This window comes from Centrocercus urophasianus, unplaced genomic scaffold (assembly GCF_019232065.1).
Source record: "Centrocercus urophasianus isolate 14NV4802_14NV808 unplaced genomic scaffold, USGS_Curo_1.0 seq_10, whole genome shotgun sequence".
Lineage (NCBI taxonomy): Eukaryota > Metazoa > Chordata > Aves > Galliformes > Phasianidae > Centrocercus > Centrocercus urophasianus.
Genome location: NW_024884142.1, coordinates 47,007,187 through 47,146,832, shown reverse-complemented (window position 1 = coordinate 47,146,832; position 139,646 = coordinate 47,007,187). Strand labels below are relative to the sequence as shown.

Sequence of the window (139,646 nt, the reverse complement as noted above, 5' to 3'; positions counted from 1 at the left end):
CAAACAGCAAACAGCAAACAGCAAACAGCAAACAGCAAACAGCAAACGCCTCTTACCCACAGAAGGCCTCAGGTACACAGGGATCTCCACCAAGATGTCCATATCTATGTCTCTTTCAACACTTATATGAGATCAGAGAAGGGGTAGATCCTGGCTTTACCCCTTCCAGTCACTCAGGTGGATTGCATGCACCTGAGCTCCTCTGGGTTGGCCCTGCCTTACCCCCAGGTGCTCAATCACTGTTTCAAGCCCTGACTTAGCACTTTTGCTGCAACTTCTATGCCAGCTTTTTATAGCACGCATAGCAGGATTCATGCAGACTACCCGGGTAGGGCCTCCAAACGGCATTGCTGATGCCAACTGATGTAGAATCCAAGCTTCATGTCAGCATTTTAAGCCTGGATCAATAAAGCTTAACTTGTGTGACTACTCCATATGTATACACCAGCAACCACTCGTCACTGTATAGGATAAGTATTGCTCAGGATCTTCTTCCTGGTGCTACTGTTGCCATTCCATGACAAGCAGTTAAGCTCTAAGCAGGAGATTGCACGACATGACCTCCAGAGGTCCCTACTATAATGTAAGTTATTCTGCAATTCTGCAAATTGACAAATCACACTTTGAGACTCTTTTCCCTGCTACAGAAGAAGCCTTCTGTAACTCAGCATTGCAATGGCTGGTGATTCAAGATTTTGAAGGACTATTTAAGGTCAAACTCCTCCTGAAGTTCTCTCAAGCTTTCATTGCTGATCCAGCATCCAGATCTATGTAAGGTCCCATGAGCCTTTAAGAAAGCAGCAACACTAAATTCTTAGAACAGCTACATGCAAAATAATAATAATAATAATAATAATAATAATAATAATAAAATTTAGTGGAAACATGCACTGTACAAGTATTCCTGGCCGACTTATTCCTGGCCAGCTGACGTTGCGATATCTACTTTTTAGTCATGTTTATCTCTAGGTCATTCCTTTCCGTTGTAAATCATAGGGATAATTAAATATCTAATATCTGTTTCAGTAAGATGCAGCAAGTAAGAAGAGAGACATCTAGACTAGACTGTGAGTCATACCTATCATTCCTTACCCATGCAAAATGGTACAGTTTGAACAAGAAGGTTTGAGAAACTGCTCCCCAGATTACCTCTCAGCTATAGTATTCAAAAGTACATTGGAGATGTGAGATCTAACACCAAGCAAACAGAAAAGATAATAGCACAGCTCTTCCTATGGGGTGAGCCCTCTAACAAGTGGTTAAGGCAGTAAATGCAAGAGGAGCCCAACCATGATACTGCTTTCATTCTCCAGATATCAGTGTGATGGTCACACTCTGCCAACCCCAGAAGGCCCCAGAAGGAGTGAGGAGGGGATTGGCCTCCCAGGCAAGGGAAATTTGTGGGGTCTCAGTGCTATGAGAGAGAACCTGAGGAGCTTGTCAGAGGAAGAACCGATACCCAGGAACATGAGGTACTTTGAAGGTTATGATGATGAAGAGTTGTGGGTAGCTATATCCATCTGTGAAGTCAGTATCCTGGTTTGGAAGGAGCTCTGTTTTTCACATGAATTGTGTTTTTCATATAAATCAACTGAGCAGTAAACAGAATATGAGCATTAAAATACACTGCATAGCACATGAGTCTTCTGGAGAGAAAAGAATAATTTATCTCATAGTCTTTAAAATTTGTGCAATTCTAGTTGAATCATATTTAAAATCCATTAATCATTTAATTGCATGTCTGTCTTTTAAACTGATGCGTATTTTCCAACACCTTGTCATGTAATATTTTTTATATTTTTGATATAAGAAAAAAAAACCCTTAAGTACTAAAGGCAACTATTTCAGTGATGAAAGAGAAAGAAAGGCAAAGTAGAAACAGCTCATCACTTCTCTGCCTGAATAGGAAAGTAGTTCAGTCTGATTATCGTTTTATCTGAAAGTGTTGCAGATTTCTGGTTAATGTGAACCCCGGAAACCCTGTTTGTTACACTTCAGCTGGCAAACAGAAGCCTTTCTGTTCTCTTCCTTCAGAAAGGCTTAGTTCAGAATTAACAAGCTAATAAAATACATAGCTATGCATTTTTATAAGAATCTGTGAAGGGTCACATCACCACGTTGTCATAGTAATGAGAAGTACAGATGTCAAATCCAAACCAGAATGTGGTACATACGATGGTTTGATTTTGAGGGACATTTTACTATACAGTATTCAGGGGCCTTCCAACAGATTACTTAGTTTCCAGTGGCCTGAAACACAGTACAGACAGCCACCGCACACCTCGGGCTGCTGGTTTCAATGGTAAGTGAACACAGCTGTTGGGAAGGCACTGATGTGAGACAAGTGCTTTAGTTTTTTCTTTGCACTGTGACAAATTCCTCCTACGAACCAAGGCCTGACAGCTGCTTGAAGTACACATAAACTTCAGGAGGACTGGTTTTGGATGACTTGACGTTCAGTAAGTGGGATGGTATTCTTGATAAATCTTGCTGCTGAGGGATATTCTTTATCACTACCACTGTGTCTCTAACATCTCCACTACAATCTGTCTATTTAATTCCACTGGTCTGAGCAGAGTGAAGCCAAAGCCAATGTTGAGCAGGAGAAATACCACAATGTCTAATGACACTATATTTTATACCCTTTTCTTATTTATTATACACCAGGAGAAAGAAGGTTGCCTTCTCAACACCAAAACCAGCCTCTGTTCTTCCCTCCCTCCCTCAGTGGTATTGAAACTAAGCTGGATGAAGCCTCAGAATTCTGCTCAACTTTAAATGGAAGTGCTGATCTGAGCAGGAAATTGGATCAAATAACATCCAGGATAATAATCCTTTCCAACAGAAGTTATGATTTTTGTTTTTGTTATGAATTGGAGATACAAAATAATGTTGCAGTAAGAAAACGTTTCTCCTATGCTATGTAACTGCCTAATAAATTTCCCGCTTTGCTTTTCTCTTCAGATTTAGTGGCATTTTAAATCCTTTTTTTTTTCATGTTGATTGGTCAGTGACTGTAAGAACAGACTTCCCAGAAGTGTCAATGCATTTAACTTCAAATGTTTCAGCTTATCATCTCCTCTTTAGGCCTCTGAAATGATTGTTGCTCAGACAGAGACAACTTCAGTCAGTGTCATAGGGATTTCTGCTACAGATAAAAATCACAGACTTATCTGTGGGACCACTAGTCTAAGCTAATTTAGTTCATACAATTCATGAAGAGCAGTGAATTAATGATGTTTGGGAGCAGCTGCCATAAAGATGTACCTACTTTATTTTCCTGGTGGGATCCACCCTGCAACAAGGCTAAAACCTGGGGACATCTCCAAGATCAGCAGCAAGTACCTCTGCACAGTACGTTGTTCAGCATTTCAGTTGAGGATATCTGGCTTCCCCACTTGCTCAATCCCTGCCCAGATATGCCACATCCTCGGCCCTCAGTATCAACTGAAACATCTCCTACCTCTGATGTCAGCTGTGGTCATCATGAACCCCCTCAAACTCTGCAGTACTTTTCCTGACACTTGGACATTATTTTACATAATAAAAAAGACTAATATTATATATTACCTTTTTTATAAAAACAGAGCAGTTGAAAAATTCTTACATCAGACCATATGAATGCAACACATGTTCTGTATTATCCTGTGATGCCGTGAAAAAAAATGGCCTGACCTTTCCCAGAAGCCCATGGAGATTCCTGCAGGGACAGTCTGGATCCAGCCAGCTTGGAGATAAGTCACAAATTCAGTGACTGAAAATAATTATATTGAGCAGCTACACCAAAAGGAACTGAAAGGGCTCTAGAGGTCAGAGTGAGTAAGCGGAAATCTCATACATTAGTTCACATATGTTAGCCTCCTCTACCCTGTCTCCAGATAAATAGAAATACAACTGAATTCCATGATATAAAAAAGGCTTGATAGAATGGCAAAGGGATTTTCCAAAAAGCAACTTGACTCCAAGCACTCAGAGGACATCATTTAAAATGTGGTTAGCTGACAATCTAAATTAATTTATCTGTATACAGAGTGGCATATTGCTTCATCCAAATGTTACCTTTAGTAATCTGGCTTTCTGCCCAGCTGTTTCACATGACATTTGGTCAAAAGCCTTAAATGAAACAATGATCACAGGGATTTCGGCTTGAATCATTTCACCGTGTGGGGGATAGTTGTGTTGGAAATATCCAAATAGTTTTGTCAGAACGGTATCTCTGATAAAAAGCAGATTTTATTTGCGATTGCAATGGTGGGCATCCTGCAAGCAGGAGCATCCCTCAGGATAAAGTGACACCTTTTTGTACCTTGTTTCCCCCTTTGCCTGTCCCCCTCCCATTTCCCCATTGGCTAGGTACTCCAGGTTCACAATCTTATCAAAGTTTACATTTGTTAATTGGTGTGTTATCTGGTGTCAGCCAGCAGCCATCTTGTTGTTTCCAAGATGTCTCAGTGCTCTTGTCCTATCGATATGGTGATTTTATTCAAAGTCTTCTTTAAACAAAGAGCACCAGGGGGGCAGGGTGATGCCAGACCTTCCGATGTCTCTTCAGGTGCTTCCTTGGGCAGGCCATGACTTGTTTTCTGATTTGATCAATCTCATGCAGGATATTCTCGCAATGTGTATGACAAAATATACACATATACTGAGCGTCCATTCCTGGGGAAGTTTTGTCTAGAGGACAAGTGATGCAAACTGTCAGAGGCCTCCCCCAAGTAAAGTAGAAAGACTCCCAAAAAGAACTGTGACAGCGGAGACCATGAAATAAAAAAATATTATCCAATTTTAATGCAGAAACAACGTTTGATTCCCACAGTAGCAAAGGCTGTAATTATTCATCAGTTATTGAATGATGCTCGGCTTGTGAAATCAAGGGAAATTTTCGGCTGAGTGTACAGGCCAAAATTAAAGTTGTGAATTTAAGTGAAATTAAGTGGAATTAAGAGTGATGGGATGTGGCTTTAATTTTCTGTAACTGTCACAGCTGCTACCACAATTATGATCGTTGTTCTATCCAGAGCTAGTGCTCATGATAAGGAAGGAAAGGAGGAATGTCTGGCTAATCTGTTGCTGATAGCTTAAAAGCGAAGCCTTGCTCAGAGGACACAAGTTCAGTTGCAGCTCTGACACTTCTGCTGCTAGGTGAAAATCTTTCATGTCTGTTAACAGTCTGAGTGAAAGAGATGGTGTTCAAAGTACATTCTGCAATGGGTGTTGCATCCTTATTTTAGGATTCAGTGCCTTTGTTCAAAGGTTTAGCACAAAGGGAAATAAAGATCTGTTAATGGCCAGACTATGAAAGGTGCAGGAGACTTTCACTAATGTCAGTGAAAATTTAAAGCAGCAAATCCTTCAAATTCTTGAAGCCTTTTGTCCTTAAGGGCTTGAGTTGACAATCCATTCAAACACAAATACGGAATATCAGTACTTAAAGCAAATATTCTTCAGAGATTGGTGACATTAAGATCCCCCCTAATTATATGTTTTGTGAAGGATTTACCTGCAATACATAGTATCCTCTGTATCAAGATGCAGGTTATGGTCTAGTTCTTGTGCAATTTTACTATCAACTTCAGCTGTACACACTCTATTTTGACTTAATAAGCTATTTCAGTTTTACAAGATGATACTTTTAAAAGGGAGTACAAGTGAGATCCAACTCAAGTTACAACTGCCACACTCTTGTGTAGCACAGAAGAATTTTGGTCTGTCACAAATATTCATAGGGACTTACACGGAGGAGTAGAATCAAATGCTTTGGGTTTTTTCTTTTTCTTTTTCTTTTCTTTTTCTTTTTTTCTTTTTTTTTTTTTTAATACCCTCAGGGTTAAAGTATTCTCCTCACTGCATCAGAAGTATTTTGTGTCTAATACAAGCTGGAGAATCCTGGTATTGTAAGTTAGCTAATGTTGAAAGGGATGTTTGGAGGTTATTTGTCCAATCTCCCTTCTCAAGCAGGGCAAGAAAGAACTACATGCCCAGGAGCATTTCCAGACAGCTTTTAAATAGACATACATTGGACCCTGCACTCCAAGTCCTCATCAGAATTGGGCAGAGGATCAATACCATCATCTCTCTTTTTCTGCTGGTAACACTTCTCCTAATGCAGTCGAGGATAGCATTGAACTACTTTGCTTCAGGGGTGCATTGCTGGCTCATGCCCACCTTGGTGTTTACAAAGATCCCCAAGTCCTTTTCCCCCTGTTTCCTTTACAGCTGGGTGGTTGCCAGAATGTTCCAGCCTAGGGTAGTTTCATAGAATCATAGAATTCTTAGAGTTGGAAGGGACCTTTAAAGGTCATCTAGTCCAGCTCCCCTTAAATGAACATCCACAGGTAGGTCAGGTTGCTCTGAGCCTGGTCCAACCTGGCCTTGGGAATTCTCCCGTTTGCAGGATTCCACAGTTCTCCTTGCTGAACTTCATGAGGTTTACGTCAGCTCATTGCTCTAGTTTGATGAGGCACCTCCAGAAGACCGCATTATACTTTGGCCATTCCTACCAGTTTTATGTCATCTGCAACTTGTGGGGGGTAAAGTCTCATCATCCAGATCGTTAATGAAGACATTCAGGTCTGGACCTGAAAGCTGGACTTTGGAAATAGTCTGATTATTTCTTTCCTCCAGTGTCTGTGAAGCAATTTAGAGATATGTTCCAAACTCTCTGTGTATGTGGCCAAATAGATGCAGTACTGCAGAGTGCTTTGATAGTGCCCAGCACAAGAGATTTTAGATTTTCCACCCAAACAGCAAAGCATGCTCTAGAATTAGTTGTAGTCCAGCTATGTCACTGTGGAGCTATTTATATAGGTTGCTTCAAAAGCCTGAGGAAAGAAAGACAATTGAAGAACTTGCAAAGTTGAGACAACACATCTGGTCATCTTCTGTTCTTGGCCTCCAAAATTGACTCTTCAATTTCTCTATTGCTCCAGTAGGAATTACTGGGACACGCATATGCCAGAAGAGTTTGGGACAATCCAACAAGCCAATATTTTCCAGGGAGAAAATTCGTGAGCAGAAAATCTCCAGCCTTCAGTTCAATGGTTTGTACTCCGTACTCTTCCCCAGAGATCTGTCTACAAGATGCAGCAGCTTGGTATTTACTGTTTGTAACAGAGGATGCCTATATACTGGCATGAAACAAAGAATTCATGTGTAAACCTAACGAAACACAGGTTATATATCATTCTGTCTCTGTATCTTGCTATTGGAAGAAAAAAGGAGAGGAGAGGAGAGGAGAGGAGAGGAGAGGAGAGGAGAGGAGAGACACACTCCTCTGTCGCTTGAAATATATCTGTAGAGAACTGCTGCTCTTACTGTAGTTCATTGATTTTACACAGTGCCAAGGCAGGAGGGGTGTCTGCATCTTCTTCATGACTTTCTGCAAATCAGAACCCATAAAGATTATCTTGTTTCCCTCCAAGAAGACCAGATGCATGACCTGATATTTCACCTTTTCAAAAACAGAATGATATGTGCCAGTGTGAAAGGAAGACCAGATGGTACCAGTGCCCAAAGGCACCTACAATTGCAGGGTTTCGATTTGTCCAGAGATCCTGCTGACAAACAATGAGCCACACTGAAGAGACTAATTTTATCAACCTGATATAGAGAAAAATGTGACAGTAGAACCACTAGCAACTGTTTGTAAGGACAGGTGCTGTATATTACCTCAGAGAGCTGGACAACTCAAGGTCTTTCCCTAACAGTAAGTGAACAACTGCTGTCACCTTGCTAGCTGAGCTGCTGTGTGTGAGATGGGCTGTATAAATGCATGGAACTAAGTAGTAGGATGTGACAACTGTAGCCAGACATCTCTGGAGAAGGTTGCTTCTCTGAAAAGAGTTGATCATTTCTCAGTATTATTTTGCATGACTTTGGTTTCAACAAAATAATAGAAATTATTCAGTATCAATTCACCATTAATTTATTTTTCTTTTTAGAATACATTTTTGTTAAATGATAGAACATAGTGTACTTGGTAGACAAAATTTTAAAAATTAATATATTGCTCAATAAATACCAATAACTTCTGGTTTTTGACAATTAATTACAATTAACTTATTGAGAAGTATTTTTTGCTTGGAGTTTGTTCTACCTTGGATTGCAATTGTGTTCTGATTTTGTGGCAGGCTTAGGAAAATGGAAAATCTGTTTACTCTCCGTCCTTGAACTGACCAGCTAACTATGCTTTATTCCCACTTTGTCTATAAAACTCGATGTTCTACAATATCTGTTAAAGAAAAAAAAAAAAAAAAGCCTGAATGCTATTTCTGAAAGGTAGAATGTTGATGTGATTCTATTGTTTGATGCTGGTATCTTCTATATTTTCAAAGCTAATTAAACTTCTATGTGGAAATTCTTTTGTTTCATTTAAAAATTACTTCCAGGCAAAAGGTGAAAAATATAATTTTGTCATGACACCGTTTTGATAATAGTTCAAGTGAATCAGAAGCCATGACGTAATTGTATGTTGGTGAAATGTTTAGTGTACCAGAAGCTAAGGAAACGTGGACGTAGGACTTTCCATGTGGTTATGCTGTCTTGGCAATGGCTGTGTTGTGGAGATTGACACTTTCCAACATAGAAATAAAACAAGCAAGCCAGATTTTTAAAGAAAAATGACTGCATTTCTGACTCAAAATATCTGTCATGCCTTTTCCCAGAAATGATAAATCTGTGCTTTGTAAGCCATGGATATTGCTCTGAAAGTAATGCCTCCTATTAATTTCCGTGGAACTACAACAGATACAAAGAGCTCAATAACACTATTTGATAGAGTAAATTATCAACTACAAAATGCTATTTTTCCAACATAGTCACTGTTGTTTCTCATGCATTGAAGCCAATATTCATCTCTGTACAAGGTTCCCCAGTCATAATTCACCAGTGTTCATGTGGATGAGCTGATCAAGATACTCTTCATTATGTAGTCTGACAGCATTACCTGGCCATCCAGAACACAGCTTGTCTTCCACGTCACCATTGCCACTGCTGAAACGCATCACCCGCAGTCTCACTGTGCTCACATTCACTCTTCAGTCTCCATAAACATTCTGCAAGCATCAGTGAATGTCAGTGGGTGCAATTTTATTCTACATGGGTGCTATTTTGTTCCATATGGGAGAATTTGCTTCACATGCACTTCCATGTCAGATGTCATTTTGTCAGCTGCTCCTCTGCTGCTGTCTGTCACACATCAACAAAATAATATTGATGGAGAAGTTCAACCCCTATTGCCATCCCATGACATCTGCCTCTGACATCATGGATGAACATAATAAAATAGGAGGCATTACTTTTGGAGCAGCCCCGTATTTAGGGTGTGGAAGTGGATCATCAGGAAGGTAAGATCTTTTTAAAATTGATTCAAAACAGCGGATGTCGAGTTTCCCTGTAAAAATGAAGGGCAATTTTGCTTAGAGACACAGCGCTTTGAACATTCAGTGTGTCTTGAGAGTAGATTTGAGCTTTCAGAGTGTATTCACTTTTTTCCTTTGTAGCTCTTTTCCCTTTGTATCTATTTTAGGAGCATCTGTGTACAGCTCCCACCCTGTGACAGTGAAGGTCTCTTTATACGGTGTAGACTAGAACAGACTGCAGTGTAGGAGGATGTTGTATTACTGTAACCTCGAATTATAAGAAAAATTTAGCAAGTGCTTTAAAAAGCCAATACAAGAAATAACAGCAAGACCATGAAAAAAATATCTAGAAATATAAACCTGTGGGTTATTTTATTCTGGGAACATAGGTAAGAGGAAAGAAAAGGAAATGGAATGGAAGAAAGAGCACACTACAAGAAGTAAAACCTGTATGAGTGATTTCCTGGTTGACACATCATCAATCACATTAAGAGGATCTTTGATTAATTTTTTTTCTAAGTCATTTCCTTTTATTTTAAACTACTTTTAAATTGTTAATAAGTTAAATTAACCAGATAAATATGTATTTAGTAGATTGCAGGGACAAGAAAGGATTCAAACTTCATTTATACTTACTGAGGCTACCAGAGGTCTAGGAAGGGCTTGAGGGTTTGAGAGAGATGCAATACCTCCTTCTCCACTGTGTGAACCAGCCTATTGTTAATGCAAGTTAACTAACTTACTTACCCGGTGGCTTCTAACTCTCCACTAACTGCTGAGCTGCTAACAATGATCAACTTCTACCAAAAGATTAAGAAAAGAGAACCTCCTGTGTCATTCAGTAGATGGTGCTCTCCCCTTTTCCTGAAGGGGCAGCTCATGATGGTGATACCCTAAATGCTGTATTTCAAGTAAATTAAAGCTACAATTCTTCTATGTTTTGTGCCACTCTTGCATGATATGAGTTCTGTCAACTTTTGGATATTGTCTGCTGTGTCCAGGCCAAGACCTAATTTATCTTGTTTACTTCATTTATTTAAAACATCCCACTTTCTCTCCTGACAAAGTCTAGTTAACAAGGTTTAGATCTACCAACATTTTGCTGCTCTCCAGGAAAGAAAGAACATACATTGTGCATTGACTCATTTCCTCCCTAGACATGCAAGACCTACTGCTATTTTTGTTGAGTTAAAGAGCTGTTCTCAAGTGTTTCTCCCACTCAGTCTGCAGTACTGATTTATTTCATCTATCTGGCTTTCCAGGACTTGCACCAATCCTGGTAGACACCAGTGGATTTATGAATGTCCAGGTCCTGACACCTGCCTCAAATAATAACCATATTCCTGACCAATGCTGGAGCAATTACTGGGCATGATCTAATCTCCACTTGTCATCTTGCACCTTGGTTCCCATCAGGAGAAAATATGATTATATACGCTCCTACCAAGTCCTTCATTTTGGAGAAGTAAAATCCGAAGGCATTGCAAGAGCATTCCAATTATAAATAAAAGTATTTACAGGGTAGTAATGCTTCCTATCCACTGTTATTTAAACCATGAAGATATGGGCTACAGTGGGCATTTCTCTTGTCTCATAATTTTGAAAGAACGAAAAAAAATTAATTATTTCTAGTCCCTTGACCACAGCTTTTCCATGGAAACAGAAGCTGTTAGTGCCATTTTTCTGTCTTCATGGTCAAGATCTGTTGACCATGTTGACTTCTACTCAGTCTGCACACAAGCTGAGGAATGAGGTTTGAAGAGGCAGAAAAGTTGTAATGAAAACCCCAAACTAAAATACTAAGCTCAAAGATCAGGATGTAGCTGGAACTGTTGATAACAGTAATTTCCTTGTAGTATCTGATTTCCATGTAGTGTCTGATACTTTTCTGAAAAGAGAGAGGCATTTACTATTTTTGTGTGTGTGTGAGGAAGAATTGATCGCTATATTTTAAGCTTACTTAATTTTGGAACACATTTCCAGTCACATGAAGGAGAAGGTACCCAGGAACACCCAGCATAGATTTACCAATGATTTGCAGTGCTTGAGCAACTCAATTGCCTTGTAATATGAGTGGACAGGAGCAGATTGATTTTTGCAGGGCTTTCTGCTCTGTCTCCCACAGTGCCCTTGTGTTCTGTAGGATGTGAATGTCTGGATGAGCAGAAAACAGTGTAGAAAATGCAATTGAATAACAGGGCTCAAGTGATAGGAGGCAGCACATTATACCTTACCTGGAGGCAGGTAACAAACTGTTTGAGGGCACTTTCATCAAATTTGCAAATGGACTCATTCTGAGGGGAATAACTCAGTACCCTCAAAGGAAGATCTGCTCTTCAGAGGTACTTAGACATGCAGAAGGCATTCATGAGCTGACTGGAATCTCATGAAATTCATCAGGGACAAAAGCAGTCCTGCATCTGGAAAAAAGAGCCCTTGACAGAGCTGTAGGCTAGGGACAGCTGTGCATTGCTGGACATTGAGAGAAAATGGGCATGTGTTGAGAACATTTTTTCATAGCGAGGACAGTTGTGCAGGGGCAGGATTTGCTCAGAGGATGGATCAGAGAACTCTGAGATACCTTCCAGCTCAAACTGCCCTATGTTACCATAATTCTCTGTAACATTACAGCTTGGTTTAAAAATAGAAGAAAACCTGAAAGATTACTGCGGTTGATGGTGGGATTTTATTTCAGCCAGCACTGTAGAGGAAGATGCTTAGAAAAACGTGCCCTGCAGCTGCCAGTACTGTCTGCTTCTCTCCTGTGAGAGGGAGAGCTTGGGCATCTGCAGTTGGCTGGGGACAGGCCCTGTCAGAAGGGATGTGGATGCTGAGGGACCCTCCTTGTTCACAAGCTCCATTTACTTTTCTGTATAACTCAGAGGGATGGGGACATTCTAGCAAAAGAGGAAGATTGATCTGGGCTGATGCTAAATTCAGTGTGAGACTTTGGGTTTTCCTTTGAGAAACCATTGCATAGCATGCAGATGGAACAAAAGCCTGTCAGAGAAATGGAAAATTTCTATAAGAATATAAAACTCTAATGGGATGCTTCAGCTGCAAACTAATGCTGAGTGTTGTTTATTTTCTGCAGAAAATGACTGCACCTTGTAATAAGGAAAGCAATATGCACATCCGGATTTTTGATGAAAGAAAATAAATCTCCCTGACATTTTATTATGGAGTAATATAATCTCTATATTCAGCAGACTAATGGATACTGTTCCAAAACATATGATAATGTCATATCATAAATGGGTGATTTAATAGGTACTGCTTATTTTATTGGAATTTCTTGTAAATTAAATTGATGTTCACACCTGTAAAATGTGTTTTGCTATTTTGATTTAAAGTTACTAAGAAAGACCATCTTCATCTTTCCACTGCACTGCCTAGTGTGCTGCTCTTTTCTGTCATGGAGTCTCTGCCAGCTCTTTCTACTTCTAGCTGGACTTACAGAAATATTTCTGAACTATGCTAGTCTTCTGTCATAATCTGTCTGGGGTTTGCACTACATCCCAAGAGCAGGTCCCACTGGTCCACACTGCAGAATACAAGCCAGAAAGCTATGACAACAGTTTCGGAGTGATTGTATTGCAGAAACAATTAGAATTCTTCCGCCTTTGTCACAGTGAACAACAGTGCTGCAATAGAGAAAAGTAATGCTAAGGGTGGGATGACTCTTCATCACTATAGTAGAGATGACAGATACTGGTTCTACCCCATCACAGTCTCTAAAGATGTATTTGCACACTTCGCACACCCTAACAGCTCAAACTAGATTATAGTTAATGTATAAATGTCACTTTTATTGCAGCATAGCACACTCTTTGAGTAACATCTAGTAAGTACTGTGAAAGGGCCAGCATGCAAGAATAGACATGGATACAGTTTGTAAAGGAAGTTAAACAAAACTTGCCATGGGTGCTGATGTTCAGACTCTTGGATTGGATGCAGTATGGGTAGCATCAAGTAAATGAACATCATTTTCCAGGCTGGTTTTCTCATCCCTGTTCAGAGGTGAACATTGGGTACACTTCACAGTTTAGCAAAATAGTAAAAAAAGGCATCAAAGTGAATACTTACTATGAACTATTTTACACTCAAAACAAAATATAGAGATGAATTTCAAAAGATTCCTTAAACTGATCACTTGCTATTTTGATTTTCTCTTTGTCTGGTATTTGACATATTCTGTATTATTCTTTACTAGTTGAATTGAACTAAACAGGATTTTTAATGGCTCTGACTAATCTTTATAATAGGGAAAAATTTCTCCCGTGAGCAAGGAGAAAGCAGGTGGCACTAATTATCTCCAGCACGGAAGAATTCTGTGTCAAAGAAATCCAAGCACTGAAATATATTTTCCTGTCAAACTCGGCTCATTAATATGCTTATCAGTTGTGTACATATTCAAAGTATGTGTCGTATCATACAAATTTGAATATGTCAGTGTCATGTGGATGTAATACACAATCCTCTAAAAAAAATTAATTAAAAGCCTTTTCAGAAATGTGTTTTCCCTCTTCTTTGATTGTTCATTGCATCTCTCCCTCTTGCCAAGCCAGCAGGTGGGGGAAGGCTTCCTCTGCAATGCAAGATTCTGGTCTTTTCTGCAGGAAAACACGAGCAAACAACTTTTTTTTTATTCTGAGCTCAAACCTCAGTAAGCACTGATGTTCATGTGTATGGACAAAAAGTTCCAGCATTAAAGTGTTTCTACTTTTTCTCCTTGAACTCCCTTGTCTGTTCATGCAAATGTTCCAAAATTGGACAACATAAACCATCTCACAAGAGCAGCCATTTGAAATAAGTATTTTCTTACTGTGCATGCTTCTTCCCCTTGTACTTTTTTGCCATTCAGACCTGGGCTGGTTGTACCTTCAGGCAGAGTGTTTGCTACAGGCCTGATATCCTTCTCAGTCCCCATAGTGAAGCAGGAATGTGGGTCTTCCATCAGGATTCTGAATTCCATCTCTCTTCTCTCCCCACCTGAAAACAGCGATGCCTGCCATAACTGAAGGACATGACTGTGACTAGCAAGCTGTCCTATACTTGGGTGGGCAGGCATGAATGTGTTCAGCACAAATCCCATGAGTGTTCTTAGCTGTCACACTCCAGCTAAAATGTCCCTGGTGTGAAGGCTGACTGATGCCTTCCACTCTCCCGAGTATCTGTCAGTCTGTACTACTTTCTGTGCAGGCCCTCAAACCCAAAGCAGACTAATTGATTGCCTTGACAGCTTACTTCTAGCTTAGGGCTTTATTTTGTCCTCCTCATTGTAGTTACTCACCAGAACACGTATGTACACTTTGCTCTGCCTGCTGTCTGAACAGGTATAATTTCCTGTCAAAGGCAATGCTGACACTGAGCACACAGGGCTTACTCACTTAAAATCAGGCACTACTTAAATATACGTTAGTGTCCATGGAAGGCAGATGTTCCATCACCAGCAGACATTTTCTGATTATGGTCAACTCCCATGGTCCACCTGGCTGATAAACTTTTAATGTTTTAGATCAGTAACATTTTAAGCTAATACATCACTGACTTCAAATGCATATAGGGCATGTGTAGGAGAACTGCCCTTATATCATTCCTGGTTATGCATATGCAATTTTAAGACTATTTGAACTTCTGCTGGTATCCAAGCTTTCAAGAGAAAATAACTACATCATTGTTATTATTTTCAGTCAGATAAATTATAAAGGATATGCTGATAGAATAACACACTTCCTCTTCCCTCCCAGAATGATGATTTCTCAGTATAAAGTTAATCTGGCTGAACTTTTAGTTGAATTAAGAGACTGACAAATCTGTATTGAGTATTTTTTGCACTTATAGTTGTCTTTCACCTACTAGCATCCAACAGCCTGGAGCTAGTTTCTTTGCATTCTCTCAATAGATACAGAAAGAAAACCCATCCTTCCATGTTTAAATAGTGGAAGTGCAAGTCATAGTCTTGGAATGTATGTTTTATTTATGTTAAAATTGTATCAAACTGGGATCAGAGACGTATATGGGATGAGGAATTATGGAGGATCCTGCAGGTAGCACTCAAATTTCTGTCACCTACAATCAGCTCAAGGTCTGGACTGAGTACCCCCAACTGGCAGCAAAAATCATCATTTGGGCTGCTTCAGCCTTCAAGTACCCTGAGCAAGAGGAAAAGAAGGGCACTTAGCATGTAAGAAAGGAGAGCTCTGAGTCTGGGCTAATGGACAGCCATATAGAGGAGTGCCCCTTAAAAGTGTTGAGGCTCTTCATGTCAATAGAAATGACAAAAATGAATTACTTTGTTCAGTACTGGCTTAATTCTCAACTCAATAAACTAACTGAGCAGAGCAAGTGCACTCTTCTAGGCTTTTATTTCTAATTAAAACTAGTGAATTTTCAAGGGAACAACACAGATAAGTCATTGATTGAGTCATATACCAGACTTCTAAGCAAATAGGCTATTTGGTTCCCTCCAGGAAAGAGTTCAACAGCACGCCATTCATAGAGGGTGTTAAACTGACAGTTGATTTGATGATTTTGTTATGCTGTATTTAATGCTAAAAGTCATAGAATGGTTTAAGTGCTGGTTTAAGTGGTTTACGAGGTCATAGAATGGTTTAAAGCTTTAAATGCTTAAGATGTTGTCAGAGTAGAATTTGAAATCTATGCAACATTATATCTCCTTTCAATTCAGAGTGTAACCACACATATTCACAGTGTGAAACCCAATGATGATAGCTAGCTAACTTTGATCAAGAAAGATGTATAACTTTTCCACAGAAAGAAAAAAGAGCACATTTTAAGACCACACCGGGGAAGATTTGTACTTGGTTTGGATGATATAGAGACTACTTTTTGTGTTTTTGTGTTTTGTGTTTTTAAATACCTGCAGCTTAGGCATATCTTGCAGAATTCAGCGCTGTGCCCTAGCAAGTTAAACTGCAGATCCTCCACAACGAGAAAATATTGTAAATAGGTGTCACAAGTGGAGAAAAGAGAAGTGTGACATCTGGAATTTCCATAGATTTTAAAGTCAGGCCAATTCTGCAGCCCTGACTCAAAGGAAAATAATCCCATTGTTGCCAAAATGACATTTTTTAGTCAGTAAGGTCTCAGTAAGACCATATTTTAAAAGTCTAGGAGACAAGATTAATGGTAAAAAAGAAAAATAAAAGAAGAACTTCAAAGACTTTGAAGTAATCAGTTCCATCCTTGTCACTGACAAAATCTTCGTAGGTTTTAATGCAAGGGTGTATTTAACTTGCATCTCTCATGACAAATTCTCAGCACAGAAGAATGGGAGCAGAGATGCAATATAGGCACAAGTGATGGACTCAGAAGTCAAAAGGCTACTCTTCCTGTGTGGCTGGACTGCAACATCTTTGGTACCCCCAGCATGATGCAAAGTACATCACGATCCCGTTTAAAAAGTCCATCCCTTCGCAGGAAAGATAAAGGATTGTGTGGCAAAAAACCCACCTTAGTTTCTGTTGTTGTTCCTTATGGTCCAAATTCTCAAGCAATGTTTGGTTTGATCTTTTGTATGCAGTTCTGCATCTGAGAAGAGTTGTATTCGCCATGAATTGTTGACCATTAACTGTGTAGGTTTGGGGACACATTCTGCCTGCATTTCTTGATGAGTGCAGCTGTTAGTTGATACAATGTTTTGAATGAAAACTGGAAACCTCAGTAGGATTCGTAGTTTTTGCACTGAGAATCTGTAATGCCTTGATCTTCTTGGGTACAGAACTATTATTTTTATGTGTATTTAACTACCTTATTTTGGTATAGTCCAATACACATATTTCTGTGCCCTGGTGATCCTTGCAGTGATCTTTTGGGTTTCCTTTCTGCTTTATTCATTCTTCTTTTCTGTATTTACTGTTCCTTAATCTTTAGCTTTGTTTCAACTGTTTTTACAGATAAATAAATTTTGGAAGGATACATCAATATAGATCTTTCATGAACGTGAAAGGACAGGAAATGCAAATGGACATGAACAGTGCCTCATACTGGGAGAGAAACAAGAAGTAACTAAGTAGAAAAAAAATCTCATTTTCAGGTGGAGGATTCCTAATAAAATAGGGTATAGAACTGTAAGATCCCCTTCTGTTTCTTTAAAGTTAATTGAGTTGATGTCTTAAACCAAAAGCACTGGCAGAACTCTCATCCCTTAATACCTAAATGTCTCTCCTATTATTCAGCTACACAAGTTTAAAGATAACAATATGCATTTCAGCTACTTGTTATCTTCAACAGAAACCAAAACCTGCATACATTCATTACTCACCACTGGACTATGAAATACCAACATGATACAGCCATAAAAGAAGTTACTGAAGCTAAAGGACAGCGTTGTCACAAGAATACACCAATAGGAGCCAGCTGTTTATAACCACAACATGAAAACTAGGAGATTTGTAAGCATCAAAGCTGTGAAGTGCTGGTTTGCTTTCCCACAGGAATACTGAGGGAGAAAACTCTAATTGCACTTAAAAACAGCATCTAAAAACTTTTCAGGAGGCCTCACACAGTAACAGCATGACTTAGAGACTATGCCCCGGGAAGGTTCTTGGATCATACATCCCCTGGAGAAGGGGAGGACATGGGACACAGGCAAAATTTCTGCATTTTGCCTCTTTATTATTCCTTCCCCCTCTCCCTCCCCCCATTCTCTCAATTTCTTTTCACCCCAGCCTGACTTTTCGTATGTCTGGCTTGAAAAAAAAACCACAACGAAACAGAATGTATGTTGTGATACGCATTGATGTCTGGCATGGCAAGGTGCCCCAGAGTGCCAGGAAGCCACTGATCAGGACTGCATTGCATTCAGCCACACACAGGGCACTGGAGCTGGGCTCTCTCAGTTCTTTCTTTCCTTGGTGGCAAGGAGCCATGTGCTAGCACAATGCCTTCATTGTCAGAACACAAAGGACAAAACTGCAGGTTGAGCCTGATCGGTAGTGAAACAAATCACTTGCGCTTATCAGATTGCAGGGCCTTTTCTGGGAACAGAAATATGGAGCTCTTCAGAGCTGAAAAAAAAATCTGCAATGAAAATAGCAACATTTGGGCGAGCCAAAATCAAGTGAGCTAGCTTCACATTTGGAATCATGGTGTCTGACTAGTTGCTGTCACAAAATCATTCATGTAACTAAGTATTACAGAGCTGGGTGACACACCCAGGGAGCTAAACTGGAAGAAAGCATCTCTCTTGTCATTAAATACCTGCTTGCAGAAGGTAGATCCTTACTGAGAACAGATTTCTCCTTGTTAGGAAGGTATGTATGAACTAAAAATACAGGGATTTTAACCAAGGGCAAGATCAATTCACTGTCCTCCCTTACACTTTTTCATGACAGAGAAGTTGACAAAAGGCTGTTTCACAGAATCACAGAATGACCTGGGTTGGAAGGGACCTCAAGGATCATGAATCTCCTACCCCCCTGCCACATGCAGGGCCACCAACCTCCCCATTTCATACTAGACCAGGCTGCCCAGGGCCCCATCCAATCTGGCCTTGAACACCTCCAGGGATGGCGCATCCACAGCCTCTCTGGGCAGCCTGTTCCAGCACCTGTTTCTGGTTAATTGCTCTCCAGGGCAATTTTTCCCACTCCCAGCACTTCAGCTTCAATGCATGTCAGATCGTGACACACAGAAGAGTTGGATATATGTATCTTATTGTAATTTTGCCTGGAAGTAATAGAGAGACAATAAACAGGGAATGGCCAATGTGTGTATTTGTTCTGAAACTGACTAGGCTTAGAAGAAAACACTTAAGAAGAGGATCACCTGATGCAGTTGGAATCTGCAGTTCAATGACCTTGGCAGTCTCCTTCCCTCTTGTGTTATTTCCAGGTCTCTGAAAAAAGCAGTTTGATAGTTATCAACTGTCTTCTCTCTGAGTATGCTATTATATACTGCTGTTATTTTTGTTTGTTTGCTTGTTTTCTCCTAAGCTTCAATAATAGTAGTTTTGTGCCAGAAAGCCCTCATAAGCAGAAAACTGTCAACTGCACTGCTTGTTGAGCTCCAGAAATAATCTCTTCATACCCAACATTTCGCTTGCCTTGGAGTATAGCTTATTTAGTGTAAGAAGTTCTCTGAAGTGAGTAGATCCAAAGCTTCGCAGCCTTTTATTAACTGTAGTGTTCTCAAAAAACCTTGTGTGTAAGTACATCTAATTATTTTTGCTCTTCAGCAGACCAGAGAAATAACTACAAGAAACTAATAATTACTTCTTCTTTTTTAATTTTTTTTTTTATTATTTTTGTCCTTGATAATTCTATTCTGCAGTAATTCCTCCAGTGTAATTCACAGACTTCCTTCAGCACACAAAAAATGTAATCTTTGGATATTTAGGGAATAATAAAAGTCCCAATATATGCATGAAGAATATCATATTACTTGCTTCCTAATGACTAGGCTAGTTTCTGGAGGCAACGACTCCCTTTGGCTGTGTTGTCTCAAAGATACCTTGTCTTCTTTTCCATCCTGGAAAAAAATATTCTTTACTGATTGTCCCACTATACTACTTACATCCATTTTGCTACTTCCACAAAAAACAACAACAACAACAGCAACAAACAGATAAGGGAAAATGGTTACCATTTTATTTGGCAGCCTTCTCATCTCAGCAGCTGAACAACCAAAAATGAGATTTGTGAGTGCACTGCAAGGCTGTCTACTACAGCCTGAAAGTTTTACTACTGATTTTTATAGGGCTTTGTAACATATATAAATCAGACAGATAGAATGGTGTCCAGACCTTAATCTGTTCTCTGTATATTTGTAGATGTGTCTAATGTGTGAAGGATTTTCTTTTATATATTTAATTATAGTAAAAAAGACTTAACTGCACAAACCAGGTGTTGATTTTCACATCTGTACTTGACCACTGACTTGGCAGCATTTTTCTCATTGGCACAGAAGTGCTGGACCTGGAGGAAGCATTCTAGAAGGATTCAGAGACCATACAAGCCATTTGGTTTGATGAGGGAGCCACATGCAGTAAGTGTGCTCATCTGTTTTTATCAGTACACTCACCTAACTTGAGGATGGGAGAAATGGGAAGAAAATGCATCACAGCAGTGTGATTCTGACATGCTTCCCTCATGCTTTGGGATGTTGCTGCAGAGCCAGGCCTTGGGCAGCTCATGTTGTCTCCATGTCAGTTCCAATGTTCCTTGGCTGAGGTTATGTGGGACATGAAGGTGTTGGAGTTGGCCTAGGAGCATTAAGATGGGACACTAGGGACAGTGATGGATCTAAAGGCTGGAGTGAAGGATGGAGGCAAGGAGAACGACCATGGTCAGTGCCTAAAAGGCAGGGAAAAAAATTATTCGTACAGTTTAATGGGTGAGCGCAGAATAGCAATAAGAATAGTATGACACAGACAAGAAATCAGTGAAAGAAATGGAACCATACTAGCAATGCTGTACCTTAGAACTGGAGAGACCAGATAAATGAGATTGGGAGAGCTGAAAAAGGGGAAAAAAAAAAAGAGAATATGGATGGAGAAGAAAGGAAAGAAATGAAGCAAGGAAGGGTAAATCTTTGTAAAATAGGGGAAAATACAGAAAAAATTGGCACAGAAAGTTTATGCAAGTGTCAAAAATAGGCTTTCAATACTGATTAAGACAGCATCAAGCCTGGTACTTTTGTCAACTGTGAAGAATTACAACTTCATAAAAATATGTACTGCCATTTTCTGCTAATTGATGTTCTTTTTAGCTGCACTAAGATAACCCTTGAGAAAAGGATTTATTTCATTATCCTTGAGCTGACTGAGCTCACAGTTCCCTTATAACCAGAGGTAAAAGAGAGAGTTTTGAATAGAATGAAGGACACAGGAGAGCGATGTCCAAGCTAGGGCATGGGCTAAAAGGCAGCATTCAGAGAAAGGAAATTCAGCAACTGTCATAAGCCAGGTTGTATCCTGCAATGGGCTTTTGTACTCATCATACTTTTATCACCCCTGGCAGTGTAGGTATCTGGGCTGAGATTTGGGCTTAACTTCTTCAGCTGCAGCAACAAATTCTGGTCCCTACTAACCTGATTCACGTTTGAACCAGTAACCCAGAGCTGAGAGGCTGCCTTGCTCATTAAAAATTCCCTGCGCGAGTTTCCTGACCCAGTTCCAAAACCACAGAGAAAGCTGTTTAAGTTGTTTTTCAGAATTCATGTCATAAAAGATTCAGGCAACATATGGAATATTTATTCACGTAGGGAATTTAAAATTGCTGCTTTATTAAAAAAAAATGCATCTGATTTCCAATACTGTCTTTATTTTACAGATATTCAGCAGTTACTGAAAGAGCAGATGGAGGAGGAAAGGGGTAAACTGGGACAAGGTCTTGAGCACTACTGCAAGGACCTAACCATTTCAGGTCTTGTGCCAAATTGTTCTAATGAAACAGTTGATTTTATTTTCTACTTGCCTGTGAAAGTCAGAAGGACTTTCAGATATATTCATTATTTCAGATATATTATTCAATTCTTTCTGTAGAAAGAATGTATCCCATTCTTTACACACAAGTATTTTGAATTAATCAGAGATCAATTTCTCACTTTTTTGCTTGTGCAACATAAGTCACCAGGGACCAGTCCATTGAAGACACATCGTCTGTCCTGATTTGTACCAGCTGCAGCTCTGCTCCACACTTTATAAATGAAAATGTACAGAGGCTCACAGCTTCATCAAAGCTATTGCTCTTGGCTTCGGCCTCTGTAGAAGCCCCTTCCTACTGCAACTGTAATGCACATCAAAATCTTCTGGAGGAAACTGAAGAGAAAAATAGAAAAGCAGCAGCATCACACTGCAGGCAGACCTCAAGCAGGCTGCAGACTTGCTCCAGGACATAACCTCTGTCCAGTTACAGGTTCAAAGACAAAGTAATATATGGAGCATTAAGTATCATCACATTAGGAATGGTATTGTAGCCTTATGGACATCAGCATCTTCACATTTGATGTGAGAGTGTGCCTGGATTCTTCTCTAAAGAGAGGAGAGCTAAACAGCAGAAGAGCCACAGAAAAAATCGTAGAATCATAGAATATCCCAAACTGGAAGAGACCAATAAGGATCATGAGGTCCCTCCCTGATGTCTGCAGGCAGGTTCAACTCTGGGGATACAGAGCCCGAAGAAGCAGTGCTGCTCCACAGGGACCTTCAGCCACATCCTCCCCATGCCCTGGCAGCCTCCCCTCCCTGCCCCTGCTTTTCTAGCATCAGATGACTGTTTCCACTTATTTTATCCTGAATAACCCTCATCTGAAGCCAGAGGAGGAAACATTTTATTTCTAAAATTTTCAGCACAGGAAAAATGCAGGAGCTGTGCAGTGGACCAGAACACATTTGTAAGGCTGATGTCTCACCAACTGATCTGTGGCTCAGATATTCCCAAAATAGACTAACCGAGGTCATATCATAATTTGGATAAACATCTTCTGCAGCACCATAGGAAAAAAATCAGTCACATCTACCAATTTTCTCAAACAAAGTAAATAGAGCAGTCTATGCCATTATACGCTTGATAAACTGAAACTTATCCCAGGTAAAACACTTTGCTGCTGATAAGGGAGTGAACTAATAAAATAGTTAAGAGGAAGTGGTACATTTAATTCTGAACAGAGTTCAATTACAAAAAACTAACTTCTTATCTGTTGATAATATTAAGAGTTTGAGTGCAAAACCTTACTGGGGTTGTTGTAATAGACTCTGCAGGGTGTTTGATGTGGTACAGCATGGCATTTTGATTAAGAAGCAGAGTGGATTAACAACTGGTTAGTAGGTCTCAAAACGTAATGCGGATTTCTGTTTCAATGGTTGCATTTCTACTGATTCCCACAGAGATCAATTTTAAGTATTACATTGTTTGAAACTGCTCCCTAACACCCTAGAGAAATCCAATGGTCTGAAAATTAAAATAAAATAATCATAAAATCATGGAATCATAGAATACTCCAATTTGGAATGTACGCATAAGGATCATTGAGTCCAACTCAATAAAATAAAATAATATAATAAAATAAAAAGAGATTAATTCATTATGAAGAAAACAGTTCTCTAATACAGATCAGTATGCATCTGAAGGTAGAAGGTATGTATCTGAAGGTATGTTGTACTGGGGAGGACTGCGGGAGGGTTTGGTGGCCTGGGTGTATCATCTGTAGAATGTGAGCTTTACTGATTATGATGGCAAAACCACCTGATATTGCCTTTGCTCTCTCCTGATTATGAAAAGTACAAAGCTAAAGTAACAAGTCTGTGTTACGCCTACAGGGAGGTTACTGCTAAAATGTTTGTCAGGTCTGATGCTTACAAATTCAAGGTAGACACTGAAATTGGAGAAGATTCAGGAAAGAGACAAAAAAAAATTTGATGGACTGGAGCATGTGTCTCTTGAGAAACCAAGGGATTTAGCTTATTTTGTTTATTCAAAGTATGTTTGACAGGGACCTGTTCCCTTTTTTAAATATCGGGAATTGCAAGTTGACAGACAGTATTCAAGATAACAAACTCAAAAGCTGGAAAATAGAGCTGGCTAGATACAGGGTATTTTTTCACAGGTTTCCTAGAGATAGCAAATTCTCTCCCATCTTTCTGTTCCATCCCTTGTTTTCTCTCCTTCTCTCCCACCCAGGCAAGTTATAAATGTTCAGCATGTGTCAGCATGTTTGCCCAGTTACAACCAAAGATACCACAGTGAGGCAGTGGGAAAATCTCAAAGATATGACAAGTTTTTAAGCATTCTGACAAGAAACAGGGCAGAGTTGTGCAGACTGATTTATGCTTTTACACAGAGGAAACAGCTACGATGATGCTTTACGCCTTGAGTGCAGATGTTGGCTGGCTGGGTACCGCACGCACAAGGCCTGGCCAACCTGTGCCCTATTTGGCCTGGATGAGATTTTCTGAAAGCCTGAGCAAGTGCATAACAAAGACTGAATCCAAGCAGTCCTGCTGCTTGTGTGTCACAGAAGATCAGCCAAGGAAACAGTGGCAGCAGCATTTCTGATCTCACAGCCTCAGCATCCATTTAACACAAAGAGATGAAGCTTGTGAAAAACAGTAAAAGAAGAAGAAACTGCAACCTATAGGATGGTCCAAGGGAAATATCCATGTCAGAAAATAACGGGAAGTGTGAATGCCCTGCTCCAGCTCGACAGCAGCCAGCTGAGTCTGGCTGTGCCCAGCTATCACTGCTCAGAGCTGAGTGAGCAGGGCTACCAGGGAAGCACTAGAGAGGTGCATCTGACATTGTGTCTCCTGCAGCCATTTTATCAGGCTGGGCCTGCTGTTTGAATAGCACACCAGCGCCCACATGCTTTGAGCCCAGCACAGCCAAGGCTTGTTTTGAAAACTCGTTGGCCTACACACAGTACCCAGAAGATGCTTTGCAGAAGACCCGTGGGCACTTGTCCTGCCACTGTTGGCTTCTTTTGCACTACAAACACCGAAGGAAAGGGGATGCTGACTCTGTTCCTGAAGAAACTACAGCTCAGATTGCTGAATTTCACCTCACAGAAGCCCAGAAAGCATAACAGAGAGCAATTTCTGCATGAGGAGAGGAAGATATTTACAGAGCTTGTTCCAGGAAGAAAGGAAAAAGCTCTGGGGGTGGTGTGGGAGAGGTCTGTAAACACTGAATAAGGTTTTAATAGTGTTATATCTGCCTGAATCAACACAGCCAGGCAACAGTATTACAGAGTTAAATACCACACTGATTTCCTTCATATCTTTCTCCCTCTGGCCCTGGCCTTTACTCATCTGTCTCTGCCACTTGTTTTCTGTGTTCTGTGCTTTCCCAAGTCTGTTCTGCCTTCCCTGTTGTAAGCCCAAATGTTCTCCAAAAGAAAATACCGGCTGCTCTTTGGAAATCCAAGTGATGAGTTGGAAAAAAAATTAAGCTGAAGGCAAATATTTTGTGACTGCTAAAAGGCACTATACCTGACCCTGGAGACTCAATGATTTGAAGCTTCAGGGCTTTCTTGTCAAAGCTGTTGGCCAAGGCTAAACTTACATTTGTGAAGGAAAGGCTGGTGGTCTGTGTGTCACTCACAGCTGGGGTGGTGCCAGTTTCTCTGTGACTTGAACAGAACAGAAGGCAGTGCCCAAGTTTCACTCTTGAAGCCAGAAAACACTCGCTTTGGATGCAGTTATTCTACCTTGTGGAAAGTATACATCTATTTCCACCTCGGGAGGTGTACTATGAGGGATAAGACCAGAGCACCCAGCTCTTTGCCTGAGTTTGCATCTGATTATCTTTGTGGCCTTAGGAAGATTCTGTAACTGAAGCAGTATGACATCTGCATTGGGACTCTGAAAGGCTTTGGTGAGGGGGCTACAGTGGGGATTAAGCTATGCAGTGCAAAGCATAACTTTTCACTTTGGCAACACAGGCAAACTTACTAGCAAATCCTGTCATCATTTAAGGATTCGAATACAAAATTGTGATTTATTATTTATTTGACAGCACAGATAAAATTAACAAGGATAAAACAGAATTTACAACTGTTACACTTAAACCTGTATCAAACACGCTTGTTACTGGGAGCTTAAACTATAAATCTGCCAGGTAGTCCTCTCTTTCATTGCAGAGCAAGCGAGTGGTGTTTTAATAGTGATGAGATCTAGCATAAGAATAAAGCCTTTTTTGCATTCATCTTCAATCACACTGATGCAAACATGCAGAGGAATATGTAAGCATTTTTAAAGTAAAGAGCAAAGAAAACTGCCACATGTGTTGTTTTACTTTTTTTCTAGACTCCCAGGAGCTCTGAGTCAATCACAGCTGAATATGCATAGAAAGCCCTTGATAACCTTGTTGAAATTTCATTACAAGCACTGAGTGAAAATTGTGCACATGTGCAGAAGTTCGAGTTCTATATATAAATCCCTTCAACTGTTTCAGTGTTAAGCATAACGTCAGCGAAAGCCGAATGAGTCTTCCCTCTCTGTCTGGAGGGCTTGCAGTGAGCGTGGTCCCTGAAATGTGCTACGTGTCAGTCCCTGAAGGGTGCCCAGCCCTTTGAGTTCTGCTCACTGGCTTCCACATAGCTGTAGCGCTGCAGATCCCCATGGGCTGCTCTGCCCCCTCGCATGGTGGAGGCAGAAGTGCAAAAACACGCAGAGGCAAAAAGCGCAGCGGCACTAACCCAGCTTATGGCTTTAAACCAGGGTGATGGGAGGATGGAAAGCCATGAAAGTGAAAGAGCTGGCACTGCCTGTGTCCTTGCCCCCTGCTCAGCTGCTTGGAGGTGCATTTGAAGGCTGCGTGGAGGTTGTGGAGCTGAGCTGTAAACAAACACACTGAGAAATAATCAGCCATCCAGGTTGCTTGGATGATTTTCTCTTTTTTTGCCTTTCCTTGGTGCTAATAAATAAATAAATAGATTAATGAAGCAGAGCCCAGGAAAACCTGCTATTAATTTAGTTGAAAAACATGCCAGCTTCACAACCCAGTAATATATTAATTAAATAAGTTATTTGGATAGCAAGCCTTGTGGATAAACAGATTTATTACTGAGCTGGAATTTGGAAGATATGTGAGTCATTATGTTCTGTTCATAGATATTTCTCCTAGATTATCATCCACATGGAGCACATATAAGCGTTGTCATATTTTGCCAGGCCTCGACAACACTGGTATCAGCTTGAGGGACATGGCAACAACATAAGGCCATTGGCAGACTGAAAGGTGACTGAGGGAGAATAAAGACACCTCTTCTGATGCTAACCCAGCCTTAAGTCAGCCTTAAATTATTTCAGAGTAAAACATTCAGCCAAGCAATGTGAGTGTAGTCATAGAACTTCCTCATCAAAGCAGTGGCTTGTACAGTGGCTTGACTACTTGTACAGTGGTCATTTACTGTACAGCTTATTGAAATAGGTGCCTGAGCTAACCCAAGAAAGTACTTGTCCTTAATATACCAGGACTGCTCAGAAACGGATGCCTCGTATTTTACTATGTTGGTCCACAGTGTAGAGGTGGGTGTCGGTGATGTGGTAGTAGGGTTGAAACTTCCCACCAATATTCCATTAAAGATGTGTAATTGAATTCCTCATGCAGAAAAAAATCACTCTTACTGACATTCATTGACACTTGCTGAACATTTAAGGGGACCAAATAGTGGATGTGAGCACAGTGAGGTGGTGGGTGGTGCATTTCAGCAGAGGCAGCAACGGCGTGAAGGATAAACTGTGTTCCAGATGGCCATGCTGACTTTTATGAGCATGACATGCAGGCTCTTGTTCATCGCCAGAAAAAATGCATGGCTAATGGTGGTGACTATGTTGAAAAAGTGTTTTGCTGCTGAGAATATGCCCTATCAAATAATGTTATCATGCTTCTTGCAATCTGCTGTAGTTTCCACATAAATAAATAGGAGGCATTAATTTCAGAGTAACTCATGTATCTGGCTCAAAGCCAATCTTCACTTTTGAAGCTGCCATTGACAGGTTATTTTCAGCTGCTGGCAGGGCAAAGGTAGTGGTGGCTCAAGGGAGTCACTTGCAGAGCATGGCTTGCAATTGGTAGTTCTGTTAAATGACATTTCTCTGCTAAATTTGTTCCTGCAAAATGTACTATCATATAGACAGCCAAAAATACTATAAAATCTCAGCCAGTTTTTCTACGCTTTGCTGTCCTTCAGTTCACAAATACAGTGCAAGAGAGTAGGAAGAGAGGGAATTAAGGAAATGAAAGGGAAGATAAAGGAATTTCAAAATGATTCTTTGACCTGCAAGTCAGGGATGAGAAAAGAGTTTTTCCTTTCATTTATGGAAATTAGCCTGCTGCCTAGATAGAGATAACTCTGCAATGCAACTTCATTCTTGCTGAGCTTTTCTTTCCTTTAATCCTGCTGACTAGAAACAGTCTATTTTTGTACTGTAAGCATCATCTACTTCCCCAGAAAAGCTTTAATTTAATTTTTCTAGGCAGGACTGTGAGATGTTCCTATGGCTTTCATTATGAATAAAAAAAATAACAACTAGGTAAAGGCCTTTTCTTTCTCAAATTAAACATAGTGACTAAAGATGCAACTCCTATGAAATTAGGCAGCACACTTTTGGTTCTTCTGCATCATCTTGAGAGATTCACAAATGTGACTACGGTTTTTTGGCTCCATACAGAGATTAAGATGCATAAATCAAGCAATGAAGTTCATCTGCATTTCATCTGTTGGGGAAGGAGGAATGAGAGAGGAATGAAACGAATCTCAATGTGGAGATCCATCTGATAACAAAATCATAAATGTGATGAATGCATAGCAGCAGCAATTGTGAGATGTGGAGCGCAGTGCAAAGTAAAAAATACACAAGGCAAGCTCATGAACTAGTTATAATTGGCTTAATTCTACCCAAGTTACCAGAATTACGCTCAGTTTTTCCACCTGGAAAGCAGAAAAGCAAAGAGCTTTCATCAGGAAAAGTGTGAAAACGTATTTCACAGAGACACAAATTTTTCTCAGTTGGGAGAGAATTACTGACACAGACTGACACATCACAGACACCTAAATAAATCCCTTCAGTATCGCTGTAGGAAGAGATGGAGGAATTATTAAATAGTGGTGGAGGGGCCAGCGAGACACAACACTGCAGTGCTGCAAGCAATAGTTCATAATGGGGCCCGCTGCCACGGTTATCCATACAAACATAAACCCAAACTGGTTGCTTTCCACTGCCACTGTGGGTTTGGGAAGGCTCTGACTGTGACTCACCGGTGGCTGCCTCACACCCGCTGCTCGGCTCCCCCTGGCAATACATTTATCAATTTTTAATCTCAAGTGTTAGCTGGAAGTATTCTCAAGTGTCTTTCAAGTTTAGGTGTGTGCCTGTTGTTCTTGTTTTTGTTTTTCCTCCATTCCTCACACAAAATCCCTCCAGCACCTGGCGCACATTTCAGAGGGTGTAAATTATGCAATTAATGGCCCATTGCAATATCAGTTATGGCATCATAGACTTGTCAGCAGCAACATACATGCCTATTTCTGTAACATTTGTTATAAAATATGGATGCTGCTCATGCCATCATGAGGATCTCATATTTTATGCTTGCTGCTTGACTGTTTCCATAGACAACAGAGCAGCCAGCCAGGAGCTCTGGCTTGTGCCTGCACCATGGCAGGAAAAGGCCTTATGGGGCAGCTGAACCTAGCCCCAAATTATGTCCTTTCTTCAGTTCAATTGTAAACTTCCACATGCAATGGAACAGAGCTGATACCTTAACTGGAGACATTGTGGTAGTTTGTAGACATGGCAGTAACCTGGTACCTTAATGAGGACTTGGGTTTCAGTCCCATATCTGCTTCAAATGTGTGGTTATTTTGTTAGAGACCTAATAGTAACTGAGAGACAGGAGCTTAATATTTCCCTTCCCTAGACCTTTTTTTGGTGGACATGTTAGACCAGTGGTGCCCAAGTATTTTTGACTGCACACATTTATCAGTATAATCTTTTGAGCAAGCACACCCATACGTTTGTGTATGTTTACTTTTACATTATATTTATGTGCCAATGTACTAAAATAATATGAACACTATAAAAATAAATTTATAAGAGGATGAGATGAAGGTGAAAACACTTTCTCCCCCTTCCCCACCAGAGACCATGGGTGTCTACTTCACATGTGGTTGTGTTCTGCTCCCCACCAGAGCAGCTCAGCACTGTCCTGTCTCAACTCAGCGTGTTGTCCCACTCCTGTTGTTATTCCTGACAAGAATACAGAAAATGCCTTAAGAAATTTCCTGCCCTGGACACCTCTGCTAACTGCTCTAATGCTGCTTGTATCACAATCACTTAAGCAGCAGGAGCTGAGCTTTTAATTACATTCACAGTATGGTCAGCCTGTACAACACACAGATGTGTGGTTGGGGTTTTTTGTACTTGATATACTCATCAGTTCTAACTATTCTGAAAACACTTAGTTCAAAAGAACGTGAAAAACATGAAGGTAAGCTCTTCTGATTTTTTGTTTGACTAATGTTACAACAATAATCTTTGTGTCCCGAAATATCAAGCCTCTTCATTATTCACTTTATCCTGAAGAAGGAGACCTGCCCATCCCTCTTCTGGAAATACTTTATAATACTAATAGCCTAAATACTCCATCTGATATAGCTCAGCTACAGCCTGCAGACCCCCACTTCAGGCAACTGGAAAGCCAAGAATAACACAATCAGATAGCCTCTCCACCTTGCAGCCCTCAGAGGAAATAACTTTTATGCCCTCTCAGTACTCCTCATCTGGGTAGAGCTGGGAACCAGCCCCTGCCCTGTGAAGAGGACAGGCCCCTAGCTCTCAGCAGCACTGGCTTTCTTCATACATTGCCTCACATCCTTCTGCCATCCGCCTATCCCCTGACTCTAGCCGTAAGACCAACCCAAACCTTTAAGATCTGGGCAGACCAGATGCCTGGCCACATACAAACTTACACGCTTCTCTTTGCTCTTACGCTTTTTTGTGTGTTTGTAGTAGCCTTCATGGGAAACCTGACTGCCATTATTCAAGTTTATAAAGGTGTTTCTCTCAGATCTCTGCTAGACTACCAGGCCCACTAGGACCAGAGCAGACAGCCCCCACCACAATTTGAACATGCAGTCTCCCATGTCCAGAAAGTGGAATTCAGCCCCAAGGTTATTTTAAGTGCCAAAAGCTTTGTTTTTCTCTATCAGTAATGCTTGTGCCAAGTTTCTTTGAGGGTTATAAAGAATAGTGCAAAGCCCATACATTTTTATTGAATTTAGTGGGTCTTGGAATACCACAAGGAGTGTGACTGATGGTGTTAAGTGAGGGGCTTTGTTACATGTGCCCTTCAGAGGGTCTGTAGGCTGCCATGCAGCTCAGAGCTGGGATTTTGTCTGGTGCTTGACTTCAGCAATCCAAAGCTTCCAGGTTCTCAGCTGGGGACATTATTACTCAGGAGCATGAACTAGGAAGTGGTCTGGCACAGTGTAGGTCCAAAGCTTTTTCTTACCATTTGCAGGCTGAATCCTGTGATGTACCTCAGGAGTGATTCTGTAACTGATCATGAAGCTGAACCCTGCAGGAAAAGAGGACTAATGACCTCACCTAATATCCATATCCACACTTCTCATTGCTGTCCAGGCCCATTAAAATCTAATATCTAACTAGGGATGTTGACTGAAGTTTGCAGCACCTGAGGGGCTACGGAGGCAGCTGTCTTCAATTACAGGCCATCTTTTCACTCCTCTTTTCTCAAGAGTAATCTCTGCCTGGATGGACAAGATAATGATTGGTGCAGAAAATCAATAGATTTGAGAACTGAAGACAGTGCTGGAATTTGGAAAAATTACAGGAATGAAAGAGCAGGCAAGATTATTTCTGTTTCCTATTCTTTTTGGTGTTCAACATGTCTTTCAGGATAGGTTAGGGCTTCTTTCAACTGGGAGCTAGGAAAGCTGCATCCTTGGGAAGCCAGGTTACACCCAGGCCATGACTGTCAGGGAAAGATTCACAGTATTATCTGTGGGGGACAGAATCCTTCATGTACTGGAGAAAGGACTCCCTCTCTCCTTAATTACTCCAGTTTAGTCTTAGAACCATTTCTATGTTGCCCTAATGTCAGAAAAAAATGGATATATTACGGAACACATTAAGTTCTCTGTATATGAACTCTCTAAATCAATTTCTGTACCAAGATGAAGCTAATGGCTGTGTCATTGAATCCATTAGAAAATGACAAGGTCAGGCAGGACCACTGCTGTTGATTTTGAAGTTTAGACAAGTTTAGACATGCATTGAAATAATTTTCCAGGAAATACACTTTTATTTTTTCTCTCAGAAATATTTACGATGAGAAGTAGATCTGTAAAACTAAAACCTTTGGTCTGTAACAGAGCTATATTCTTCCAGTATTTTAGAAAATTATTTTTAAATGCTTTTATAGTGAAGTAGTGTGATTAGTTCCCCGGGTCTTATTTCTTGGTCATGATGGTAAGGTGATAATCTCTGCCACTAGTAAATGGGGGACAGACATGTCTTGGCCTCTCCCTTTGTTGGATTTTTGAGATAACAGTAAGAGTGTAAAACTTTCACTGCTTTTATGGTTGGCTGTGCTTTAATAGCTGTGTCATTGAAGAGGACATTTCTTGTTGGTTTCTAGCTGAAAATATCAAACTCAAAATTCTCTCAGAATGCCCTACTTGTCCTCTGCTGATAGCATTTTTATGGCACGTGTTAATAATTCATGGGGAAAAAATAATCATGGTTAAATTTCTACTACTAGCTGCCTAGAAGCAGTTTATTGACCTTTCTAAAGGCTTTTTTTTTTCTTTTTTTTTTCTTTTTTTTTTTTTTTTTTTTTATTGGCTTATCCATACTTCTTTTGAATGTTGAGCTCTAGATGTTCCTGATGCAAAACGCAGCTTCTCATTCATGTAACGGTAGGTAACCTTGAAGTGCCCTAAGACAACATAAATTTCAGGAAGGAGAAAACAGAAGCAGCAAACTGAATTGTGTCTCTTTCCTCAGGTGCTTGGAATTTGCCTGAACCAGCAAGCTGAGTAGCTCACAACGGGGGATGCTCTTCTTTCAAGAATGTTGGAATCATTTCCATTATGCAGAAGCAAGTCATCAGACAAGATAAGCACTGACTGGGAACACTCTGAAGAAATTTCTTACCAATGGCACTTCACATCCAGAAATATACAAAGACTTCACATACATCTTGCAATAGAGCTGTGATTTTCCCAGCTGCACATGAAGATGAATGTGCCGAGCTTCCTTTCCTTACGTGAAGCCATTGCCATGAGTTCCCTGCACCAAATTTTGCTTTTTGGTCATTCAGATTCAAAAAGACAAATGAAAAAGACAAGCAGCTCCTTGGTTTTGACAACTGCTTCATGCTGCTGCATTTTGAACCATCTGGTGTATGTGTGTGGCATGATGTAAGTTTTGTAGATCTGCTCCCGAAGTTACAGCTCTGGTTCATTTAAAGTAATAGAATATTTGTGACAGTACATGGGAGAAACAAGCACCAGAAATGTGATTTTCTAATCGTTTTGGAGGGAGAGGTAGGGAAGGGGGGGAGGGAAAGATGGCATGAGGGAGGAACAGCTAGTCATAATCTAAAAGGTTTTTTTCTTGAACATTTTGCATCCTATGTGCAATCTAAGGTCATTTTTTTTTTCTTCTTTGTCCCAGGGTATGCCTTAAAAATTGAATAACTTATGGACTGCCTGTGTAGAAACAAGGCCCATCAAAAAGCTGTTTTTTATTTTTTCCCATAGAAAACTTCTAATTCCACTTCCACATTATTATTCAGCTGTGTGACTGAACAGTAAGAAAGAACTTACTGTAAAAGAAGTTCTGGCTGGGTCTGGAGGAGGAAAACATCCTGTTGAGCCATTAACATCCATGGTACCAGCAGAATTTACACTATCTGATGACCTGTCTTCTACAGTCTGCTCTCAGCACTGTTTTCTTTCTTATCCTTCTTTCCATTTCCCGTGTTATTGAAGCCCGGCTTGGACAAAGTCCAGTTCTCCCCTGAGAAGCTGGTTCGCTGGAGACACCAATACAGGCTCCAGGCTGGTGTCGATTCAAGTTTTGCTTGTTCTGAAGCTTTTTCCATATCTGTCTTCATAACAGATAGCAATGGATGCTGGCCAACAGGAGCCCTACTGACCATGCTGGCTACAAACTTCTCATACCTGGAGAAGTAAATAAGATCCCTGTGTGTCTCCCCAGGTCCAGTCAGTTTTTTTCAGTCCATTTGGCATCACATGCACATGCTGCCCCAGGGAATTCAGTTTCCTTTGTAAGTCTGGGGATCAGCCCATTGTAAATACACCAGACCCAGCAGTCAAGCTAACTGCTCAAAGGCAATGCTGCACTATCACAGCATTAATTCACTAGGCTCATCAGTATTTTAATCACAAGATCTAGGCGGCTTTTCTGAGCCATGGGATTATTAAAGCACAGTGGGATTTCTTCTCTCCATTGCCTTAATTTCCTTTATTCAGTAAGCAAATATTCTGCAGCAACAATGACTTTATTTCCTACAGCAGTCAAACACTGCAAGCCACAGAAACTAACGTTTCTGAGGGTAGCTATTCCTCCTGGCTGGAGCATGTTGGATCACATCAAGGTCAATACTGCAATGGATTTCATAGATCTGCAGTGCAGAGTCCAACAAAGCAGAGGAATATATCACGATATTAAGAAATTAAAAACAAAATCATATTTTCTCATGGCCTGGGAAAACATTTCCCAGTTCAAGCAGTAGCATCCCCCTTTGCACCCAATCTGCAAGCTGAAAGCACCCAATTTGGCACAGGAGCATGAAGGATGCAAGGGGGAAGGTCTGGTCTGACCAGCTGCTGCCAGGTGGTGCCCAGCGCTGTGCCACAATTGCATCTGGTGCTGCATATCTACTATTAAACTGGGGAGGAGGGTGGAGAACTACAAAGATGCTCTGTGGTGCCAAGTACACAGCAACTTGTCTGGCTGTAAGAAGCTCTGAGGAAAGGTAAAACAAATCAACGTCTGATGTAATGTCTGATCTGGATGAGGCCATGGAACCAGGTGGAATGCAGCTAAGGGTGCTAGGCGCAAAAGGTAGCCAACAGCACAGAATTTTACCTATTCCTCTTTGTATTAGGATGATCAAGTAGTCTGCTGTGCAGAACAGAATCCTCTGTTACCTTTCTTAAAAATCGTATCTCATACTGTGCTTCCCCTCTGAGAGAATAAGTTTCTGTTTGCATTTTTATGTATTTTTTAATTCTGTTTTTAAAAAAATGTAGTTATATTTTATGACTCTTCACTGAAATGCAATGCTAGATACTGATATACCAGACTAAATAAATGCGAACTAGAATTTTGGCATGACAATAGTTAATCAGTGAGTTTAGTGTTTGGATCTGCTACAGAACTGGTTTCTAAGGGAAAAAAATCAACTTTACTGAATCTATTTGAGTGATAGAAGTGAAGTGGCCAGATTTCTCTCTTTGACAAAAATTGTCACAGTTTCCCTTCCATGCTACTAAGGTATTCCAGTAGAACCAAGATCCACCAGGTTTATGATGGACTCATTAAGTGCTTTTTTGTCAAACACTGTATTACATACCCTATATATTTAATTTGCTCCTACTATCCATCTTTTCAGAATAATAGATGTAATTTTAGCCTCCAGAGCTTTATAGAGCTGAAAAAATTCTATTGACTTCGCACAGAGGAAACCACTGTGAGTCGATTGCACGACCATGGATGAGCTAGCAAGCTGCACTAGGAAGACACGATATTTTCATGAGTACACACGTAGGAACAAGCCTCATGAAGATAAGACTGAGCATGGAGCTTACTGAAACTCTAGTAGTCAATGGTCAGTTATCTCTGTATAAGTGAGAACTGTTTTTCCAATCTGTATGGCACACCTACTCATCTGTACTCATCCTCAACAGGAAGAGTGAATGTCTGACCTCTCTAAAAATGTGAAAAAAGATTTCCTCTCCTATTATGTTCCTTTAACTGAAGTACTTGCTTTTATACAGGTTTAATATCCAGAAATCTCCCCCCACCTTTTTTTTTTTTTTTTTCTTTTTCTTTATTGCACGTTTTCTGACTGCCTTGTCATACAACAACAAGAATTCATTTAGAGGTAGAAATGCAAAAGTGGCGATTTCATTTCTAACACAGAAATTCTAACTTCATCATTGCCATCACACCCATCTATCTCGGGCTTTAAAGTGGTGCAAGGCAAAGTCCACCAGGGCTATGCTCAAAATCCTACAGCATCACACAGTTCTGTTCTGTGAGAGTACACAGGCAGACTTAGTGGTGGTCCTTGTACTTAAAGGGAAGGAGTTGCCAAACTGTAGCAAGAACAACAGAGCTTCTGGCAAACACAAACAGGAAGGTGCAGACAGCTAAGGAGACTGGGAGCCAGAAAGGTTGCTCAGGCATCCAAGCCCTTTTATTTCTGACTAGACTTTTGAAATGATGCTTTCTTTTGCTTCTTCCCACTTCCCCATACACCACCTGGAAGGCTGCAAGAGCTGTTCTGCATCCTCTTCATGGAAGGTTTTGGTAGCAGCAGCTTTTCAGCCCTAGGAACCAAGGCACAAAAAGGCGGAGGGGAAGAGGAGGAATGAATGGTGCATAATCATCTCAGTTTAGAAAAAGTCTAATGATAACAAAAGTTGCCTTTAAAATATTTTCTGTGATCTGATATTTTTCAAAAATAAAGGAAAAAGAGTTCATGCTCCTGCTTCTGCCCTGGTTTTGTAATGCCTCCGTGAGTTTCTGTATAGTACCCACACTAGAGCCACATAAACCTATTTCAAGAACAAGGCAGGACAAAGCAAGTGGACATCATGATTCTGCTTTGATGATTTCAGTCATCATTTTACATTGCTCTTTTTATTGTTCTGAACTTATTTTAGATTTCTACTGATGCTAAAAATCTGCTGACAAGGAAGAGATAAAACATTTGCTTTAAAAAAAAAAAAAAAAAAAAGAAAGAAAAGAAAAAGAAAGAAAACCTTCCTTCCATTTCACTCCACCCACAGCTCGGGTGCAGCAGCTTACTCTTAGACACAATAAGAGTAGAGTTAATCTTTTTTTGAATAAAGTAGCTTAGACAGGAAGAAAAACAAAAAAAAAAAAAAAAAAAAAAGTTTTTGTATAAAGAAACCCTCTTCCCAGTCTTGGAATATTCCAGAGATTTGGGATTTGTTTTGTTGGAATCTAATTTCTTGTTTTAAGAGAATTTGGGAGATGCTTCCCAACATCCTATTCTCCTTAGGACGCCTCAGCTCAAGCACTGAGAAACTCATTTAAAAACTGGGTTAGCACATTAAAACGGATTAGCCACGTAAGTAGCGTAGTTAGAAGGACACATTTAAGCTAAATTGTATCTTCTTAAATTTCACGGTCCTTATTAACTTCTGAAGGAGCTCTGCAAATGTATCCAAAGGCACACTTCAGTGTTTGAAGTGTAAATTGACCCCTCCCCATCCCAGCAGAAATCCCTAGCGTACCAATTTGTGAAGCCTAGGATCAGTTCTTCTCATCTTTTTGGTAGTACATCCTGCAAATTGTATCTGCAGGAGCAGCATTATTACCTCTCAAGAGGCAGTTAAACACCAGCCTCTCAGAGACCCTCACAGGGGACCCACCCAGGACATGAGGCTCATTCCCCTGAGGCTATTGGAAAGACCTGAGAATTTTGTCTTGCATTTCAGTGGACTCTGCAAAGAACAGGATGAAAATCACCTAGAATTATTCTCACTGCCAAAGGGACTAATAAGGACTGTTGCTTTTGTAATTGCCACTTCATTAGACATGTAATATTGCCATGCCTGAAGAATTTGAGGAGCAAAGCTGCAGATACACTTGCAAGCACACACTTTTTGCTTTCTTCTGCTAAAACTGCATGTTCTGGCAATATTCCCAAGCAGCTGGTGGATAATAATCCTTCTTCTGGCTTATTGAAAGAAATTTAACACCTCTACCATCACATCCTTGCTCTTTAGCAGTGTATGCTTTAAGCTATGTGAATGAGAAGCTCCAGCACTTGAGTGCTATAATAATTATATTAAAACCATTCAAAACAAAAACAGACAAAGCAAAACAAAAAACAAACCACTTTAAATGATGAGCTAAAAAAGAAGGAGCAGGAAATGGAGATCAAGAAAGATCCCTTGCATGTTTCTGATCTTGTTACAAGAAAATGCTCAAGAAAGATCTCTTAGAAATATTTGGAAATCCAGAAGAAACTGAGAAGCACATGTATTATTGTCTCACAGTAGGCAAACAAACACAAAACGTCTACATTGGTCATACCTGAGGCCAGTGAAGGTCCTGCATTTATTCCTGTGGTACAAGAGCCAGCCCTCAGCAATGAACTGAGTCTGTGGGGCTATGTACAACCAGAAGTTTTAATTCCCTTTCCCTACAGCTCCTCCCAGCTCACCCAAGGCTCCCAGCTGTGGGCCAGCTCTATCACTACTGACTGCTCCTAACCTGTGCTCCTCCTCATCCATCACCTTCCAGCTGCTTGTTCCCCTGGAAGCCCAAACAAGGAGAGAGCTGTAGAGCTGTTCCCACAGGGTTAGCAGAACAGCTCACTCCACAAAACATAAGCATTATATCATGTTAGATTAAATGTTAGATTAATCAGATTGGATTTAAGAAATAACTTTTTTTTTTTTTTTTTTTTTTTTTTTTTTTTTTTTTTACACCAGGAGTGGTGAGGCACAAGAACAGTTTGCCTATAGGGGTGGTTGATGCCCCTGGACACATTCATGGTCAGGCTGGAGGGGGCTCTGAGCACCCTGATGTAGCTGTAAGTGTCCCTGTTCACAGCAGGGGGGTTGGACTAGACGGCCCTTAAGGGTCTCTTCCAACTCAAATTATCCTATGGTTCTATGATTCTATGATTATTTTGCAGCACAAACCATCCAAACTGTTAGCATGGCATGAATTTAGCAGCCAGACCTAGATGTCTGTTCACATCCACTTGGAACAGCAGGACTTGCAATACATATAGGCAAAGGGCACTGAAGAGATTGAAGAAAACACTGCTTACCTTACAGAGAGCAGCAGCACTCTAATGTCCTCAGATAAACACATAAAATGCTTTCTGAAAAATACTGGGTACATCAAAGTGGGTAATTCATATTTCTGAAGAAAAAAAAAGACATATTTTTAAAAAGACATTAAGATTTCAAAATCCACATAGTTTTTGAATGCAGGATGTGTCACTGAACTTTCCTTGCTCATTAGTGTTTTTCAGACTAAAACCATGTTTATTTTTCTCCCCTGAATGAAACCTTGAACAGCCTACTATGAACAGCCAGAAAAGAACACCCGCTCAGCATTCCCCTAAATGACTTTCAGGAAAAGGGGGTGTCCCTGCCCTGCACCAGGAATCAGGCAGAAAGGTTCAATCAGAAACCGATTAAAGCTCCAGGCTCTTCATGGCAGCTGTGGCTGGTGTCAGCACACAGCAACTCCCTGGGGCTGGAGCAGAGGGAGGAAGAAGTGAGTCGGGCTGCCTGATTTTGTCTTCCTGCAACCTGGTGGCAAGGAATTATTTTTGGGAGTGCACAGCTGCTGCTACATATGACACTGGCCCATGTTTGAAAGCAAAGACACCTGCCTAACAAGTGGGATTTCTGTGTGGCTGTGGGAAGATGTGATTTTTCTATCCCTGACAGACATATCCGTGGCAATTTATCCATCCGTAGTGGCCGTCCATTTTGATAAAGATCCTCTGCACCCAAAGATGGTTGGGACCCTAAATCTGCATGGCAGTGCTCATTTATGCTCTGGCTCTTACTGCAGAGAGCTGCCACGTGACACTTCTGGCATCATTAGTCCTCTAATGAGGAGCAACGATTGCTGAAGGTGCTATGACAGTCAACATCTGGCCTTTTATTCAGGCTCCACTTCCTTTGAATTTTCTCTGTCACCTTCCCACCACATGAAGCTGCTTCAGCCACAGTGCCCTCTTCCCACAACCTGTCTGGGAAAGATCCCCTACCCAAAGGCTCCCAGGTCCTGCCATCTCTTTGGGCCTCACCCAAGCACAGACCTGCAGCCTCTGGTGATTCAGATGGTTCAGTCAAAGCCCCCACAGGTTTCACTTGCTGGGTGGCTGACAAGCCTCCTTTGAAACAGGCTGGGCATCCACCTGCATATGCATTGCCTTCACCATCAGGATGCTGGTTTGTTGGAAAGCAGCAGCTGGGTGCAGCCAGGTTTGCCTCACCAAGTCGGCTGGTGGAGGCCAAGGTGACAGACTGAGGCACAGAAACTGATGTTCTCCAGACGGCTGGGCTCGCTGCTGCTACTAGGGAGAGAAAGAACAGACTCTGACTGCATGCAAATTTAATTGTGAAGCCTTTTAATGGATTTAATGGATTTAAATGCTATTCCAAAGCAGCTTTCATATATGCCTCTCAGTGGCAGAGTGTGCAGACCTCTGTGGAGAATTTGACTTCACACAAACCAGCTTTGTTGGTTTGTTTGTGCAAGGATCTAGGCATTTTGGTTGTTAAAGGAGCTTTAAAACACTGCTGGCTGCAAAGCAAAGGAGCCCATTCACCAGAAATGGACAGAGGCAATAGCTGATCTGTCTGATAAGAAAGTTTAATTCAAAATATGATCAGTCTTGCTCCAGGCTTATCACACAGAATTCTCTCTCCCCAATTATCTCTCAAATGAGAGATCTGTGCTCTAGGATACACAGAGAATAAGTACCTCTTAGGTGGAGGCAGAGAACAATTGGGTCACAGCCTTCCCCAAAAACTTAAACCAGTTAAGTCTATTACAACATCCAGTAGTGACAGCAGAGAAGGCCTCTTCTGGACTGCACTCACTGCCTAGATGAGCCCGTGCTGCTCAGCCCCTGCAAAGGCTGTGTTCATACCACTTCTCCATTTCTTCCCAGGACAGCCTCTCCCAAGTCTGCTGGGAGGCTGCTGCTATCTCAGTGTAAAATGAACAGCTTTTTCATGCCGGGCTTATCTCTCACAGCCACACTGAGCCTGGCAGCTGTGTTGACCTTTGCTACATTTGTTATTGTTCAGCACTTAAGTAGTGCCATAAACATACACAGCTCTTTACAAACATGAATACATCATTCCTGTTCCAGAGAAGGACCCTATCAGTTCAAAAAGGGCTGTGCCACGAGAACAGCCAAAGCAAAGTTAATGAGTTATTCAGGCATGATCGGAGAGAAGCCAGAAGCGCGAGGACCTGGGTGATTTTATTGATCCAGCTGAGCTCAAACTAATGCCACTCTCACCTACTACCACCAGGAAAAAAAGCTTTCCATAGGAGGTCTTCCCTTTTCCCCTGGCTGTACCAGGTAATGCTGAAGTCCTGCGACCCACCCTGGGGCAGTCCTCAGGGCAGAGAGAGTACAAGATCTCAGTCTGTTTTGAACTTCTTTGTCTCTGCAATAATCTCAGTGTAAAAAGCTGCTTTGTGCTCCTGGTGCCCATGTGTTCTGCCCCTGTACTTTTCTTTGAGCAGCACAATGAGTGTCCTGGGCTGAGACCTTTTCATCTTTCTGGAGCTCAAGCATTTGCGGAGGTTCACTTCAGGTTTCAGAAGGATGCAGTTTTGCTGTGAATATTGAACAAACTGTAGTGCACAATTACCTACAAATTGCCATCAGATGGAAGCTGATTACAGTAAATAAGAACTGAAGAGATTGTACGGAAGCAACCTGAAAGCAACAGAAATGAAGCTCATTTATGTTTTCTCAGCCTGCCTCCAGCAGTTTTGTTGCATATACACCATATCTTCTACCCTGACTGAAATACAAATTGCTTCTATGTGGGAAGGTCTAGTGTGAACTACAAACACCATTCAGCTGTAGATTTGGTAATCATGTACTTAAAATGTGATATTCAGCCAAAAATTAGGTTGTCAAGCCAACAAATAAAAGGGAAACACTTTCAATGTGCAACCTGATGTATTTGTAGGTGTCCCTGTTCATTGAAGAGAAGTTGGGCTAGATGGTCTTTTAAGGATCCCTTCCAAACCAAATGATTCTATGATCTATGACTCCCCTGCGGGGGAAGCCCAGGCTGCAGGGTTGGTGTAGGGGGGACTCTGGCCCCCGCCCCAATCCCCTCACACAGAGATGGGGTGGGCTGTGCAGGCATCACAGCAGGGAGCATGAGGAGAACTACCAGTAGTGAGCCCCAGGTTGAGCTTGAGCAACGTGGCAGGGCCACCTTGTACAGCTTGCCCTTTTATGGCATTATTCCTCCAGTGCTGCAGAGCTATGAATGATCTGAAAGTCATTATTTTCTTAGTTGCTCGCTGTGACATTGTGGACATATTGGTGAGGAGCGACAGGACTGGTGTCACTGATAAAAGCAACAAGATGTGTCTTCTAAAAAGGATGAAATGCTTCAGCTCCCAAGGACAGGAGGCAAGAGGTAAAACAGCCAGTGGTGAGGGATGAGTGTCTGGCAGGGAGTGAGTGCTTTTTAACATTTACAGTACAATGAAGAGAAAACACCCTGTGCTGTCTGCCGTCTGGTTGGCATCTGAGTGAAGAACGCAACTTGTTCAGCTACTGCAGATACCCCACATTCTGCTCTACCCTTTCTCAACCCTTCTCATTCACAGCTGTCTGCAGCCACCTCAGTGCTGAGGGGGCGCACTCCAAATGTGAGGAAATGCAACACTGCAACAGACATCCTGGAGCAAAACAGACTCTGAAAGCTATAGATTTGTCTCAACAAATGTTTATTCTCTTTACTGATAGCTCCAATTTAAAGTGACAGGTTTTAAAAGGATTTTGGATCTGACTTTCAAAGTGATCTGAACCACATTTTATCCCCTTTGGGCCATGACAAATGCAGAAGCAGTGTGATGAGCACTGACTTCAATCTTGACTCAGACTCGAGTAGGATCACTGTGGAGACAAACCTACCAAAAAAGCTGGAGATATTCACAGTGCTTGCCTATAGAAGTTCCTGTCTCTGTTTGGAGGATGAATAGAAGAACCTCATGTATATGAATTAGAGGTTTTGTTTATTTATTTATGATCACTTTCCTGGACAGTAAGTGCCCTGGGAACCTGTAGCTTGTGAAGGGAAAATTTTTGTGGAGACTTTCAGCAGAACTGTTCCTGCTGAAAGTTGAGAAGAGGAAAGACAAATGATCTCATAGAGAATCTCCTAAACAATGTTTTTTTGTACTTTCCAATTTGGTATTTATTATTTTGCTGTTCTCATATCTGGATCTTATACTACAATTATGACACTATGATGTCCCCAACTCCTCCTCAGCAAATACTCTGCTCCCTCAAATGTTTCTGCAGTTAGTGAGCAACAAAGGCTATGGCATCCGACATTAATAATGAAGCAACTGCTAGGAAACACCCTGTTACACACCTAATGCTAGAAAGAAAGCAAACACTGCAGTGTGGGCCACCCTGTGCTGCTACTCACCATGCAGGAGGCTGTGGTGATGCAGTGGCATGAGGGGCTTGTGCAGCCAGGCTGAAAGCAGGCAGTGTGCACAGGAACAGGGATAGAACAGCCAGGCATGTTTGTTCTGGGAAATGTCACATGGGTTCATGCTCCAGCGTGAGGAGATGAAGGAAGCTCAGGAGAAAAGGGCAGTATGACAAGCACGAGTCCTCCTCTTGTCATAAACATGACCCATGTAGACAAGGTTCACGAGCAGTGGGTATCTGACAGTTTCAAGCAGGATGGACAGAGCTATGCAGCAGAAACCTCTTGTGCTGCATCACCAAAGGGGCCAGGCATCAGCTGGAGCCAGACAGCACCAAGCTCAGATCTTCCCTTGTATAGGGGTCTCTTGTCACAGTTTTTGTTACTGGGTCAGCCAATGGCTTCACTGTAAGTAAATAAGTATTTACTTACTTTAGTGTTTACTTAAGTTATTTACTTATTAAGTAAATAAGTATTTCTTTGCAGATTTCATAGTTTTCAGGCATTAGAAAGTAAGACTCACACACTCTGTGGGTTCCATTTGAGAACTCCTAGCACACTTTAGGAGAGAGATGTATTTGATGCAAAAAAATGGCATATTTAGAACTTAAGATTTCTACCCAGAACTTAATTTTGGAAATCATTGTAATCATAGTGAAACCACACATAGCATTCCCAAGGTGTTGTGACTGATGGGAAAACATCAGTATGTCATAATCCCAAGGTCAGAGCTCAGATCTGCAGTTTAGCTGCAAATCTTCAAAACACATTGTTTGAAACAGCTCTCTGGTCCTCAAAAAGCTAACTAGGTGACCAGCAAGTTGTTTACTCATCCACAGTTACTTAGATAAATACTTAAGAGTATGTAAAGCTTTTGTGCTATCATTGCTGTTCCACTGCAGATTACAAGCATTGATCTTGTTATTGCTTACAGGAAATGCAGCTGACACTTTTTCATAGTGTTAGCATAAAGCTAGCTATCCACGGGCAGCACAGGAAAAGTTTTCTTAGGGCTTCTCTGTTCTCCAGGAGTTCTGTGCATTTTCTGTCTTTGGCGTCATCTGCTCACAGAGGGGGCTGGGACTGCTACTGGCAAAATTTATTTTCTTTTCCTGTTTAGGAGAGAAACCACATTAGTAAAAGATTACAAAACTTGGGTTTCTGTGTATTTTGATTCCAGGAAACCAACTGAAAAAGCTTATATTACTATACGCACTATTCAGCTAATACAGTTGTATAAATATTGGGCAAGCTTTATCTAGTTTTCTAATGTACAAAACAGACCAGGAAAAAAATAATCCAAAGGGAACCATCTGCACAAAGTTCTTGAAACTTACTGTACTTGCAGTATTTTCCTTCTGATGCCTATAGCACTGGTTTGATCCATCAAAGATATGCATATTCAAAGATCTGTCTCTCCTTTGATAGTCTTCAAATATGAACGAAATTGTTAAAAGCCCAAAGGCCATCTACTACCAATCAGTTCTCTTCATTTTATCAGTCCTCACATTGAGTCCAGACTCATATCGTTATCAAAGAAAAAGCTGAACTATGAATTATGGCATAACATACCCTGGGATAGATCTTTACCAGTAGAGCCAAAAGATTACTTCAGTCCAGGTAAGTGACTGAAGCAGGACTGACACAGCAAAACGAAGGTATGTGCTACAGACTGGTAGGTCTCCTAGGACATGTGCCACCTCTAGGTTAGCAGCTGCAGAGCCATGCCTGAACAAGTGAGCCACAAAGCCAACTTTGTTTCCAAGGTACCCAAAACCTGCCTCGTGTTCAGCCAAACTGGAGGTCTCAGAGACAGGGGGCTGTGTCTGCAAGCATACATCAATGCGTGTACTTGTGAATGGGATCCATTAGTTACAACGTAAAATAATCTCACAATTTTATAAAGCTTTAAAAAAAAAATAAATTAGAAATTGATACAACAAATAGGATGAGAATTAATGGCCTTAAGGTGTGCCAGAGGAAGTTCAGACTGGATATTAGGAACAATTTTGTCTCAGAAAGAGTGGTGAGCCTGGCACAGGCTGCCCAGGGAGCTGGTGGAGTCACCATCCTTGGAGGTGTTCAGAAGAAGGGTGGCACTTAGGGACATGGTTTAGTGGGCATGGTGGTGATGGGTTGATGGTTGGACTAGGTGATCTTAGAGGTCTTTTCCAACTGGAACGATTCTATGATTGTGCCAATGGTTCTGAGGTTCCTCTTGTTTCTTGTTAGACTCCTAACTAAGAAAGAGGCCTGTGTTGGCTCTGCTGCTCAAAGTGACATAAACACTATTGATGGCACCAAGCAGGACAGATGATTTTATTTTAATTCCCTATCTGCTTCCAAATTTCTCACCTAGTACCAAAAACCAGTGGGAATTAGTAACTGAAGTGATTGCACAGGCCTGTGAGTACCATTAATAAGTAACTAACAATTTCATTTCTATGAATAATTTAAAAAACTTTAGTGTTCAAAACAGATTTTACTCTGTATTTGGAAATAGGGTAAGCTACCTGGAGCCTATTCGGATGCCACCAGAAACTCATGAGAAAGCTAAAAATATTCAGGAAAAAAAAAAAAACAACGAGTTCAGTAGATGTAACTAATCTATTTCCATCTTAAGGGGATTTGTGAAGAAATCTTTTCCCAATTTACAGCAAAAAAATTCCAGAGGATGGAGAAGAGTGATAACACAGTGCTGATAGTTTTTAAAAGACTGTCAGCATGAATAACGTAATATACCTCAACATGAGCCCTAGGAAAAATGATAATGGGAAATAATAATGAGGAATCATTGCTGATAAAATCTGTTTGGTCCATTTCAGCTGTCATACAATGATTACAGCATGTGTCTTACCAGGTGCAAAATAAAAGACACAGAGAACTTCTTTAGTCTATCAGAGAATATAAAATAAAAATCCTTCCTGGAAGGTAAATCCAGACGAATTCAATCAGCAATTAGGACTACATTCTTACTAGTAAAAGCACTTACAGGGACAAACTGCTTGCAAAAGTGAAAAATCCAGTTTTTCATGATTCCTTCCAGGGCAAGCTGGATTCACCTCCTGTGGCCATTTAGGGCCCAGTGGGTCTCTACTTTGGAGGCCTCCCTCTATTGCCTTATGAGTGCTGATTTAGTTCAGATATTGGGAGGCAAGATTTTACCCACGATGGGTGAGGCACTGGCACAGGCTGCTCAGAGAATCTGTAGATGCCCCAATCCTGGAGGTGCTCAAGGCCAGGTTGGATGGGCCCTGGGCAGCCTGAGCTGGTGGGGGGTAGCCCTGCCCACGGCACAGGGTTGGGGCTGGGTAGGCTTTGAGATCTCTACCGGCCCAAGACATTCTAAGATTCCATGAGTGTTTTGGCACTGAATGCTTGCTGTGTACAGCCTCTGGAATTGGGCAGGTGACAAGCCAATCTGCCTTGGCTTGTCTTCATCGTGGTGGCTTTTGAGCCCTCATTTTGTAGAGTGAGGGAGGATAGCAGAAAGTAGAGGAACACTAGACAGTCCTACAGCTTGGCATGGGTACTGAAGTGTCAAAAAACCTGAGTGCTCTGCGAGTTTGGACATCCCAATATCATAGATAATGACACTCATAGCCTATTAGGGTGCTCTTCTTCCCAATATAGGCTGGAGATCAGCTTCAGAGGGCATACCATCACTCATTAACTAACAGTATTAGCAAATAAATACCGTTAACCACCCGAGGAAAGCTTCTCCCTTCCCACTCCAGCATTTGGTTTAATAGATGCTGGGAGAGAGGCACAGAGGATAAGAGATTTACTAAGACCTCAGAAGAAAAGATCTTGCCAAGCTAGGTAAAATTGCTTAGAAGGTTGTTTTAAATAAAATGTTGCTTTAAGTGCCCCTAGGCAAGATTAGTGTCAAATACCATCAAAATGCCATAGAAACAGTAAGAGAGTTTGCTAAATTGTAAACAGCAAGATGAAATGCACCTTTCTCTGCACAGTGGGGAAGAAAAGGAACCAATCAATAGCAGACTAATGAAAGTATTGAACAATTAAATTGCCTCTGGCATTACAAACGAGGACTGCAGCTAAGTGTACATCTAAAACTCAATTTACAAGGTCAGAAGAGGACTCATTCAGCATACAAAGTGACAGAGGTATATTGAGAGTAACTGAACAAAGACTTACATCTTCAAAAATCATGAAGATCTTCAGTTTGTTTATCAATAGTTTTATCACTTCTCTGAGCGAAGATGTACCATTCCAAGAAAAGAAATGTGAAAAGCGTGTTTCCAAGAAGTTTCCAGTTCAGATGTTCATTTAAAAAAAAAGCAGCTTGCCAAAAAGTTACAGAAATGTTACTTTTGTTTTTAATATTTTTCCCCCCTAAACAGGTGCTGTTAAGACTTGAAGTTAAAACTATTTGCAAAGTATTTTCAGCTTAAAGAGAAATGGAGAATGCCAGTGACAATAAGGAAAACTTTCAACTAATCCAGCCACAAGCAATAGGACTTCTGCTATTTGCTTATCCAATCACCCGTTGTTAACTCTAAAGCAGACTTTCCAGGATTACTAATTAATGGCATTTGTGATACCTGGAGGCATAAGACTATGGCATTTGTTTTGAACACATTCTTTTGAACACAAAGGCAACCACACTCCGCAAGCTGAAGTTCAACATTTTTACTCTTGTAGATGAGGAGCAGTACACTGTGGAGCATGTCTCAATATAAATGCTGTGGTTTAACCTGTCAGGTAGCTGGCCATTACTCAGGCTAATACAGACAGCCTAATAGGACAGAAAAGGAAGGGAAAAGTATTATCATTAATAGCAACAATAAAAGAATATACAAAACAAATATTGCATAAAGCAATTGCTCACCACTCATTGATTCATGTCAGCCAGTTCCCAAGGAGCAGCAGCCCTCCTGACTAACTCCCACATGATAAGGAACATTCCTTTGGCCAGTTTAGGTCAGCTGTCCTGGCAGTGTCCTCTTCCAGCATCTTGTGCACCTCTGGCTCCTTGTTGGCAGGACAATAAAAGAAGTTGAAACATCCTTGGTTTTGTGCAGCACAGCTCAGCAACAGCTAAAGCACCAGTGTGTTACCAACCTTATTCTCATCCTAAATCCATAAAATATCAGCCACTATGAAGAAAACTAGCCCTATTCCAGTTGAAATTAGTGCAGAATCTTTCAATTTTTTTTTTTAATTTATTCTATTTTTTTTTTGTACTGCCAAAATAGCAGGCAGCATTGCCACTATACTTTGCAGATGCAGAAGTAGGCCATGGGATGAGTCTTGGTTCTATATCTGCGGATCCAAGAAGGGGATCCTATGAGAGGTTCCTTGTGAGGATGTAGCAGCTTCCCCCTCAAAGAAACAGAATATCTGGAGAGATTATCTGATATTAGAAGCTCAGTCTTTATTCTATCCTAGCTATATTAATTTTGTATCTGAATTCTAGAATCACTCCAAGACAATGCTTTCACAGCAAAAATAATTCCTGTCTGAAAAGTGGAACTTAATAGTGCAAAATAGATTCAGTAGGACAGAAAATTGAAAACAGCTTTCTTTTTGAAGGCCAAAATAAATCTTCTTGTATGAAACAGTATTAAATATGTATCTTCTGTATGTGGGGTTTTCTTTTTCTTAAATTCTGTCTTTCTCATCCTTATTTTCTGCCTCTCAAATTGTCAAAGTCAAAATACAGTCATGGGGAAATGAGTGTAGATCACATCTATTGTAAATGCTTGCAAGATTCCTCATATTCTCCCTCACACAATGAAGTGCTGTCTGACTGTCACATAATTTCACCTGTATGAGCCTTAGCAAAGGATGAAAGGGGAAGCACATCCAATGTGGCTTTCACTGTAGCTCTCTTTTTATTTACAGCCTGAAGACGAGCTCACCCTGCATGGCAGCTCTGATCAATCAAACTGTTCATCTGACAGACTTTTTTTGGAGGGGGAAATTAAGGGGGGAAAAAAAATGTGAGCAGATTTTCCCAAAATAAAGACTTCCCTTTCAGGTGTTCATTAAAAAAAAAAAAGAAAAAAAAAAAGAAAAAAAAAAAGAAAAAAAAAAAAAGGATGCTGAAAAACTTAAACTTGCTGAAAAATACAGCCCAAGGTTCTCTTTCTTGAGAGCTGAAGTCGGTAACTGCATATGACCTCAGCTATTTGAGCTTCTTACACACCAAAACTAACTAACCCATATCAGTTTTGTAAAAGTTGTATTGATTAACCCAGTTTTCACAATATATTTTGACACCAAGTTGACACCAAGGCCATTAAAGCCTTTCTACTGGAAGCATGTTGCATAATCATTCAGAGCCGCTGGCAACAGGTGCCTCTTGTTTCTGCTTGCTGTTGAGTCTTTACAAGTGGTCTAATAAATAAATAAATAAATAAATAAATAAATCCTGGAGTTGAAAGTAAAATATAAATGAAAGTCGTGCTCATCTGCAGCTAGATGAGGTGGTGCTTACCTACAGGTGATGAAATTTGCAGCGTGGCACCTTTTTTCCTCTGAGATGTCCCTGCAGCACAACAATCACTGTGAAAGCCAGCTACCTGAGCATGAATCATTTCTGCTTGACTCAGACCTAGAATGGTTTGAAATGACCAAGGTGTTGAATGTTCCTCCAGTCCACTGCTTAAATTACCTCAGATCCCAATGACTGGAAAATAGTAAATGTGATATCAGTATTTCATAATACCCTCCAGGGGAATTTTGAAAACTACAGGAAGTTAAATCTGCCTCCTGTATGGAGCAGATTAATAGTAAGCATATTAAAAAATAGAATTAGTGCATTTATAGATAAATATGTAAGTTATAAAAGGAATTACCTTTAGAGTAAAATCTGTTGGAATAATTTGAAGATATCAACAAACACAGTTAAGAATTAAGCAAATCACTTTAATAATGTATCTCCTCATAGAGCCTTAAAAAAACTAGGAAATTATGCATATAAAATCAGCAAATAGAAAATCAAATAGCTGTATAACTCCATAAAATATCTGTAACTGAACATTAAAAAAAAAACATGAAGTATTAGGAGAAAAAGTTTGCTGGTGACACTGAATTATTCACAGTAGTCAAGTTATAAAGAGTTGTAAAAGGATTTTGAGAGAACATCAGTAGATAATGCAGTGGTTAATGAAATTCAATCCTGATAACTATAAATTACTGCACGAAGAAAAACTAACTCTAATTACACAGCCACAATAATGTCGTCTAAATTACCTATTACTCAGGAAAAACATCTTCATATTGCTATGAATAATTCCTCTACTCAGCTCTAGTGAGGATACACCTGTAGTGCAGGGTCCAGTGCTGGGCTTTGCAGTATAAGGAATGACAGATCTACTGAAAATAACCACCAAGGTGATGGTGGCTCACTTGTCTCACTGAAGGTGTAGAGTAGGGAACAGAGGAAGGAGAAGCCTCCTCTGGGCATGGAGCCCTCATTATTGATGTGCTTGGTTACATTCCCAAATAAAAGAGAAACAGCAAGAAGATTACTTGTGTTAGTAAAGAGCTCTAAATCAAAATAAGTGGAAAAGGATGAAGAAGGATAATTCTTTGTGCCAGTAGTGGGAAAGATCCTACTGAGGTGCGAAAATCCCCTCAAGCTTTAGAAGAGAAAACTGCACGTACATATTATCACCTCCAATAGGCTATTCTGAATTTACCAAGTCTACAATTCTATTTTTACAGGTAATCTATTTGCAGTTTGGTAGTAATGCCTTTTTTTCCTGTAGATTTTCAAATTTATAGTACAACAACTTTCCAAACCTCAAGAAGTATGGGTAACAAAGCTCACAGCTTTTACAAAGTTGTTGATTTAAAAGGTTAATTTTTTTTGTTGTTTTTAAAAACACATTCAGTAATTTAATATTTTAGAAGAAATGGAAACCATGCCCTCTATTCTTCATTACTGACACTCTCGACATTTGATAGGAATAAGAACTTAAGAAAAATCAGACGAAGGGTCTAGAGAGTTAATACACCATATCTGAGGCTGGCAGATATCCAGAAAGAAGTAGAAAATGAATAAGAATATGAATTATTTTTCTTCCATCAATACCCTCCCACCTCTCAGCTTATTTTACTGTTGCAGCTTTACTGAATTGGAGATGGTTTCTGCATCAATCCACAGCAGATTTCCCTTCCAAGTACTCCTCCATTAGGCCCCTTGAGCCACATAAAGATTTTCCATTAACAACAGCCTTCTGCAGTGGTTTCCATAGGTCAATTATCTGTTGCACGATAAACCCCTTCCTACATTTATTTTGAGGCTCATTCCTGCCAGCTTCTTCTGATGCTACTCATTGTAACACAGTTTACTGAAAGGGCCTCAGCTGTTGAAGCACCAAAGAATAATATGTCCCTAGCTGGTTGCCAAGTGTTTGAAACAGATAATAATAATTTAAAAGAACTTGAATAGGAAAGGCGCATAAGAGGAAAGGAATATGAATAATACCTACTCAATAATACCTTCTCTCCATTTAGCAGATCTGGTACGTAAAGAAGAATCAGACTCTTCTGCTAGCTGTGGTAATGCTATTCCACCCCCAAACCAAGTGGAAAAACAAAAGTGCATCAGGCCTGAATTTCAATTAGAATTAGCTTTCATGTGACATTTCTCCTGACCTAACAGTGCTGTAAGAACACAGTCTTTCAAAATATATCTGCAGCCAAAAATCTGCTCTATGCTAGCTGTTCTGCCCAGCGTACTGCATTTCATCCTCTGGCCTATCTGAAATGCATTAGACCTGAGAGGGTACAAATTACCCAAACTTCTCACCTGTGACAGGGAGAGCTTGCTAATAGTACCTTATTCACTCCAGGCAGAACAGTGTGACTGCTTCTCAGCCAGTGGCCTCTCAGTTGGCCGGGTGGCAAGGATTTGCACTCTCCTGTTAGAAAACCAGAACTGCCCACCAGTTTGCTGCTATGTCATCTCCCTTACCCAAGAGCCAAACGTTTCTGATCCAGGACGGTAATAAAAAAGACAGCTGACAATCTAAGTATTTAAGTGCTTTGGGCAAGGCTTGCTATGTGGTGTTAAGGACTGCGATATAATTTGCGTTTTGCCATTTCCTATGTATGCCGTGGGTATGTGTTTATAGCATGTGTTCCCAAACCAGGCCCAGCAGCATTTTGCAGCAAATCTCTACTTTGCTGAGAGTTAGGACAATACCAAATAATACTCAATTCATCACTGTTAAACAGAATTGCATTCTTCTCTAGTTCGTTAATTCCTTTATGCCACCAACTGTCTTATTATTCTCTCCTTATGTCTTTTCATTTCCACTTTTTGTAATCAGACTTGTAATCAAATCCTCCAGCTCCAGACGAAAGCTCCCACTCTCGAAATCCCTGAAAGGCTGATTGCTGGAAACTGGGAGGATCTGCAAGGGAAAGAAACACTCAGCTGCCAGTATTTAAGCAGCTACTGCAGCTTATTGTCACAGGTGGATTTCTGCTTTTAACTCATTTCTTACGTTTGCATGAGCAAAGTGTGTTTGGAAAACTTATGGTTTGAAACAATGTGTTTTTGCATGAGAACTTGATGTGCAGAATACCAGTTAGGGTAAGATCATATTCTCACTTGGCTCTGAAATGCTTTAGGCAAGGAAACTCAAAAATGAAGAAAAAAACATTTCCTCAAGCAGACTCAAAATGTGACGTTTCTCCAATATTTTGTTTGTCACAGGAGCTGGGCTGATTATTCACACATAATTTTGTGCACATTGATTTTTGAACTCATAAAACAGTAATGTAACTTACAGAATGAATTTTTTAAGATGTTTGCAAGTCCACTTCTCCATTGTTTAACTGTATTTGCTGCGGAGGTTCAGAATAGAAGTGCTTACTGTTAGCCTGAAACTACTTTTGTTTTTGTTAAGTGCCCCATCCTGGATACATTTTTCCTGCAGACAGTTGGGTGAAATTGCCTTGCTTGGGTGGCAGTGGCAGTTTTTAAGTACTACTCTAAAGTAGACTGATTGGACCACTACTCCTGCTGCTGCTAAAAATCCTCTATTGTTCAATCAGCAGACCAGCCTATGAACAACTGCCCAATAAGTATTTCCTGGTTCAAGTCTGGGATTCTGCTCCTATACCCTTTCTCTCAATGCAGAAACCTGAGAGATAGAAGACCCTTTAGAAACTTGCTTTGATTTGAAATCAGTTTTGCTGACTTTGTTGTTTCCTAGCCCTCGTTTGTTTTTGGGTGTGCTGCCAATCTGAGTTTCTTTTTCTCCCTACCAGAGAGGGGTGGGAAGGAAACACCCCCTGGTACCTGCACTTTTCTTCTTGTAAAGGCCTCTGTCACCACAGGGGAAAGTAAAGGGAACACAAGTGAGGATGTGAACCTAGTTTCATGCATGGCCATGTACAAGTCTCAGCAGAAATCATGAGGTGAGACTGTTCAGCCTGTGCTTTGTGCACTATCCTAATGATATATCTGCTTACATGATTAATAAAATATCTGGATAGTTACTAACCCATTGGTAAGCTTTTCTCTCTCTAACTTACAAAATGGCTTTTTAAAAAGTTTCTTAATTCATTTGTATGATTTTCAGAGTAAGTACTGGTAGGATACAAAGCTTCTTTAGTACGGGGCAGAACAAGTCAGCCACGGCAAGATGTTCACTGCAGCCCGTGCTGGGCTCGTGTACTTATTTTTAAACTGTTCTTATACAGATCCACACACAGAAATAACAGAGACAGTTGGGGATGGATTACATAGAGCAGCTGCATGTGAGCATTTCCATGTAGCCGCATCAGAGAGACCCTGCATGGTGACTGCTGGACAACACAGGGCGCAAAGTGGACTACATACAATACGGAGATTTTTGTGTGATCAACGTCCATCCCTCAGGGCTTCTGACTGATTTTGTCCACATGTCTCCTATGCCATCATGGCCAATCTCCTGGGGCCAGCTGCAGCAGAAGGAATCTTCTCTTTGGCAAAGAAGTGGGGTAAGGAAGCACCCAGCATTTTGGCAGAGCAAAGCGTTAAGGGATTTCTTCAAAGGATAATGATTAACAAATGTTACCAGTGCTCTGAAACCTCCTTTTCCTAATTCTTGCAAGGACCAACTGGAGCCTGGAATATTAATAGTAATGTTAATGCACTCACGTATTAGCTAACACAGTGTTTGGTGGAAATGCCTACTGGTAGCAGAAACAGCTCTGCTTAGTGCCCTGACTACACCACTGGCTGCTACGCAGCTACAGGTGTTCTGTGAGGCAGGAGCAGAGGGATGAGGCCCCATGGTGCAGGCTGTGACCTTCCCCTGACTCCATGGCTTGGCATGGCTGGCCCAGGTGTGGGTGCTGAACCTCAGGCTGGGCCACACACCTGCATGCAGGTCCAAGTGTGGCTGGCTTTCCTCTGAAGTGCTTTTTTTTTGCTCTCCTGCTGGATAAGAAGGTGCTTACAACCAGTCTGAGCTGTTGTACAACACAGGATATGGGGAGGTACAGGATCCTGATGGCATCAGTGGAGACCCCTCACCTCCTGCCCCATGCCTGCATGGCCATTGGCAAAACCTCTTTGTGACCGGTTGAAGATGCCTAAACTGAGGCAAAAGAGAAGTGTTGAGTTACAATCTATTTGTGTTCACCTTCCCAGCCCTGGTCATCCTGTGCTGGTGGAGTATGTTCACTCAGCATGATAGGACACATCTTTGCTCCTCTCCACAAAGACATGAGGCCCTACACAGAGCCCTTTATTCTCTCTTCATGACCCTGGTAGGTTAAATGACTACAGCAAAGATCTTCGCTTTGATCTTGCAGCCTCCAGGCTCTGTTACTCCATCAGATCCCCCAGTGCAAATTATTATCTTATATAAATTATTAATTCACATCGGTGATCCAGAAATGCTACACAAGTAAAAGAGCCAAAAGGTCAGCCAGTAATTATGAAGGAGAATCCCCATAGTGACCACGGATATAAGTGGTCTTCCATTAATTTGAAATTATACAGTAACAAGACAAAATGACACAAACTGCTCTGGGGATTCTTCACACATGCCTTCTTTAGTGGGACTCACTAAATCCAGTTATGTCTAGTAATATGTTTATTCTGTGTTATTTTCAAAGTGGTAAGTCTTCATATACTGAAAATGCAAGAAGTGATTAGTATAATATTAAATGATGTCTCTCTGAACAGTGTGTAACTTCATATCCTTTTCTAATGTTCCTTTAAGATACAAGTGAAGTGGGTGTCCTCTGTATTTTAGCCCCCTTCTAAAAAATTGCAGGATACACATGTAAAGAGAATGTTAGATAAGTTACAATAAACATTAGTTTGATGAACAATAGTTCTATATGCATGCTCAAATTTAATACTAAAAGCAGCTTCAGTTATGTTCCCATAGAAATTTTTCATATTTTTCATATAATGGGACAATAGATAGCTGTCTTGCACTTGCAGATTTGCCAGGAAGGATGAAATAATAAATATCTGCATTTACTTAAGAATTAATCAGTTTTTTTCATTTTCCTATCTTCACTTCTGAAACTTTGTCTTCATCTTTGCAGTATTATTCTTTAGGTACATTGGTCTGGCAGTTCTATACACAGACCCTTTTTTAGCAGTCATTCACTGCAACCAGGTGCAGTAATGCATCTCATTTTATATCATAACGGTCTTTTAATTTGTGTAGTTATCATATTTGCCTGGTTTTGTAGGGATTGCTAATTCACCTCCCTACACAAAGAACAGACATTTCATTTCCTCTTATATTCTGTACATTACAAGCATAATGTGACACAACTGGCAATTTGATGCTGCATCCACTTGTAAGCATTCGGTTATAAATATGCTCTTAGAGAAGAGAGATGTGTTACTGCTGTGCTCTGTGCTGCTGCCCTGATGGCTGGGAGCACCTTAGGACTGTAAGATCATTCACACAGATACTGCATAGTTACCTGTGAACATTTAGAGATTTGGCTTTGAGTTCCAGACGCAGAGCTTCAGTAGACCTACATTATGGAAAAAAAGTCTTAATAATTTAAATAACACATCCTGCTTCTTTGCTTCTCCAGAGATCCTTTACTTGAGTGTGCAGATTCAGTCTCAGACTACTTTGTCTCCTCTTAGGGGTTTACCCTTAGGATCCCTCATATCACCTCACTACGGTATTCTTCCAGAGAAGTATTTCACACCAAGGTGATCATTTAGCTTTTCCTCTCTGATATATTTGATGACTATACATATGATTGGAAAACATGACCAAAAAGAGTGACATTTGCCTCTACAGTGCATCTGAGTGACAAATACAGGTGTGCCCCCCTCAGCTGCCCAGACGCAGAGAACACTGTCAGTTTTCTTCATTTCACCACTTATTCTTCTGAACATTTTCACTCATCAAAGCTCTCTTACTCTGGCAGCTGTTTTGCTGGCAGCTGATGGCTTTTTACCCTGACTTTGTTTTCTTGTTACATTCTGGTTGTCTGATTTGACTGAAGTCAAATCATCTCAGTATCTGTTATTTCTTCTTCTCTTCTGAATGTTTCAGTGTCTGAAGTTCTCTGTGTGGTTGAATAAAAAAGAATAAAAAAAAGATTTCCAGAAGTGCAATGCTTTCTGTGACTTGTAATTCACAGTTGTAATTTTCCTCAAAACCCAGAACCTCCAGAGTAACCTCCATCCTCAAAACATCCCTTTCTTATCTGAAAGAAAAACTTTTATTTCAAATAAGCTTCTGCTGAAATCTTCATGCATTGTTTGTTTCTTAATCAGCTCTTCTAACTGCCTTAATTCTCCACTTCTGATTAACCCCAGAGCGGACTTGAATTTCCAGTAATGAAGACAGGCCCTTGGAAAAGGTAGTTCCCCATTCTAGTCACTGCATTTTGAATCTGAGAATTGTTAAACAAAACCCAAACACTGTGGGAGTGGAAAGCAGACCCCAGCAGTCAGACACGCTGTGCCAACACTTGCTTATCAATGCCAGCACGCCCCCTTTGCTATGCCAGGAATGGCAGCCGTATCTCTTTTGGTTTTCCTATATACTGTTCTAATTACTGAGCCACTATGAGTGTGTTTTACTTCTCAGCCCGGCTGTCTCTCAGGACTGATTTTCATTCTGCACAAATGTTCTCATTATGAAGACTTAACCGAGGAGAATATAAATGAGAGGATGAGTGCACGCTGAGAACTTGCTTATCCAGAAATTGTATTGATCAAAGGAGTGGTGGAGTTAAACACACACCAGCATTCATGTGCTCTCATTTACTGAGTTCAGTTAGTTTCCTTTCCCATAAGAATGGTGTGACTCTTGGTCTCTGAAGCCAGGCCAATTTCATGATTTTGCTTAACTGAAAGTACAAATAATTTCTAAAGAACCATTATACTTGCCATTAGTATGAGGAGTCCTTTGCAAGCAAGGTTTCCACCATGCTCACACATCAAGCTTTATGATTATATGAAACCTCACGGAGGAACTGAAATTCCAAAAGGTGCTCATGTATGAGGCCACCAGGTGAGCCTGGCTGGGAACAATTTCCAGAAGGCTGAAACACTGCAGCTTCATCTGAATGCTTCATCTGACCAGCAGCTGAACCACCTATGGCTAGTTTCTAGGATGTGCATCCCTTGGAAGCTGCTTTCATCCAGTGGTTTTAGGCTGCTTCAGGCTCCAACAGCAGCCACCTGTAGAGCAAGACAGCCTCCTCTGCCCCCTCCCACTGTAAACCAGATTGGAAGTGGCAAAGACACAGACTTCTTTGGAATTTCAGTGTCTACTTTTCCCCTCCTCTGCAGAGGGAATTGCCAGTTTAGCTTCTCCTTTATCTAAGGCTCAGACAACATGTCATTATAAGCTGGACAGAGGCAGGGGGCATGCACAGATAAAGAGCTGCCTTGAGGAAGACTGCACTAAACAAAACCTCAGGTGAGGAGCAGCGCAGCCACAGGTGTCCAGCAACTCATCTCCCTCTGAGGCCATGGGATCCACTCCTGGCTTCCATTGGGCCAGCTCTGCCTGTGCAGCTGGTGTCTCATCTGCAGAGAAAAAGTGTCAATTTACACTTAATTTCACCAGCATATTCCCAGGCACAACCGAATTTAAAATGTGCATGTGTATTTCTACTGAAGTTCAATTTACAAGCTCTCTTGAGTGTGGTGGCTTCAATGTTTTTGTTTTTCCTGCTGGCTGGTTGTAGAAATCTGTAGTATCTCCTCAGGGCTTTCACAAAATCAGAATTCTAATGAGAAGACATACGTCACATCTCTACATTGACATAAAAATGGAATGGTATCATTCTCGTTGCTAGAACAAAGCATGGCTCACACACTTTGACTGCTCACTGACCCAATGTGGCCTTTAGGCTGAAATAGTATACACAGAAGTGTGCAGTCAAAAATCATGAACGTCCACAAATTCAAAAAATGAGGTCTCTTAAATCCTAATTTCCAACTTGTATAACCTTAAGAAGCATTTTTACCATTGAAAGCATCAAAGTTCAATAACTCTACCACTAGATACAATGTATTATCCAAAGTATATTCCAGTATCTGTGTATCTGGATACTCAGTGCCTGAATCATTCCTGACGTTCCAGTCCCTGTTTAGATCTGTATCACCTTCAGCCAACACAAAAGCACCACTAAATTGTCTCCCAAAAGCTTCCTGCACATTATCTGCTGTGTTAGTCTCCTTGCAGACTGAGCATCTTCATGCCATGTTCACCTATGCTTTGAGTCATTCTTTCTAAAATAGTCTCTCTCCCCACATCAGTGAATTCATGTCTGTTATCAGGACTTAGACATGATTTCAGGAGTCAGACATGACAATCCTTGTGGGTCCCTTGCCAATTTGGGTTACATTATGATTTACTAATCTCTCTCATTACTCCTTCAACCCCTAACACCTCAGTTCAGCAGTGCAGACAATCTATGGCATGGGTTGTTGAGGTATCAAAAGCATGGCTTCTACTCGGAGCAAGTGTTGATATCAGACACAGTTCCTCAGAGCAACTCGAAGAGATCCAGCCAGACTTGGAAGCTGCTTTGGAACCATCACAAACATCTCCATAGCCAGCAGTACAGAAATAGTGTGGAGCGTGAACTAGAACTGAGAACAGAACATGGACACACTTGCACCATCTGTTTTTAATACCAACACTTTCCCAGAATAACCTGTTGTATGAATCCTTCTTTGGTTTTGGCTCAAAGCTTGCTTCCTGAGGTACTTCTTGTGGTAAGACTGACTTGTCTAGGAGATAAGCAACGGGTGTTGCCGTGTGGCAATCAACTGTGTGGACAATTTCACATTTGAAAGCATTTCTTTGGAGCTGTTTGCCTTCAGAAGAAAGTCCTCAGGGCTGTTTACTGGCAGAAGATCTGGGGTGTGACCAAATAACTTCAGCTTGCTGTGGGACATTGGGGGATGATATCATTGTATCCTGTGAAGGCAAGATACAAGTTGGCGCCTCCCAGCTCCCTCTTATCTGCTGGCAAGGCCTGGAAGATGGGAACAAAGGAGTTTCTGCTGAGATCCCAGAGCCAGAAGCTGCCACTCCAAAGAGAGCTGACTTGGCCACTTTGGATGTATAAATAAGTTGGTACTACCATTGAAAAGTTGCCATCATTGCCGTGGTCACCGTCGTCATCAAAGAAACACCCGACAACCCACCACTATTGAAGATCAATCACTGAACTACAAACCACACTAGATCCATGGAGGTGACTATCTCCCTCTTGCTTCCTATAAAGACTCCTTGCTTCTTTCCTATCTTTTCTATTGCTCCTCTTCCCTTCCTCATCACCCTAATTTGTAACAGTGTCCGCCCTCCTCTTCCCCATCTCCCTGATTAAGATTTGTAATAAACTGGTCGGACCAACATTAGAACTGTTGTTTCTTAATCTCATGATGGGTATACAGATATCAAAGAACCTCCTCTCCCTCCTGTAAATTGGAGTGAGACACCTGTGCACCATTACCTCAAGACATTCTTCCAAAGAAGCACTTAAATAAAAACCAGAATTGTTGTCTGAAGATATAGGAGGAAGGCAACATATTTTTTCTGGGACATGCTGTTACGCTTCTGAGAGCTTCACACCTTTCTACACGAGGTTTGGTCTCTGTGCACCTGCACTCTAAAGTGTTCACTCCACTGCCAGTGGCTACAAAAACAAAACAAAACAAAAACAACAACAAAAAAAACCCAACCCAAAAATCAAACAAAAACATGTACTTTGTTGCTGTTGTTGTTTTTAACCCTATTTTGAGCCTGATTTTGAGTAAATTAGTAGTGCTACCTTGTAAAACAAACAAACAAACAAAGACAAAAAGAAAGAATTTTAGAAGAAACAATCCTAGAATCACAGAATCACTCAAGTTGGAAAAGCTTTTGAAATGCTTTTGAAACAAAAGCCCTGTTTACTTTCATGGGTCAAAACACCTCAAAATCAAGTATGGGGTCCAGTTTCTTTGATATGGACATCAGTGTCTCTTAGATGCTCTGGGGCGGCCTCCAGCCATTCCTGATCCAGAACACATCTCCGTAGAGTTTCGCTTGTCATATCCCCCACACCAGGACACCCCAAATGACACCAGGTGACCAATACGTCCCCTAAGATTTACTTTTTCAAGCTTCTATTCTTGATGATGGCCGTAAGTACTGTAAATGTGTGGAGTCTCCAACTATCAGATCACCTATCAAAGTGTCTGGACGTAGCTTCACTGAAACATCAATTTCTACAGCTTTACTTGAAATTAGTGGATTATGTCTGCTGTGCACAATGATACAAAAAGGCACTCATTCATGGCAGTGACTTGTGTGGATGAAAGGGAGGTGACAATCTGAGACTCAGATGTCATAGAGTTTTTTGTTTTCCTGCTTTGTGTTGCCATATGTAAGTTGTATTTAAATTACTTGATGCCATGGTAAATAGATATATCCAAATGAAGTAGTTCTTGACAATACATATCAGATGTCAAATCAGTTTGATATGACCAATAAGATTTTATACAGAGATACAACAGTTACAGCTTCTCTCTCCAGTTTTAGGCATCCTGTGGAATAAGAGGACATGCCGGGCCCAGAGAAGCACAGTGCAGAAAATGATAGGACTCACCTGTGGAAGTTTGGATTTTTATATCCAGTAGGATGCCAAAATGTTTTTGTTTTTTTTTTTAAATTATATTTGAGACCACTTGTTAAATTCTAACTTAATTGGATGTGAACCTGAAGGAAGTTGGAGCAGTACCTCCTTAAATCTAAACCCACATCACCTGAACCCGATTTTAAAGTTTTATCATTTAAAATCTTGCCTTGGAAACTTTCCAATGAAATTAGCATTTAAAGGAAGACAATGAGGTAACTGGTGGCTTCTTGAAACAGCAATGATTTGGGATTAGCTTATCTGCATAAATTTTTTCACATGATTTCAGCACTCAGACTCCAGATCAGTGTTTTGGCTCTAGACCCATGAATCAGCTCCACCAAGCTGACTATACGAGCAATGGTTCTGTCACTTTTATTACTTACAAAGCACTTCATTTTATTAAAGCCTATTTGGAAATAGGTGAAAACATACACAGTGCAAAGGAAGAAATACTTTATTGCGAGCGTGGTTTGAGAAATGTATGACATTTCAGAATACACTGTTATATACTCAGTGAGGGAAAAGAATGTAAGCCATGAAACATGAGATAAATGATCAGTGCTTGATATCAATGAAGAATATGCACACAGCTGTTTTAACAGCACAAAATTGATACCAACCGCAACATGTATGAAATAGCTTTTATCACCAGAGGCAATTTTAAACAACGTTCATAGAAAATGCAAATATTGGACCTACTCCTGCATTGTACATCCAAAGCCTTTCTGAATCTTGCGGGTATATGGGAGGAACAGTAAGAGTAAACTGACACACAACCCCAGGCAGCAGAAGGCAGAGATAGAAGAAACATCACAACCCGAATGCATAAAACACTGTTCTAAAAAAAAAAAAAAAAGAAAAGGCAAATACCATCAAGGAATATTATTATTTTCAGAAGATCTTAATTGCAGCATCCTGACTACATTAAAGCCAGTAATGTTTGCCATTGACATTAGCGGAGCCTGAATTTTATTCTGAAATTTGAAACATTCTTGTGGTAGTGTAAACATCTGCAGAAACAGCATATCAGCATCTACACACATATTCAAGTGCTGTTTTTTAAAAAAACAATTAAAAATAGACAGTGCTAACCCAAAACGCTGGTACACATATAAAAGGCAGAGAATTAAAAGACCTTTTTCCAAATACACATTTTAAAGTATTTAAAAGCATCCATTTTTTTAAATATCCATATATCATTGCTAGAGAAAAAAATCCATGAGAAAAGTCTGAAGTATCTGCAATGATAAAGGAAGGGCACAGTGTTTGTTCAGATTTACTTGAAATCAGTAGTTTTCCACTTTGGAACCACGATGTATACCTGCATATTCAAGTGTGTTTCAAAGCAGTGCTGAGGAGCGGCTGTATTTAATGATGAACTACAATCCTTCTGTGCAAGTACTTCAGCATTATTCTGCAGGAGACATTGACACCCATTCGTATTTTCAGTAAAAAAAAAGATGAAAAGAGAAAGGAAAATTTCTTGAAATACTTTTCATCTTCAAACAACCTGATGAGGGTCTTCTACTACAGCAATTTACAATCATTCATTTGGAGATCCAGAGTTGATATAACTTTTCCATTTATTGTTAGGGTTGTGCCCATCTTCAAACAGTTCTTTTCTCATTTTCATGCGGACCTCAGGCGTGGATAACAGCTCCTTTATTTGACTCAGCCCGGATAACAGGGCCTGTGTTTCTCTGTGCAAAGCTTCCTTTACAAAGTCTGCTTCATGGCTCTTTCCTAGAGAAGAAGAACAATATAACATTTTATAATAACTAACGTCACTTAGAATCATTAATGTACAGAGACAGAGACCAACCATATCTGTTTTGGACAGTGTTAAGTGCTTTTTCCCCATATTTTTTTATAAAAAGGTACTCCATTGAAAGAAAACACACAGTTTGCATCAACAACGGTTACCAAAAATACAGAACAGAAAGGTGTCACATTTCAGAGAAACTCCTGCTATGTTACATACTGTGTAATAGTATCTGTGACGAGTACTGGTAGTGGTAATTTTTAGCTTGGGATGCCTGCTGCTGACTTTGCAGCCCCATGGCAGTGCCAGGCTGTGCACAGGGCATTGTTTCCATTTGTGGCAAGGCCTCTTCGTGCCCATTCCTTACGATCCAAAAGGCAAACACAGAGAACACAGTTCTTCTTCAAAAGCAAGGGAGGGACTCTTGGTATTAAGAGCCCATGGAGACGGGAGCTGTTTCACCATTCTTGTCCTTTTCCAGCATTCAATAGATTTTCAGCAATGCAAGCGCTTATTAGACCAGCAGGCAGTGTCCCTCGATTTAGAACAAACTTCTGATAAGAGCCTCTCAGAGCAGAGTGCCTGTCACCCAGCACCGCTCAGCAAGTTTCAGCAGGGAGCTGGGACACTTTTTTGCTGTTATTCTTGGTGGGATACTCGCTCCCAGGCTTTTGCACAGTGCTCACTTGCTGTTGCCATTGTTGCTCTCATTCTTAGTGCCACTAGCAGCTTCCTCAGCTTTCAAAGGGCTCCCATCAGTCTGTCTGGCTTTGTTTTGTGTTTCTTCTAAATACTGCTGTACAGCCTTGAGCACTGCATTCTCCACCAGCCTTTTGCTGAGGCTCACGAGCTCTGCGTCATCTGGCTCTGCCGCGTGCTTTTCACCTATGTGTCACAACAGATAAGAGAAGGAATTCATTTCCATGGAAAGAGCAGCTGGAATTGCATCAGGAGGAGCCTCTGGCTGAGCTGGCCATCTAGATTTCAAGTTATTAGACAGTTCTAAGTCTGCCTCTTCCTGACTGTAAAAATAATTTCCCCCTCCAGGAGCTCTGAATCAAGTGTTTCATGAAGATGTACACAGTACATCAGACTAAAAGTATTTCATTTCTCATCTTTATTGTAACAGTCCTGTAAGCCACTGGCTAACATTAACAACACCCACTCAGCTTAGAAGTGTGCAAATTTCATTTCTTCTGGTCAGTAATAGCACATGCCTACTGGGCACACAACTGATTTACATTTTAGTAAAATTCTTATGTCTAGCTACCCCTTTTTCGTGAGTTTGCTTAATAAATTTGAAAATGTCTACCTTTTAATTCACTGCTTAAAATGCAAGTTCGTCACAGGAAAAAAATATTAAAGTATTTGTCTAAGAGCAGGTTAGAAGATACTACTGTTATTACTACTTTTCTTTTAAAACCCAGCACAAAACATGGTAAAACCATTTCCTCCCCCCGGTTCACCCTTCTGTCTTCTGATCTAAAGTTTTGTCACTGATGTAAGTGCCAACTCTATTCATAGGTATCTACTGATAAAAGCAAAAAGCTGGCATTTCCCTGCATTGAATTCACAGGAATAAACACATACAACCAAGTAACTGTACACATAATGAGAATTTACATGTTACATATAGTTTGAAATTATACTTTTCCATGAATCATTTTCCTAGTGACTTATGCAGCCTGCTACAGCATCGTCCTTTGATGAGGAATGAAATCCAGGAAAAATGCAATTTATTGTCCAATTTCCACTGGCTGTATAATCTGCACTTGCCACTTTGCAATTTCTTGCCCTAGGCAAACAACTGTTTCCCTGTGTGTACATTTAAAAGTCATATTTTTAATGTCCTTTCCTGGAGTTCGCATTCTGTAACCAGTAATAAGAGGCTGCTTAGTCACACGCATCTGGTGAAAGAGATACTATTGTATGTTCTCAGTACAAAGCTCTGCACTGTTCAATTACATAAACTTGTTCTCCTTCAGATATGTAAATTTATTCAAGTTTGCCAGCACATATAGATTATAGTTATAAAAGACTTTCATTAGTCTTGCTAGGGGACTGAACAACCTGTGAGCAATTTCAGTGATAAAACACAGTTCATAAGGGAATTCGAGAGGGAGAGGTACACAAAAGCCTCCATTTCCAGAGGCAAAGCCTTTGTTAGCTATTAGCACGAGCATCCTGCTCTGGAACAGTAAGACAGTCCAACGTCCTCCAGTTCTGTTCATAAAGTTAATATGGTGCCGTTACAGTGGGTCTAAAAGAACTGGAGTTTCCAGCTGAAGAGTGATCAGACTAGATCTGGGCAAAACATTTTGTTAGGTTTGTAAAAAGTTGGGAAATACCCTGAAAAAAAATATTCAGAAAGGCATCTGTGGGGGGAAAAAAAAAAAAAAAAAAAAAAAAAAAAAGTTAAATGAGAAATAACAAAAATAAGACATCAAAAACAGATTTTGCAGTTCCAGGAAGAAGCATTTCAGGTTAACATATGAGTCACAGATACCCTTCCCAAAACCACTCAGATGCCTACCTCGTGGTACATCAGTTACCATGTTCTTCCACTAACTGCATTCCCTGGGTTTAAGTCCATCCTTTAATTTACTTAGAGGAGAGACTTAATTCAGGCTCTTATCTCTTTGGAGACTTACGATACACACGAGCAGCATCTCCTCTCAATTTCTATGAGACGATCCCTCAGGCTCCTCTGAATGCAGCCCTTTGATTTCAAATTTCCTCTGCTTTTATTAAAGATGCTCAGAACTGAAACAAAATGTTTTGGTTGTCACAGTCTATTTATTTACTAGAAAAAATACTGCTTTCCAGCTAAGAGTTTTTTTATTTCTCAGAACTGCCAGTGAATCACAGAAACTGTTACTCACGCAGCTCTAATGATCTGTCCAAGGAATTCTATAAACAAAATCGATGGGAATAGGTGCTCAGCAGCCCTGGCACTTGACCTAATAGTATTTAATATGCAGAATATGAACAATCAGCAACAGAGGCCTCCAGATAACATAAAACAGTTGTGACTGCAGTTATTCAGAATCATTTTACTTACAGTATGTTACGTGGTTTTTTTTTTTTGTATTTTACATTGTTGAAATGAACAGAGCTGTTCTCCCACAAATATTTCCCGTGTTCTTATTAAACAGTTGTCACTTCTACATAGGTTTTGAGTTCACAAATAAATAATATTATATATATATATATATATGCATCTAGATGCAAGTAGATGGTTTGCTGTGTAATCTGTCAAGCATGAAAAAAGATCTAAAATGAGCCTTCTAGAAGTACACTTTAGAAAGCCACAGAACTGCTTTTAAAATTTTCTATATTTTTAATATTTTGAGATGTTTGTGGCTCACCAACAGCCTGTAGTACTCCTTAAGTCCTCCACTCCCACTGGGAAGATTGCCATAGGATCTGGCTGATGTACGGTGTGCACACGTCCCACTAGCAAGAGAAAGCCTAGATTTATCTTCCAGACACTTCAGTGGCCTGGCACATGTGGCTATAGGATTCACTCATTACATCTCTTTACATTTTCAGACTCCCTAAATAGCACTTTGTGTATGCGTGTGCACAGTACTGAAGTTCATTGGCAAGGCAGCTGTGTACTCTAGCAGCATTTCTATTCATGACCATTAACAAAATGAAATAGGTCAGGCAATAACAACAGGTATTGATCATTTATTTTTACTTAAATTTTTATGTATACGTCTACTCCATGTATTTTTCTCCATGCTGCATTTGTTGCTTGCAGGCAACAACGTAGACTGTCATTTTCTGAATATCAGCAAAAAGTCATTGCTCGTATGCATGTTTTAGATTCAAAAAGGAGGTTTAAAAATTCAGCATTACTTTGACTGTAATCTCCAATCTGAGAGATATCTGAAAAAGGGAACAGATATACCAAGTGCACTGTATTTACATCCATAGTGTGTCTGTTAGTATGGACTATGGACCGCTGATTTATTCCTGTGCCTATGCACGAAAAAATGTTTCCCATCTTGCATATGTCTTAGAATAGAAACAAAACAAAGCCTCCATTTTATCCCTGAGTTTGGTAATTTTTGGAAGATGAAAACAAATTCTTATTCTGTGAATATGACTCAATGCATGCATCCTTTTTATTATTTACTAAAACTGAAGCAAGCCTGTTATCCTGAAATGGCCACACTTTTTTTTCCAAAAGGGGACTGTGAAGTGCACAGAATTATTCAAACAAGGATTTATGATCCCACAACATGCTGCTGCAGTCACAGACATGAATAGGAGTCCTGAAACGAAATCTAAGTTTAGATTCAAACTCACTGCTGAACAACTCCATGGGATTAGGTTTACTTTCCAATTTGATGCTCCCTGACATTTTTACAAGACCATTAACTGAATTTTGAAAGCTAGCCTTGGAACAAATCAGATGCTGCAGTCCTTGTTCAGCCCGAGTTAGATACCTATGTGAGCATTTCAGGTTTGGAGAGAGGCAGAACAGTCACTGGGATCAAATCCTGTTTATCCTACTTGTCCATTTTTGCAGGACATTTCAGTAAAAGAGCCATCTATACATCCATTTTACAAGAAAAGACAGTTTTACAGCCTTTAATCAGCTATATTCTAAGACAAACTTCTGCAGTCCTTGCTTTACGGCCTTAACACACCGCATTTTGTTTTTGCTTTCAACAGACTTTCATCACTGAACAATGATGCCAACATGGGGCAAATTATAAAGGAGAGTGCTGGTAATTCACATAGGTGGATGAGACGAGCTGGAAAGACTGTTTTCTGAGGACAGGGGTTATAGGCAATGAATGCCCTGAGGACTTTTGCGGTAACAGAAATGCCTCTGTCTCCCACTAGTTCATCAATTTCTAATACTCTTTACAAAATCTGGAAACAAGAAAATCCACAAAGGATTCTGGCACCCTTTCAAAAACTAAACTTTATAAAATTCCTCCTAAATGCTAGAAAATACCATTTTTCTACTTACACTGTGCCTCTTGCTGACACCCAAATCGTGAGCCAAGTTGCTGCTGCACGTGCACAAAACTTTGTACTTCAGTGAAGGAATCTCTTTCTGTCTGAGATCCTGCAATGACTGAGGAGTCCACTCTAAGTCTTAATAATCACCCACCATCAGTTAATTGATTATGCTCCCCTGGTACAGAGGCAAAGGATTTGCTACCACATAGTATGGTGAGATAGGAAGGGAAGAGACAACCACCCAAATTACTGATGGACTAAGGAACGTCAGCAGACAACTATCAGTGATTTCTATGATGGGTTTGGAGCTAACAGAAAGAGGCCAATAAAGGCAAAGTCAGACAGATTTCAGCCATGTGAATCCATACAGTTTGTGACTTCAGTGTTTGTGTCTTTACCGTGGTTTACTATTCCCAGGTTACCAGGAGAAGATCTACACTCACAGTACCCAGGCAGATGTAGACTACTGCAAGGCTGCCGTGCCCTGCTACAACCCATGGAAGTACCTCGTTCTTACTGTGATATACCTTTGTGCCTGCAGAATCTAATTCAACATTAAAGTAAATCTCATTGACTTTAGTGGGAATAAGATTCCCATACTGGCACAAAAAACTGCAGTGTTCTTGGCATCAGACCAACGTGCTGAACACCCTCTTTGCTAAGGACTTTCAGATAAATTTGGTAGGTCACATATACTAACAGAACTACAGCATTAAAAAAATACCACTACCTTCATCCCACTAAGACAGAACCTACAGTCCATAACGAGCTGAATTTCAGGCTATGACCACTCACTGGACTGTATGCTTTCCACCCTTGTAGCAGACTGTAAATCATCCAGCACAGTCAAGATCATGGTTTTGAAGAAATGAACACAAACAAGAGCTCATGCCCATATCTAATCAACACAATAACCATCAGCAGGAAAATCGCAACCCTAAACAATTCCTTGTTAATTAGGAAGGGCTTCCATGAAATGTCTCCAGTGGTCACTTAAGATATTGGCACAAATAAAGCAGTGAGAGGAAGGGTGAAATTACAATGTTGTTATGACATTACAGTAACATTACTGCATTACTGCATGTTCCCATAAATGACACTAAGCATGTAATACAGCTAGTTTAGCTCACCTTGGACATGTAAAAAAACTTGTTTGGTTTTAAGAATTTCTTTCTGTATACACAGAACTGCCTAACAAAGCAACACTAACCCTTCACGCTGAATGCATGGGTTTCTAATGTGTTAATTTACGTGATTTAGCCTACAATAAAATAAAACCATAACAATTATGAATTTCAAGTGCAGAGGAAATTCAGGCTATTGCAGCTGTTCAGGGAATATGACGCTTTTGCCAGTTTTTATGATGAAAGCAAGAATATCTGCAGGCTGCCTTCAATTTGGAGGCTTAGTTAACTTGGCAAAAGTTTGTTTTATTTCAGACAAAATCCTTCAAAGTTCAGTGATCTAAGATTTCTGACCATCTCTTCTTACAAGTGGAGAAACACAACATGCTCTGCTAAACCTATCCTTTCTCCTACAAGCACTGAAGGATGCAATGTCAGTTATGAGCATTCCTAAAGAAAAAAAAAAAAAGGTCTAGTTTGTTAAGCAAATAATTCAGACAATCATTTGGTCTTAAGTAATTGGTCTGTCATAGGGTTCCAGTCACCTAGGCTATATGAAATCAGAGTCACCGTAGTTAAAAAGTAGCTAATAATTCTAATGTATGATCACAGTTTGCCAACAGTTGACCTAATTCACAAGAATCCAGAACGTGTTGTCAGAGCATAGTGTACAGATACCACTTCATTTAAATAAATAAAAAAAAAAAAAAAAGGAAGATAAGAAAGGGAAGATTACTAAAGGAAGAAAAAAAGAAGGAAGATTACTAAAGGAAGAAACTAAATTTAATGCAATCAACCTTTCAAACAAACCAAGCAGATTAGGTTAAAAAAAAAAAAAAAAAGCATACTAGAAGGTAACACTTTTTTTATTTTATTTTTAGTGTTTGATAGTACATATATCTTAAATTCATCAACAAGCATTTAATAATCAAACAAAATTTTATTCTAGAGTCTGTCTTACTGTTAAAAATCAAGAATCACTGAGTTTCAATTATTTGTTTAAGCCAGGGGGCCTCATTGTTCACAACCTTCCAATGCTAAAAATGAAATAGTTGTAAAAACATTTTCTTCGTCAAACAACAGAAAACACCTTAAGAAGATAACCAATATTCTCAACATAATAGCAACATTTCCTTCACAAGATTCACTACAGCTCCAAAAACACACTCTTGCAGCAAAAGAATACTTCTCTCTCTTCCCCACATCTTTCTACTTCCTTATAGTCAGCGAGCCAGTCTATTCCAGTGGCATTTCTATGAAAGAAATTCAAAAAATGTCAGCAATGACATAAACTGAACTAACCATCATAACTTTTACCAGTTCACACTCTGTACCACAACAGGTTGCTCACTAACATGCCTTAAAATTCTGTTCTATTTCTACTCTGTTGTCCATTCTCAAATTTTATTTGCTCTAACTGCAGAGTATTCCCAACTCTTTAGCATCCTAATAATTATAATCTTGTCCTCTTAGCATCAGTAGAGAACTGCTTATTTATGCTAGTCCTGGTCCTTTATTTCTGTCACGTTAAATACTTCTAACCTGGAGTTTCATCTTCACCTCTTCACCCTCTCTTACTTTAAAGCAATGTTTTTCATCGTCTTCTGTCAACTCAAGGTAAAGGAAATAAGGGTTTGATATTCAAGCTAAAAAGTGTTTTTGCATTTTTCTTCACTATATTCAGAACTAGCCTTGAAAAAATAAAGCAGTATTTTTTTTTCTTTAGTCCTGTTAAAGCAATGCATTTGTTTCAACAGTTCACTTTGCCTTTATGTTTTCCACATCTTCTTCTGGCTAGAAAGACTAAGTGAATTTCCACAAGATGAGTATTAGGAAGAAGATGGGCAATGTTTCTCCTTAAGAACAAATAATATCTTTCACAGTTTTGGGATTTCCTGCATCAGAAGTAGTCGTTCAGAGCACCTGTAGATCCGCCTGTCCTCATAGCCTGGGTGCGGCACCACAACGATCCAGCTATTCTGTCACTGAAAAGCGTGAAAGCTTACACTTGGACACATCACTGATGTGGGAGCTTATACTTGGACACATCTTACCACACAACAAGTTTTCATCCAAAATCTAATCCTGTAATCTCTTCTTATTTTATGCCTAGTATATGGCTTAAAGAATGGTTCCAGGCAATTAAATTCACCTTTCAAAGCTTCATTTGCAACAGAGTTACTCACCACGCTGCGTTACAGGCAGTGCCCCAAGCAGCCTGGGCTGTGTTGTACCAAGCCCTCTGTCCTTGTTGTTCAAGGCCCTCACTCCTTATGTTTCAGTCCGTTTGTAAGTGCAAATACCCACGGTGGGTGAGAGCACACAAGGTGGAGGTAACAGAAAGTAGTATTTACTTAACCAAATCAGAGGATCAAGCCTTTCAAAATACGCATACGCTGCATGTGTATTTCTCATTTCATAGATTTCTCATTAACAAAAAAGATAACCCCAGACTCGAGAAGGGTGCTCTATCCCTGAAACTCACCTCAGTCTCATATTATACTACAGGAACAAACTTTTTTTTGTGTGCTGAAAAAAGCCTCTCGCACTCTATTACTGATGCGTTTGTGAAAAGTAAAGGGAGAGCGGAAAAAAGAGAGGAGAGAGAAACTTTTATGATTGCGCTAATCTACACTGAGTGGTAATGGATTTTAAAGACAGAAAAACATGTTTCTCATTTGCTGTTTCCTCTCAGCCTCAGAAGTGCTGCAAAACCCATGCCTGATACTCAATACGGCTTTGTTCAATGCTTGTGCTTTGTACTAAAGTGGAAAATTGAATAAAATGCCATTCAAAAAATTATTGCTACGATGTGAAACGGAATGAGTAACATCATAATAGACCATGACATAAAGCATTTCGCTTAGCGAGAGGATACAAGTTCTCCAGAGAGAGTAAATGAATTATCCATATCTCAGTATTTTAACTCACAGGAAATGAAGCAAGTGGCCAAATGGATTCTACCTGAGATGGGAAGATATTCAAAGGGATTAAGCCATCAGCAGGAATGATAAAGCTAATGGAGGATTTTGAGACTTTGGGCATTGGAATCCAGACAAGATTCAAAATAAGGAGCAAATTTTCTCTATACCAATTTAAAACAACATTCTTGAGGTTCATGAGGGTTTCACACTGGGTTATGGGCCTGACAGAAGTTCAGCTATGTATGCTAACATCAGAACTACAGGTCTGAAAGAACCACCCATTGCAAGAGTTTGGAAATGCCACAGGTGTGGCCAATACGTCACACTTCCAGGTAAAGGCCCAGGGACTTAGTCTATACTCAAAACATTTCCTTTGGTAGAGGGTAAACTTAAACAACATCCGTGACATCCAGTCCATTTTCCTTTAATAAATGCAGAGTAACTGCATATCCCTTTCTTCAGTTTGACTTCCAGAGCATACATAACAGCTCTCCAACACCCAGAACTCTCCCTAAATCTCAGTCTTTTCTCCTAGTTTCACAATTCAAGCTTAAGGGAACAGAAAAGACAGTTTTACCCAAATCTTAGGAATAGCAGAAAAGATTAGAAATAGTACTAAACCAATAATAACTAGCTGCTGAACAACACGTCAGTACCCTTACTACAATACTTTACAAGATACAAGATCCCTTATTTTCCCTTTTGCCTAGTGTTTAACAAGTAGTAACAGCCCAGTGTTATCTAAAGGACCACTTCACTGGACCAAGGACCTTTGTTTGCCTTGCCTGCTTTGTTTGTCTGCATTCATCTGAAAATCCCAGTCACAATATTGCAAAATGTAGAGTCTGCTCCGCAGCCCAGCATCTGTCACTGGAAGGAAGCTTTCCCCAAAATATATACAAAATGTTCCCTCTTGTTCCTATTATGCATGATGTAACAGAAGTAATCCTGCACTATCTTAACAGTTGCTTAATCAAATTAACCTCCTCCTGCCTTCTGGGTTTGCAGCTCCACAGTTTCCCAGCCATTTTCTGGAAGTGAAGCTGCCTGGGTTGCCATAATTTTGAAGCATTATCTTCCGGTGAGAAAGCAACCCTTCTGACTTGTTCCACGTGAGCACCCCTCACACAGAGATGCCCTCCATCTGTACTCTGCTCAGCCCCGCCTTGTGCCTCTGGGCTTCCCAGACAGAAAAGACTCCGATCTTCCCAGGGCAGACTTAATTTGCACCACATGCATTTCCTTTTATGCTAAAATGCAGCAGTAGGCACAGTGATGTATTATCTTGCTAAAAGGGAAAAAGAGAGAAGATTTGGGGTTTTCTTTTCCTTCCCAATGGCGAATATTTTCTACGGATGAAGCCTTTTTTCAAAAGAAGGCAGAGTACAGTCTTCCTGTCATTCCAGGTCAGAATGGAAATGTCAAGTCAAGTCTGAGTGACTGGGATTATTTACCCAGATTACATTTTCTAATAAGCCAAAATGAAGCAAGTTAGTTGTCTTCTCTTTTTTAATTATATGACATCTTTAAGAGACACAGTGCAGTTTTTTTTAAGTATATTTACTATTTCAACATTTTCTGGATTAAAGGTTAAAACACGCCTCGCTGCTTCCAAGAATACCACTCTCCACTAGAAAACAAAGCACACAATTAGCTAGCATTAAGCATTACAATTAAGACGGGGAAAAAAAAAAGCCCATTTAAAACATCAGGTTAGGAAGGAGTAGACAACCACTACACTACAACCACTACATAATGGCTTTTAACACTTTTCCCCTACTGTGACTGTGTTCTGTAATGCATGCTTTTCTCCATATATTAGGATTTGCATGCAGTGACTGACTTCGGCCTGAGCTCATGGGGACCAGGCTACAGCATGACCTGTCATATAGCAATTCAACAGCAGAAACAAATGAGTTTTGCAAATTGAGGGAGCTGTTTGTATCTGATAAGAGAGAACAGTATTCAATGTTCAGCACATCATGCTTCTTGTCTGGCCATAATTTGGGTTTGCTCACACTTCATTTCTGAGCGAAGAAGGAAAATACAGCTTAGGTTCTCCTTTGCTATTAGACAAACCATTAGAGCAATGTGAAAATGATTCCCTCAGCCCAGTGTTTGATTAAGACACACACAACTGTGTTGGCACAGGCGAGCTGCAAGTGCCACTGTTTGCTCTCTGACACTGAGGCCTGCTAGCAGAAGCCAGCTTGGGCCCACACCACCACAGTGACTCAAGGATGCAAGCACCTGGGCACTGCCATGTGTTATTTTCAAAAGTGCTTTTTCTCAAGAGCCAGATCTGTACCAAGCTCTGATTTACCAGCACAAGCAACCAATATTACCAAGAACACATAATGCAGTGCAGCAGCAGCTCATAATGCAACTGACAGAGACAGGATTTGGCTTGAGACTCTGATAAAGCTGTGGGTACAACACAGCCAATTTCCTCTTCCATGATGTTAAGATCCTTCTGCAGCACTTCTGATTTAATCTTCAGACATGAGGAAACACAGAGATATCACTCATATCCCTTGAGGTTCTCTGACACTTTCTACTTTTCAGGGCAGGTCTGACAGGACTTGAGAAAACATACTGCTCCTTCTTTTGTTTGGTGAGCTGCAAGTGACACAAGTTCTTTTTCTCAATTAACAACAAGGGGAAAGGCACCATACCAGAGCATACATACAGCTCAGTAAGTTGAGAAAAGAGCATGTGAAAATTAATATGAATATGAGAAACAGTACTAAGCGAGGGGAGTTCCCTTAGAATAGGCTATTTGGATGTTGTCTTATGTTCAAAGGGAACACAATGCAGCTCCTAATAGTATCAGTGATAGCAACAGCGTTTCATTTCCACTTTGGGAAATCAATACAAGCAATGTCATAGATTTTGCTTTATTCAATAGTACATTAGTGAGAAGCAAGAACAGCTCTGAGCACTCTGTCTTGCCTTGTCTTCCTTTTGTTGCAGCAGTGGTCTTACTGAGATTATCTTAAAATCATCTTAACGGCTTAAAAGACAGAATATCTCATATCTAAGCGTGTATGTGGTAAATACAGAACACATTTTATCACTAACAAGCAACACTGTTTGATCAGCTCACTTGAAGTATGAGAAACTCAACACAATGCTTTCTCTGCTTAAATGGAACACCTGCATAGAGGACAATTATTGAAGTTTACCTAAAACATGCTTGTATTTGTTTCCTTTGCTGTCCTTTATACTCCCTTTCAAACCCAAGAGAATATGGGATAGCAGTAAACAAACTGCTTAAGGACAACAGTGTATATGCAGAACATTTAAAGTGGCCTTATTCTCCTTACAGACCTGCTGCCTTCTCACTTGAAGAAATTGTGCAGGAAGTCTCCACCAGCAGCTGTGAGCAGAACACCAGCCTTCTTCCAAGGGAGTCTGACATTGTCTGCCTGAGGCTGAAAGAACAGCATTTTTAACCTGTCCTCCTCTTCTTGCTACGAAGTAGATTCCAGATGAAGCTGGCACTTTGTTGGCTTGCCATCTGAACTAGCCCTCCTGATACTATTTATAGAAGGCCACTTCTACATGGTCTTGCTGATATTCCCATCCATCTTGCTGCAGTCCTTAACTCCAGGGATGCCAGCAGAATGTCACAGCCATGACACTTGGCAGGCCAGGTCCTAGATTGGTATAAACCAGCACTATTCTTACTTACAGCTGCTAAGGATTTCACTTGACATTTTCACTACCACTTTATTCACACCCCAGATAATCTGTCTCACTTTCGTGAGACAGATTCACTTGCATGTTTAGCAAATACCCCTAAACACTTAACTTGCTTCTAACGAAATACTCCAGCCTAAGTGTCCTCTTAGACAGCTCCCGAGCACTGAAATATCTGAATGGCATATTACTGAAATTATTTTAAATGAATATAATCTTTATTAACTGACTGGGAATTTTAATGTACATTTAATGAGATTTTGTCACTAATAAAAAAGCTATCATATTTATTGTACAGAAGTAAGTTTGCAGGCAAAAGCACTGTGAATTGTTATTTATGCTACATTGCCAATTGACAGATACTGGTTAACAACTAATTATTTGGTGAAAGGCTATTATCCATTCCAGTATAATTAAAGAAATATTTATTTTCTATTCAAGTTTTTATTCTAACTCTGTGGGAGATCTACTATACACAAACTAATTGCAGTTGAAAGATTTTGCCCCAGGAAAGATGATATTCACCATTCTTTGGTCTGTGCTACTGTTCTGGTGTTTTGAATCAAGCAGCAGCATCATTTGGAATATTAAATGCAATTGCCAGCTGTAATCTGCCATGGCAGCTGCTACCCCACAGAAACGCCCAGGGCTGCTTGAAATCTACCTCAGCAGAATTTGCTCACACTGCAAGCTACCGTAAAGCTTCCTTCTCCCTAGACTGCCATACAGAATGTTTTGGATATATTCTTAGGCATTCTCTGCCTGCTGCCCAGCCAGGCAAGGAAGTGACCTACAGTGGATGGAATTTAAACTGACATCTTCAACCAAAGAAATTTAAAGCTCAATTCTGCATCTACAAAAGTTTCCTGCTGCATCAAACATTTGCCAATCAGTTTAATTGAAGGAGCACTAAGTGTGCTCAGTAGAATGAGAACACACTATTTTTATTTTGCAATCTGCTGTTCCATTCGTGCAGTTCTCTGAATGAAATACCTACCAGAAACAATAAACAAAACATGTGTCTAATGTCACGGTGAGAAATGTCTCCACATAAGCAAGTTTCCAGTGCATTACCTCTCCATTTGGACTGCCTGACCCTGTAGCAAAGTGTGCTAAAAAGTTACTTGAGCATAAATTTTGAAATAGATAGTAAATGTAAAAAAAAACAAGTGACAGAATTAATGCACTGCATCAACCTGCAGTAAAATAAGCATTAGGGAAGGTCCCTCTCCTTGACAGAAGATTCTCTTTCTTGTTCTTTACAGTGCACCAATACTGCATAGTCTCTTACTATGCTTGATTTCTGCCCAGAAAGAGCTATACAGTTATAATGTAATAAATAGTTCATTTTTCCCTATCCACTGTTAGACTGATGAGTACTGATTAGTTCCAGCAGTGGTAATCTCTGTATTGGCTAACTCAGATCATAAGCTCCCTTCCCATAATCTATAAACAAAACAATGTCAATATAATCTCTCATCTTTACTAATGAAAAAAAAAGACTCAAAATTGAGTTATCCACTGCAGCACTAATGACTAAACAATGAAGAACTTGTTCTTGTATAATGAAATAGATTATTTTACCTGAAAATACATAAATGGATCACAGAATGCTCTTCACAGCAGAAACGTTATATGAACTTGATTCATTCACTGCATTTTTCTTCCACGACTTTCAACATTCCCAGACTGGCATAACTATGATTTCTTTCTCAGTAAACCCAGTTCTGGAATTCTCAGAGAATTATGTTTTGGAAGATACAAAGAGAATGGGAAAGTAAACAAACGTGAAGGTAAACTTCTTGTGAAACACAGGCATAATACACTTACAGAACATTTTAAGCCAGGAGAAGTACAGCACTTTATTTTTGGGGCAGCAGCCATGAAACGATAATACTGGGAGGAATGGCAAGAGAAAGATGCACAGTCCATAAACCCCTCTCAGAGATTTGTCCTTCCAACCATTCTTGTTGCACTTCCCAAAAAGCATTACGACTACAACTAGTTGTTCTCTCCATTTGAGTCCCATCTGATGTCTATCTCAGAATCACAGAACTTTCAAGGTCAGCAGGGACCATCTGGTCCAATTTCTGCTTAACTGGGCCACCCAAAGCAGCATGCCCAGGAACACATCTGTGTGGCTTCTGACGATCACCAAGGAGGAAACCTCTCAGCTATTTGTTTTATATTTTATCCATGAGTATTAGCAGATCAGCCTGCACTGAAGCAAAGCTTAGTATTTTAAACCAAGCAGAATCCTTTTCACTGTGCTAAGGGAATTATACCTAAATATGATTACCAATACAAACATTACTGAGTCAACCAAGAAAGACCATAATGTCTATACTTCCAATCCTTTCCCCTGCAAGAAAAGTTTCATCTACTTGTCCCTCCCAACATCCCTCCTGGCAGCAACATGACAGCACTATTGCATGCACATGTTCACAAAGGATCGAGGCTGGTCAGTACCTTCCAAGATTGAGCCCATATATTCCTGATGTAACACAAAGGTATTTTTTACTTGATCCAGTCCTACACTGGAAGAAGTTATACCTAGCTGGTTCTTACCATCATCTGCCCCACAGGTTTGGAGAATTCCTTAATTCAATTCAAGAAAAACGAGATGGGTTAGTAATGGAGAAGTGTTTTACCTCACTGAGGTGATTTTGCTTTAAAGGATGGCTCATGTAATCTGCTCTGCTATGGAGCAGTAAATGTAGCATACATCACCACTGTATGACCAACAATACTGGCAACAATGACCACGTGGGATCAGCAAACACTTTTGTCAACACTTCTGAATTTAAAAGAGAATGGGGTTTTATGGCCTTACAGCCACTACTGTTTGCTAACTTAACAACTGCCAGGCTAACAGCTTTGTTTCTATCAACATTAAATTGCAACAACAATATTAAAATGTGTTGTTAATAAGCACTGCACATAACCATGTATTTCTAACTAGAACTCACTGTAAAAGAAGGCAGCTTCCAGCAATCCACTACAAGGCACTGGCAGGATTACCAAATATGTGTCCAGTTTTCAACTCCATGGTCTTATCCAAGAGGTGGGCATGCCAAGTATCACACAATTCCTACATCTGGGCCAAGATGAATATAATCACAGCAAACGGGAGCGTTAAAGGCATTGTTACATTACACTCCACTCTGCCTGTAATTTAAACAGATTTTTGGAAGCTAACAGTTGTGGAGGTTTTCACATGAAAAGTAGCTTGCAAATAGAGGCTCTTGGCCTCCGTACGGAAATCAAACATATGATTTCAACACAATACAATGAACCTATGCAAACATGTATACAAAATCATGTGTGTCATTCAAAAGTCAAAAACGTCCTTATTTTGACCACTTGTTCACAGCAGTGATTTCACAACTGTGCTTATTATAAAATGACATTAAACTATTTACCCTTAGATGCTTGAGCTAATGGTCAATGCTCATACAATAGATTGCAGCCACAAATAAATCCAGAAGGGAAGTTTTCAAAGGGTCTTCACCATCAGAACAGACATTTTCTGCAGCAGGCTCCCAGTGAGGTTGTGGAAGAAAGAAACAATCAAGGTATTGCTGTAACAGACTGTAGCACTCAGTGATCTCAGCACTTTTCTCATCTTGCTCTACTGAGTCACAAGTCGCTTGGTGGTTGATTCTCCGATCATACACTTTTTGAAAATGAGACCCTTGAGTTCACGAAAAATTCAAATATACTAACATGACATTTTAGCACTCTGTCTCAAAGTTTTCCATCAGGTTCTTCTGAATTTTCTTCTCACTGTCATCAAGGAGAAATGTTGGTTATGTGTCCCACCACTGAACTAGTCACCTACACCAATTAGATCATCCTGGTCTTCCCTTTACTATAATTGAAAATTCCTCCCAACTTCTCAAAGGTAATTCTTTAACTCAGAATCACAGAACGGCCAAAGGGTCCTCAAGGATCATGAAGCTCCAAACCCCCTGCCACAGGCAGGGCCACCAACCTCCCCATTTAATACTAGACCAGGTTGCCCAGGGCCCCATCCAATCTGGCCTTGAACACCTCCAGGGGCATCCACAACCTCTCTGGGCAGCCTGCTCCAGCACCTCACCACTCTCTCTGTAAAGAATTTCCCCCTGACATCCAACCTAAATCTTCCCTCCCTCACCTTAAAACCATTTCCCCTTGTCCTGCTGCTATCTACCCTTTCAAAGAGCTGATTCCCTTCCTGTTTGTAGGCTCCCTTTAGCTACTGAAAGGCTGCAATGAGGTCACCCCGCATCCTTCTTTTCTCCAGGCTGAACAAGCCCGGCTCCCTCAGCCTGTGTTCATAGGGAAGGTGCTCCAGTCCCCTGATCATCTTTGTGGCTCTCCTCCGGACCCTCCCCAACAGCTCCCTGTCTTTCTTGTACTGGGAGCTCCAGACCTGGACACAGTACTCCAGATGGGGCGTCACAAGAGCAGAGTAGAAGGGGACAATCACCTCCCTGTCCCTGCTGGCCACCCCTCTTCTGATGGGCTCCTTTAGTATAGATATGATGACTCCTTTAATAAAGATAGGTTTGGTTAAAGACTTCATTGAAGTTTCCCAGCGTTCAGCAGAAAAGGATCACTGTGGTCCTAAGCACCTCCACACAAGGTCTTAGGCTTCATACACATTTTCATTTGATATGTAAGTACATGTTACATGAAAGATTTGACTTCTAACCAAAACCACAATTTAAAGTAGTTAAAAGCAGTTACATATTACCGTGGACTTTTTTAGATTACGTACCTAAGAACTTCCTGCCTTTGCTTATGTTTCTACTCAGGAAAGCAGCACTTCTGCCATATTTCTAAATAAACTCTGTAATAAACACTGCTGCTCCACCTCCCTCCACCCCCAGTAACATAATTTAATAGCAAGGCAATCACACTTGACTTGATTCATGTCCGGAATTCCTAGTTGTAATTCATTTAACATAAAACATCCTGACAGAAATGTGGAAGGGATCCCAACATCTGCAGTCTAACACATTATAAGGTAAGACAGTCTGCTGTACCTTCATGAAATACGAAAATGTAGCCTAATTCTAAAAATAGTATAGTTCTGTGCTCCAGAATTCCTTACACTCAAATAAAAATTGACACAAAAATGGAATTCAAAAGGTCAATTTCTTACCATAGGATACTTATGCTTATAGGACTAAATTTTTACTTATCTTTCTATTAAACATAAAGGGAGAGAAAAAAAAAAAAAAAGATTTTCTCTTTTCAATCAAATGCCAAATATAGCTCAAACAACTATAGATAGTGGAAAAAAAATTTCAGCAATGTGTGTTTGTACCTTGCAGGGCTACTTTCTAAAAGCAATAAGTAATTTTAATTAAATAAACACAATGTAGGGACACTTCAGTTTGAGGAAGGCTTGCATAAAGGCATAAGGATACACCTAATGTCATTCTACAATCCCCACTTTTGCAGTCACCTTTATTTTTATTCTTTTCAAGATAACTACACTTTTCTGTTTTTGAGGCCATAAGTAGGCATATATGTTGTTAGCGCTTTATTTGCTTTTGTGGGTTTCTTTGTTTTTTGTTTTCAAGTCTGCTTCCTCCTATTTGAAAGCTTGTTCTTCTACCATCCCCTCTAGGACACCTTGCAATGAAGCTGAACTTACCAGTACAACTAACCCCTCTGTTTTACCCGCCGGATTTTCTCTAAATCTCTGCTTTCTCTTTTTCTGTATTGATACGTACAATTCCCCCATTACTGCAGGAATTATTTCCTAAACCAACGTGAATCCCAAGATTTGACAAACAAGTATCCACAATCATACTTCACAAACGCGAATGACAGCCTTGGATATCACCAAATCTTGCTTAGGCTTACAGCCTTGATCATTAAGCCTAACATCATTGGCAGCAGGAGAGAGATTTGTGTACTTTTCAACTTTGACTTATAAGTATTGAGCAATTAGTTTTGGATGGGGCCACCAAATCCTAAAGGAACTAACGACACAATCACGACATGTTTTTCAGCATTGCACCATATTTCTTTACTGTTTAGAAAGTCTGTGGGATCGTTGTCTCCTGTGTCCATTTTCTTCCAGCAGAAAATGGAAGCAACGTTAGAAACCTCACTGTGGTCACTCAGAAGCTTTACGAATGGAAAAAAAAGATTAACAACACCTAATTATTATTATTCAATAATTATTATTCAAGCTGTCATTTTGAGGAACACACATACCTCTCCTTCAAATTGTTTGTTTCTTTATCCACATCATGCATAACTTTGTTGCATGTATCTTCATATCCTACACATATGAAGATGTGTAGGAATTGAAACAATATTGCCCAGAAAGAATGTCAAGACCAGAAAGAATAGAAGCACTGAAGAATGGAGGATTTACCAAGTTCAGATAATGAGCGTGTGTTGTCATATACAGGGAAGAAGATAGGAAAACTGTAGGGCCTTCCTGGTATCTGAATGGCTATCAGATTGAGCAGCCAGGAGTTAAAATCTCAGAAAAAGAAAGTGAAAATGTCATGCACCAATACATGTGCCTGCTGGACAAGCAGTTACCAGTATCAGAAACCAGTTAGACAGCTTGGCAAGCATTCAAGGACTGTTTAACAACAAAGACTGACTTACTGCTTGTGGTAGGCAAACCTGTCCTGCCTCTCATGACAGAAGGCTGGACAATACATCTTTTCTGTGGATGTAGTACAAATACAAAATAATTCATGTCAACCCCTATCCAACACATTAAAAGTTTAGTCAACTCACTGATTTACAACCATAACTTTTAGAATTTTCAAAATTAATTCAAGACTTACTTAAATAAAATGATCACATTTTGTCCACTGACCTTTCGTTTACTCTGGAAAGCAATCCCTAGTTTGATGTATTTTGGCAGTTTTGGGTCAAACCCAAAAGAGCAAGATTGAATTTTGCTGGCCATGCTGTGCGTTTCAGCTTCCCTTATTCCTGCCTAGACAGTATGCAGCCCCAGTTCCTGTATTAATTTACTTACTTCCACATCTATTTTCAGGTATTATATTCAATCTACATCATAAGTAAATAATTTATTGTTTGATAGCTACTCTGCATTAAATGCTTGATCTCGTTAAATCAAAACATAAATGCTCAAATTGTTATGCTCTGCCCTGCCAAGATGCAAATTTCAACTTCTACAGTGCAAATAAGTTTCATATTCTACTGTGATGATCATATCACTAATTGTCTGATACGTAATTTTGTATATGTTTAATATTTACAAGTCTCTGTTTTTTTTTTTTGTTTGTTTGTTTTTTGTTTTTTTTTTTTTTTTTAAATCATGCTAATTCATGAAAGACTCAAACCAGGAAGCGAATGGGCTAATATGAAGTTTAACACCACTTATTTCATAAAACGCTCTCTTTTTTTTTTAACCACACACAAAAAAAAGCATCACATGCAAACATACATATGTATGGTAATCCTGAGCATATACATAGCCACCACAGTACCATATGTTTTAAATGTAGTGTGTGTTTATGAACTTGTACATATCAAATAAACACACGATTAAGCAATTTCTCAGCATGTACCAAAGATACACTTCAAGTAAAATTCAGTCAAAGGAAGAAAGGAATAAATGTATTGAAAACAATGAGGTGGTACCTCTAGCTTCACACATTCACTGTAATTAATTCCTAATGGGCACTGAAGCATGGAATAATAGAGAGAAAATGAAACAAAAAAACCCAACATGCTTAGCACTAACATAGGCAAACCAATGCCAGGCCTAACTCCAGGGTTATCATGGAGAGAATTCCCTTATGACCACAGAAATATCAAGAATTTGTAGACCACACACACATACATAATATACTCCATAGTGTATTTTTGGAATTTACACTTTTTTAAGAAGTCTCTTCCTAGGAATAGGAAGCCAAATTTCGATGGCCCTACCAACTTCATTGTTTCTAGTGCAAAACAACCAGGCGATTGTTACTATCACTGTCACAAGGGAAATAAAAAGCTCAGGTTAATTTCCCAGCGCAATCAGTTTAAAGGCCATCATGATAGCATGACAGAAGATGACAAACATACATGAATGCCATTCCCTTCCTCCCCTCATATGCCTGTAGTGCCAGGCAGGGCTGTCACAGAGCAGCGATCGAGGCAGCAACCGCTGACACAGCAGCTACGGAGGGCAGGGCAACACATGGCACGCTGGGCTCAAAGCCACGGGACATGAGAATCAGCGCTGGCACACACAGGGACAGTTCTGGCTCTTTCCTTCTCTCTCTTACCAGGCTGTGCTGGGCTGAAGGCAAAGCCCAATACTTACTACCCCTGTCAAACACTTCCGCTACTTTTCTCTTTCCAAGGTATCTCAGCACACCTCCTTCCCACACAAAGAGCAGCGCTGCCTCTGTGTTTTTATCTCCACGCCAGACGCCACACTCTTATCTCAGCCATCACCAGACCTCCCCACTTCAGTTACCCATAGCTGTGCCATATAACGGTGCCTATTCCCCCTCTCCAGGGCATGTGCCGCCCACATCAGACACTGCAGGCCCCAAGCCTACCCTTCCAATGCTCTTCTCATTTTGCCACAGTGCAATCCCCCAAACACCACTGTCAGATCACAAGCAGCTTCAGGTCACGTCGTGCTAAATGCTATACACACTGTGTGTTGCTCACAGAACTCATAGGAGGAAAGCTGGTGCATGACAAGGGATGCCTGAGAGGAAGCACAGAGGTGGCAGCGTGAGAGGATTGAGAGCAGTGGGATGCAGGAGGACCCACCCCTCGTGTATCTTTGGTTCTCTGTCAGCACAACAGTCTCAAAGCACACTTGCTAATGCTGTCTGTGCCCCTCTGCTCTGTGCATTAGAAATGAGGTGCACTAGCAACTTGCTTCTCACACAAAGGAAATCTATACTTGCTATATGCTAAAAAAGAGTTCTGAAGTATAAAATGTTCAGTCATATTCCCCATGCAAAATTTATAACAGTCATCCTCATCCCATGACCTGTTAAGGAAAGACACCTATGAACAGCAGACTCCTTCAGGCTGCCTTCTAGATATATGGCATCGGCGGTGTACACATGATTTTGACTGATGATACCTCCTCTGATTTTATTTATGCCTGGACAGCTTCCTGAGGAACAAAAATGAATACAAACCAGACCTGTAAAAGGGGATTCTCTAGCTTACGGCCAATGCATTATGTGAATTCAGTTAAAACTGGTTTCAGGAGGAGTATGACAGAAATTTGGCTACAACCTCTAGAAGAAAGGTTGCAAATATTTCACCCAACAGCAAGTCAAGAGTGAGAATATTATTGTATAACCACACTTAAGACAAACATAATTTTCAGCACATAACTGAGTAGAAACAACACTCCAGCCAAATTAGCCTGCGTGACTAGGCGCACCAAAGGGTAAAGCAATCAGAAATCGCTTCCTCCTATCCAACATGGGTTTGCTCAGCCAAAAACCAAAGAGAAGTGCTGCGCCTGTTGGTCACTAGGACGTGCTAGCCGGACACACACTGTGCTGCCACTGTGCTGCACGTCAGCTGATCGTTGTGCGGGCTCCCGCAGCACCCACACAAAGAGGACTGCTGGGCTCTGCCAGCCGTCAGACCCCTGCCCTGCAGTCACAGCCCGCCTGGTGCGAGGAGCACCGCCAGCCTTGTGCCATGCTCACAGCAGTGGGACCTCTGCGTCCTGCCCTGCACCTCGCATGTTAAATGCCGCTAACAAGGAATACTGAAACGTTCACTTAGACTGCTTCTGCCTATGGAGATGGTTTGCCAGAACGCAAATACAATCAGACGTAATTACTCAGCTGTATTACAAAGAAATCATAATCTACTTAGCAGAAATATTGTCCAGTCTGTCACCACCTATTCAGAAAGGAACAAATCCCACCCGCGGAATTCCAGCCGGCTCTCCTCTTTAAACTCCCCGACACGGGCAGCACGCCCAGCGGCACTTACTGATCTTCTCCTCGCCTCTCGAGAAGGGGAAGCAGCAGAGCTGCCCCATGGCAGCAGCCACGCAGCGCTCCCCGCGCCCCTCTGCCTGCCGCGAGCTCGACTGGGTGCGGACCGAACAGAGCTCCACCGCCTCCCGCCAGCTCGACTCCCGCTGCCGGCGGCCGCGGCACGGGGTGGGCGGAGGCTCCCTCTCCCCGTCCGTCCCTCCGCCCATTAGCCCGCCCCCATCACACGGCTCCAGCCCCGGCCCGATCGCGGGTGGAGGTGAGAAATAATCACAGTGCTGCGGGCATTAGTGCTGTGGGTGCCCACGTCTTGTAAAAGTTCAGCTCATACTGCAAGTTCTACATTCATAGGAATTCTCTTCAGCTGTGCAGTGCCCTCATCTGAGAAGATGCTGTCAGCCCAATCAAGAGCAGAAAGAACGCACATGACCCACATTCTGCTATGCAAGTGAATTAAACATGAATACTACAGGGCATTCGTGAAGCCAGTCATCAAAGCACAGAGGCTATGTCTAAGAGCCAGAAGGTCCTTCCACACTGTTCAGGATCAAAACAGGAACACAGGCAATATTTTATGGAGAAAAATAAATCTTCTCCATTAGGAAATGTTAAAAAAAAAAAAAAAAAAATCAGAAACATTTGAGTAATGCAGCAAACAATAGCATACATTTAGCGGGCACAATCTCCTATATATCCTGTCTATGCAGTATTTGAATGAATAGAGAACTTGGGGTGCTGTCATCTTTTGGATAACGTTATACAAAGCAGCACATGAAGCATAAAATACTTCAAACATGTAGCAACCAGTTCTCTTCTGGTTGCTCTTCTCCTTCTAAGCAGTCCTGGCAATTCAGAGATGTTAAGTAGACAATATCAATTTTGGAACAGTCACAACCAGTGACAGATCTCCTTCATATATACAAGCCATCTTTCAGCCAAACCTAACAAAGCACATAATCACAAATGCAAACACAGAAAACAAATAGAATAACAAAATCACAGAATCACCAAGGTTAAAAAAGACCTCCGAGATCATGTAGTCCAGCCATCCATCTACCACCAATATTTCCCCAGTAGAGCATGTCCCTTAAAACCACATCTTAATGCTTCTTGAACACCTCCAGGCATGGTAACTCAGCCGTCTTCCTGGGCCTTTTCTATAGCACCTGACCACTCTTTTGGAGAAGAATTTTTTCCTAATATCCAAACGGAACCTTCCCCAGCACAACTTGAGGCCACTCCTTGTTGTCCTATTGCTAGTTACCTGGCAGAAAGGGCTGACTCCCACCTTGCCACAGGCTCCTTTCAGGTAATTGCAGAGAGCAATAAAGTCTCCCCTGAGCCTCCTCTTCTCCAGACTAAACAATCCCAGTTCCCCCAACTGCTCCCCATAATACTTGTGCTTCAGATTCTGCACCAGCTTCAGTGTCCTTCTCTGAACCTGCTCCAGGGCATCAATGTCCATCTACCCTCCACTGAGGGGCCCAAAACTGAGCATAGTACTCAAGGTGCGGCCTCACCTTAGATGAGTACAGGGGGATGATTACTCCCTGCTCCTGCTGGCAACACTATTTCCGATACAAGCCAGGATGCCCTTGGCCTTCTTGGCTATGTTGACAAACTGCTGGTCCATATTCAGCTCAGTGTTGACTGATTCCTCCAGGTCCATTTTTCCCACACAGTCTTCCAGCCACTCTGCTCCAAGCCTGCATTGTTCCATGGGCTTGTTGTGGCCAAGGTGCAGGACCTGGCTTCATCCCAGTGGCCTCAGCCCAGTGACCTGTCTAGATCCTTCTGTTGGGCCTTCTTACACCCAGGCAGATTGACACTTCCTTCCAACTTGGTGTCATCTGCAAACTTAATGAGGGTGAACTCAAAGCCCTCATCCAGGTCATCCATAAAGATACTGAACAGGACAGGCCCCAGTACCAATCCCTGGGGAACACCACTTGTGATCAGTGGATTTAACTCTATTCACCACCTCTCTCTGGGCCCAGCCCTCCAGCCAGTTCTTTACCCACCAAAGAGTGTTCTTGTCCAAGCCACAGGCTGCCAGCTTCTCCAGGAGAATACAGTGGGAGACAGTGTCAAAGGCCTTGCTGAAGTCTAGGTAGACTACACCAACAGCCTTCCCTTCATCCATCAGGCAGGTCATTTGATCACAGAAAGATCACAGAAGTTGGTCAAGCAGGACCTGCCTTTTGTGAACCCATGCTGGCTGGGCCTGATACCCTGATTTCCCACATATGCAGTGTGATCTTACTCAAAATCATCCGATGAAAGGGGATTCAAGGAGGGCTCTGTCCAGATCAGCCTGTGGTGCTGCAATGTGCAGGTGAGAGCAGGGACCATGAAGTCACCTTCACAGCTGGATATGGTCTGTTTAGATATTTGAGCACATATTCACTGCCAGAAGTGTGACTGATCATAAATCAGTGCTTTGGCAGCTTTAGTTCATTCTGTTTTGACACTTCTTGAAATTTTGGTGAGATACATAAAGCTGTCACAGGCACAGAAATGTGACTGGATATCTAATTATAACAACTGTAGTCACATGAGGCCTGAGCAGCCACAGCATTAGAAAAAGCAAACAAGCCCCACAATACACAGGTACCTGTTTTGTTGAGAGGCAGAGAAGCTGGAGGGTCCTTGTGGCTATAGCTGATGGGCGGCTTTTCTCCAGGCAAGGAATGGCAAGGTAGCGCCCTTAACAAGGATGCCTGCCTAGACTAGCCAAGTTGAGCTGGTACAGAACCAGCAAGCAGAACTATTGGCCTTTACCAATCAGAAATTATCATTTTTAATCTCAGAAAGTGTCTCTTTCAGAGCAGACAAAGAAAAATAAAAGGTATTAATTCCAGGCAAAGATCATTTCAGCCTTTTTAATGCTTTTGAATACTGTCATCCATCCAGAAGGAACGTAAGCTGTTCCCAAGCCTGGGTATCTCTCTCTATGTGTGTATAGGTATCAGATTGTCTACCACTGTCAGGAATTGTTTTTTGAGCATCTATCAGTTCAAGACTACAATCTCTGTCAAGAAGAAAAAAGCAGAAACAAATGAGGAAGCCTTTACAACTACGTGCCTTCTGTTGGACTTCCTGAAATGCAAACATTTTCCTGCTGCACTTAACACTGCAGACTATACTCCTATTTATTTGACACTTGATTTATAATGCAGTGTTAATTCCACCAGGATTTCCATTGTGCCCTTCTGAAAAGAATTCCATTTGATTTTTATTTTTTTTACAGAGAAAAAGCTTAAATGACTAAACCAAATTGATTTTAAAGTGTTTGATTTTCTTATTCTTATGGTTTAAGCATATCCCTAGAAACATCTGCTACAGGGAAAAAAAGATACTGCGTTGGCATTTGCATTCTAAAATAGAAGTGCCTATTTTAGCTTCGCTTTTTAAAACTACATTAAAATATATACTTCCAGGGATGTCTAACTGCTAATATATGTTTTACAACACTGCCTTCTAGAGAGAGAATCTTGCTTTTATTCACTGTAAATTACTGCTTCTCAGACTTCGACTTGCTGAACATACTGTACCTTTTCCACAAAGGCTGAAAACTCAGCCACTGATATGCCTGACTTCTATTTTAAGTGTAACCTGAAGGCGAGGCTCAAGACCAAATCTGCCAACTGCCCAGATTGCTTACGCTCAGGAATGCATTCAGAGCCATGTTTGGAATGAGTCACAAGCTCTTCTGGGTGAAAACCTTAAATTCAAGAGTACAGACAGAACCCTTTCTTGCAGTGAACACGTCTGTGGTACATGCCCTAATGCATCACACCAGCTCTAGCAATGATTTTGCCTAAGCAGGGGGTAGGCATATGAGATGGGCTTCCTAGAGAACTCCAGAATATGTGAATGTTCTCCTTGATAAAGGAAATGTATAGATAAGCCCTGTGAGTATGACAACGTGAAAAGCTAGGGGAAGACACACCTCATACTTCAGGCTCTTTCCAAGGCTCACTTTACAGGCCTGAGCCTCTGAGTACTTTCAAGCATTCCTTTAATCCAGAACTCCTATTGGCTCAATTTGAGTGAAGGATACATTAGTTAGAGACAGAGAAAAAACCCTCCAAAACCACAACAAATAAACAAGCAAACAAAAAAACCCCCTTGAATCTTTTAGCTTAGTAAAAATTACCAAATGCAATGTGAAAAAAACACTGAAATTTAATTTAGGGCAAAAATGCTTGCACCTGTGAACTTTTTCATTCTAAAACAGCTGAGGGTAACGAAGTTTGAAAAGCTATGTCCCTAGCAGTAAGTAGTCAGAGACAGCTATCATTGTTCACTGATGGTTAACTAGGAGTTAACCTGACTGTGAGCAGACTAAAAAAAATTAAGGAGAAAATAAAAATGTTGCCTTCCTTCTAACGTATCTCATATAGTAAAGTAAAAAGACTTTTTCTTCTGTGGATAGAAATTAAACAAATTTTGAAAACAGTGGTGAGGTTCTAAATGACTATATATGAATACTTAAGCTAGGTACACCTTCATTTCCAACAAATTAACGCTGTATTTTTTTAGAGAAGTTCTGATTTTTTTATTTTTTTATTTTTGTCCAAATGATGGTTTGAGTATTTGCGTTGTTTTCCTGATTATGTTAAGCATTTAACAATACTTATTTTAATGAACGGGAAAACTTGGCTACCAAGTTGTTAGATGTTCTCAAATTTCTTTATCTTTTTGGCATTCAAACATGCCAACTTTCTACATTCAAAATAAAATGCAGTATCAACATGGCACAGTGTGATGTTCTTTGCTGCACTGACAAGGCCTTCTTGCTTCAGCTACAAGAGGGTGTCATGATCACAAACTCTCATACTGATGAGGGATTTCACGCAACCCAGATATTTGCTGGGAAAGCAACATGGCACAGTGCAAACAGTCCAGCAGACTCTCAGAGTGTGTTGAGGATAACTTCCTGGTCCCAGGTAATGGGAGACCAACCAGAGGTGAAGTATTATTGAACCCGTGCTCACCACTGCAGAGGAAGTCATTAAGTTAAGATTGGAGGCAGTTTGAACTGTATTGACCATGTCCTGGTCAAGTTTGTGATTTTGAGGGACATGGGCCTGGCAAAGAGCAGTCAGGACCCTGAGCTTCTGCAGAGAACCTTCAGGGCGTTTAAGGAATTACTGGATAAGATCCCCTGGGAAATTGTCCTTAGGGAACAGAAACGGAACAGAGCTGGCAGCTCTTTAAAAGACACCTTTCTGAGAGCACAGGAGCTCTCTGTCCTCCAGCAGAAGAAATCAAGCAGAGGAGGCAGGAAATCACCATAGCTGAGTTTGACCTGCTGGTCAAACAGAGGGAAAAGAAGGAAATGTACAAACAGTGGAAGCAGAGACATGCGCCCTGGGCAGAATACAGCGATGTCTGAACGTGCAGGGATGGGATCAGGAAAACACAGGTGCAGGTGGAACTGAAGTTCGCAAAAGATGTAAAAAATAACAATAGGTCCTACAAATACATTGGTCAGAAGAGACAGGCCGAGAAGAGTGTAGCCCTTAAATAAATGAGAAGGGAGAACTGGCTTCAACAGACTGACGAACTCAGCAAGCTCTTTGCTTCAGACTTCACTGGCAGACCGGCTTCTGACAACTTTCATGTTCCTGAACCTCTAGCCAGGGGTAGGGGGAGCAAATCCCTCCTGCTTTAAGGGCAGAGCAAATCACATGAGATTCATGTGACTGCCTCATGAGACTCAATGCGTACAAGTCTATGAAATTAGACAATACCAGTTCACTGAAATCTAACAGCTGTGAACTTTAGTAAACTGCACACCTTAACCTGTTCAGAGTATAAAGAAAAAAATATTTGGAAAATAAAGGATTAACCTTTGACACCCCTTCCTTTGAAACATGTAACACATTCTGTCTCATGGTTTTCCAAAAAGAAGTCTCAACTTCTGAATGTGCTCAGCTGAGTTCCAGCTTCCTCCACACCAATGAGGGAGAAAGCAGCTTCATCTTCCCAACAGCCAGACCTCCACCACTGCCAGGGCTTTGACTACTGCCTGCAGGCAAAACGTCTTTTTACCACACTGCGAGAGTACTGCAGTTGCCACAATGCCTGTGTGTTCATCTATTGGATTCATTATCACAAAGAAATGTGCCAGATAGTCTCTGGTAAAAGATCCAGAGAGGCAGTAACACTAACTCCTTTCTTATGATATTCTCCTCCATGGTTTCTTTGACACCAAAGCAGAAAATTCACTCTAAATAGAAAGCAAAGGAGATTTTGGAAAGCCAGCTAGCTTTTGCTTTCTTGGGTGGCTGCAAACGGAACTCCTTTTGGTTAGACATAGGCAGATTCCTGCTATCACCAAATTACAGAATTGCAGAATGGCTGAGATTGGAAGGGACCTCTAGAGGTCATTTGGTCATACAGTTTCATACACACCTATTTTATTTGTAGAAAAATGATATAATTTTGAGAAAAATATCTTAATTCTTAAAAAAGAGCTGTGACTGAGACACCTATATAGACACCACAAGCAACTGAGCAGATATTCCTATGTATTTCTTCACTCAAATAACACAGTGGTATTTATAAAGATAAGAAAAAAAGGAAAGGGATTCTGTACTTACTGTCAAAACAAGAACATACAATATCTATTAAGCAAAATAATAAATCCATTCTCCCTTCCTGAGTCTATTGAAAATATTTCGTTATAAAATGTAGTCAAGCTTTATAAAAACTAAAGTGGTTTCCTCTGCTCTGGATACTATTTATTTTCATAACATTTTTGTGTGCTGTAGAAACTAAAACTGCATTTACTCCTAGAAACAAAAAACTTGTAGAGGAGATCACTGGTTACACCTTTGGTATTGATGTTTATTTTTAAAATACCGTTCTGCACTAATTGATAGGATTTATGTATTTATTTTACTTACAATGCTAAAAATGAACTTTTCATTAATGTGCTAAAGAAGCTTTTAAGCAAGAATGCAAAATAAAGCATGGCTTAAAAAGTAAGCTCACATATAAAAGATAATCTTTTAAATGGACATTCACAAACATGTCAGTCTAGGAAACTCTGAACTGTTTCCAAGTACAAGAACATTGTAATGAATCATGTACTAACTGTACATGTGAGAAAGAACATCTGGGCTTTACTCAGTCCAAAGCCTGCATGTAGTGGGTAATCTGTAATCCACAGGACTGGCAGGAAGCAGCTTTGGTATGTCAAGAATGGTGACAGTCCAACAGTCAAAGAATGCTCAAAAATGCATGCTTATTCAAATGCATTTCTTTTGTGCTTTTTGTAACTCTCTCCATGTGAACACACCAATTTGGAGGCTCAGTTGGTTAAAAGGTTTCCAGAGAGAAAAGAGCTGCTTAAAGGCAACTTCTAGTTAAATAAATAGCTGCATTACGGTACATAGACATGCATGCATGTGCACATAACACAAACATGGAAATACACACACACACACTCACCAACCCTTTATGTTGATAATTTGTCTTTAATGAACGAATACCACTAAAATTAGAGAAGACCAAACAGAAAATTTTGACTGATATGTTTGCATCCAAAAATAGAATAAAAATATGTACATACTACTATAGTCAAGCACTCGTGTAGTAGTATACTTATGCTCATTTTGAACAGCCTAGAAATGGAAACATCTCATTTTGGGACCAAATGTCTGCAAAAGATATTCCTTTCTTTGAATTGTAACTTTTGTTTATACACAGACATGTAACACGCTTCTTCTATAACGCAGATTAACAGGACTTGTCAACATAACACACCTATCAAATGCACATTTCAGTCGAGTAGATAACATTCATTCAGTCCATGGGTTATATTTCATTGCATGCAAGATGACCAGGAATGAAAATCTGTTTGGAGAACAGCCCTTAAGATAGAGTCTGTAGAGAGAATTGCTAATGTAAGTGCACTAATAGCACAAAGGTTTTAATATAGTTGCACTGGTGGACCATTGCATTTGAATTTCATAAAATTGTTTGAGTTGGGAGGGACCTTTAAAGGCCATCTAGTCCAACTCCCCCACAATGAACAGGGATAATTATGGTTTGATCAGGTTGCTCAGAGCCCTGTCCAGCCTTTGAATGTCTCCACGATTAGTCTGGCTCTATGTAAATGTACATTGAAGAATGTATGTGTATGACAGAATGCAACATCTTCCATTAAATTAATTCTTCCATTAAAGTGATCGACAAAAACTAAAGAGTTCAAACAAAAACACAATTGTCATAAAAGTTATGTCTATAAAAAGTGAATTTACTAAATATCAGCAGCTGATTAATTCCATGCATTTGTTGCAACTCATCTAATAAAGAGGGATGCTAAGTAGGATCAAAACTTTCAGAAATATTTTTACTTGACTACTGCACTGTGCTCTGTAATTTTTACCTCTAACTCTACTGTACTACAGAGGGGTTTTTTTCCCAAAATAATTATTTTCCTGAAATTTCATTATGTATGCCTCACCACTACTGGCCTTGAACCACATGAAATCCCAAAATGTGAAAGACATGGGGAAAAAAGGACAAAAAGTGATTGAAGAGTTTAGAAATAAAAGGACATGAAAAATCAGAAAGAACTCAGTTTTAAAAAAATCTTATCCTTTTTCCTAATAAGCAACTTGAATAATCACAGCTTCACTGCACAAATTGGTAATGTAAGTAAAAAAATAAGGCATGATAATACAGAGAAGCAGCAAAAACTCAGATTGTGCTTCAACAGGAAAATATTTACAAATTTAAAACTAAACAAAGCCTTGGTATTTACACATCTGTATTTCAAATTACATAGTTAGGTTTACTTTGAAATAGGTTTGTGCTGTCTATATAGAAAAAATGTGTTATAATATTTTAAATCCCATTTGGAGAAAAAAACTCTCTTCATGACTTTCCTAGTTAAGAAAAACTATCCTCAAAAATATATAACCAATATACCAGTCTACTTATCTACATTCAAACCAATCCAAGTAATGAAGAAAGATTATCAAGGTGTTGTGCATATGTCTCAAAAGGAAAAAAATACACACAGAAACATAGAATCACATGGGAAGCTGAGGCTAGATAACCAGGTGACTGCAAAAGAATTAGATGATAGAAATGACTGAGGTAATGGCTAATCCAGATTATGGAGAGCAGTTGAGAGATTTGGAGATTAGTATCTATGCATCTTGGCTAACTTGTCAGAGAAGATAATTGCAATACTGAAAAAACTGAATTGACTAGCAAAAAAAACTACAAAGAATTCAACTTATGCTTCTAAAAAAGTCCATCTATGAGAAGCAGCTATATTTGCCATGTGAAATAATTATTACTTTCACTTGCTTTTACGTGTTTATATGGTCACATTGCAACAATCATAAGCTTTTGTTTGTCTCTTTGATTTTATATTAATGCTTCTATATACTTTTTTTTTTTTTTTAACCAAAGAATGGCCATACATCTCCTGACAAATAAACCTACCTATATAGCAAAGGTTTTGTTCTGGAAATGATTTCTTCACATTGATCCAGTACAACTGCAGTACAGTAGTAAAAATAACATTTGTAATAATAAATATGCACCAATACGTCTCCTTTTCTGCCAAGGGTTGTATATGTCCTAATTAAGTGATGCAAATTTTAACATGCAGCGCTTTGTGTTTCCAATACGATAGATAAAAACGGAGAAGGAAAAATATGGAGCTTTCCTGCATTTGAAAGATAAGACAGATTAACGTTGGTTGGGCATTTTAAAATACAAAGTGCCATTTCTGGTCAATTCCATATGTGAACACTCTTATTTTGGAATAAGAGTGCTTTGTTCCTGTTCAGCTTGACCCATTTTCCATGTGTATTTAATCAGGAACAGTTTTATGTGTAAAGAAGCCTTTTGTTTGTTCTCTTGATTAAAGCAACAAAGCTCAGTATGTAGGCATTCTGACCCAAACATCTTTAAATAAATCAACAAGCTATGAAAACACTAACTGGGCATTAAAATGCTTTTCCACTGTTTCCCTGAATAAGTGATTTTAAAATTACAAAGTTTTTTAAACAGTCTTTGGTCAGCAAGTACTTTCTGCTATAATTGGTAGGCTGTGGACAGTTAGTCAGAGCAATTGAAAAATACACTGTAACAACAGAATACTGTTTTTCCTCTCAGAGTATGCCCTTTGAATTACTAAAAAGCACTCCGTGCAGGTACAGCAGAAGAGCTTAATTAAATAACAGTAAGTCAAATATAGCTTCCTATTGATGTTACGACCATAGAATAAATATGCATGAACAAGATGTGACTTTCTAGCTTGGAAAATTGTAAAAAATTACTGTTTTCTAATGGTATATTCAATGAAAGAACACTAAATATTTTATTTACTCCTCACATAAATAAAAATAAACTCGCAGTTTATTTATTGCAGGCATTTAGCCTATCTTGACTTCAATATGTTATATATTTGCAATCTATTTAAAAATTTAAGAATGAATCAGCTGTTTGGAAACCAACATCTGCCTGAGGAAAAATGTCCGTAAAGTAAAAATACTTAACATACAAAAAAGATGGTTGGTAATTTTAAATTGTACTTTACAGCACGTTAGCCTATGTGATGAAAAATCAGTTGTCTTCTACTTACTCAAGAAAATTTTCACTATGAGTCACATTCTCATTGATCTGAAATACACTTTTGTACTTTCTGTCAGGTTTACTTCATCAATTTTCTTCCCTTGTCTGCAGATAATTTTGAAAGCTATTTGTGGGAAATCTTACTTTTGTTGTTTCCACTGCTGATAACAGCACTGGCATGAAACATCTCAGCTTCAAACATCTTTTTATTGGAAAATAGGAAGACAAATACCAGCATTTAGACTTCAGACAGCCCTAGAATTTTAATACAATATCTTTAAAAGAAAATTGCAAAAACTGCCCCATACAAAGTAAATAATATGTAATCATGGACTCACAAATAACAATCTTGGAAGATGATGAGGTTTTACTTACTTTGAGTATTAGGAAATGCATGATTGAACACCAAGCATCACGCTCCTGTATTTAAGACTCTCTGCTGCTTTCTAATGAAAAGTTTTGTACACATTTGCCAATGTTAGAGCTGAATGTTGGGGACACTAGAAGTTGCCCTTGAAGCAATAAAATATCATTCTGAAATGAAAATCTTTTCAAATCATATTTACAATGATTAATTTCATTTCAGTCAACTTGTTGGCCTCCCTATTTACACAGAGTATTTATCACTATAGCTTTTAATTTATAACTGGTATCAAAAAGTTAACATAAAAGTGCTGTATCATTACGAAAAATGCCATGCTAATGATTAATGTTTCAATAGCATAAAGTTATCAATAAAGGAGGAACTGTACAGCATATGACATATGTCACTAAAGCTAAAGAGAGCATACATCAAGTTTTAATGTAAGACAAGAAAAAATGAATGACTAGGGGAACGCTCCATTCTCAGCTATGAATAGAAAATATTTGCAGTGTATGAAACTACTGGATCACCACTTTCTATCCACTGTCCATAATGAACCCGGTTTTTAGGTTATAAACTAAAATGTGAGTGCTTCTCTGCCATATTGGGAGGAATCCCTCTTATACGTCAGTATTTGATGACATGACACTGCAAACAAATAGTGCTTTTAAGAAAGACTTCACAGATTAACCCATGGTATCTGTTGCTTTACATGTTGGCAAAGCGCTATTTAGCATATGCACAAAACTGTAGCAGCTGTGGATAAACTCATCACAAACAGTGAATGAATTACTAATTACAAATGTTAAGAAATAGCCCCTGTGAAGCTGCCCAACACATTTTTATCCATTAGCAGCATGACTGCTGTTACTAACTAAAATTTAGGAAGTGTGCCAGAGATATGCAAGAAACACAAGAATGGTTAATCACATCCTAATACAGTAGAGAGATTAGAAGCCTATAAATAGATCATCAAGGAAAGAAAAATTAAAAAGTGAAACAATATGAATAGGAATATTCTGAAATTATAGAACAAGGAGTAGGACAGATAACAGGCAAATTCAAAGGATGATTCAGAATTTTAGAAGTGATTCAATGCCATGCAATTATGGAGAGTAAAAGAAATCAATAAAAGACACACATCATTTTAAAGGATGTAGAATCTGGACAATCAAACCAACATTTACTTGTTTACCACTGCTGTGTCCAACGTGAGAAAATGTTTAATTGCTGTATGAATAAAATCAATCACAGTCGGGTCAAACCAGCTGCCTGGCTAGCACTGTAAAATGTAATATGGAAGCATAAGGTGCACCACTACATCCTAAATTGAGGCTATTAAAAAAGTTACTTAAACAATTCTGATGGCCTAAGAACAGCTGTCTGCAAGAATATGTCTTGTTTGTAACATGTTCTGCTTATAAGGTTATTGATCTCCTCAAACGCAAACTTTACAAATATAATGCATCCTTCAGGTGAGAATCTGTATGGTTTCGTATCTATATAATTAAGAAGCAAACTAATTAACAAATACTAACAACTGTTTAAATGGGGTTATCGCAGATCCACTTCTTGCCTATATTAGACACCTCTTAGCTCTTGCCTATCTGATATGCATTTTAGGATGGGATGAATGACTGTCTGCAGATGTCTCCCACTTCAGAGAGACTGCAGAAAGCAGACTGGACACCTGCCTTCTAAGTAAGTTCCAGAGAAATGGAGACTGACTCACCAATGCTCTGCTGTTTTAAAACCCACCTGTTCGAAGAATTAGTTGAGAATAGAGCATTATTTTACCATATTCTTACACTTCTATCCACAATAACTAAATGGCTGTCATCTGTTATTTCACTTTCCAGATTGCTACTGCTAGATTGCAAGTGTTAAGTGGAGCCCTAACCTCTGGCCTGGCACACAGTCCCAACATGTGAGTTCTAGTTGGGCAGAAAGAAAGAGCTGAGTGGTTTCCACCAAAGTACAGACTACTGTTGAGGATCTTCTGTCTCAAAGATATCACAGAGGAAGTCTCATATTTAACCTTATTAGCAGCCACTCAGGAGAACCTTACCAGAGTTTACAGCACAAATACAGCCTGGCATGTGAAAGCTTCCTTTGATGTATATATAATTCAATTTTATTTTTTATTACAATAAATACATTCTCTTTAAAACAAAAGTCTACAGAAATCTTAATATATAGATCCTGAAAAATATTTAAGCAGGATACTTAACATCAAAGTCATGTTTAACATAAGAAAATTTAATAATGATCACTTTGATGGCCAGATGGTCTACTGAACATCTCTAACGTGACATAAAGAACTGACCCATCATTCAGCTAAGGGAGTACATATTGAGAAGCTCACCTCGTTCCAACATTCACTGTTCTTTCAGATTTGAGGTGACATACAATGGGTGTCACAGTGAGTTGTCTGAAGAAGCACTTTTTGATGGCTTGCTGTTTTATTTGCTTTAAAGAATAAACAGATCTCTGCTTTGAGAATAAAGCTTCAACCCCATTGTCACTGTCATGTCAAATTCTAACTTCTGAATACATACCCTGAGGGGCTGGCATGCAGATGCAGAGGTCTGGTACGTGTGTCTATAGGCTATGCTAAAGATATTGGATGTTTCTCTGTAACATACCATCAATGCTTGTTCACCTGCTGTGCATACTGTTACATCTCAGCAGGTGTTCCACCTCTGTCTTTGTCTATATCAAGCTTTAATGCTTCCTCTATTTTTAAATGTTTTTAAAATGTGCAGCTACCAAGCTGGTCTGTGTTGTGGCATTTCTTAGCAATAGCAATGACAGTATGCAGCCCTTAATTGTGTATCGATTTGTGTTTCTCTTCTAGCATTACATCTGACCCTTTTTTAGATCTTTTCATCTTATTAGATGAGTAAACTTGAAATTTGGCCAAACTCTAAGTAGCAAAAAGTAAATACTGCCTTTGTATTTTCTGTGCACTTTGAGGAAAAACCTGTGCTTGAGTGCACATACGCAGAAAGAATTAGGGCTGGGTACAGCTCTTGTCTGTAATAAGTAATTTTTAATTTTTTCTATTTCTGATGTATTTATAGAACTGCATTGACTCCCTCTCATGTTTACTTGAATGCTGTAGCCAGCTATGTTTACTAAAGCCCCTATTCAAATAATCTTTTAAAACATTTAAAAATATTTAAAATATTGAGTTTTTCAAATTTCATTAAAATAGTTTCTCCTTCTCTGAAATTAAACAATAAAGGCTTTAAACTCTGTTCAAATATAGCTGTTTTTCCTCTACTATTGCCTTTAGAATGTACACAAAACTAGAAAAACAAGATGCATGCATTTTGGAAAGATGTGTTGACCCTCTGAGGGTCTGAGGAAAATGGGGATCAGAAAGCTCAATTTTCTTAATGTTATGTCATTGAAGAACTTCTATCCAAATATGACGGCTAGAGAAAGCCAGATGTAGTACTCATATAAAAACAATTCAGAGAATTCTGTTCAGACTGTGAAAATTACACTTCCCATAAATTCTTTTGCATTATCACACCACAAATCAGCCAAAGAGGCATCTGATTCTTGCTTTGAATATCAGTTGATTGACTGTTGTTAAAAAACATTTAATGGGACTCACTCAAAAGCTGAAAGATTATCTCATTTTAGCATTCTCAAATGCTGCTAACACAAAAAGTTCAAGAAGCACAGAGATTTAAATAAATGTTCCAAAATAATATCATCAATATCTACCAAATATACTTTGATCCATAATGAGCTATTTACCATATTCCTTAATCAGATGCATATTCCAAAACATTCTGAAGTATGTTTGTGAATAGTTGAGCTTTACTTTAATCCAAATGAAAAATGTTGTTCCATGGTAAATAATCTTTACTTTCTCTTTTTCTAAGTATTTGAATATATATAAGTACCTAATTGGATGTGCAAACATATGTGCAGATATTAGCGATATATATACACATAGATATAGCTATAAAACATCCATAAGACAAGTAAAAAATATATATATTAAGAGAGAAAGAGAAATGTTTAAATAAATCTAATTTTGGTTTTGATTGATCTGGATTTTGCAATATTGTCGACACTAATTTAAAGAGCCATCCTATATATATTTTTTTAATCTGTACCATAGGCAGTACTTTCTATTTGTTTTGTAACAGTAAATTTCAATGAAGATGACCTAAGTGCAAACAAAACCATCAACACAAAATAATATTTAGCATCTGCAAAGTGACTGGCACGCTGAAAGTACTGTGTAAGTATTTAATAATTCCTCAAAACAGACCTGAGGACCAGTAAGCACTTCCCCCATCAGTGTTGGAGAATAGGGAAACAAGGTACCACAAGGCACAAAGCAAGTTATCCCCTGCACCCTACATAGGGTACTGGAAACAACACTGCCTTTTAGTAGCAGTGTTTATGCAAATCTGCTCCGAACAATAGAAACTTAAAGAGATGGTAATAACTGCTCGTAAACACCCATTGTCTTTCCACTACAGTTAGTTTTGACATAGCATTAAGTATGAACAACTTCAGATGTGGAAGAGTAGGTGAAAAACAGCAGATGAGGCATACAAGCTCAGTGTAGTTTTTTTTATGATGAAAGAATAGTATTTGCTAGGGAAAAAAATGGAGTATATTGAATTAATCCCATGTATTTCTGTTCATTTCAAGCCTTAGAATGTTGTAGCTTTCCACTGAAATCAGCTCAGACAGAAAAGATGCCTGTATCAGCAGTTTTCATTTTATTTTTTTGCTCATAGTGCCTTTAAGGATTGTGCAGAATTTGAGGATGAATGGACACGCTACCTTTGCAAAGTTCCCATCTTTTTGTGATTTTTCAGTCTTTAAGGATGCATCTTCAGAATAAGTAGAATTTTTCTTCTTTTTAAGATTTCTCAGTCCTTAAAGATGAAGTCCTGGCTTTCCTTTAAAACTGTCTACAATGAAGGTGTTTCTATTGAGCTAGAAGGGATGACAATGGTCTTGAAAGACTTCCCTAATGTACGTTTTATTCTCTCTTTCTGAGGATTCCATCATTCCTTGGTCATGGATATTTTCATTAATAAAGCTAGGATGCTTTTTAGTTGGAAATGTTATATCCACTGACATGCTTGTTGATATCCCTCTGGTCAATTTTTGTCAAGAATATTTCTGCTTATTACCAGAACTCTGGAAAATGCTGCAATGTATAGTTTATCATAGAATTAGTTTATCATAGTCTTTAAGTAAGCATTTTGTTGTTGAGGACACCTGTAAAAGATTTTTTATATTTCTTTCTTCTTGTTAGAGGAACCACACAAGAACAGATGTTCTCTTTTTCCTTGAGTATGTCAAAGTGAAGACTCCAATTTATTAACATTTAAGACTGTCCATATTCTTGTTGAAAAGGAACCACTGCTCATTCACAACATGCAAAACAAAGTTTTGCTCCATTTCTGAATTTCTATTTCTAAAGGAAAAATCCAAATTAAATCTTCAAATGAGCTTTTGGCATGAATGTCAGTATCCCATGTCTTCCAACACCACCACATTACTATTGACATGACCCAAAATATAAAATCAAAGGTGTACAAAGAAAAAAACATAAGTTGACCTTCTGTGACCATGAACTGTTCCCTGTTATAAACCTCATTTAAGATTCACATCTGACACAGCACATATAAAGATCCTGCCTAATTAGGCAAGGGAAAAAAATTACAATTAATTTTAATTTTGCTGTACGACTACTAGCCTGTCATCCCATTAAAGATCTCCAAACTGTGGGAATGGTGTCTTTCAAGGTAATAAATTACTCAATACATGCCTAGGTTGAAAGGGTTGACTGTATTTAAGTAAATATCCTAAAATTTTTCTAAATATTCCACTGAAGATTATTTTAACTCATGTTCTTAATATGACTAACAGCAGTCTCAACCAAGCTCTACCATCAGCTAGTGGGAACTAAGTGGGTTTATGATAGAGCCTTTATCTCATAGACTCTCAGTGCATAGACCTTCTTTGCATACCAACTGAAACGCCAGCTATATATGATTTGTGGCAAAAATTATAAGTCAAGCCTAGAATAACTACTGAGTGAAATTTCAAATAAAGCAGGAGTAGACAAATGTAATTTCTGGCATTGTAACGTTCTACACAAGGTATCTGTACGTCAGTAGTGTTGATGATACTCTGACAAGTTATTAAATCTGTTACACCATTTAAATTCTCTTTATATATGAAAAGTGAAGTCACATCTCTCCCATACCAGAGATATTTCACTTATTGTTAATCATCCATAGTTACTGTGTCTAATCAAATTTGGCAACACATGCTGCCTTTGTAGTCAAAAGAGAGATGAGCTCTCACTCATTTTAGAATAAGAAATAGGACTGGGGATGGATAGTTAACCACAAGCTTTAGCTGTCATCAAGAAGCACTACACAGTATACCTATATGCCAAGACTTGAAGGACAGACTTCTGTCAGACTCCATGGATATTATTACAAAAAATTCCTAACATACACTGCAGAAAGAATAGTTTTTCATGTAGATAAATTATAGACATCACTGATAAAAGAGGAAAATGAAGATGTACTTACCAAGAAAAACAGAGGACTCACAGTAGTAATAGCCATTGGGTTGCTTTTTTTTCAACATAGAGCAAAGATCGAAGCGATGCAGGATTTCATTTCCAAAATAATGGCTTTTATAATCTTCATAAAGGCTTGAGTCAATTTTTTTCACCTTTAAACATCAATATAAAGTTCAATTACAGGTTCTGCTAGAAGACTGAACTTTCACATTTAATGCCTATAGTTTTCATTTTAACCAGAGGTTTTGTTAGAATGGAAATTTGCTTCAAAATGAGAGAAGAGTACTGAAACAATGCTATGCCAAATATTCTGTTTCAGCTACGCAGTTATCTACTGCAGAACTTAAACAAAGGATTAAAAATGTCATTAAACCTCCTTTCTACTCATTCTTCTTCAGTCATGTACCATACACAACACTGCAAGTGCTTTAATTTCAAATGGTTTGCAAGAGTCTTCATGGAATACTTAACTGTAAATTATTCTCCATATCAGCACCAGGCAAGTTATTACAGAGAAAAATCTCAAATGTTTGTCAAGAGCAGTTTTATGTTCTCAAAGTCATCAAATGGAAAATACGTACTTTTTTTTTTTTCCTTTTTTTTTTTCCCTAACACATTGGCGCTGTGGGGACACAGGCTCTATGATGGACGTACTTGCTGCTGTTCTCTGTGCAGGTGCCACTGGTAGGAAGGCTGAGCACGTATCCCCAGACATAGGCAGAAGTGTAGAGGACATACACTGAAAGTGCCCCAGCAAGACACTGGTGCAACAGTACCCACAGATAGGGCAGACAGCAGACAGACCCCACTCCAGCATCTGGCACTGAGACTCCACTGGCTCCAGCCACTGACACAGCAGGCCTGCGGAACTCACACACTGCCCTAACTCGAAATTCACACACACCAGTCCCCCCAGTAGCTGGCCCCTTATCCCTGCAGCACACACAGGACTGGGAGTAAGATTACGCAGACAGCTGGTTAAGAGGCGATTTAATAAAACAGGACGGCTTTCAGTGGTCAAGCAAGTGCTGTTTTACATGATTTTTTACACTCTTTTTTGTCCCTCCTTTGTTTCTCCAATATGCCCTTCCCCAGTATGTTCGTCCATTAGTTCGTAGTCTCACCTTTAACATCCTTTAACATCCTGGACCCTCAAGGTTTACACAAACCAACAGTTGCGATGTCCTATTTTGCCTGTACTTTCCCAGCAGCCCACCAATTAGTGTCATTGGCAACGTTTCTTTCTTGGTTTTGCCTGTATTACATTTGCCTGACAGCTTTGAGTCTCTATACATTTTATTTATGGCTTCTCTCTTCCCCTTATCACCCCACTTGACAAGACCTTCTACTAGACAATCTGATGGAAATAAGCATTCCCACACTCCGCACACTCATAGCAATCACTGTGACTGACTAGGTTTAACTCTTGTTGCTGTCTCCTTAATCAAGTTAGTCAGGCTTGTGTCTCCATATGCCACTGCTTTTGGCTTCTTGCTTTTCTTATTATCTCCATCCACACTGAAAAGGTCCTCCACCAGATGCCCCAAGGCAGATAGATGCTCTCTCCTTCCACATACCTTTATACAACATCCATTTGTCTAAGCAGTGCACATACTCATTTCTTGTGATCCTTTCACAGTTACTCGCATGCAATATGTGCTCACCGAAGGCTTTCTACTGAGTTATTACTTCAATAAAGGTTCACTTCAGAAGAACCTTGTTTCTGTAAGTACCTACACATTCGGTTCTATCATTGTAAGTCTTGTTCAACCAGGTCAGAAATGTCTTTCCAGTTCCTTAATCTCTGAAATAATGACATCTAGTGGTGGATGTTTTCTATCTAAGGTACACAATCTCCTTGTAAGTGTAAGTGCATTCCAAACTCACTCATTATTTAAAATATGATATTCTATGGCTGAATTAGTTCTTAGATAATTTTGAATTCTAGCCTACTTTGAAACTAAATCATCAATTGTGTTCTCTGGCTGACAGTTCTTTGAAATACGCTTAGTCTTCCATCAGTAATTTAAAGAAAGACCTTTTCAGCCAGGAGAATGCTTGTCAAAATGTGAAGCCTCAAGTATTCGGTGAAGAAAATGAGGGAGGAATCCAGGGAAGAGATCGAGATCATCATGCTCCAATAAGAAACAGCATTCAAAAGGGGCTGGGATGGTGCGTGTCAAAAACAGATTGGTTGTGAGTGAATCAAATGCTAAATGGTCAGGAATTGAGTTTTGCTGTTGACACATTCCTGGAAGATATTTGGAAACCTGAATGATATTTGTACTGACTTGGAGCAGTTGATGGAGCCCTGCCTGCAATGGCTGCAATGAGGTGCTGATGGCAAAAGGATGAAACAGTGCAGGTGCATGGGAAGGTCATGGCTCATTTATACAACGTGTCTGGAGCAGTGGAGAAGAGGAGCTGTTTCCACATGGGAAAGCTACAGACGCTCGATTACGAAGACGTGCTGTACTTGGGTGCTGGGTGGGGAGGAAGAAAACACCCGGCCTCTGAAGCAGCGCCGCAGTGAGCGGAGTCCTGCGGGGCACGCGGCCGTGCGAAGGGCCCACAGCGCAGCAGCAGAGCCCGCCGCCTGCCGAGGGCCGGGCTGGCATCGCGGCGGCCAGAGGGGGCGCTGCGGACCCGGTGGAGCGGCTCGGCCCCGGCGCAGTGCCTCCCTGACAGGCCGGGAGCCAGGGAAGGAAGAAGGGGGTTGAGGTGGAAGTCGCGGCCTTCACACAGCCGCAGTGAGCTGTTCACCGGTGGGCGAGGAGGACGAGTGGAGGGTAAGGAGAGGAGCTGGACGCAGAGAGGTGGCTGTTACTGTGGCTTCTGTAAGGGAGACTGGCTGACCCCTACAGCAAACGTTCATCTGCTGGCACAGAAATTGGCACTGTGTGAAGAAGCAGGTGCATAAATAGCAGGGAGGCCCAGCTGACCAGTCCGTGTGGCTGTGTCTTTGCAAGGCACTGTGGTCAGTGGGGCGGGCAGTTGATTTTGTATGTGCGTACATATGCACAAGTACGCTGCTGTATTTATGGGCATTTGTGCTTACTTGTGGTAAAGCTGCACAGTTCACTTCACAGAAATGCTGGGCGTAGGCCTGAGTTGCTGAGGTTGGGAAGGACCTCTGGCAATCACCCATCTGCCCTCTGGCTCAAAGCAGTAGCCTGCATCAGGTTGCACTGGACCACATCCAGTCAGGGATTTTGTTCTCCAGTAGAATGAGTGCCACATCAGCCACGAGTTGCCCCTTGCCATCACTGCTTGCGCCTGAACAAGAGGAGCAAGAGTGTTCTGACATACATATGTCTGTCTTGTGGTATGCAGGGGAGTTTGCAGTTACTTACTATGATACAGAAGATTGCTCGGTTTACTTCATGCCTGACACACCTGATAGTGAAGGCCTCGAGCTGCTGCAAAAAGTGACAGGGGAAGTTCATCCTAAATGCATAGTGACAAGTGCAAAACAGGATCAGAATATTGCCAATTTCCTGACCAACCTAGCAGACAGTGATAGCGATAAAGGAAAAATAGAAATTGTCCTGTTTCCTAACATAGATTTTGGCCTAGAAGTCAGCAAGCAACGAATTCTATCTAGACAATTTCCATTTATCCCATCCCATATGACTGCAACAGAAAAAATTCTTTATTTGTCCTCAGTCATCCCTTTTGAGTGCCCACTCATGATAAGAGCATTAGGGGGGCTCCTTAAGTACCTCGACAGGAGAAGGGTTGGAGTTGAACTGGAAGAAAGCGGTATTGCAGTTCCTGTTTTAGCCTTTAGAAAGTTTGTTCTGTCAGAAACTGTGAATATAGACCAAGACACTTACAGTGTTCTACAGATATTTAAAAGTGATATCCATCCTTCTGTGTATAAACTTTCTAGTGGATTAAAAGAAGGATTCAGTTTATATGGGATTTTAAATCGCTGTAGATGCAAACGGGGAGAAAAACTTTTGAGGCTGTGGCTTACACGACCTACTCGGAACTTGACAGAGCTAAACAAACGGCTGGATGTTATCCACTTCTTCCTGTTGGCTCAGAACCATGAAACAGTCCTTACCCTTCAAGATTGCCTCAGGAATATAAAAAATGTGCCTCTTATTCTAAAAAGAATGACTCTATCCCATACAAAAGTTGGTGACTGGCAAGCACTCTATAAGACAGTGTGCAGTGCACTGTGCCTTAGAGACACATGTCGCTCTCTGCCCCATAGTATTGAACTCTTTCAGATTATTTCACGCGTCTTCACTGATGATCTGCAATACATTGCTAGTCTTATCAGCAAAGTGGTGGACTTTGAAGGCAGCATCTCACAAAATCGCTTCACTGTTAGACCCAATGTGGATCCCACCATTGATGAAAAGAAGCGAAGGCTAATGGGTCTGTCAGACTTTCTTACAGAAGTGGCACAGAAAGAACTGGAAACGTTGGACAACCATATTCCTTCCTGTTGTGTGATCTACATTCCTTTGATTGGGTTCCTTCTCTCCATTCCACGGCTACCGAGCATGGTGGATAAAAATGACTTTGAAATTGAAGGCTTGGACTTCATGTTCTTGTCAGAGGATAAACTGCACTACAGAAGTGCTAGAACTAAGGAGCTAGACAGCCTGCTGGGTGACTTGCACTGTGAGATAAGAGACCAAGAAACACTTATTATGCACCAGCTGCAGGCAAAGATCTTGGAGAGGTCTGAAGTGCTTAACAGTGTGATTGAGTACACTGCACACCTGGACGTGCTGTTGGCTTTGGCAGTGATGGCTCGGGAGAACTCCTACTGCCGGCCACGCTTTACTCAGCGCCATGGCTTCCACATCAAGGACGGAAGACATCCACTGATGGAACTATGTGCAAAGACATTTGTGGCTAATCCTGTGAACAGTGGTGAGGCTACCAGACGAATAAAGATAATCACTGGGCCCAACTCATCTGGAAAGAGCGTCTACTTAAAGCAAGTAGGTCTTATAATATTTATGGGTCTAATTGGCAGTTATGTGCCTGCAGCAGAGGCAGAGATCGGAGCAATTGATGGGATTTACACAAGAATCCACACTAGGGAATCAGTTTCTGTAGGACTCTCCACATTCATGATTGATCTTAACCAGGTTGCCAAAGCAGTAAACAATGCCACAGAGAGGTCATTGGTACTTATCGATGAGTTTGGCAAAGGGACCAACACACTAGATGGCCTGGCCCTTCTGGCTGCTGTGCTGAAGTACTGGATCAATCAAGGAACCCAGTGTCCGCAGGTCTTTGTGTCCACTAATTTTCACAGCTTAATGCAGCTGGAACTTTTGCCTGACACACCTCTTCTAGAATACCTCACCATGGAGACTCACCAAGATGGAGATGAATTGGTGTTTTTCTATCAGATCAAACAAGGAGTATCCACTGTTAGTCATGCTGCCAACATTGCTGCACTAGCTGGAATGCCTGCCAAAATTATTGAAAGGGGAGTGGAAGTATCAGAACTGATTCGCAATGGAAAAGCTATCAAACGTATTGATCATCCTTCAAAAGGAGACCAGATGGAAAAATGCAAGGCTGTTGTTGAAAAGTTTCTTAGCCTAGACCTTGATGATCCTAATGTGAACTTAGAAGAGTTCATGCATAAAGAGGTATTGCCCTCTGCAGCCTCAATTCTATAGCATGACTATGTCTAAAAGCATATATTACAAGGTATCTGCCACGTTCGATAGGGTGGCTTGGTAATTTCAACAATAAAGACTATGCCTAATGCCTCACACACTTTTAAAAATTGTCTATAATGTATGTCATTTCTTATTCTTGTTTAAAATCAGTATGGTAGTTGTATATCCCTGTATGGTGCATGATATGAAAGCAGGAAGACTTGAAAGAGGAGAGAACCTCTTCCAGCTGTTGGATTGTGCATTTTGAGCCCCTATTGTTAGATTCTCAGACTGAAAAAATACTGTAGAAAAATCAAAATAGTTCTGCTGGTCTCATGGCACTATAAAAACAAAGTGTTGATTGTTTTGTTGAAGTAATCATTTCAGTCATTTTGGGATCATCATCAAAGGATCACATGTAAGTATGTGCTTTGGACTCCCAGAACAACAGATCACTTTGTTACAGTACAAACCACTAAAGTAGACACTGCTTAATGGAAATATAGAGGGATTTAATGAGCTCTGTGACATTTAATAAAGCTGCATTTCTGGCCATAAAGGCAGAGAGATTCCAAGAGCTGATATAAAAAGAATGGGAGTCAGAATCAGTGGGGTCTAACTAGAGGGGAAACGCTTTGGTTTTATCGATAATCACTCTCTTAAGGTCCTGCAGAGTAAGAGTACATAACTATGCTTTGTGAGTACAAAAACAAAATTACAAGTCCAGGAAATGGTAAACTATACTAGGCATATAAGGCAGGAAAAACCAGCATTTTTTTCAACTATTCAACTTAATACCAGAGCAAAGGAATCCATTTCACTTCTGTCAGTGCCAAGGATCAACTCTGAACCAAGCATTTGATCACTGAGTATGCAACACATATACATGAACAAGTGAATAAAGAGGAGGTATGATATGTAACTATCACAGAAGTAATAAACTTCTCTGCAAGAGCATTAAGTGCCTTATCTAAGTTATCTAAGACAGAAAAGACATGAGATAACTGATTGTCTGTAACAGTATTGCTAATTGGAGAGAATCAGCAGATACACTGGATCTCTCTTCAGCTCTACTTGATTTCAGGAAGCCAAGATTCCACTATCACTAATTCAAGAGAAAAAAATTATATGAGAAAAAAAAAAAAAAGTTATATTCCTAATTACTAACATTTAGATACTTAACATAGATACTAAACATTTTATCTGTTTGGTATGTTTTACTGACGACAGCAAGAAGGTGAACGTGAGTGTCCACCAAAAAGATCTGAAATTAGAGACAGTTCAGTGCAGGCTCAGTGCAGAATGTCCTCCTTTTATGATGTGCATTTATGACACTACAAAATAAAAAACTTTTGTTATCTATAATGAAACCAGGATAGTGACAAAAGTTTAACATAAACTGCATTAAAAATACAAGAGTAAATGACCAAACTGTGCACTTTTGCTGCTATTTTCAGTGTAATAATACTGCCTGCAAAATAATATCTAACATCTTGGGGATATTACCACTGAAGTTGAATGACAGCAGTGAACAGGCCATGTACTACACTTACAAGTGTTGTTTACAGATTTTTCTCACAAATATATTCTCTTTTATTAATTATACATACTGCATTCTAAACATGTGCTGCATAGAGTTATATCATATGTCAAATATTCTTAAATTATACTTTTGGAATACTTTCTTGTCAACCTATGCCTAGACTAAGGATATACAGCTTTTTAGTTAAGCAGATGCTATCTGAGCAGTGTAATTGCCAGTCATCTACTAACAAAATCCATTTCATCACATTTGCAGTTCAGGCAGCAGTATATGTACTAAAGGATCTCTGATTATTATACAGCATTTATCAGGTGTGCCTCACAACACTCCCTGAAATAAATAGCAGATGAATGAAAAACAGAGGGTTGTGACTGACCTACATCAACGTAGCAGAATAGTGAGGGAAACAGGAATAGAAATGTTATTTTTAAGTGCAAAACTCAGTTACTTCTTTCACTGTGTTTCAGATGTTCTTTGTTCAGAAGATAATGATACTAACCCAGTATTCTTACCATCCAAGTCAGCTGTGAAAACAACTAGGCACGTGCAAGTAAATTATCTGCCTTTGTCTCAGTCCAAAGGCACCCAAAGACACACAGTGCCTGCTTAATCTGGGGAAGTTTTCCATGGCGCATTTGATTTCAGGATTGTCAAGCTGAATGTGAAGAATGAGTTTCTCCACTTCTGAGCAGTTAAGAAGGTTCTTTAACCTGAGAAGCTGAGAGGGCACTCAGGCAGCTCTTTCCTTGTCCACTTTATCTGAAATGTTATCCTTCACTAATTTTGATTTCCAAGGTTGTGGGGTTTTTTTTGTTTGTCTGTTTTTGTTAATATTTATCATTTATCATTTTGTCTATTTTTAGCTTAATGCTGTGACTTCAAAGTGCAAAGCTGTTTTCTTGAGATTTTTCTTCATTTTGAACTCTCAAACTCTTTTACATTGTAAATACCCATGACAACTTTGGAAAGTTCAGGTCTTCTCAGAAGATACATAGGTCACAAAATGTAAAAAGATATTTAAAATTATTTTTACAAAAGGAAATGTTGGTGGAGTTTAGATGTCATTGTATGGAGAATGGTTTAAAGTACTGATTCAAATTAGAAATCTCACATTTTAAAAAATTCTGATATATTTTTGAAGCTGTAGCTATGAACTAAAGTCAACTACTTTGTTCTGTTTACTCTTTTATATGCTTTCTCATGCCATCGTCATCCACTCTCCATTTCTTGTTTTTCATGCTGTTATATGATCTGAAAATGCAATCCAACATTATGTTAAGAAATACAACAAAATAGATAGAATTTCTGTGTTTCATGTTGTTATTTATTGTTGTCAGGAAATGCAACTAAGAAAACTAAAAGAAACTATCTTACTAAATATATGGACACAATTATAAAAATGATAGAGAAGACTGATGCTAATGCCAGACAGTGGACTGACTGACAAAAATTCCTGATAATTTACAGATTTTTAATACATAATATCTTTCTAAACAGTGCATCTTCAGAATACTATGTGTATTATCCAGTATTATGGAGGACTAAGGAAGATGATTTGAAATGACACCGACCCGGTTCTGTCAGTAGCTGTGAATATCAGAACACAGAAAATATGTATCCTGGCCAATACTTCATGCAAGGTAGATAAATGTTTAAAAAAAAAAAAAAAAAAAAAAAAAGCAGACTGGCAAAAAAGCACCTTGATTATCTGAGATGTTTTAACAAAACAGTAACATTGGTGAACAGCTGATATTCTGCAAAAGCTGTGGATTTTTAGAATGTTTTAAAAAGCAGCTGTTAATACAAGCAAAAGCTTCAGCCTACAATTTGATGAGCTGTAACACATCACCTACAACCTGCAGACAAGTCCTTATTTTGCTTCAGAGCAATTATGCATTATGTCCCTGAAGCTACTTAATACATCTCAGAACTCATTCCATCTTCCAGCTGATTTCAGAATATTCCTTAATTAAGATCTTCACCTTTCAGATTTTATAGTTTTTTTTCTAATGAATAAAGTACTTTAATGCTTGCTAAATCACCTGACAATAATTGTACTGTGTACTTTAATCCTTATTTTTAGAAAATATTTCTTCTGAAAATTACTTTCCAAGCCAATGTTGAAAGGTTACATAAAGCACTGTATTGTGCTTTATTATACCAGCAAAGAAATTTTATGGAGATAGATCTTATGTTAATAATAAATTACTGTTAAGTTAGTGTGAAATAAAAAGCTAAATATCCTATTATTGCTTCTCTGTATTTCTCATTATAGTTATTGTAGCTTACTTCTAAGTTTGTCTACTTTTTCTTGTAAAAAAAAGCTAATAAATGGGCAAGAAATAGATACCTGCAAGAGAATATAATGCTGCATTTTATCACTACTGTGTAATTCAACAAAACATATTCAATCAAAAGAAATGCAAGCCTGCACATTATGCATAATCAACATATAAATTCCCCTGTTTATTTACCTATTTTCTCCCACAGAGTAACCAAACAATATCCACGCAAGCAGCATATAAATTCTGTGACAGCATTTCCAACTATGTGATCTACACCTTAGTACTAATTCTGTAATTTTGAACAAGTAACTCCACCTTTTTGCTTTGCATAGTTTCACAAAAGAAAACAGGCTATGATTTTACTGTAATGCGAATATCAAGAGTATTAACCTACAGTACAATATAGGACTACTTTTTACACAGTAGATGTACTAATTATTCCTTCCAACATATCAGTATTTTAAAGTCTTACCTCTTCAGCTGGCTACAAAGATGTAAAACTATGATGCTATAGCATAAGCAACTCCTTCGTTCATCTACGAATTAAACTTTCTGGATTGCTGCTGAGCTACATGAAACCTGAGCTCACCTGCTTACGTAGCTGTGTTGATTTTGACAACTTCATAAAGGTCAGATGGGGCTTAAAAGCTCTTTCTTCTCCTGCCAAGATGCCCTTTTCTTGAAATATCTTCCTCATAGTCTCTAAGAGGGGAAGAAAATGTAGAGGAACTCAGAAATTAAACCACAGAATGCTTAAAAGTGTGTTTCCGACTGTAGTATGAGTCACAACCACGCCAGTATTTAAAAAAAATATATAATACCAAAAGGCAGAGAGGTTTCTACACAACTTCAAAGGTATTCACTGTTTCATGCAAAAATCTTCTTGCATTTGCAATTAATATGGGTCACAAATTTGGCATTAGTAAGATAATGGCAATTAAATAGCAATCAGTGCTGCCTTCTTTTGCCGTCAGATTAAAACAGTCCAGGAGTTCTCACTGAAAAGTTTTGCAAACTCCAGGAAGACTATAAACAAATACCAAAATTTTCTGTCTTTAAAAATATTGTTCTGTGATAAGTCCTACTTTCTCTATTTGGGTAATATTCCTCTTAGACTAAAGGAATCCTGAAGTTGGAAGCTATAAAGTCTGTCACTGAATTTATGTGGCAGAGCTGCAAGACATGCTAAGTATACTGAAGTTAGATTCTTATTGTTCTACTTTTTTAGTCTTCACTGTTGCCTTTGAAGTTCTTTTTCTAATTTTGAAATACACATTTGTCTACCACAAAGGTCAAAGCAGCTCTACTACACAGACCTTGCTTACCATATCACAGCTAATCTGCCCAATATAATGTTTTGTTTCTTGGAAATACATTTCAGTGGAATTATTGAACTAGGCTTTATTTTTAAACTGAAATACTATAAATGAAAAATATCTGTTGTAATTTTGAAAGTTCAGATGAAATAGATAAAACCTGTGGCAAACAGAATATTCCTATTATCGAAAAACAGAAAAACTGCTAACATTTTTTTTCTGTGCAAATACAACTTCAAATTTTTCACTAGCTGTAAATCTAGATGACACACGCTATCCTTGAGCTAAAATCGAAACAGGAAAAAAAAATCCTATCAGATGAATTTAATCTACTCTTACTATAATCATGTATCTGCAGTAATGTGAATTACTTCTGGTTGAAATGCTTGAGCTGTATCAGAAAGATCCACTGCATTATTCTTCTCCTTGGAAGGAAATGCATTACACTGGGAAGTGAAAAGCAAGGCTAGATGAAAAAAGGGAAGGCCCAATAAACCAAAATTCAGGCATTTAAAGCTGGCTAGCACGAGTCTGCCAGTTCACACATTCTTCTAGTACTTACTCTTACCTTTTTGATTGTTTGCTATAGTAAATATATGTGAGGTACTTTGGAATCACATACAAGAAGAGATTTTACAAGCTTGTGCATGACTTCACATCAGAGGAGTTCTAAAAAATACAGTTCTATATAAGATGTCTTAAAACTGGAAGGCTGACATATTTCACTTGAATGGAGAGAAAAGATTCTAGAGATCCCATGAAGTTTTTTGTTGAAGCTAGAATTGGGTCTCTGGTGGAAAACTGGACAGCTGGAGAGAAGATTTGGCTGTGCGACAGTGTGAATTGTCAGTACTAAAGCCACTTTTTTTCCATAGCCAAGTAAATTCAGGCAAATCGACAATACACTGTTCAAAACACAGGTAACAATTGGTATAAACAGTCACTTGCCCTGTGGTAGTCAGTAAAATTAGATTTGGTTTCACTCTATGGTTTTTGAGTCTCCATTCATTTACCATCCGAATTTATTTCTTGCAATTACTACTATACTACCCAGCCAATGAAGTAAAGCAAACATTTGTAATTACAACTTTTGTAATAACATCGAGAAAAGAGAGATGAGAAAGGCATCAAAATTTAATTTTAAAGTAAATGCCAGGGTTTCAAAATAAGCTACTAGAATTCTCTTTCTGGAGGATGTATTCATATTCTGCATGTAAATAGAGAAGGAGGTGGAGGTATGATGCAGCCCAAGAGATGAGGTACAAAAGTGATCTGGACTTCCTTCCCACAAGTCAAACAAACTCACTGTGTTATGTTGGACAATCACTATTCTTTTCTCATTTAATTCCTCTCGTTACATGAGAAGATTATATAAAAGTGCATGTATGTGTATATTTATGTATGTAAGTAAATATTACAGAATCATAGAATGGCTGAGGTTGGCAGGGACCTCTGGCCCAACTGGTCTGACCCCTAAAGCAAGGCCACCCAGAGCAGGCTGCCCAGGTCCATGTCCAAGCAGCTTCTGAATACTGCCAAGGAGGAGGCTCCACAGCCTCTCTGGACATCCTGTGTCAGTGCTCAGTAGAGAAGTCTTTTCCCACATTTGGACCAACTCTCCTGTGTTTCAGTTTGTTCCTATTTCCTTCCATCCCCTTCCTCCATTCTTCCCTCCCTCTCCATCCAAATGAGTGCACAGGCATAACTTCCATACAGATCTACAAGTAAACTGTAGATCTATGCATCTACATATCTTAAACTACTATCTGTCAATAGCTTTGGATATGAGGCTATACACAAGATCAGCTTACCTACCTGTATTATTTTGTGTCTGTGGGAAACAGTTCTACCTTTGCCCTGAATCCCTGCTAAGCTATTATGCAGCTGTGCACACAAGAATTCATGAACAACAGATTAACATATCAAAACTAAATAAATGTTTGCTGCTTATTCAAATTGAGATGCAGAAGTTCAAATTAACTCAATTAATAATGCTGGGCATGTATTTCTGTGCTTCCAATGGCCAGCTTATTTTCTGATGTTGGTAAGCAGAGTAAATGCTGAATAAAGCGTTAGATGAATTTAAAACTGAAATGGTTGGTAACAAACCCATTTTCTGCTTCCTTTATTTGGTCCTCTGAACAGCATCATCTGGGGACTCCTTGACTTTGATACTCCAGCAAAGGATTAGTCATTAAAAACAAGTTCATGCTACCCTGTGATAGTCTCATGGTTTGTAGTCTTTTTTTCTCGACTGTGAAGCTCAACTCTTCTGCCACCATGTCTTATCTCTCCCCTCTGCAATTAAGATCTGTGGTGATGAAGATGTGATTACAGAGATATGTCCCTAATTCCTCTAAGAGCTCAGTGTCACAGCAGTGGTTTAGCCAATCATGGGATTTAAAACATGGTATTTTCAACAAGGTAGAATGATTATGATGGTTCTATAAATGTGTGTTACAGTGGGACAGTAAGGAACCTACATTTAATAATGCCGAACAGCAGCCACGTAGCATGGGTGTCTTCATTTTGTGCTAAATAAACATATTTATAATTTTGTTTCCAATCATCTTTTCAAAATCATCTTTTTTTCCTATCTGGAAATTCTAAAGAAGAAAAAACATAAAGAAAAACTGCTGTGAAGTAGAAAACAAGAGAGACTGCAGTTTTAAATTTGATCTATTTACATGTTTATGTGTGTGCCCATGTGTGTTCCCATGGTGATCGGACATAACCTCCTCACACATCCTCCTTTGCTGTGGGATAGATCATTATATAAATATCACAGGCTCAAAAGATTGGCCACACTTACTGGCACTACAGATAACTTCAGTTGTATGGCTTTGTAGTACACTTTGACATTTTACAGGTTAAGGTGACTTACAAATGTCATACCACAGTGTTTCTTTCCTCAGAGATAATGAAAATAGGAAGAAATCTGAGGAGATGGAGGGGAAAGAAAGAAACAAAGCAAAATGTTATTCTGAGAGCACAGGAAGAGTAGAAGATAATGTAATGCTATTAATATCTATGCAGCCCTCAGAAGAAGAGATCACAAGGAGGGTTTTAAAAGAATGGGGATAGGAAGCATGGATTTTGTGGGCAGAAAAAAAGTTCCAGGCTTAAGGGATTTTATGAAAGGGGATTTGAAGAATGAACAAATATGTGAAAGTTAAACTTCATGATGAGGATTGCCTGATCTGAAAGCAAGCAGAGGTCAGTGACAAGAATGATAGACAGACAGTGCACATGGGTCTAAGCATCTACCATCTTTCCCTCATACATGACATTACTAGCTGGACTGAAAAACTAAGAGGATCTGTATTTTCCCTTATTAATTTCAGGGTGACCAGTTTTTGCAGCTTCAAAGAATACCCTCAAAAAGTTAAGGCTATATTTGCAAGCTCAGTGACTTCCTATAACAAACTTTTGGACAGCTTTCAGACCATCTTTCATGCAGTTCGCTGTACTCTGCAATATCACTTTGCACATTATTTTTACAATGTCAAAATTACTGAATGTCATCTGTGCCTTTTATATTGGATGTAGCTAAATTCATTAGACAACTGTTTTCCCATAATTAGACCTGAAATACAATACATGAAACTTGTCCAGAACAGCTATAAACTTGAAAGGCTCAGAAATTCCACAGCTAGATCAATACAGAATGATTCACAGAAAAATTGCTGTATGTGAACTGTTGGGTCACAGCCTGAACCACTGCTTGATTACCTGGGGAAAGGACCTGGTCAGCCCTAGGAGCACAGGTGAAGGTAATCCACTCGTGTGACTGGAAGGGGTGGAGCCTGGCTGCACCTCTCTTAGCCCTGATTTAAGGGCTGACTGCCTCTGGGGAAAGATTTCTTCTTGGAGATCCTTCTTTGATGAAGCTTTCTCTTGTGATCCTGGAATCTTGTGATATGGGTATGTAATCTTATTCTTTTTCCTTATAGTACCTTTCTAATGTGCTGGTTCTTTTACCATCACGCCTTTGATGTAAGCTTTTCCCATTGGTTTGATCTGCCTAACTGCTACAATTGTATATTGAATAATAATCCATAATAGCCTTCTTCTTTTCCAATATTTCATTGAATGCATGAAACTACTATGCTTTCAGATTTTCTTCCAGTTTATTAATTTCTGCTCGTTTTTAAACCATGGTCCCTAAATTAGAAGACTTAGTTGAAGTGTTCCTGACTATTCTCTTAAAACTGAAGACACAGGGAAGCTAAGAATTGTTAAATTACACTTACAATTATAAATTTAACACACTAAGTAATGTACACTTTTCTTAAGTTCCTAGTTGTTATTTTAGGAGAATACTTTGTTGGCTACCACTTAGCAAAGTTTTGGGTATTACAAATTGGGTCTTCAGGTCATCCTTACTTTCACAGTAGTATTGAGTGTAACATGCTCAGCATTTCTCTACAGATAGGCAGGCAGCTTTGCACTGGACCAGCAGGCAAGACATAGTCTAGGCTATTTCCCAATAGTTCTTTTGTAGTTACTTAGGCTTTTCCACAGTGAGTTGCCACTATCATGCATCAGTGAGCTATACAGTTATTTCAGACATGCATCGGTAATAACCATGGGTTGTTGTCTTTGTCTCCATCATTACACAGGTATATAAAAGAACAAATGTGTTCATTCATTAAGATCAAGAGAGCACCTGGATCAAGCAATCCACACTTTGTACACAGATGCTAATATGTAAGGTAAGCCTGACAAGACAATAATGTGAAGGCTCAACATGAATTCTTAATGGAACTTAGTTCCTATAGTGCTTTTAATTCACCCCAGTACTTCCTAAATGTTTGTCATCATGACAAAAGAATCCCCCTTACATCTGCCCTCTCTGCCTGAAAAACTTCCCTGAAAATGCCCTCATTATAGAGTCAAATCATATTTTTGCATTTTTCTCAGCAGACTAGACATTGTTTTTGCTATTCTGCCTCCTGCCGTGCAGCTGGTCCTGAATTTTAAGATCCCGTCTGAGTGTAAGTGCAGGGAACTGAAAGGTGAGTGGCACCACAGTACAAAGCCAGGCCCCCACCCCAGTCCAGTGTTTCTCATATCCCCTTCGGCCTCTTTTGCTGGTCACAGCATTAAACATTCACTACTGAATAATAAGATCTTGAGCATGATACTTTGGTAGTGTTTAATAACTATTACTTACAAGGAGTACCAACACATAAAATTAACTGGTGCTAAGCTTTAATGGTTATTGTTTATTTTCATTAAAATGTATACCTCTTTTGTCAGCATTTGTCTATTCAAAGGGCCTAAAATGAAAACTGACATGTAGCAAAAGGCTTAATTAGAAAAGGCTGCATGCAGAAAACCACATCATATCAAAAGGCACAAACAATGCTCTAGTCTACTACCAGGTAGGTGTCTTGGCTCTTGCAATGCAATCAGCAAAACCACTTTTTTTTTTCTGATGGGTGTATTAATCGCATGGTAATCTGTATCAGCCTATACATACATACTTTATATTTTTTAAGAAAAAAAGAAAAATCCAACTGCCAGTTACTTTAAACTTTAGAGCATGCTTTTCTTTGTGCCGTGCATGAGCCAAGTTTCTACACAGGCCAACAACATTTGAGATCTATTCCTTCTTGTGTTTTTCTTGCTTGTTGTTTACCTCTTATGAGTTTGTGGAAAAACTATGATCGGAAGTAGGATCACGCATTCGTAAGAACAGTAACTAACACGGGTACATGGACTGGAAGAAAAGCCTAACCTACCCCAGCAGTGTATCTTGAATAGTGTTCTTAGGGATTTGGACTAGCAGCTTTTTGTTCACTTTTTACAAATTAGTTATTTTAATGAAAAACTACAACAGTTTTGAGTTCATGATTTTTACATCACACAATGTGGTTTAAAAATAACTGACAAGAGACAAAATGTATTTATCTTAGCATCAGCCATCTGGAAGCTAAGTGAACTAAATTAACTGAATTAAAGTATTTCTTTAGGCTCTCTGAAGTCAGGGAACATAAATCACCCTAAGACAGATGACAAATATGTGGTTACATAACCTTTTAAAGAGGCTCCTGCTCTCTAGCCCCAGGTCAGCCACCACTCCTGTCATTTGTGCTGACAGTCATGTAGCATTTCAGCAAACTACACTGACAAATTGTAAAGGTTAAAATTACCTGGCAAAGGAAAAAAAGGTGAGTTTAATCACAGCCGAATTCACTGTGTGATTGCAGAATCCCACAGCACAGCAGGGAGCCATACTGCTTTGGCACAGTTGTAATGCTGTGTTATGCTTGAGTAAAGCTGCAATGCACTTAGAGAAACAGGCTGTGACTGCCTCTCCATTTCTCTCTCTAGTGGTGACTGCTATGAAAACTAGCATAGAGAAATTAGACTAAATGACATTTTTAGGAAACTAAAGTTAGAGAAGTTAGGCATACTACTTGTTTTCCTCATCTAATTAATTAAAGAGTTTTAAAACATTTGATTAAACATTTTAACGTAATTAGAATAATTTAACATTTCTTTAAAAAACAAAGGATTGAAAGCAGTAGAAACAGTCAACTGCCAAAACATCAGTAACTCTTGTTGATGGAATTCAGGCTCCCTCTGGTGACCAGAATGCAACTGGCACCACCATTCATCCCTAAACTTGAAACTACAAACCCTATGGTATTAAAAAACAAAACAAAACAAAAAAACCAACAAATCAACAACAAACAGGATTCACTCATTCACTTGTATCCGTTTCAAACAGCATTTTTAATATAATTGTAAAAATGAAATCTGTTATTTTTCAAATTCACTTACTACTTCAAATATTCCATGGCATAATGAAGTACAAAAAATGACAACTTCTTTAAAATCACTGTACTTACTTAGTTTTTTAGCCACAGCCTTCTAAGAAGGCTTAGACAAAAATGGATTTCAGTACTCCTCATGCTCCTTAGTTAATACTTAAAAATAGTGTTATTTCTAGTAGATAATATATCCTAATCTCTGTTAATGGATTGCTAGGGAATAAATAGGAAATCACAACAGACAGAAGATATTACCTCTGCTTTTCCTGAACTTTTTTCTCTACCAATCTTCTGCTTACGTTAGTGTTACTAGACATGGAACTCGCCATGATGGTTCTTCAGTATATACAGATGTTATCCGTATCAAACTCCCATGTTACTTATGGAACAGTATCTTGCAGGAAGCTAATGTGAACTTAATGCATTTTCTATTGTGTTACTGATAATCCTCTTTCAACATCTTCAAGAATGCAAAATAACAGGTGAAAACAGAATTCACCGTAAGAGTGCGGCAGAAACCACATACAACTTGGAAGGAACACAATAGTAACTCTGTAAGAAACTAAGCTTAGATCTTGCCAGAAACCAAACCAGCTACAGGAGTTTGCTCTTCCACAGACAACAGAATCATTAACATCCTTCAAACAACAATGGAAGTTTTTTCTTTCTGCAAGCTTCAGTTTTAAAACCAGTTCCAGTGAATCACAGAATGCCCTGGGTTGAAAAGGACCACAATAATCACTGAGTTTCAACCCCCTGCTATGTGCAGGGTCGCCAACCACCAGACCAGGCTGCCCAGAGCCACATCCAGCCTTGCCTTCAATGCCTCCAGGGATTGGGCATCCACAACCTCCTTGGGCAACCTGTTCCAGTCTGTCACCAGCCTCTGTGTGAAAACTTCCTCCTTATATCTAACCTAAACCTCTCCTGTCTCTTGTTTAAAACCATTCCCCCTTGTCCTATCACTATCCACCCTCATAAACAGCCGTTCTCCCTCTGTTTATATGATCCCTTCAAGTACTGGAAAGCTGCAATGAGGTCTCTCCAGTGCCTTCTCTTTTTCAAGTAAGGGAAAAGCAGGGACCCAAGTTATATTACAGACAAGCTATGTTTGGAGAGAATACAGCTTTCACAAATGGAAAAATACATTTTCAACAGTTGTCTTATGTCAAACATGTAGCTGTGTACAGATCCTGATTCACAGAAGTCCAGCAAAGAGTTCCCAGTATCTTCTCTTGTAGCTGTCTTCCTAAATTGTATACTCAGGATACTATCCACAGAGCAGGCATACAAGGTATATTTTTGACATACAGCTTATTTTTGAATGTATATGAGAAACTTGTTATGGAAAAACTCAACCGTGTATTTCTGCTAATGTGCTTCTTTGTATTAGAAGGTATGTTTACTGTTTCAAGTACAGTCCAGAAACTACTACATGGTATCTGAGTGGAGGAGTGCACCAAAATGTATCTACACCATACAGATGTAGATATATGATAGATGTAGATAATGATAGATAAAATGTGATCATTTTAATTCAACTTTTTTTTTTCAACTTTAATTTTGTTGACAACCTGAGCATCAAAAGGCACTTTGAAAGCTTCACCATGCAACTTGATAGATGAAGCATCCAACACAACCAAAGTCATGAGAGGTACTATAATTGGTTCCAGAAGTTAATGTAAGCGAAATACTCATTTGTTCTTTTCAATGGATGCAATACCAGCTCCATTTATCCATTCTGGATTGCACAAGAGATTTTGTGACAGCAGCAGTCTTTGCTGTTCTGCAAAATGTCCCATATGGGTTGTTGCATCATTAAGAAAGTAGAGTGACCTCACATTCCTCAAAGCACAAAAGATAATTCCTCAATGCTGCATGACTCTTTAAAATAGTTTTTTCAGGGAATAGGTAGAATTGCTGGCGTTGTTTTAAAGTGCTTTGAAGGACACTGATGAATTAGTAATGTTTGCTGAGAATTTTTAATTACTATCTGTAAACAACATAGTTTGAGTGTAGCCTTGTGGACAGAAAAAAATCTCCACTCTACCTTACTTTGTTTGCTATTTCTTAGCTGACAGTTATATGACTTTTAATTTGTATATTCCTGCAACTTGAAAACTCTATTTTAGATATGTTTTGTGTGTCTGACTAGGACAGTGGCCTTAGTTTCACTGTTAACTGAGAGTTATGCTCCTGAATTGCTCATGCAGGTACATGCAGGTACACGTGTAATACTGTGCACCTGCAACATTTTTCAGTAATTTCATAATTGTTAAATGAAGGCAATAACACTGAACAAGCCACAGACTGGTTCCACAAGCACTCAAAACAACAAAACCCCAAAACAAAAAAAAAAAACAAAAAAAAAAAAAAAAAAAAAAAAAAAAAAAAAAAAACTCAGGCTAAAGCTGTGTGGACATGGATTTGATTCCTTTGGTACATCAGCCATGTTCTGATTTCCCTTTATCCTCCAGAGGTGGAGAGAAAGTCTCAAATTGATTTTATGTATATACTTCTATATAAATATATGTAAATGTGTATACAATTCTGTGTGTGTATGTGCAGTTATACTCAAGCATGTGATGAGGTTTAAGAGTTATACATATTGCACAGAGGAAACACAAAACTTAAAGACTCCCAGACCATAGAAGAGGAACAAATACCACCAACTCTCAGTACTCTGTTCAGCATGAACACTAAAGAGAACTGTGCAACTTTACAAGTCAGATAAAGTGCATATCAGCTGAGAAACAACACACAGTGTTTGAACCAAAACAAGGTAAAGTCTTTTTATCCATCTATAAGCTTGTGCTGTGCTTTTTATATATGCTAAGTAAAAAGATCTCATAGAATGGCACTGTAATTAAAGTCCCTTTCAGGTATGCTGAGAAATCAACTGTGTAACAATAGCAGCTGTTAAAGGTAAATCAGTGTTGACTAAATTAGTACCAGCTTACTCATATTTGTGCTCCACTATGATCTAGGTAAGGCTTACTTCATAAGGTTGCTAGAAAGTCTTTAAAGCACTTAACATTATATTCACAAGTTGTACCTGCTATTTCCGAAAGTACAGCTCTATGATCATTTTCTGCCAGCTGCACAAACCCAACTTCATTTTTGAAGTGATCGATTCCTTGAAAAGACAAATCCACCGTTTTTCCTTTTAGGAGATCTTCTACAAAATCCTTGCTGTCAGAAAGAGCACCAACTGCTCTGTCAAGGGAAAGATAATATGTATGTCATAGTCACATATTTTAATATTGTTTATATATTATTAATCTCTCTATACAAAAATCTCAAAATTTTTAGTATTAATTTACTATTTGCTCAAGTATTTCTGCACTACTTACTATCAGTGCAGTCAGTATTCTCACTATTTTGTAATGGCAAACTGGTTCACACATCCTGCTGTAAAACTAGAAACAGTAAGGCAGACAGCCACAGGTGTAATTCCTGAACAGAGTTCATCTGAATGACTAGATATTAAGATGACAGTGTCTCTATTACTCTGTGCATCACATTTAAGATGCTTATTGAGAAGCATTTTGTTTTCTATTCTTAAAGTAATTTACTTTTGTTCATGCCCTGCTATCTGAGTGGGATGCTCTAAGATTCTGATTCCTTCAAACTTGCCATAGAATGTTACTTAAAAGTATAAACAGATGTTAGTGACATTTAATATGTAATATAATGATAAAATTATATGGAAATTACTATTAAGCTCATTAAAGCTGACAGGAAAATAAGTATCACCAAAACCAATGCTTACTTTAAAAGACAAGTAGCATGCACAAATAATCCACGTGTAATTTAACAGCAGCAACTCTCATAACCTAATCATTTTAATTAGCCCTATTAGGTACTTGTAGGAGAACATGAAATATTTGTTTTGAATCGCTTTTGTTTTGAAATGATTCACAATCAAGAAGAACCCTATATTCTTAATGCCTTCCAAAGATCTCTCATGTGCTTTTTAGTTCTAGAATTGGAAGTTTTCACGAAACCAGTGTTGGCTTTATAAACGCTAGATGGCAGTAACAGGATAAAAACTCTCATGACTTTATTTTACTCTTTTTACAGCAGCTGCATGAAAGGCATCAGCATGATTTCCAACATGTCTGTATTTCTTATGCCTGTACATACATATACAAGCATCTCTACACACATTTCCAGTGTGCTTAATAAGATGGAGTATTGAGAACCATGCAGTTAATTGAAACCAAGGCCAGGTTAAGTAAGTTACTTGATTTCAATCAAGGATTTTTTGTCATGTTATAGGGAGTGCTTGCTTTCTTTATGTTATTTTAAATCTCACATTCTTGGTTTTATACAGTCTTAAATGTGAAGTGTACTTATGGAGGCCAGATTGCAGCCTATCTGCTAGAAAGCTCCTATGCAAATTGCAGGTCTGTATTCCCGTACAAAGAGAAGCTTAAAACACAGATCTCCCATTTCCATGTCATGCTCAATTGAATATTAAGTTTAGAACAGTCTTATCACGTTTGGACTTCAAATAGCATTCAACGCATTTCATTTCTAGATACAGAAATATATATATATATAGACAGAGGCAATACATGATAGTGTAGATATCTGAATAACTTAATGGATCCAAACTTATGAATCTGTGAACTCTCAGCTGCCCAAATCACTAGTTGCAGTTTCAGTTGTTACTGTCACTCAGCATTACACACAGGTTCTTTTGCCAGTCTAGATCTTGATTTCTTTCCATTAACATGGTATCAAAAATTGGTGATGAAAGGAAAATGCAACTTTTCTGTCTTCAAATCCTCACAGATTGTTAAAAAGAAAACATCAGTTACAAGAAAAAATAAGAATCCCACACAATAGAAAATGCAACCTAGAATACCTTGAGGACAGCTGAGCTAGATAGCTGCAGGAAGCACCTGGACAGGAAAGGGGAGAATCACTGGGGAAGCTGCTGACTAGAGGACAGATCCTGTGTTCCTGGACTGTGGAGTTCTGCTGGGAGAGGCAGAAAAGAACTCCATAAGCAAGTGCCAGCTGCCCAGCAAGAGCTGAGAAGAGCTCAAGGTGTGTCTAAGGATACTGAATTTGGCAATATTTGTTTTGATATGCAGTTTAGAACTGTAAAAAATTATTAATGGCAAGGTATATTTGCCTTTGAGATAACCCCTCACAATTTTTTTTTAAAAAGTTCATACTTAAATGCCTTCAATAATAACCTTGTTCTCACTGTTTTCACCAATTCTCAGGTGCCACCACAGTTTCCTCATCAACCAGAGCAGGTGTGTCTCCTCCAGGAGACAAAAGGAACATGGAGGAGGAGTGCAGCAGATCTGGGATACCTTGCTTTCCTTTCTGCTCCTGGTTAGCTACCTCTCTCTTTTCAGAGTGTTGAAGGAGGAAGGCTAGAAACTCATAACTTCAAAAGGAGAGGTAAGAACATAGAGGCCTAAGGATTTAGTATTACAGCACTCAAGAAAACAAGGGTGAAAAACAAGCAGGGCAACTGATTTAGACACACTGGTATCTCATTATTTGTAAGCATTATGTGTTTTCAGCCAAAATACCTTCTGCTACTTGATGTTACTTTCTACCTTGAATTCTTTCTTATGAGCCATCTGTACTTTAAAAGCAAAACCTTTTGAGGATAAAAGTGATTTACCACACACAATTAATAGACACATTGTTTAGTAATTGTATTACCATACCTCAAGCAATATCTCACTGCACTTGTTAGTTACTGATCTAGATAATTCAGTGTATGGACTGCATGGCTTTTAAGACCATTAAGATATACAAATGATGGAAGCCTCCTGGAAGACCTCCTAGTGGGGAGATAGAACAACTGGGGCTTTTTTTTTTTTTTTTTTTTTAAATAGAATTACAAGAATATAGTGAATTTTGATTCATGAGCAATTCACAACATTGATATGTAAACACTGAAGGATTCCCAGATGTTTGCATAATACCAGCAGGCTATTTATCAGCATTTTAATTGATATTAGTTATCAGCCATTTCATTTTTGCAATTATGGTGTGCACATATAGAGACAGCATATATATATAAGCTACTAGACACCACATCTATGTAGGAACTGCCAAGAAAGTCCATGCAAAGCAGGACTGTGAAACTCATTTCAAGTCACAATTGCAGCTAGACACGCAAATTACTATTCTAAACATTTGTAAATTACAGCTGTACTCACTTGAGTCTTATATTAAGAACTTCACACTAACCACTGAACTTGTACCTTGAAGTAGGCTTGCCTGAGTGCTATACAACATGTGATAAAGAGCAAATGCCACCAAACCAAACAATTCCACTTTTATACAGCAAAGTCACCTGTAACACTTACATACATACGTTTCTGTATTATGCACACGCTTTTCTACAACTTTTATGCCTTCTATATGATCAAACATTCAGCTATTTCCCTGAAGCAATATAAGGCAATATAAACACCTCTCTTTCAGTGTAAGTATATTCTGGAGGCATTTAAAGGCATAAAAAACTAATTGCATGAGACAGTACCTTGCAGCTAAGGCTTATTTCATTGTAGTTTTTCATTGACTATTACTAACTTGGCCTATAACATTTCCTGAGCTATGAAAATCTGAAAGCTCCTCTGTTAATCTGTTCAATATCCCCTACAACCAAAACACAATTTTCAAATAACTCCTTTAAAAAACATGAGATTTTTGCATATAAGTTCAGTATATGCTGTGAAAAATGCAAAGAAAACATGTACTTTGGGCAAAGCTCATGACATACCATGGTATGCAAACAGCTAATATTAAGATTAGCAATTTAAAAGCAACATGAATTAAATATTCAGTAACTCCAGTAATTTAGGGCTTACAAAAAGCATCAGTTATTCTTTCTATCTTTTTGCAAACTCCACCAATAAAACTACTTTTCCAAATACCTACATGCTAATTTCTTCTTTGCTGGATAAATGCATCACTAACATTGTGACATGCAACGAACCACAGTGAACCATTGCTTTGGAAAGCCTATCATCCTTCTGTATTATTGCATCTTGGAGAGCCCGAATGTTGTCAGCAATCTGGGAAGACAGAGACATAGAAACAACAGTTAGCCATTACGCTTACTGCATCCAATAATGCAGCTGAACAAGAAAGCACACAAACTCAAGTCAAATGTTTATGTAGAAATCATTCTTGCAGAAGGAACTTTTATCCTGCAACAAAGCTGTGCTAGCTGATCTGAGTAAACTCAAAGCGAATACAAATGCAATGATAACAAAGAAGTAGACACTCCTCGTCACATCAGAACAGAACCTGATTTCCCTAAGATTCCTAGAACAGCTTGAGATCATGCAGATTGTTGTACACTGACAGGGGCACAGATCAGACACTTCTTTAGTGAATTTCTCTACCGTGTGTTGAGTGTGTATGTGCTATGTACAGACAAGCATCTGAAAAGTGGAAGAGGTCTCTGGAGGATCAGGATCAGGCCTATTTTAAACAGAGAATATTCTGATATGTATATGTGTGTGTGTGGAGATACCAGACTTACAATTCTAATCTTCATGTCCAAGAGAAAGTACAATGTACATATTTTCTTCAAACATTTTGGCAGATCTAACACCATCAGTCTTCTTTAAAAGTATCTGATTTGCATTTTTCTCCAGTGAAAAATACATGCTTTATAAATTGTATCCAAACTGTTTACTGTGCTTGCAATTAAGATAGCTGTTGTATTGCAGTAATTTAAAAAAAAACATGCAGGAAGGCTTGAGTCTATGAGTAAATCAAATCCAATAACCTTGACTGACTGGCAAAATGAGCTACTTCTTTAAACCACAGTAAGCAAAGACAAATCAGCTTTGGTGTACATAGTGTAAAAGAAGCATGTAGAAACTGTCAATCTGTTTTTTATTTGAAACTCCCTGGTGAATGCTTAACAAATATACTGTATATATTGACTTTTATAATGAGCAGAAGTAGCTATGAGGCTTAGAATAGCTGTATTTAGTTATAACGAACATACATGTTTCCTGAAAAAGCAAAATGTAATGGGGGCAAGCAGTACTTTTGTGACCCACGTTGTTAAGATAGGTTTTGCCATGCAGTAGTTTAACCTCATACATTTAGTAGCTCCTTTTTTATTTATGTATTTAGAACATAAGACACCATATACATTAAAAAAAAAAAAAAAAAAATTGTAACTGAATGGTATCAACTCTAGGGAAAATGGTAAGGACAAAGGAAAGTAAAAACCATTTGCCAGTATCAACCATTTGTTGATGCTGAATCAACAAAACCAGAAGTGTTTTCAGTAGTGTAGCACACTTGAATAAAATCACGCCAACACTCTCATTATATATCATGTTGAAATAAAACCATTTCCTTCATGTGTCAGAACTTATCCTGGCTATATGACACATTTATTGTAGTTTCAGATGCAGGAGAAATTTAAGCCATACCCCAGTGCTGAAGAAGATCAGCATTATTCAGCATTCATATCAGAAGGCAACACCTCACTCTGCCTCACCCGTATTGTTTTCTGAGCAGTGCATCCCAGTCCTTTCCTGCTTATGTCCTGAATTCTCCCTGCACTACCACCTCTTCCCCCTTTAGCTATCATATCACACTGACAATTTCATGTAGCTTGAGATTTCCCAACTTAAAGAGATGTCTGTCCCAACTGTTCCCCTCCCGAATTATTTTTTAAAATTCCCTCTGACTAAGGACTCAAATACTGATTTCAGTGTAACCTCTCCCATTACTTAGAATACATTACTCTAAAGAGCAATAATGTAACTTAGTTTTGTTTACTGAACATCACTGGGAAGTAGCTTTAAAAATTGAACAGCTTATTGCAATTATAATCAAGACCGAAAGACCCTCGGGGATTAATCTAGCCAGTGCTAACACATCAGGTGAAAGATAACTTTTATCAGGTACAATAATCATCTATTTAACCATTTTTTGCACAGTTAGAAATATGAATTGACTACAAAGCCAAAATGAATGGAACACCGCATTTTACTTCATTAAAATGAAAGCAACTGAGAGGAACAGTTCATTAAGTGTTTCAGAAACATCCCTTGCTACAAAATGGTTCTTTGTGTAAAGCTCAAAATACTATATAAAATATGAAGAAAGAGCAATTATGCCTAAAACACTTCACTGGAATAAAATTAAATTCTCACAAAAGGAAGACCTCTAATTGCTAACTGAAATACTACTAGTAATTACCAGATCCCTGCCGGCTATCAAGAAACCAGATGTCTGAAGTCTGAATTTTGGCTACTGTTGCCTAAACAAATTCCAACATGTATTTTCTACTTTGATAACAACTCTACATCTGAGGCAAGTGTTAACAAAACTTTCTAGTAGAGTCTTGGAATTCCTAAATGCTCTGAGATTTAATACATTTGTCCCATTACCTCCGTAAATGAAAGAAGATCAAATACACAGCATATTAAGAAAGAAGCATGTTTAGTTAAGATTTTTCTGCTCCACCAGCAATTCAATGTAACAACTGTGAGCAGTAATTCTCAATTATCAGATTATGTAACTCCTACATTAATTGTTGTTGTTAAATCATGGAAGAGATAGGAAGAAAAGATATTTCGGAGCAGGATGGCATAAAAGATCAGCAACGCTTGTGTCAGGCTATCCTAAAACTATCCTGAAAAGGGAGGGTTTCTGCCATCTCTTCTTCACATAACATATTCTTAGGAATCAAAGACTGCACTTTCCAAAACTAGCTTATATTATTTTCATTGCAGATTCTCTCCATTTTTGTCTTTCACTGAAAACAGACAGTACAGATGCAGAATGAGTTAAAATTCACCTGAGAGCTCTGTTACTGTTAAGTTAAACATGTGCTAATTGCAGGAGAATAAGTTTTGAAGACTTTGCTGCACTTCTTAAATCCATTTCAACAGCATCTCACTAAAGCAGTAGCTTGTTTGAATTTTAAACAAGGTGATCAGCTTTATGGGAAACTTTAAAAACTTCAAAATGCAAGATTAAAACAGCAACAGATCCAAATTTAAAATCCTGTGTATATGGAGAGCTAGAAATACTGCAGTGATTTTCCTATTAAACGGAATGTCTTTCTTCCTTATTCCATGTAAATGACAAAATAAGCAACACTGAAACAGTGCAGAGGGAGAAATTAAGGCAATTTCAATCAAAATAATATGAATTTTGTAAGAGAGCATAAAAAGATAACCTTTCTCTGGTCTTTCCCAGATGAGTAATTTTATTCACAAAGATGTTAGTTAAAAACATTAACTGATAGAATAGGCTGCTAATGTTCTTCTAAAAATACCTGAAAAAAATAAGCTTGCTCAAGCTCTAACACTGCTCTTCTTACAAACACATGCAGCTGCTGAAATAATTCTAATTATACCAAATTACTGTAATAAAGAATATCACCTCTGGATTAGTAATTGGAAGAGAAATGAAATAATTTGGCTGGTACTGTTTTTTCTTTTTCTTCTTTCTCTCACTGCCTTCTGGAACTTCCTTTCCAATAGTCCTCTTTCTTTTCTTTTCCATGTTTTTTTCAGAGGCTGTATGCACTGAAAAAAAAAAAAAAAAAAAAAGGAAATACTTTCAGCATATAGACGAATCAGAACAAAGATACAGTTAATATCATACCCAGTAATCCTTAATATCACTTCAGTCAGCTGACAGGACCACATCTTCCCAGGCATCTGATCTGCCCATGCACTGAACTGTCTGACTGGGATCCTACTCTAGCCTCCATGAACACAGCCATGCAAGTGGAGTACCATGCTTGAACTAACAGTACATCCAGGCAGGGTTTATAAGCTGTTAACATACATACATGGCTTCCAAACTACAGCTGTGTTTCATTTAGCCAGGTTGCTGAAGTGCACTAGGCCAGCAACTTGAGCACGGACGTGAGTTCAGAGCAATTCCCCACATACTGCATTTTACAATATAAAACAAGATACGCAGGATTATTGAAGGAGAAGGCTGTGGTAGACTAGGAGTGGCCAACCCACAGTTCATGGACCAAACCCAGAGAGAAGAAAATTTAAGTCTAGTCTATCATCTTTTCCCTTCTCAAAGCCCCCTTCCGACATTTAAGAAAAAAAAAGTGCATATCCTCTTTTCTTGTGTGTATCACAAATTACTCTTCTCCCAGCTTATTTTGTTTGCAGCCCCTCTCCACTGTTCAATAACAAGTGCACTTCTAGCCACATGCTGGGAATACACATCTGGGAAACAGCTCATAAAAGCAATCACTTCAGCAGCTCATATATAGTAATGTGAATAAACATATATGAGACATCATTATGCTGTGGCTCATTGCTTCAATGAATCACAAAACAAATTTTTAACATGCTCAAATATCTGCAGGACTGAGGACTAATAAACCTCTGGACTTGGTTCCGTTTGCAGGGAGACTGTACTCCACGTGCCCAGCCTACCTGTGCATTCCAACAGACAGGATCAGGAACTGTGTGCAGAATATGTCTATCCTTTTACACTATTTCCATTTAAATACACTTACTAGCAAGTTCATCTTCAATATCTGTGTCGGCAAATGGCATTTCTGCCATCAAAGAATCTACTGAATCAGCAGGAGGACATGGCTTTTTTCCCTCTTGTGTCCTTTTTTTATTTCCTTTAACAATTTTCTTCTTTTGTTGCATATTATCCAGCCCATCTGTAATATATTTAAATAACACACTGGGGATGAGTTTTCAGTATAAATACCTACGTGACATTATAGATAAGCAATATACAAAGCATAAATTTATCTATTTCTCAACAAATAAATAATGATATAAATCTTTTTTAAGAATGCTACTCTTCTTCCTTGACAACAGATCAGTAAAAATACTTCAATGCTTTATGTGAAATAGCATAAAAAAGAGAGTCCAGCCTTCTACATTTAATAACTTATGGTTTTGATCCGTTCTAAGTAAATGCATTAGAAGCAAAAAGGACAGTTATGAGCAAGTATAAAACAATACAAGTCTTCATATATCATGTACAGCTCACTCTGGAGAACAATAACAGCATGTGAAATTCAGTGCAGATAAACACTAGAAAATTATTTGCAGTGCAAACAAACACGCTGAAAATGTGGCATGAAGGAGCAGAAAGGGAACCCTACAAATTCACATAAAACAAAGAGATCTCAGCTGACTACATCATGCAAGAGTGAGATAATTATTCTAGTCCTGTATCTCCCACACAGTGTAATATATGTATTAAACCACACCTTAAGAAATGAAAAATCAGTATCTCCTCTAGCAACAGAGAATGTAGACACAACTAGACATCCAGTAATATTCTCTTGGGACAGCTCCACAATGGGATTACTGTAGTGGAAGAAGCCTTCTGTTAGAATTGCAGTTTATCCCAGGACAGCTCATTATGACAGACAACACACTTTGAAAGCTTCTCTTGTGACCATGCAGATAGTCCAAATTTGGCCCAAGGGGAAAAACTGGCAGCAAAAGTGCATATCATGCTACTGTGGCATGCAAAGCTATGCTACATGTGTAAAATCAACAGTATAGAGCCAGTCTGGGCCATTGGGATGATAAGCAAAAGAAGAATCTGGTTACATGCTAACTCCAGCCTAAGGTAGGGAGGTGTAAATCACTATGTGGTTGTGGTCTGACACCTACGTTTATGCCAGAGGCTAAGAAAAAGAAGCAAACTGTTTGGAGTGGCTGCTTGTTCCCTCCATAGACAATAAAGAACTGGGTATGACAACGAGATGTTAAAGCAACAATACATTTATTACCAAACATTTAGAGTTAAACTTACATGCTAGTGATCCACCAGCATACAGAACATAACATTTTCACCTTTTAGAAAGGTCACAAAAGGAAGAAACAAAAACCCATGAAACTGACAAACAAGGACAGCAGGGGTAGGAAAGCTGTCAACAAGATTCAGAAATGCAAAACTATTAAGAGCAAAAGGAATTTGGTACGGTAGCATCAGCTGTGGAACAAGGATTCACCTAAATCTGAGATGTGTGTATTGCAGATTATACCCTCCTTCTGCCCTGTAGACACAAAGCACAGCATGTGCTGAATAGCAGCAGGTGGGCAGGGGCACAGCCCATTAGCGACATCCCTTCCCAAACAACACAGGCACTGCTTCTCAACTCTACATACGGAGATTCTGATCAAAAACTCTATCCCACTTTTTCCTGAATTAAACATTAAGGAAATCACCAACTAAATCCAAGATTTGTATCCTAGACACTAAAGCAACATGAAAACAGGACTTTCCAAGTTCTTGGCAAAATGTTGATAATCTGAGACCTGTGTAACTGGAAGAGCTTCCACAGCAACTCCTTGGCCACTAGACTACTCAAGGATAAACTTTATTCTTAACTGCATTAATTTCATATACCAAAAGGGATCTATGCTATTCCTATATATGTCTTTGCGCGGTTACTGAGCTACCAGTCATTAAGCAGTCACTGCTGTTCATGAAGATGAGCCACCTGTTCCAGCAGAAAAAAGAAGAAAACAAAACAAAACAAGCTACGTGTCATAGAGAACACAAAAATAAGGAAAAACACTCTCATTGTACTCCTTTCTCAGGCCTCCTCTCTTCACACTTAGTTGCAAGAGAAACAGTTTTTGATTATTTTACACCTGCACATAAAAAAACACCAAAGACTAGGTCTGTGGCTGCTGTTCCCATGAACAGTAACAAATAATGATTGGGGTTGGAACTCGATAAGCTTTAAAACCCCATCCAACCTGGGCTGAACCTATTGCTGCTGTGAAAATGGCTCTCTAGGCTTTCTGAGCTCGTACTACTGGCACAAGCTTCACAGGCCCAGAGAACCAGAGAATTGCAGAATCAGAAAGGTTGGAAATGACCACTAAGATCACCTAGTCTAACCCATAACCACCATGCCCACTAACCAGGTCTGAAAGTACTGTATTTATACATTTCTCGAACACCACCAGGAACAGTAACTGCACCACCTCGCTAGGCAGCCTGTTTCAGCACCTGACCACTCTAAAGAAATATTTCCTAATCTTCAGCCTGAACCTCCCATGCTGCAACTTGAGGCCATTCTCTCTACTTCAATTTCTAGTTTCACAGGAGAAGAGGCCAACCCTCACCTCACTACAACCTTCCTTCAAATAGTTGTAGAGAGCAACAAGGTCTATACAGGATGATCCAAGGGCTGGAGCACCTATTCAATGAAGATAAGCTGAAGGAACTGAGCTTGTTCAGCCTGGAAAAGAGAAGGCTGCGGGAGAAACCTGATCGTGGCCTTCCAATATTTAAAGGGAGTTTACAAACATGAGGGAAATAAACTTTTTAAAAGAGTAGATAGTGATAGGACAATGGGGAATGGTCTTAAGCCAAAGGAGGGGAGATTTAGATTAGACATTGGGGGAAGTTTCTCATAGAGAGAAAGGTGAGGCACTGGAACGCATTGCCTAGAGAGGTTCTGGATGCCTCATCCCTGGAGGTGTTTAAGACCAGGCTGGATAGGGCCTTTGGCAACTTGATCTAGTACTTCATCTAGAGGTTGGCAATTCTGCATATAACAGGAGGGCTGGAACTTGATGCTTGAGGTCCCTTCCAATCCAAGCCATTATATGATTCTAAGGTCTTCCCTGAGCCTCCTTTTCACCAGACTAATCAATTCTAGTTCTCTCAGCCACTCCCCATAACTCTTGTGTTCCAGACCCCTCACCTTGACCCTCTCTGGACATGCTCCCAGGACCTTGATGACTTTGTTATAGTGAGGGGCCCAAAACTGAACACTACTCAAGGTACAGCCTCACCAGTGCTGAGTACAGGAGATGATCACCTCCCTGTTCCTGCTGGCTGCGCTATTTCTGGTACAAGCCAGGATGCCATTGGCCTTCTTGGCCACCTGGGCACACTGCTGGCTCATATTCAGCATCGACCAACACCCATTTCTTCCACACAGTCTTTCTCTGCCCCAAGACTATAGTGTTGCATGGGGTTGCTCCACCCAAAGTGTAGGGAACAGCACTTGGTCTTCCTGAACTTCATCCCAGTGGTCTCAGCCCAGTGATTCAGCCTGTCCACACCCCTCTGTATGGCCTTCCTACCCCCAGATAGGTTGACACTTCCTTCCAACTTGGTGGCATCTGCAAACTTACTGAGGGTGCATTCAATTCTCTCGTTCAGATCGTCAATAAATATATTATTAAACAGGGTCAGCCCCGAACTGACCCAGCTAAAGAAATCTCCTTTAAATAATAAGCCAGAAAGGGATCGGTGTAGCACTCCGCACAGCCACACAGCGCAAACCCGATTAGGCTGACGCGGAGCGCTCACGGAACCGCTCATCACCGCCCCATGACAGCAGCTGCCGCGCGCCCTCCCGCCCCCGCGGCGCGCTTGCTCGGCCCCGCCCGCAGCCCGGCCCCCCCAGGCCCCGGTCCCCTCACCGTGCTTTGGGGTCGAGCCGGCTGCGATGGCGGGCTCTTCGCCGGTCCCCGCTTCTTCTGCTGCTGCCGCCGGCCGCAGCGCCATGGGACCCACGCGCGGGGCGAGGAGGGGGCGCGGGGCGAGGAGAGCCGCAGGCCACGCCGAGCAGAGCGAGGGGAGCAGCCTGCGCAGCGCACGCTGCATCTCCGAGTGGGACGAGCGAGGATGCCCGCCGGGACACCGCGGCCTGGACGCAGGCGCCGCGTCCTTCAGCCCGACGAGAGAGGGGGCACGGGGCCCCAGGCGCGGGACTACAGCTCCCAAGGCGCACCGCGCGGCCGTCCCAGGGCATGGCGGGAGGCGGGCGGCGCTGGTGGTGCTCTAAACCACCGTCCGTGTCGTGGGCCTGCATAGTGCGGAGCGATGGTTTTCCGTCTTTTAGCTATAGTCTTGCTGTAAGCAGCTGTTCGTTTTTTATGAGGCAGCAGAGCACTCTTACTGGGGCAACAACGCCCCAGCTGCGGCGGCACAGCCTCCCGTTGTGAATCTGCCTCTGGGACATCGTTGGGAGGCTGCTCCTCTGAGGCGAGGAGTGAAATGCTCTGTTTTCCTGCTTGAATAAAGACTTTGCGCCCCTTTGAAACAAAACTCTGGCGTTGTGTTTTGTGGATGATGCCAAACCAAATCCTGCTTTATGTTTTTGCAGATAGGTCTGTGCGTACGGTCAGGATCTGCAGGGGCTGACTATATATATGTAAATGCAGGTTCTTACTTTCACTTTTGGAGGCAGTGTGAGTGGAAGAGAGGGAAAACAAAGATGGCCATAGCAAGAAGTAGCACAGAGAGATGTGGGTAGGAGATTGGAAGCTGAGAGGCTAGTGAAAGTTGTGTGGATTTCTGTACTCGACCTGTCTGTACCTTTTCTTCGTGGCAGATAAAATCTGCTTAAAAATGCTTCACAACTATTTTGACCCATTTCATGCTGTGTTTGCCCTTAATGTCTTTCACACAGTATTTTCATGAGGTCTGCATAGTCTTACGGAAACTACAGACTAGATGTCATAGAATCACAAGGTTGGAAAGGACCTGCAAGATCATCTAGTCCAACCATCCTCCCACTACCATTGCTACCACAAGCACTAAACCATATCTTGTAGCTCCTCATCTTGAACATGCCAGGGACAGTGACTCCACCACCTCCCTGGACAGGCCATTCCAGTGCCTGGCCACTCTGAGAGAAATAGTTTTTCCTCATGTCTAACCTAAACCTCCTCTGGCAAAACTTGCGGCCATTTCATGTGACACAGAAATCCAAGTCCTGAGGAATCTGGGGGAAGTCTGAGCATAAGGCTGCAGGCAGTGCTTTTTGCTATGTATTTCATCTGAATATCAGCTGTCATAAGGAGTCTCAATACATACATGGTCACCTCTTTCTGGCCTGTTTAGCATTGATGAGTGAAATACTTAAAAAATTATTTCTGTTCAATAGCCACCAGCCTAGTACTAATATGGAGATGTATTCTTCGGGTTCATGGTGTGCCCGAGTGTGCAGGTTGCAGGGAAGTGAAAAAAATGCATTTGTTAGGGGTTGTGAGATTAGCTGATATCATAAATCATCCCCTACAAGTGTTTTGAAGGAAGATGTTCAAGAAAGGACTAGAAAGCTGATTTTTCTGTCTGCCTAAATACCATAAAAGTTACATAGTTGTCACTGACCTGGTGCCTATCTGACACAAGCCAATGCGTATGTTGTTGCAAATGCTTAGGTTTGGGCTAATGCCAAAGTTTTATCAGTTTTCTGTGGCCTTGTCTTTACTAAGGAGAGTTTCTGATTAACTTCACAGTGGCACAGTTGTCCCTTTGAGGAGAGAAAATCAGAACTCATATGACAGCTGAGTGATGTTAGCGGAAAGACGAAGCACAAGCAGCTCTACAAATGGATTTGTGTATACAGCCACACTGCCTTTACCTATCAGTCTCTCACCTGTCTGTCTCTTAACCCATCATTTAATTTAAATCAAATTTAGTAGAGAGTAAGAAGATTCAGAGGTGTGATATTCCCACACCTTTCCTGAAAATGAGTGTTTTGGGAAATAAGAGATTCATTTAGATCCCAAATGAAGAGAAAGTGCTCTGCATATGTTTTTCCCTGAAACAGTGACAGCTGGCCGTGAGTCTTGGTCGTGCGTTAGACGATAGGTCACAGCACATTTTATCTGCACATATAATCTCTTATCTTAGTCAAACAAGAGAGATGTGGGAGCCGTGAGTATTCAGGACGTGATTCACTTGTGGAGGATAGGAAATAAAGGGGTAGGAACAAAATACAGTTCAGGGAGGCCTAAATATTGAAAGAGGATATTGAGATATTGTATAGGATGTGGGAGGGAGTTGAGAATATTGTCATGGCAGGGCATCAAGACTATAGGGGAAGCTTTGGCTGTTGTGATAAGATGGGAGGACGTAGCTGATATGAAACAAGGCTTTGTTACAGCCACTGCTGATAGAGCAACTTGTTTTCTCACAAGTGAAGAACAGACTGTGATCTCATAGTAATAAGAGACTTTCTATAGGAACAAAGAAAAGCACAAGTTGCAGAACTACAGATACTGGAAAATGAGAGATAGACAAAAGTGCCTGGATTAAAGTAACTTAATGCAAAGATCAAAAAGCAAAATGCTGAGGTTGCGTCAGTAACTGAATAAAAGGAAGAAAACCACAGTGATTTTGTGTATTTATGCACTTAAGGAATAGAAACTATGTTTTATATCTAACATGAAGATTAATATCAAAGTTACATATATGGATATTTGCATGATCTGTTGACATGGTAGTTTAAGTACATTATAAGAGAAGGGAACAGAACAGGGGAATCAGATGAAAAATCAGCTGATTATCCAGATCTGCAGTTCCTTACTTGGTACCATCTAGGTGGTGACCTGTTAAGAGAATCACCTGGTAAAGGTCAATCTACACACTGAAATGCTATTAATGTTGATGTATTGTTCTGAGCACTTCCAGGTATCTCTAGGCTTTTGTGATGGCAAGACGCTGAGCATCACTGTGAGCACACAGAGGATTCACCTATCAAAGTGGAACATGAATGCCTTTGCCAGCAGGTTTACTGGCCTCCTAAGGAGGGCTTTAGACTGGGTTACTGAAAGATAGAGATATAAACTGGGAGCGAATTTTCCCAGATGTACTGGCAGAGAGTGGTGAGAGATGGTGGGA

At 39.7% G+C, this 139,646-nt stretch overlaps 2 protein-coding genes and 1 long non-coding RNA gene across 14 annotated transcripts; 1 reads left to right on the top strand and 2 right to left on the bottom strand.

Moving 5' to 3' along the window:
• Nucleotides 1-36,304: 36,304 nt before the first annotated feature.
• Nucleotides 36,305-47,916, bottom strand: LOC122166430. Of its 3 annotated transcripts, none has more exons than XR_006170808.1 (5): nt 47,475-47,916; nt 44,246-44,425; nt 39,926-40,183; nt 38,918-39,012; nt 36,305-36,434 (listed from the first exon to the last, which is right to left on the bottom strand). It is a non-coding gene; the product is annotated as an uncharacterized LOC122166430 (long non-coding RNA). The 3 variants fall into 3 exon arrangements; XR_006170806.1 differs by lacking the exon at nt 47,475-47,916 and adding an exon at nt 44,651-44,726; XR_006170807.1 differs by lacking the exons at nt 44,246-44,425; nt 47,475-47,916 and adding an exon at nt 40,594-40,799.
• A 13,944-nt stretch (nt 47,917-61,860) lies between these two features.
• Nucleotides 61,861-136,619, bottom strand: AKAP7 (A-kinase anchoring protein 7). 10 transcript variants are annotated; one of them, XR_006168379.1, is made up of 9 exons: nt 136,436-136,619; nt 132,529-132,684; nt 131,421-131,566; nt 127,935-128,071; nt 124,069-124,229; nt 113,505-113,617; nt 103,456-103,600; nt 63,406-64,071; nt 63,076-63,167 (listed from the first exon to the last, which is right to left on the bottom strand). XR_006168379.1 is itself a non-coding variant. In XM_042816260.1 (8 exons), exons 2-8 carry the CDS (start codon nt 132,668-132,670, stop codon nt 62,968-62,970), a joined length of 1,044 nt encoding a protein of 347 aa, XP_042672194.1. In that variant the 5' UTR covers nt 132,671-132,684; nt 136,436-136,519; the 3' UTR covers nt 61,861-62,967. The 10 variants fall into 10 exon arrangements, 9 of the variants coding, with proteins under 9 accessions (XP_042672194.1, XP_042672181.1, XP_042672249.1 ...); XM_042816260.1 differs by lacking the exon at nt 63,406-64,071 and having other exon boundaries at nt 61,861-63,167; nt 136,436-136,519; XM_042816247.1 differs by having other exon boundaries at nt 63,075-64,071.
• On the top strand, nt 106,676-109,105 carry MSH5 (mutS homolog 5). The gene has a single exon (XM_042816237.1). It carries the CDS (start codon nt 106,676-106,678, stop codon nt 109,103-109,105), a length of 2,430 nt encoding a protein of 809 aa, XP_042672171.1.
• Nucleotides 136,620-139,646: the final 3,027 nt, after the last annotated feature.

Excerpts from the sequence above, each read along its gene's own strand:
- MSH5 (XM_042816237.1), top strand. The coding sequence starts at position 106,676 with ATGAGTGCCACATCAGCCACGAGTTGCCCCTTGCCATCACTGCTTGCG.
- AKAP7 (XM_042816247.1), bottom strand. The coding sequence starts at position 136,619 with ATGCAGCGTGCGCTGCGCAGGCTGCTCCCCTCGCTCTGCTCGGCGTGG. Across the intron at positions 132,685-136,435 it reads CGGCTCGACCCCAAAGCACG|ATGGGCTGGATAATATGCAA; the intron begins GTGAGGGGACCG and ends AATATATTACAG. Across the intron at positions 64,072-103,455 it reads TGAGTCCTCTGTTTTTCTTG|GTGAAAAGCACGCGGCAGAG; the intron begins GTAAGTACATCT and ends TGTGACACATAG.